Raw genomic sequence first — 103,481 nt, forward strand, 5'->3', positions numbered from 1 at the left:
GCCTCAGCAGCAGATCCCCACAGCCCCAGCAGGAGATCCCCACAGCCCCAGCAGGAGATCCCCACAGCCCCAGCAGCGGTCCCGACTCCGGGCTCACATCCTTCCGGTTTCGTCACCCGCACAGCCACGCCCCCAGAGCGCGCCGATTGGTGCTTCCGTAAGAGCCGAGCTCCGGCCGGCTGCCTGATTGGCCGGCGCGCCTGTCAGTCTCGGCCGGCTGTAACAAGTGGGTGAGGGCGGCCGGAGCCCGGAGCCCGGCGGCGATGAGCTCCTTCCAGGGCCGGATGGCCGAGTACCCCGGCGTCTCCATCGACAGGTTCGACAGGGACAACCTGCTGGCCAAGGCTTACTTCCTCTCTCACTGCCACAAAGGTGCGGACCTCCTCCCCCAGCGGCTGGTCGGGACCTGTCACTGGGACAAGTGTGTTCCCTGTGCCGGGTGTGTTCCCTCTCTCCACCTCCCACACTGGGACCGGGGGGGCTTGGGTTAGGGGAGACCGAGTGGGCTGGGACTTCAACCCCTGGGGGCTGAGGGACGGTACCTGAAGATTGGAAATCAGCCAATGTTACTCCCTTGTTCAAAAAAAAAGTAAGGCAGAAGGCAGTTTAACCCCTAGTATTGGCAAGATGCTAGAGTCAATAATCAATTGTTTGTGCTTATAATTAAACTGAGTCAACATGGTCTTATGAAAGGTAAGTCATGTTTGATAAATACGCTCGAATTCTTTGAGGATGCCACAGGGGGAATTGACAGAGGGGGCGGCTGGTGGTGAAGAAGGCGAATGCAATGTTGGCATTCATTTCTAGCGGAATGGAATATAAGAGCAGGGATGTGATATTGAGGCTCTATAAGGCATTGGTAAGGCCTCACTTGGAGTTTTGGGCTCCTTATTTAAGAAAGGATGTGCTGACGTTGGAGAGGGTTCAGAGAAGATTCACTGGAATGATTCCAGGAATGAGAGGGCTAACATATGAGGAATGTTTGACGGCTCTTGGGCTGTACTCCTTGGAGTTCAGAAGAATGAGAGGGGACCTCATTAGAAACAAAAGGCCTGGACAGAGTAGATGTGGCAAAGTTGTTTCCCATGGTAGGGGAGTCTAGTACAAGAGGGCACGACTTCAGGACTGAAGGGCGCCCATTCAGAACAGAGATGCGGAGAAATTTCTTTAGCCAGAGAGTGGTGAATCTGTGGAATTTGTTGCCACGGGCGGCTGTGGAGGCAAAGTCGCTGGGTGTATTTAAGGCAGGTATCTGAGTAGCCAGGGCATCAAAGGTTATGGTGAGAAGGCGGGGGAGTGGGACTAAATGAGAGAATGGATCAGCTCATGATAGAATGGCAGAGCAGACTCGATGGGCCAAATGGCTGACTTCTGCTCCTTTGTCTTATGGTCTTATGGGAACGTGTAGATGTGTATCTAGATGTGCAAAAGGCATTTGATAAGGTACCACGTAGGCTGGTGCATAAATTAATCCCATGGTATCAGAAGTGTGTTGGAATGAATTGAAGACTGGCTGTCTCACAGAAAACAGTTGGAATAAATGGGTCATTTTCAGACTGGAAGGAGAAAATCCAGTGGTAACATTGAAAATTCTGAACACTTAACGCAGTGAGGTTACGTGTGGAATCCTGCAGGAATTGGTTCTTGGCCCACAGTTGTTCACTGTTAATGTTGATGATCTGGAGGAAGGAACTCTATGTAGGGTTTCCATACCTGCTGGTGATCCAAAAGTAGGTGGAAGTGAATGTTGTGAGAAGGATTCTGCAGTGAGATATAGATAGATTGAGTGTGTGGGCAAAAGACTGGCCAATGGAGTTCAATGTGGGGAAGTGCGAAGTCACGCACTTCAGTAAGAGGAATCAAAAGGCAGATTATTATCGAAATGGAGGCAGACTGCAAATGAGTGAAATTCAGAGGGCGTTCTAGTGCATGAATCCCAAAAAGGGCCAACGAGTAGTTAAAGCAAATGACTTTTTGGCCTATGTTGCAAAGGGGTTGGAATTTAAAAATAGAACAATTACAACATTTAAAAGACATTTAGACAGGTGCATGGATAAGAAAGGTTTAGAGGGATATGGGGTAAATACAAGCAAATGGAACTAGCTCAAGTAGATACTTTGGTCAGCATGGATGAGTTGGGCTGAAGGGCCTGTGTCCGTGCTCCATGACTCTGAGTGTCGGTGATGTCTCACCTGGAATATGATGCAGTTTTGGTCCCCTTGCCTAAAAACAAAGGTATTGTAATATTGGAGGCAGTACAGAGGTGATTCACCAGACTGATTCCTGGGATGAGAGACTTGTCCTGCCAAGAGAGACTAAATTCCTTGAAGTTTAGAGGAGTGAGGGGTGAGCTTATTCAAACATATAAGATCCTGAGGGGGCAACAGAGTAGACGTTGGGATGTTTCCACCGGTGGGAGAGTCTTGATCAAGGGGACACAGCTACAAAATAGGGGCCAGTCATTTAAAACTGAGGTGTGTAGAAATTTCTTCTTCTTGTGCTTTTGCACAGAAGGTGTCGTGTATGGAGGACACTGTTGTGTAACATGCCCTGGTTATATTAGAAATGGAGCTATGGTATGCTCAGTCAGAATCAGGTTTATTATTCCTGAAACTTGTTGTTTTTCAGCAGTACAGTGCAAAGACATAAAATTACTATAAGTTATAAAATAAATATAGTGCAACCAAAAAAAGAATAATGAGGTAGTGTTCATGGGTTCATGGACCATTCAGAAGTCTGATGGCGGAGGGGAAGAAGCTATTTCTGAATTGTTGAGTGTGGGTCTTCAAGCTCCTGTACTTCCTCCCCGATGGTAGTAACAAGAAGAGGGCATGTCCTGGATGGTGAGGGTCCTCAGTGATGTATGCCACCTTCTTGAGGGACTACCTCTTGAAGATGTCCTCGATGGCGGGGAGGGTTGTGCCCACGATGGAGCTGACTGAGTCTACAACGCTCTGCAGCCTCTTGCAATCCTGTGCATTGGAGCTTCCATACCAGGCTGTGATGCAACCAGTCAGAATGCTCTCCACTGTACATCTGTAGAAATTTGTAAGAGTCTTTGGTGATATACCACATCTCCTCAAACTCTTAACAAAGTAGAGCCACTGGTGTGCTGCCTTCATGATTGCATCGATGTGTTGGTGAAATGGAATGATTGAGTAATGGGATTTCCAAACCATTTTTCTGCAGATCACATGAAAGGGTTAAGAGCGCCTGTCCTGCAGAGACGATTGGAATGCAGGTACTGATCCTGAGTCATTTTTCATCTTGAATGTTATCTGTATGATGCATCTGGTTGGTCTTTCTGGTGGTGATGTATCTGCATTGTGAAGCTCGTTACTCTGGTTGGGTTCATTGCCGCCTTACACTCTGAAGTTCAGGCTACAATGTACAGCACCAGAGGCACAATTCACGGAGCTTAAACTCAGTTGGAAGGCTTGCATTACCATTGTACCATTTAGAACTCCAAAGACTTTAGACCTGTACGCTATATATGAACTCCTGATCTCTCAATCTACCTCTATCACTTTATTTGTCCACCTGCACTGCACTTTCTCTGTAATTGTAGTGCTATATTGTTTCTTTTCCTTTTGTACTACCTCGATGTACTTGTATACAGAATGATCTGTCTGGATAGCATGCAATCAGAAGCTTTTCACTGTATCTCAGTACATGTGACAATAATAAACCAATTACACAAAGTGTAGTAACTATTGTAAGGTGGGACAATGGGGTTGGAAAAATCAGCCATGATTGAATGGCGGAGCAGATTCGATGGGCTGAATGGCCTAATTCTGCTCCTATATCTTATAGTCTATCCTGTGGTCCTTTAGAGAAGGAAATCTGCTTCCTTTCCAGTCTGTCCTATCTGTCACTCTGGACCTCTAGAAACGTCTTGGATCACCTCTCAGTCCAATGGGGAATGGAAACCAAATGCTTTGGTGGAGATAGCTACTTTCTGTGAGGTATTTGGGGGAGGGGGGGATATTGTTCAGCTGTTTAGGTGAAAATAAGTGAAAATAATTAAAGTGCCGACAGGTTAGGTCCTCCTCTATTCTCCTTGTGACACTTCTACAGATTTCAGCAGTAGAGTCACAGAGCCATACAGCATGGAAACTGGCCCTTTGGCCCAACTCATCCATGTTGCCCAGCGAGCTAGTCCCATCTGCCCACGTTTGGCCCATAGCCCTCTAAACCTCTCCTAATCCATTCATATATCTAGGTGGCTTTTAAACGTTGCTAATGTGCCCGCCTCAACCACTATTTCTGGCAGCTCATTCCAAATACGCACCACCCTTTGCGTGAAATTCACACGGCCCTGTCCCAGGTAGGTAGAATGAAATCTTTTTGCTTGTTCCGTAATGATGCTTTGAGAAATATTTCTGTGTATGGGAGCTAGACTTGTCCTGAAGCCAGACTTGGTTTGGTGGCAGACACCTCGCTCCCTGTTACAATAATCCCACAGCCATCCAACAAATTCCATTTATTGTTTCTGGACTCGTAACCTGAAGAACAAATTAAGCCTATAATAAGTCTCTTTTTAAAGGAAAATGTGAGCCTCATCTTCCTCTTTTCAGCACACAATGTTGTTTTTGCTGTGCTTAATTAATTAACAAATTAACTTTCCCTCTTTGGGGGAGACAAGCAGATTTAAAACATCTTATTTTGCTCTTCTAATCCATTCAGAGGTCTCAAGTGTTGAAGTAACAAGGGGGGAAAGAAAAAGTGCTGGACATACTCGGCAGGGCAGGCCGGATGTATGGGGAGAGGGAAGAGTTAACATCTCTGAGCTGATGTTCCAGGTGCATGTTCTGACACAAACAAGAGAGTTTGATAACCTGAAGTTGTTGTATTCAACAACTGTCCCGAGGGTCAAAGTCAAGTTTATTGTCAGATGCACAAGTCCATGTGTGCACAGGTGCAATGAAAAACTTACTTGCAGCAGCATCACAGGCACACAGCATCAGATATGCAGCATTCACAAGAAAAACATAAATTAAATATAAATTGTACAAAATTTTTATAAGAAATAACACAATTAGAACAAAAGAACAAAGTCCAATTTGGTGCAAAGTGTTGCTAAACTGTAGTGATTAGGGTTGTGCTGGTTGGTTCAAGAACTGAATGGTTGAAGAGAAGTAGCTGTTCCTGAACCTGGTGGTGTGGGACTTCAGGCTTCTGTACCTCCTGCCTGGTGGTAGCTGTGAGAAGATGGCATGACCCGGATGGTGGGGATCTTTGATGATGGATGTTGTCTTCTTGAGGCAGCGCCTCCTGTAGATACTCCCGATGGTGGGGAGGGATGTGCCCGTGATGTATTGGGCAGAGTCCACTACTCTCTGCAGCTTCTTACGTTCCTGCGCATTTGAATTGCCGTCCCAGACCGTGATGCAACCTGTCAGGATACTTTCAACAGTCAAAATGTGCCTAGTGAGTTGGACAATTAGTGATGTGTATCTGGAAGCTCAGGGTCACCCTTGTGGTTTAAACACGGTGTTTTGTAAAGCAGTCAAGCAACCCAGAGGAGCCCATATCACACAGAACACTAGACTGGAAGAACTGCAAGTGATTTGCTGCTTCACCTGGAAGGAGTGTTTGGATCCCTGGATGGAGGAGAGGGAAGGTAGAAGGGGATAGGCATGGCATCTTGCATGGGAAGATGGGGTGAGAAAGGGAGTGGTTGCCAGAGATAGAAGACGGGCCAGGGAGTTTTGGATGGAATGGTCCTTCGGGAGGAACGGATGTGTGGTGGCAGAGATTGCAAAGGATGGTCATGGAATGTGGAAGTTGGCGGGGTAAACCGTGAGGGCAAGGGGAACATGTTCTTGCTCCGGGTAGGGAGAGAAGAGTGAAAGGACAGGCATGGGAAGGTGCGACAGAAAGAGGAATGATCACTGAAAATGGAAGAGCAGAGCGGGGAGCCGTGCAAGTATTGGTCCCTTTGGAATGCTGAAAGGAGAGGGGAGTGGAAGATGTGTTTAGGAGTAGAATCCTGCTGAAGGTGATGGAAATTGCAGAGGATGATCCATTGAAACCAGAGGCTGGTGGGGTAGAAGGTGAGGACAAGGGGAACCCTATCCTGGCTCTGGATGGGAGATGGGGTGAGTGTGGGAAATGAGGCGATATGGTTGAGAGCTCCGTCAACAATGGTAAAGGGGAAGCTGTGGTAAAGGGGAAAGGAAGATACGGTTGTGGAGGGTAAATTGGTTTATTATTGTCACATGTACCGAACTACAGTAAAAATCTTTGTTTTGAATGCCATCCATACAGATCAATTCATTACACAGTGCATTGAGGTAGTACAAGGGAAAACAATAACAGAGTGCAGAATAAAGTGTTACAGTTACAGAGAAAGTGCAGTGCAGGCAGACAATAAGGTGCAAGGCCATAACGAGGTAGGTTGTTAGGTCAAGAGTCCATTTTATCCTACTAGGGGACCATTCAATAGTCTTATAACAGCAGGGTAGAAGCTGTCCTTGAGCCTGGTGGTACGTGCTTTCAGGCTTTTGTATCTTCTGCCTGATGGGAGGGGGGAGAAGAGAGACTGTCAGCAATAGGTGGGGTCTTTGATTTACTGAGGCAGCGGGAAGTGTAGAGTCCATGCTGGTGTCCGTGATGTGCTGGGCTGTGTCCACAACTCTGTCGTTTCTTGTGGTCTCAGGCAGAGCAGTTGCCATACAAGCCGTGATGTATCCGGATAGGATGCTTTCTATAGAACCATAGAACAATACAGCACAATACAGGCCCTTCAGTCCAGCATGTTGTGCCTACTTTTAAACCTCGCCTATCTAACCCCTTCCTCCCACATATCCCTCTATTTTAAATTCCTGCATATGTTTATCCAACAATGTCTTGAACTTGACCAACGTATCAGCCTCCCCCACCACCCCAGGCAGTGCATTCCATGCACCAACCACTCTCTGGGTGAAAAACCTCCCTCTGACATCTCCCTTGAACTCCACCCCACCCCCCCCCATTACTTTAAAGCCATGCCCTCTTGTATTGAGCATTGGTGCCCCAGGAAAGAGGCGCTGGCTGTCCACTCTACCTATTCCTCTTAATATTTTATATATCTCTATCATGTCTCCCCTCATCCTCCTCCTCTCCAAAGAGTAAAAGCCCATAGCTCCCTTAGTCTCTCCTCATAATCTATACTCTCCAATCCAGGCAGCATCCTGGTAAATCTCCTCTGCACCCTTTCCAATGCTTCCACATCCTTCCTATAATGAGGTGACTAGAACTGGACACAGTACTCTAAGTGTGGTCTAACCAGAGTTTTGTAAAGCTGCATCATTACCTTGCAGCTCTTAAACTCGATCCCACAACTTATGAAAGCTAACATCCCATAAGCTTTCTTGACTATCCTATCCACCTGTGAGGCAACTTTCAGCGATCTGTGGATATGAACCCCCAGATCCCTCTGCTCCTCCACACTACCCAGAATCCTGCCATTAACCTTGTACTCCGCCTTGGAGTTTGTCCTTCCAAAGTGTACCCCCTCACACTTCTCCGGATTGAACTCCATGGTGCATTGATTAAAAATTGGTGAGGATCAAAGTGAACGTGCCAAAGAACAGATGATCAAAGTCACAGGTACTAGGAGAATGGAATGGTCCTTGCCAGAAGGATGACAGGAGGAGGTGTAGTCAAGTTAGCTGTGGGAGTCTGTGGACAGATGGGTATTGAACACTAACCTATCCCCTGAGGTAGAGATACAGAAGTCGAGAAAGTGGAAAGAGTCAAATATGGGCTATAATTTGCATGAATTCTTTTGACTACCAATTACAAACACATCTGTGCAAGACAAAACATCATTCAATGTTTTCCTTTAACAATGAGCAGTGGAAGCTTTAATCAGATGATCTTTCTGGTCTGTGGAGCAGGTTGGTGACTGAACTGTTCTTGTTGAATTATTAACTGACATCTTGCAGGTGCAATGCCGTGTTATTGACAGGCCATGTGTTGCTCCCGTCACTCCACAGGGGGATTGAACTAATTAGTCCTTCCAAGGTCTACATCCGACACGGTCTATCACTAGTGATGGTCACTATCCACCCACCGGAGAAGTGTAAATAAAAGTTTAAAAGAATGAAATGATACTTTTATATTCATTTGTCTGATGTAGGTGTGATTGGCCATCTGTAACTCTCCTTGAGAGGGTGGTGGTGAAATTTTTTTTTGAACTGCTACAGTCCTTCTGGCTAAGTGTTGGTTTATTATTGTCACTTGTATGGAGGTACAGTGAAAAACCTGTCTTATACCATTCGTGCAGATCAATTCATTACACAGTGCATTGAGGTAGTACAGGGTTAAAAACAATAACAGTACAGAGTAAAGTGTCACAGCTACAGGGAAGTGCAGTGCAGGTAGACAATAAGGTGCAAGGTCAAACAAGGTAGATTGTGAGGTCAAGAGTCCATCTCATCGTACAAGGGAACCGGTCAATAGTCTTATCACAGTGGGGTAGAAGCTGTCCTTGAGCCTGGTGGTACGTGCCCTCAGGCTCCTGTATCTTCTACCTGATGGGAAAAGAGAGAATGTCCTGGATGGATGGGGTCTTTGATTATGCTGGCTGCTTCATCAAGGCAGCGAGATGTCACTGAGGAGGGAGTTCCTTTTCCCCCATTGCCCTTGTCTTCCTTGCGGTAGAGACCAGGGATGTGGCAGATACTGTTGAAGATGTTTTGCTGTGGTTGTCTGAATGAATGTAGCTCCAACAATATTCAAAGTTTGACACTATCCAGGAGAAACTTCCCCTGTGTGATTAGCGCCCCATCCACCATGTTAAACATTTGTTCCCTCCACCGTTGGCGGGTCATGGCTTCACCGTGTGTATTATCTGCAAGATGCAATGCAGCAACGAGGGCTGCTCCAGCCACACCCTACAAGCCCATGACCTCTACCCCCAAGAAGGTTAATAGGTCTCTTTACATTGGGGACCTGAGGAGACCATAAGACATGGGAGCAGAATTGGGTCATTCAGCCCATCAAGTCCGCTCTGTCACTTGATCATGGCTGATTTATTTTTCCCCCTCGACCCCATTCTCCTGCCTTCTCCCTATAACCTTTGATGCTGTCACTAACCAAGAACCTATCAACCTCTGCTTTAAATACACCCAATGACTTGGCCTCCACAGCCGTCTGTGACAAATTCCACAGATTTACCATCCTCTGGCTAAAGAAATTCCTCCTCATCTCTGTTTTATTCTGAGACTGTGCCCTCTGGTCCTAGACTCTCCCACTGATGGAAACATCCTCTCCACATCCACTCTATTCAGTCCTTTCAATATTCGGTAGGTTTCAACGAGATTCTTTCCTCATTCTTCTAAACTCTGGCGAGTACAAGCCCAGAACCATAAAGTGCTCCTCATGTTAACCCTTCCATTCCTGGGATCATTCTCGTAAACCTCCTCTGGACCCTCTCCAATGCCAGCACATCCTTCCTGAGCTATGGGGCCCAAAACTGCTCGAAATATTCCAAATGTGGTCTGGCCAATGCCTTATAAAGCCTCAGCGTTACATCCTTGCTTTCACATTCTAGTCCTCTCGAAATGAATGCTGACATTGCATTTGCCTTCCTTACTGCTGACTCAGCCTGCAAGTTAACCTTTAGGGAATCCTGCACTAGGACTTCGTCCTTTTGCACCTCTGATTTCTGAATTTTCCCCCCATTTAGAAAATAGTCTATGCCTTTATTCCTTCTACCAAAGTGCATGACTGTACACTTCCCTACGCTGTATTCAATCTGCCACTTCTTTGCCCATTCTCCCAACCTGTCCAAGTCCTTCTGCAGACTCCCTGCTTCCTCAACACTACCTACCCCTCCACCTGTCTTTGTATCATCCGCAAACTTGGCTACAAAGCCTTCAATTCTGTCATCCAGTTCATTAACATATAACATGACAAATAGCAGACCCAACACCAACCCCTGCAGAACACCACTGGTCACTGGCAGCCAACCAGAAAAGGCCCCCTTTATTCCCACTCTTTGCCCTCTGCCAGTCAGCCAATCTTCTATCCATGCTAGTACCTTTCCCGTAATACCATGGGCTCCAATCTTGTTTAGCAGCCTCATGTGCAGCACCTTGTTAAAGGCCTTCTGAAAATCCAAGTACACAACATCCACTGACTCTCCTTTGTCTATCCTGCCTGCTACTTCCTCAAAGAATCCCGACAGATTTGTCAGGCAAGATCTCCCCTTAAGGAAACCATGATGACTACGGCCTGTTTTATCATGTGCTTCCAAGTACCCTGAAACCTTAATAATGGACTCTAACTTCTTACCAACCATGGAAGTCAGGCTAACTGTCCTATAATTTCCTGGCTTTTGCCTCCCTCCCTTAAAGAGTGGAGTGACATTTGTGATTTTCCAGTCCTCCGGAACCATTCCTGACTCTAGTGATTCTTGAAAGATCACTACTAATCCCTGCATAATCTCTTCAGCTACCCCTTTCAGAACCCTGGGGTGTAGTCCATCTGGTCCAGGTGACTTATCCACCTTCAGACCTTTCAGCTTCGCACACACCCTTAGTAATAGCAACTACACTCGCTTCTGTCCTGACTCTCTCGAATTTCTGGCACATTGCTGGTGTCTTCCACAGTGAAGACTCACACAAAAATACTTATTCAGTTCGTCCGCCGTTTCTCTTGTTCCCCATTACTACCTCTCCAGCGTCATTTTCCAGCAGTCCGACTTCCACTCTTGCCTCTCTTTTACTCTTCATATATCTGAAAAATCTTTTATATTATAGGCTGGCTTACCTTCATATTTCATTTTTCTCCCATTATTGCTTTTTAAATTGCCTTCTGTTGGTTTTTAAAAGCTTCTCAATCCTCTGGCTTCCTGCTAATTTTTGCAATATTGTATGCCCACTCTTTTGCTCTTGTGCTGTCTTTGACTTCCCTTATCAGCCACAGTTGCCTCATCCTCCCTTTAGAATGCTTCTTCTTTGGGATGAACTGATCCTTCATCTTCTGAATCACTCCCAGAAACTCCTGCCATTGCTGCTCTACCGTCATCCCAGCTAGGGTACCCTTCCAATTAGCTTAGGCCAGCTCCTCTCTCATGCCTCTATAGTTACCTTTACTCAACTGTAACACCGATACATCTGATTTTGGCTTCTCCCTCTCAAACTGCAGGGTGAATTCTATCATATCATGATCACTGCCTCCTAAGGGTTCCTTTACCTTAAGCTCCCTAATCAAATCTTGTTCATTGGACAACACCAAATCCAGAATTGCCTTTTCCCCAGTGGGTTCAACCACAAGCTGCTCTAAAAAGCCATCTTGTAGGCATTCTACAAATTCCTTCTCCTGGGATCCAGTACCAACCTGATTTTCCCAGTCTACCTGTATATTGAAATCCCCCATGACCACCGTAACATTGCCCTTTTTACATGCCTTTTCTATCTCCTGTTAAGGATTTGATTTGATTTTTTACCAACAGAGCCACCCCACCTCCTCTGCCCACCTGCCTGTCGTTTCGATAGGATGTGTGTCCTTGAATTTTAGGTGCCAGCTATGATCTTCTTTCAGCCATGACTCTGCCCACAACGTTGTATCTGCCAATTTCTAACTGTGCTATAAGCTCATCTACCTTGTTTCGTATACTGGGGAAAAGTATTGCACAGAGCAGTACTGTGTAACTGATTCTTAAGTTGGTTTACGGACTCCCCAGCCGCCTGTCATTTCTGCGGCCGGGAGGAGATGGTGTATTGTGTGTATATAGAGTGTGAGAGGTTGCAGCCTCTATCTGAGTATCTGAAGGGGCTGCTCCTCAGGTTCTGGCTGCACTTCAGCCCCATGCTCCCGATCTTTGGTCACCCCGTGCGGAGGGGGATCTCCTGGTTGGTTTGCTCCTGGGCCTGGCCGAGGTGGCCATTCACGGGTCCGGGCAGTGGGCAGTCGAGGGTTCTGCCCGAGCTGATTGCCTGCCCCTCTTCCGGGGTTACATCTGTGCCCGCGTGTCCCTGGAGAAGGAGTGCGCAGTATCCATGAGTACAATGGGGGATTTCCGGGACCAGTGGGCGCCACAGCTTCAAATGCGTTCTGGATAGAGATGTCTGTGTTTTAATTTGAAACTGTGAATAGTGTGATGTGTGGACCACTGTAATATTGTAATAATGTGATGTAATCACTGCATAAACCTCCTTTGGAAAAGGATTTTTAAAAAAAAGGGTCAAAGGACCATGGGAACAACACCACCTCTGTGTTCCACCCCCAAATCTCACATCATCCGGACTTGGAAGTGTACCTCCATTCCCTTATCGGCACTGGGTCTAGATCCTAGAAGTTCCTCTACAACAGACGTGGGGAGAGCACCTTCAGCGCACGGACTGCTCATCGCCACCACCTCATGGGGCAGTAAGTACAGCCCGTGCAGGTGCTGCCTGACAACGTGTGCTCTCAGTCTGAAGGCTGTCAACATTTGCTTTGAATAAGTTGATTGCTTGAAGTAGTGTAGTGGTTAGCGTAACACTATTACAGCGCCAGCGACCCGGGTTCAATCCTGACCGCTGTCCGTAAGGAGTTTGTACGTTCTCCCCGTGTCTGCGTGGGTTTCCTCCCACATTCCAAAGACGGATGGGTTAGGAAGTTGTGGGCGTGCTATGTTGGCATAGGAAGCGTGGCGACACTTGCGGGCTGCCCCCAGAACACTCAAGGCAAAAGATGCATCTCACTGTGTGTTTCGATGTACATGTGACTAATAAAGATAGCTTATCTAGTACTATAGAATTATTTGTTATTTCCTCTCCATTTACAGTTTGAAGCTGAGGCTTTACTGTTCACCCGTCACTAAGGAAATTCTACTAACAAGCAGCAAATACAAATTCTGGGAGAATTACATCGTAAGTCCTTTCCTTTTTCATTTCCTTTCTATCTGCATTTCTCCTACCATGTTTTGTGACGCTGTTACTTGGTCATGGCCACAGCTAGTCCTTGCCAAGTGGTCATTCCCTGTGTGTGGGATTGGACTATGCGGCCAGCTGTCAGGGAAAGCATCATAGATAAGCCTGATTCAGTTCATGCCACGGATGCAGAGTCGTCGAGAGTCACCTTCTCACAGCTACCATCGGGCAGGAGGTACAGAAGCCTGAAGTCCCACACCACCAGGTTCAAGAACAGCTACTTCCCTTCAACCATTTGGTTCTTGAACCAACCTGCACAAGTCTAATCACTACCTCAGTACAGCAACACTGTAACCACTTAGATCATTTTGCACTAAAATAGACTTTTTTTTTGTTCTAATTGTGTTCTTTCTTGAAAAAAATTGTGTATACTTTGTTTTTCTTGTGAATGCTGCTTATCTGATGCTCTGTGCCTGTGATGCTGCTGCAAGTATGTTTTTCATTGCACCTATGCACACATGGACTTGTGCATCTGACAATAAGCTTGACTTTGAATTTTGACAGACATAGGCCATTTGGCCCATCTTGCCATGCATTATCCATCTATACTAATCCCATTTATCAGCAAGGAAGGCTGGGTAGCCATTGCAAGAGGGAATGTTTTTACTGCGCATCTCAGCTGATGGTTGAGTTGGTTCAGTTTTGCTGGGCAGTAGGTGTCGGTTCTACACGGAGTTACCAAGGAGACTACCTGGTCAATCCTGTCCAGCGAGTACAGGTGATTCAATAGCTGTGCCTGGTGAGTTTCACACATGTTAAAATGAGGAGATGTTTGAGGTGAGAAATGATCCATCAGAAGAATTTGGAGCAGGAGTCAGCTGTCTGGCTCTTTGTACCTCATCCTCTGTTCATGCCTGATCTTCTACCTCCATACCGTTCTCCTGTCCTGTTCCTACAACCCTTATCCCTTGATTCTCTTAATATGCAGAATTCTAGCCATCTCTGTTCTAACAATGGAGTGTCCATGGCCCCCTGAGGTAGAGAATTGCAGAGGTTCCCCACCCTCTGAGTGAAGGAAGTTCTCCTGGTTTCGATCTGCATGGGCGACCCCTTATTCTGAGTGTGACCCGCCCCCGACTCTTAGACCCCCTCAGCTGAGGGAAACATCCAACCTGTGGAACCCTGTAAGACTTCTGAGGGAGATCTCCTCTCGTTTTTCTAACTGCAAGAGAGACAGGCCAGGTCTACCCATATAGTATGCCTGCCATCCCTGGATCCTCTGTGGCAAGCACACTTGTTTAGGTAAAGAGACTAAAACTGCATGCACTACTTCAGTGCAGTTTAAAAAAAACTCTGCAGCTTGCAGCATTGCTGCTTTATAAAACTCTGGTTAGGCCGCATCTGGAGTATTGCATTCAGTTCTGGTCGCCCCGTTACAGGAAGGATGTGGAGGCTCCGGAGAGGGTGATTTCTCACCTCCAACATCTCCTCGCCTTAACGTGTGTGGAAACTCACCGGGCACAGCTATTGAATCACACGTAATGGTTGGACAGCATTGACCAGGTAGTCTCCTCAGTCACTCAGTGTAGAACTGCCATCTACTGACCAGCAAATCTTAACTGACACAACTGTCAGCTAAAACACCCAGGAACAACAGCACTGTCAAAGGTGCTTTCTTTTGCCTGTGAGAGTCCCTGCCTGTCTTGTCAGGTTGGTATCAACAACCCCGCAACCAGTGTTTTGATGTAGACTTGGGGAGTGCTCCCCAGTGTCCTGCAGCCAACATCCGACCCTTCATCCATAACCCAAAACAGGTAACAGTAAAGCTCCGATAATCTGGCACGTTCAGGATTTTGGTGCCGGACTGGCAGATTTCCTGGACTGTCGGATGTAATTCCTGTTAATATTCCAACACTTCTAATTCACTTTTTATACATTACACTGTAATACATTTTACAGTGAGCCCAGTAAGATTAAAGGGAGTGTGGGAGTCCCAGGCCCAGTGAGTGTTGGGGAACATCACCTGTGAGCCAGGTAGTGCACCATTGGCATATCCATATATTCAGATATTGGATTGTAGAAGTTTAACTGCGTCGAGTCACTGTCACGTTGGAGTTTGTGGGATCTTGCGGTGTGTCATTTGGAAACTACAACAGTAACTAGATTTTTAAAAGGTACTTCACTGATTGTGAAGGACTTTGTAACGTCTTGGAAGGGATGTGAAGAGCACTATGAAAATGAAAGTCTTGCGATAGCAAGCTAACTATAAGATATTGAGGATGTAAATTTTAGTTCATATTGACCAAAACTCCATGGAAACTATTTAGAGAGTAAAATACAATAATTGTTTGTCTTTTCCAGACTGCCATTGAAGTTGAAACTCCAACTCAAATCTCCTTGGTTGATGAAGCAACTGGAAAGGTAGAGATGTGCCTTTTCCTCTCTCTGACCTTCACACATGGCAGATATAAAAATAAATATTCTGATCTGAAAATAAGGTTTTTTCTAAATTAGTACTAAATATTATCTGGAAATTAAACCGCAAGAAAAAGTTGAAACAAGTAAGGCTGAAGTGTCTTCCTTCCACTGCAGACTCTATTTGTGAGTAAATCTGTAGTTTTATTCTCTTGGAAATCCCAGCTGGACCAGTTTAGTTGGTCTGAGCAAATTTCCTCACTAAGGACAGATGAAAGCCCGGATCATCTCCCTCCACCAGCAAAATAACAGGCTGCTAGAATATCTCCTGTGTTTGGAAGGAATCAATGACCCTGCACATCTGGAGATGCACCAGTCAGTTTGGCTGAAGCAGTTTAACATTTTATTTACCACCTTCCTTCTGAAGATGCCCCCTCCTGCCCACATTTGTGGCTTCCACCCATGGCATTGGAGTCATCCAGTACAGAATCTAGCCATTTGGCCCATTGAGTCTATGCTGACCATCGAACACCTATTTACACAAAACCCACTCTAATCTCAACTCGCCTATACAAGCTAGAAGCAATTTACGGTGGCCAATTAACCTACCAACTATCATGTCTTTGGGATGTGGAAGGAAGCTGGAACACTGGGGAGAGGCCCACGTGGTCACAGGGAGAAGATGCAAACTCCACCCAGACAGTGCCCGAGGTCAGGATCAAACCCGAGGGCTGGAGATGGAAGGCACTGGTTCTACTGGCTGAGCTACTGTGCAACTTCACTTGGAAGCCTAGATTGAAGGCATAGGCTGGGTATTCGTCCAAGTCAACATTTGAAGCTGATCTGGATCCATCCTCAGCTGAGATCCAAGATCCCAGGAATGTTCCCTTCATTATCGGGGTTCCAGAATAGTATTGAGCGACCAGAATTTGGGGTGTGTAGTTCATTGAAAGTGGTTAATAAAGCTCAAGGTCCTGAGCTTCCTGAATGGAGGCAGAGAATGTGGGAGTGGGAAATCGTGATGAACCTTTAGCATCTGGAGTATTGCACCAGTTCTGGGCACTACACCTTGGAGCAACAATGTGACAGGGTTCAGCAAGGATTTCCCAAAATGACGGAGGATTTTGTTTGGGTGGAGAGGCTGGAGTTGCTCTGCTCAGAATGGAGGAGATTTGTTGGAGAAATTTAATATCATGAAGGATACATACAGAGCAAAGCTAGAGAAACTGTTCCCATTGGCAGAGGGATTGGGAACCAGGGAACACAGAATGAAGATGACACAAGGAAATCTTTTTCATGCACAGCAACTGATTAGAGTCTAGGGGGAGAACTGGGGGCAGATGGTAAAGGTAAGGCAGATGACTCCCCAAAGCCTGTCCACCATCTACAAGGCTCAGGTCAGGAGTGTGAGGGAAGACTCTCCACCTGCCTGGGTGAGTGCAGCTTCAACAACACTCAAAGCTCCACACCATACAGGACATAGCAGCCTGCTTAATAGGCACCCCATCTACAACCATTCCCTCACTCCACCACCGACACACAGTAGCAGCAGTTTGTACCATCTACAGGACGCACTGCAGCACCGAGACTCCTCAGACAGCACCTTCCAAACCCACCGCCTCTACCAACTAGAAGGACACGGGCAGCAAAAGCACGGGGACCCCCCCCCCCCCCCCCCCCCCCCGGCGTTGCCCTCCAAGCCACACACCGTCCTGACTTGGAAATATCTCGCCGTTCCTTCACCATCGCTGGGTCAAAGTCCTGGAACTCCCTCCCTAACAGCACTGTGGGTGCACCCACACCTCAAGGACTGTGGCGGTTCAGGAAGGCAGCTCACCACCACCTTCTCGGGGGCAACTAGGGACGGACAAGTAAATGCTGGCTCAGCCTGTGAAGCCCACGTCCCTTGAATGAATTAAAAGAAAAAAGATTCTATTGTCGCTTTTAGAAGGGAGCTGGATAGATTTGAGAATTTGCTGGTGGGGACAGGGACCAGATGGATTGCCCTTGCATTGAGCCGGTAAAGGCTGACCTGCTGTGCTGTAAACTATCCATATCTCTCTGCTCCACAACTGTAACCTACTGTTCCCCATCATGCAAGCTAACTCTGTTGTTGACTTGTGGTTGTTTTAAAAGCCTTGCAGCTGTGCAGTGTGCCTCAACTGCTGCTGAGTACACATACACCCTTCGTAATGCTCAACTCACAATCTAATTCTTTGGGACACCTGTTAGATCGTATGCTGCTGATTTTTTTTTAAATTGGGTAGATTATGTAGTACAGATATCTTATTAACCTCTAAGAAACCTTTAATGAGCACACTTTTACAGAATTAAAATGTTAACAATACAATTTTTACTTTAAACAGAAGGAAGATATAGTTGTGACTCTCCTACCTGCAGGACACTGCCCTGGATCGGTTATGTGGGTATTAATGTTTTTTGTCATGCAGTTTTACTTAACCCCACCTTCAGTGCATGCATTAAGACATAAGATTTTATTTTAATATGAAGTTTTAGGTGAAGAGAGGGAGGAATTTAAAAACTTGAGATTAATGCCAGACAATTCTCTGGAAAGGGAAAATGGTTAACTGTTTAGAAGGAGCCTTCCTGGAATGCAGGAGTGGGGGATTGGAGCTAGAGGTTGCCTTCTGCCCTGAGATGCCCGTGGCTCACAGCAGAGGAATAGGTGCCGAGCACTTCCAGCAAGGAAAGTCGGGTCAGTCCAGTGGACATGGTCAAAGTACTTAAACCTGATGATGCACAGACTCTGTGTCCGTGGGTGTTGCTAAAGCAGTTCCGATTCCTTTTATCCATTAAATGTTGGTGTTGTTAGCAAGCCCAACACTTATTGTCCATTCTTAATTGCCCTTGAGAAGGTGGGGGTGAGCTGCCGCCCTGAACTGCTGCAGTTCTGGTGAAGGTGCTCTCACAAGGCTGTTGGGGAGAGAGAGTTCCAACAACCATGAAGGGCCAGAGATGCATTTCCAAGTCGGGATGGTGTGGGACTTGAGGGGGAACTTGCAGGTGGTGGTGTTTCCATGTGCCTGCTGTCCTTGTCCTCGTTGGTAAGAACCAGGAGTAGGTGAGGTGGTGTTAGTAGTCTAGGGGAGTAAGTGCAGGCCATTCTGTAGACAGTACACACTGTAGCCACTGTGTATTGGTCATGGATGGAATGATTTGTTTAAGGTGACTGATGGGGTGCCGATCAATTGGGCTACTTTGTCCTGGATAGTGTCGTGCTTCTTGAGAATTGTTGGACCTGCATTTGTCCAGGCAAGTGGAGAGTAGATAGTGGAAAAGCCTTGGCATTCAGGAGGAGAGCGAGGCTGATTGGGCTTTGTGAATTCACCGAGGGACTGGCGAGAATGTGTGTCACGCCAAGCCGAGCAGTTTCTGCCTGGTTATCGTTTTGTGTACAAAGTGCTTTATATTTGAATAAGCTCTGCGATGTCAGGCAAATGGGAATCTTTACTCCTCTTGTTGATCAGACCTTGGGAACAAAAGAATTCTATAGTGTCTTCAGTAATGAAAGGATTGCAATATGTACAGTATCCTCAAATGTGGCAGCAAAATGTCTCTGCATTTTATCGAGTATTTTATGGCTTTCTCCAAATGCAATTATTTGAACATTTGAGGTTTTTGGTGAGTTTCTGTACCTTCCCACCACACTTCCTACTGCCTTGGGGAAGCAGCCAACATAATCAAGGACCCCTCCCACCCCAGTCATTCTCTCTTCTCCCCCCTCCCACCGGGTAGAAGATACAAAAGCTTGAAAACACCCACCAGCAGGCTCAAGGACTGCTTCTATCCCACTGTTATCGGACTCTTGAACGGACCTCTTGTACAGTAAATATGAGCTCTTGATCTCTCGATCTACCTTGACGTGGCCCTTACACTTTATTTGTCTGCCTGCACTGCACTTTCTCTGTAACTGTAACATTATATTAGTAAGTTCAAAGGACATGTGTGAGGCAAGTTTTTTTTACACAGAGAGCGGTGGGTCCCTGGAATGTGCTGCCAGGGGTGGGGGTGGTGGCAGATACGATAGAGGTGTTTAAGAGGCTCTGAAATGGGCACATCAACGTGCAGAGAATGGAGGGATGTGGACATTGTGTAGGCAGAAGGGATTAGGTATTTAATTACCAGTTTAATTAGTTTCGCACAACATCGTGGGCCGAAAGGCCTGTTCCTGTGCTGTACTTTTCTGTGTTATATGCATTCTGTTATTGTTTCCTTTTGTACCACCTCGACGTACTTACGTATGGAATGATCTGTCTGGATGGCACGCAAGCAAAAGCTTTTCACTTTATCTCAGTACATGTGGTGATAATAAACCAATTACCTCCTGCTACAGGTTCCTGTTTGAAGGGATGGGCGGCACTGTTCTGTACACTGGAGACTTTCGACTGGCTAAAGGAGAAGCTGCTCGCTTCGAGTTGCTGCACTCAGGAGGCAGGTAAAACAACGCACTTCATTTGCTGTTTGACCAGTTGCACTGCGACCTCTCCAGACAGTGCCGTGTAGATGTTTAAACACAGAACAGCACAGCTCAGGAATAGGCCCTTCGGCCCACAACGTCTGTGCCGACCAAGATGCCAAATGAGCAGCTTCAGTGGAACTGAGCGTCTGACGTCAATAAGAGAGACCCCTACATTTCTGAAACGTTAACTCTGTGTGTCTCTCTGCAGATGCTGCCTGACCTGTTAAGTATTTGCTGCATTCTGTTTTTATTTCAGTACTGGGGAGATTGGATTGCCCAAGGATGCTGACAATATCCACCAGCAGAATAAGTTTCCTTATCCTGCCGATGGATTTTGCAGAGACCACGTTAATGGAATCTTTCCGATGCCCGAGTCCAGGAGGACAGGAATCGCTGCTGCCTGCAGACCCATAGTTCTCAAACTTTTTATGGAACACCACTTTAACTCGACGGTTGAACTTTTTCCCAGGGCAACAATGGCTTACATGAGGGGGCATAATTTTAAGATGATTGGAGGAAGGTATGGGGGGGGGATATAAGTTTTTTTTTCCACACAGAGTAGTGGGTGCGTGGAATGCACTGCCGGCAGAGGTTGTGGGGGCAGATACATTAGGGACATTTAAGAGACTCTTACATAGTCACATGAATGATAGAGAAGTGGAGGGCTATGTGGGAGGGAAGGGTTAGATGGATCTTAGAGCAGGATAAAATGTCGGCACAACATTGTGGGCCGAAGAGCCTGTACTGTGCTGTGTTCTATGTTCTATTTTGACCCACGTGACCCAATGATAACAAGTTCTCTGGGGTGTGGTGTTTATTTAAAGGAGCAGAGATAGCGACCCCCGCATTTAAAAAAAAAACACCACTGGATTTTGTGCTGGGTTTGAGTTCTTGACCTTCAAATACTTCACCTCAGCTGGCCAGTGTGAGGGTGAACTTCATCTCGAGGAAGGTGGCTCCCCAGAAATGGTGAGCACTCCATGTTTTCTTGTTCTCATTGTGGACGTTTATTATCAGAGGGCAGTGTTCTGGAGCAAGAGGTCCTGGGACTTGTTGCTTGTAGGGGTGTGGAAACGCGGTCAATCAAGGCATTTGAAGTGGAATTGGTTGGACACCTGGAGAAGGAACAATTTGCAGGGGAATGAAGTGATGGTATTTCTCTACTAGGAGCTAGCACAAATTTGATGGACTGAATGGCTGTGACAGTTCTATAATTCTTCTACCTCAGGGTCAAAGACATATCGACTGTGTATTTAGACACGACTTTTTGTGATCCACGATTCTACCAAATCCCGAGCAGGGTGAGTATTTCCGAATTTCGATGTTTTCACCAGACCTTGCCCAGAATTTCGCTTTTCCTGTTGAGACCAACAAAACCTTGTTACACAGGGATTATATATGAGCTTAATGTACTTGTACAGCAGGATGTTCACACTGCATTTCAGCTTTACAGCCAGCACCATTCTTAAGTCCTAATTAAAACCAATTTAAAGTCAAACTCGCAGGAGTCAGAGTGCATTAACCTGCCTTCCCCACCTGCTCCTGTGGTGTGAGTCTCCGCTGCTCGACAGCCACATCAGAATCCACTTGGGATTCTTCTCAGCATCAAGCACCAACCTGCTCTGATCGAGGTTCCACTGCTGCCGGTGAGCTTTGTGTGGGTGTGTGTACCTGTTGTCCCCATGTTGTTGCCAATGTTGCCAGGTCTGGAGAGCACGTCTTATGAGGAGAGGTTGAGTGAGCTCGGGCTTTTCTCTCTGGAGAGGAGGAGGATGAGAGGTGACTTGATAGAGGTGCACAAGATGATAAGAGGCATAGATCGAGTGGACAGTCAGAGACCTTTTCCCAACACGAGGGGTCATAATTTTAAGGTGATTGGAGGAAGGTATAAGGGGGATGTCAGAGGTAAGTTTTTATTTTACACAGAGAGTGGTGGGTGTGTGGAACGCACTGCCGGCAGAGGTTGTGGGGGCAGATACATTAGGGACATTTAAGAGACCCTTAGATAGCCACATGAATGATAAAGAAATGGAGGGCTATGTGGGAGGGAAGGGTTAGCTAGATCTTAGAAATGTCGGCACAACATTGTGAGCCGAAGGGCCTGTACTGTGCTGTAACATTCTATGTTCTATGTACACTAGTGCAGGCCGGCTATGCTTTAGAAAGGTTAAAGGGCATGTCATTGATAACTCCTTGTCCCCAAACCTGCAACAGAAATGCAGCTCTGTACAGGAGGAGGATTGACATCTACCGGGTTTAAGATCTCTTATCAGCCCGTGTAGAAAATCTGTTAATGTGATGTCCAACCTGAATTAATGACATTTTTGAGTGACGGTGTTGACTTGATGGGCTGAGTGGCCTCTTTCTGTGCTCTAATTCTGCTCATCAGCCAAGGGTGACATGCAGAAGGTCACAATCTTCGTTGGTGCAGAGATATTGAAGTTGAAACTCCTTTTATGTAAATCCTAACATAAATTATTGCAAGGACTGTAGATGTTGCAGTTGTACAAGATGGTGAGGCCGCACTTGGAGCATTGTGTTCATTTTTGGTCACCCTGCTGTAGGAAAGATTCCATTTAGCTGGAAAGAGTGCAGAAAAGATTTACGAGGATGTTGCTGGGACTGAATTATAGAGCGCGGTTGAGCAGGTTGGGACCTTTTTCATTGGAGCGTAGGAGAATGAGGGGTGATCTTACAGAGAAGTGTACAAAATCATGAGTGGCAGTAGAAAGGGTGAATGCCTACAGTCTTTTCCCCAGGTTGGGGATCATGAAACTAGAGGGCAGAGGTTCAAGGTGAGAGGGGAAAGATTTAATAGGAACTGAGGGCAACTTCTTCGCGCAGAGTGTGGTCAGTATATGGAACGAGCTGCCAGAGGAAGTGGTTGAGGCAGGTACATTAACGACATTGAAGAGGCACTTGGAGAGGTACGTGGATAGGAAAGGTTTAGAGGGATATGGGCCAAATGTGGGGAAATGGGACTAGCTTAAATGGGCCTACTTGGTCAACATGGACAGTTGGGCCGAAGGGCCTATTCCTATGCTCTACGACTCCACATTGTGTGCCCTTGACGGCAGATTCACAAGTCCCACGTGATGGCATCATTAGTAATGAGTTAGTGATGTCTGGACCCAGCTGTGTTGTAGACCAGGCAGTCTCCTCCCTGTGTCCTGACACCAAATGCCAGCTAGAAACTACAGTTCACCCTGTCGTGGTACATTTTAGTTGCTACCTGAAGCCCAGTGCACCAACCTTCAACAAAGAATTGTTGGTGGTTTGCTCTCGTGTTAACACTAATTGCTGGTAGCTGGGCAGGTAGATATTGGACAGGTTTCATTTGCCATCCTGACCCTCCCCACAGCATCCGTGGACCTGCTCAGGAAAGATCGCCATGGAGGTGAGGGGCAAACTTGGGGAAAGCGCTGATCTGTAGTGTTTGTGGGTGCCATAACCCCATCCCAGTGCTAACTCTGACGTTGCAGCATCTTGCATTGAGGGCACAACTTAAAGTTGTGATTAAGGCAATAGGCCACACGAGGTCTATGCATACACATTCAACATCGAACAACAGTCTGGCAAAAATTCTGACTTCATCATTGATGTCATCTCTGGATGTTGTACTCCTGCTCGACTTGTGAAAGAAGTACAATGGAACTGAATTGCAGAAGCAGAGCTATCAAACACTATTGCTACCACCTAGTGCCTGGGAAATCCTTCACCCAGCTCTCAAGCAAGGCACTGCTGTAATGCTGAAAATTGGCTTAACCCAGAGAGCACTTTTCACAAATAACATCTATTGTCCTGATTTAATTTGTCCATGTACCTTTTATTTTCAGTCTAAAACACCCTCAAATTATGTCAACGGTCGGGCGATGTATGAAATTTGTCTCCAACTTTATACTAACTTGGAGATTAACCAGGTTTTTCCAATCCTCTGTACCCTGAAGCCATGCTAGTTAAAGGGCCATTACTTGATGCATTCTTAGTGTGTTCTCTGATATCAGGAAAAATAGAAGATCAGATTATTATCTAAATGGTGAAAGATTGCAGCATGCTGTTGTGCAGAGGGAGTTGGCAGTGCTTGTGCGTGAATCGCAAAAAGGTTGGTTTGCAGGTGCAACAGGTTATCAAGCAGGCAAATGGAATGTTGGCCATTGCTGGAGGGATTGAATTTAAGAGCAGGGAGGTTATGCTGCAACTGTACAGGGGTACTGGTGAGACCTCACCTGGAGTACTGCGTGCAGTTCTGGGTCTCCTTACTTGAGGAAAGATATACTGGCTTTGAAGGCGGTGCAGAGAGGTTCACCAGGTTGATTCTGGAGATGAGGGGGTCAGCCTATGAGGAGAGATTGAAGTTGCCTTGGACTACTTGCTGGAATTCGGAAGAATGAGAGGGGATCTTAAAGAAACATATAAAATTATGAAAGGGGATAGATAAGATAGAGGCAGGAAGGTTGTTTCCACTGGTAGGTGAGACTAGAACTAGGGGACATCGCCTCAAGATTCGGGGAATAGATTTAGGACAGAGATGCAGAGAAACTGCTTTTCCCAGAGAGTAGTGAATCTGAGGAATTCTCTGCCCAGGGAAGCAGTAGAGGCTACCTCATTAATATATTTAAGACATGGTTAGATTAGATTTTTGCATAGTAGGGTAATTAAGGGTTATGGGGAAAAGGCAGGGAGGTGGATCTGAGTCCACGGCCAGATCAGCCATGATCTTATTGAATGGCGGAGCAGGTTCGACGGGCCAGATGGCTGACTCCTGCTCCTATTTCTTATATTCAACAGGGAAGAAAACTGTTGTGTGGACCTTGCATTTGAAGATCTTGCTCTTTGTGAATTTCAGGGTGACATCCCACACAGTTTTATACCTTTGAACAACAGTAGAAAAACATTTCTAGCACAATGCTTTCAGTGTGACTGACACTGGATGAATTTCTGGGTATGTGTCCTCCCCATCTCTTCAAGAGGTGACGTTGCTTTCTGGGAATGAGAATTATTTGGGCTGAAAGGTAAATTGGCCACTGTAAATTGTCCCTAGTGTATGGATGAGTGGTGGAATCTGGAGGCAATTAATGGGAATGCAGAGAGGAAAAAGAAGTGGTATTAGTGGAGGGTTGGTATGAATTGGTGTTAATGTTCAACAGAGACTTGGTTGGCTGAAGGGCTGGTTTCTGTGCTGTATCTCAGAGAACTGTCGCTAAAACTGAATTCTGATTTGGGATGCTGCTCCTCATGAACTTTACTCTTGCCTTTCTGCACTCATATTGCTGATTAACTGTGCAGAAATTTTATGAAAGTTAGAGATCTTTATTGGTCTAATTGATAGTCTGATTTTGAGCCTTGCTGCCCCCAGGAGGAATGTCTGAATGGAATACTGGAGTTGGTTAGAAGCTGGATCACACTCAGTCCCTACCACGTGGTATGGTTAAACTGCAAGGCAGCCTATGGATACGAGTATCTCTTCACTAACCTCAGTGAGGAGTTTGGTCTCCCGGTGAGTGGTTTTGTACTTTGTCGTTTGGTATCAGTTTTATAGAACTTGAATTGCTGTATTTTGGTGTCGAGTTTGTGCTCGGGACTGAATGTGTCCGATGTGGCACCTCCAAGTCGGAGGGTCCCACTCCAGAGATCGGAGTATAGAAATCCAGGCTGATTAGAATGAGGCTGGACCTCTGTCTTTTGTAATCATCTGAACCCAGATTAACATTAAATTAATATTAAAGAGTGTGGCGGTTAGCATAATGCTTTACAGCACCAGCGACCCGGGTTCAAATCTAGCCACTGCCTGTAAGGAGTTTGTACGTTCTCCCTGTGACTGCGTGGGTTTCCTCCGGGTGCTCTGGTTTCTTCCCACATTCCAAAGATATTCAGGTTAGGAAGCTGTGGGCATGCTATGTTGGCGCCGGAAGCGTGGCGACACTTGTGGGCTGCCCCCAGGACACTACACAAAAGATGCATCTCACTGTGTGTTTCGATGTACATGTGACTAATAAAGAAATCTTAATTGTAGACCTGAAAATGGTCAGTCTACAATTGGTTGCTAATTATCCTGCCGTCACACAAGCCAAGCATAAGCTTTTTTCTTTAATCAGTGGGTCACTGTCTCATCTCTTGATTGTCAGTTCAGTCCCACTGCAGAGGGTTTAGCCCGTAAATTCAGGCTGGCACTCTGGTGGTGGTACTGAGGGAGTGCTGCACTGCCTGAGGTACTATCCATTGAATGAAACGTTGAACATCTGTTTGCTCCTTTGGTGGCCAGGCACTATTTTAATCCCTCGATCAATATCACTACCCCAGCTGATCAAGTCTTCAATGGTTGTTTGTGGGAGCTTGCTGTGCATAACTTGGCCGCTGCATTTCTTATGTTACAACAGTGACTGCACAGTGTTCCTGTGTTGGGAATGTTCTAAGAGAGTCTTCAACACTGTGGAGTTAGCAGTCCCTTTTAATCCTAAAGGTCAGGAATTTTAACTTAAATGATCATGCCCTCAGCTCTACTTTCCTGCCTGCTCCCCGTACCCAGCGCAGGTTCACCAGGACATTGCCAGCGATGGAGCATTTCAGTTACAAGGAATGACCGCAGAGGTGGTGAGAGGGGAAAGATTAAAAGGGGATCTGAGGGGGCAAGTTTTTCCCACAGGGTGGTGAGTATATGGAACGAGCTGCCAGAGGAAGTGGTTGAGGCGGGTACAGTTACAACATTTAAAAGACATTTGGACAGGTACATGGGTAGGAAAGGTTTAGAGGGATATTGGCCAAATGCAGGCATATGGGACTAGGTAAGGTAGACCGACTTGGTCAGCAAGGACAAGTTGGGGCCGAAGGGCCTCTTTCCGTGATCTATGACTCTTGGGCTGGGTTGTTTTCCTTGGAGCAGAGGAGGCTGAGGGGGGGTCCTGACAGAGGTGGACAAAAGGTGTGTAGGCAGGGCAGATAGTTGAAAACGTTCCCCCCATAACACAAATGTCAAAAGCTAGAGGCCATAGGGTAAAGGTGGAAAATGTTTAGCAGGATCTGAGGAAGAACTTTCCCACCCGGGGGTGGTTGGAATCTGGGACACATGGCCTGACGGAGTGGGTGGAGGCAGAGACTCTCTCAACATTCAAGAAGTATCTGGACAAGCACTTGGATTACCTAAATATTCCCTACTACTTTTCAATGGTTCTCTCAAACTATATCATGTTAAAACTTGGAAAAAAATTAGGAGTGGTACTGTTGATCCTTCGCTTAAATTTGAAGATATTTGAGTCCATTTATTCAATACTTTCACATGATATAGATCCCTTTCAATAAATTTCCAACTTAGAGGAACGGAGTTGACGACATAATATTGCTCTGTTTCTACTGAGAAATTTTAGTCCAGTTTTGTTTTGTGTTTTTTAAAATTTTTTTGTTTAGCTTAGTTTAGTTTGATATTGTTCATAATTTTTCTTATTGATTTGGGTTTTATTCTTTCTTTTTTATTTATATAATAAATCTTTTTCTTTCCTTTCTTTTATATTATATTCATTTACTAAGAGGTCGTTGGATCTACAGATTTTTTTATATTTTGTTCTTTATGATTATCTATGCCATGATTGTTCTCCTGATCTCTTTGTATTACAAGTACAAACACTGATGTTATATATTAATCCGTATTAATTTGAAAACTAATAAAAAGATTGAAAAAGAAAAGGATTACCTAAATATAGAAGCCTTCAAGTGCTGATAAATGGTGTTAGTTTAGATGGGCACTTGATGGTTAGCATGGACATGATGGCCAAAGGTCTGCTTGTACTGAATGACACTGACTATCACATTAAGGAAGTCCTCCTCTGTGTCTTAAGTAGACAACCTCTTACTGAAACTGATCTCCTCTTTTCCACCAAGGGGAACGCAAACTCAGCATTTTCCTGTCAACCACTTGTTTCTGAGGTCACCTCTCGTATTGGTTTATTATTACTTGTACCAGGGTACAGTGGAAAAACTTGTCTTGCATTCCGATCGTACAGGTCAATTCATTACACAGTGCAGTTACATTGAGTTAGTACAGAGTGCACTGAGGTAGTACGAGTAAATACTCAACTTCAATGAACCTTGGCCCAATCTGCTCAACCTTTCTTTGTGAGTCAATCCTTGTATCTAAGGAGCCTAATGAAACAAAGATTCTACGCTTAATTTCTGGATTGAACTTTTTGGGTTTGTTTTGCATTTTTCAGGTTCATCTTAACAAGCTGGACATGTTCAAAAACATGCCAGAGATTCTGCATCATGTGACAACAGATCGATGACACAGATTCACGCATGCAGACATCCCAGGGTACGATAACTTCAATGGATTTTGTCTGTTTCATTCCTTGTTTCATCTCTCCCAATATCTCCTCATTGTCTCTCGGGCTTAAGTTTTCATTACACTTGCACCTGTTGGTACCTTTTTGGGATGTGAGACGTGCTATATAAATGCAGGCTGCTGTTAGTGTGTGTGGGGTGAGGGGGTACTGTTGGTTTTAATAATAGCATTAATGGCCAAGAGTCTCTTTTTCAAACTTTTGTGTATTTGATGTTTTTGCTAGGATGAGTATTTTATGCGTGGAAACAGACTTCCGTGTGGAGTCACAGCCAAAGATGGGACCCCTCTACGTATCATCTCCATCAAACCTTCCACAATGTGGTTTGGTGAAAGGATTAGAAGGACCAATGTAATTGTCAGGTGAGCTAACAGCAATAGCTTAACGTAGTGTTTGATGTCTCTGGGCCTGTACTCGATGGAGTTCATGAGGAATAAGGGGAACCTCATTGAAACCTACTGGATTCTGAGAGGCCTGGATAGAGCGGACATGGACAGGATTTTCCGTCAGTAGGAGAGTCTGGGATCCGAGGGCACAGCCTCAGAATAAAGGGACATCCCTTCAAAACTGAGATGAGAAGAAACTTCTTCAGCCAGTGGGGTGGTGAATCTGTGGAATTCGTTGCCACAGAGGGCTGTGGAGGCCAAAGTCATTGGGTGTATTTAAGGCAGAGATTGATTGGTTCTTGATTGGTGAGGGGGTTATGGGGAGAAGGCGGAAGAATGGGGGTTGAGAGAAAAAAAAATCAGCCATTATTGAATAGTAGAGCAGTCTCGATGGGCTGAATGGCCTAATTCTGCTTCCATATCTCGTGGCCTTATGATAATCCAGCAGGTCGCTTTGTGGTTTTTAGTTTTAACTTCTGGTTCTGTTTGGAGTCGCTTCCCTGGCATTTACTATTGCTCAGCAAATTGCATAATTTTAGTTATTAAATAAAACTTGAGTCAAGTTTTGGTCTCTGCAAACAAGACTGTTGATATCAGACATATGCTAACAGGAGCTGAGTGAAAGCCATGTTAAACATTAACCCTGGTTATTGGGTCACCAGCACTGCTCCAGACCATAAACAAACAGGGATTATTCAGTGTGTTTTGAAAGTCCGGTGGCGGTGTCCATAAAGCAAAAGGAATGGAATTGTAGCTGCTGAGCAGTGGGGCTGAGGTACATTCTGCCCCCCCGAGAGTCCAGCTCAGTTTAAAAATAGTGTTTCTTTTTTTAAAGAAAAGTTAAGATACACTATATTCAATAGGCAGGCACGATAGTGTAGAGGCAAGCACTGTAGCGCAGCGGTTAGCGTAACACTATTACAGCGCCAGCGACCTGGGTTCAATTCTGGCCGCTGTCTGTAAGGAGTTTGTACGTTCTCCCCGTGTCTGCGTGGGTTTCCTCCGGGTGCTCCGGTTTCCTCCCACATTCCAAAGACGTACGGGTTAGGAAGTTGTGGGCCTGCTATGTTGGCGCCAGAAGCGTGCGACACTTGCGGGCTGCCCCCAGAACACTCAACGCAAAAGATGCATTTCACTGTGTGTTTGATGTACATGTGACTAATGAAGATATCTTTTATAAAACTAAAATACATGCTGACTAAAAATTCAGTTGAATATATTGAAACTAATTAAATAAAAACACAAATCAAAAAATGACAATTTTCTTTTTCATCTCTCCATCTCCAGCAACCCTCCCTTTTGTCCTGGTTTGTTTGGAGATGTTGATGGGAATGTGGGTAGAATTTTTCTTAAAAAATAGTGTAAATAGTGGTTGATGATCCTACTGACCCAGGGATGGGCTGAAAGGCCTGTTTCTGTGCTGTTTGACACTTGAAGTGTGCTACATTTTCCTGCACTTGCCTATCTAACCTCCATATGAGTGGATTCTTGGGGCCCAAGTCCATAAGTAGCTGCACAAGTTGATAGGGTGGTTAAAAAAGGCGTATGGCATGCTTGCCTTTATTAGTCGAGGTATTGATTTCAAAAGTTGGGAAGTTATGTTGCAGCTTTAGAAAACTCTAGTTAGGCTGCAACTGGAGTATTGCATTCAATTCTGGTCGCCCCATTACAGGAAGGATGTGGAGGCTTTGGAGAGGGTGCAGAAGAGGGTTCACCAGGATGCTGCCTGGATTAGAGGGCATGAGCTATAAGGAGAGGTTGGACAAACTTGGGTTGTTTTCTCTGGAGTGGCAGAGGCTGAGGGGAGACCTGATAGGTTTATAAAATTGAGAGGCATAGAAAGATTAGACAGCCAGTATCTTTTTCCAGGATTGAAATGTCTATACTGGAGGGCATGCATTTAAGGTGAGGGGGGGCAAGTTCAAAGGAGAGTGCAGGACAAGTTTTTTTTTACAGAGAGTGGTGGGTGTCTGGAATGTGCTGCCAAGGGTGGTAGTGGAGGCAGATATGATAGAGACATTTAAGAGCTTCTTAAGACAGGCACATGAATGTGCAGGGAATAGAAGGATATGGACTGTGCAGGCAGAAGGGATTAGGTGTCAGTAGTTTAATTAGTTCCGCACAACATCGTCAGCCTCAGGGTCTGTTCCTATGCTGCACTGTTCTATGTTCTAACTCTTTTAATGACAGGCAAATTGTTTTGCTAACTTGAAGGTAAGTTATGTGGGGCGGTGTACTGCATCTGTTTCTGCAGGTTATGGGGCTAGATGGATTTAACAGACTGTTGAAAAGCAGCTGGTGTTTGATAAGCTGGAGGTAAACACTGATGGCAGAGAGTTAGTGGGCAGCTCTGAGGGAAAGTGTTGCTGGAACACATCGTAAAGCAACATGTACAGTTCAAAAATTAGCCTAGTTGGACATTTGGGTCTCACCACGTGAAAAGCAAACATTTCTAATATAAATCCCTCTCCCCATAATCCCAGTAAAACTGAAGATGACAAGATCATGCTGGGGCCTGGTGTAAATTACCCAGCAATTTCTAACCAGATGGAACATTCACTTGTATAATCTTACAAACCACAAAACCTCATGCACGCTCTGCTTTGAGGTTGAGGCTGTGCCCCTCCTGTACAGGGAGCGGCTGTAAACATCCAGCCATCTGGAGTAACGATTTTCGTGACCTCCACACCATTGGTGAGTTCTCGTGGGGATGCTTGGCTGCCTTAGCTGGGACACAGGATATGAGAGCAGGGAAGTTACGGTACAACTTTATAAAATGTTGGTTAGGCCACCACTGTAATGCTGTTTACAGTTCTGGTTGTCACACTACCAGAAGGATGTGATTGCAGTACAGAGGAGGTTCACCAGGATGTTGTCTAGGATGGTGTGCCTCACTTATGAGGAGAGGCTGGGGTCTGTTTTCCTGGAGCAGAGAAGGCTTGAGGGGACTTGACAGAAGTGTACAAAATTATGATGGGCATGGACAGGGTGGATACTTTCCCTATGGTTCAGGTGTTGAAGACCAGAAGGGCACAAGTCTGTGAGAAGTAAGAGGTTTAATGGAGATCCGAGGAATTTTCTTTTCCCTACTCAGAGGGTAGGTTGGAATCTGGAACTCACTGCCTGAGGGGGTGGTGGAGGCAGAGAACCTCACAACATTTAGTATCAACAGAGCAGAGAAGGCTATTGTTGGATTCAACTGTTCTAAGTAGTTTTTTAACAATGTATAGTGGTTTAATACACCTCAAAGTGGCTGCACAAGGAATGGCCGCTTCCTATCTCATTGGTTCATTCATCAGGTGAATATGTGTTTTCTCATTGGTTGGTTTGGCCACAGGTATCTAATAGGTTTCCTGATTGGACTATTGTTATCTGAGGAGTACCTCTTATCTCAAGTGTAAAAGGTGTCCATTTTTTTTTGTTAATCGGTCTCTTGCTCACTTCACCCCCCAGCCCTAGCTCATCTTTAGTTCTTTTTGTCTCAGCTCATCTTCTAGTAGTAAAGCTAGTGCCATGTGCTCTGTGACTGTTTTAAACTTTTCCAATAAAACTTTGTGAAGCACCAAGTTGTTTTCAACTCATTCTTGGACTCCTGAAAGAACCTGCAGATTCGAAAATAACTGGGCCAGCACTATGGACCGAGTGCTCGTTAATGGATACAGTGACTGGCATAGACTCGGTGGGCTAAAGAGCCTGTTTCCGTGCTGTATGACTATGACTCATTCAGGGACAGGACAGCAGTAGGAAGGAGTGGAGGGGTTGATCTGTAGTGACCCAATCATCTGCCATGTAATGAGTGGCCCCAGGGTCGTGGCTGGTCCAGGGGCCACTGTGGCTTCAGACAGCCCAGCACTGACCAGCACCAGAGGATGCAGTGACAGAAGCCCCAGGAACCAGCACTTCCGAACTTCTTGCTGTTGAAGTCGTACTCTTCCTTTCTGTTTGTCCTGCCAAAGTGGATAACTTCACCTCAATACACTTTATGCAGCAGGGAAACAGGCCCTTTGGCCCAACCTGTCCATTCCAACCAAGATAGCTGTCCAAGCCAGTCCCATTTGCCCATGTATGGCCCATATCCCTTTAAACCTTTCCTATCCATGTACCTGTCCAAGTGTCTTTTAAAAGTCGTCATTATACCTGCCTCAACCACTTCCATACACATACCACACTCGGTTCCTATTAATTTTCTCCCCCCTCACCTTAAACTCTAGTTCTTGATTTCCCCTACCCTGGGAAAAAGACTGTTTGCATTCACCCTGTCTATGTTCCTCATGATTTTATATACCTCTGAGGTCACCCCTCAGTCTCCTACACTCCAAGGAATAAAGTCGGAGCCTGCTCAACCTCTCTCCGTACTCAATCCCTCGAGTCCTGGCAATATCCTCGTAAATCTCCTCTGTACTCTTTCCAGCTTAATGGCATCTCCTCCATAGCAGGGTGACCAAAATGAAACAATACTCCAAATGTGGCCTTACCTATGACTTGTACAACTGCAACATAACATCCCAACTTCTTTACTCAATGCCCTGACTGATGAAGGCCAGTGAGTAGCTGCCATTTCGTTGCCCACTCAACCTGTCTTGGTCACCTTGAAGCCTCTTTGCATCCTTTTCACAACTGTCAATCCCTCCAGTGTTGCCTTGTCAGCCAACCTGGAATTATTACCTTTAGTTCTCCCGCCCAGTTCATTGACGGATTGTGAATAACTGGGGCACACCACTAGTCACCACCCTGCAGGAGTTATTTCATGGGGTGAGGAGAATTGCTTTCCATCAGACCCCTAAACCATGCCAGGACTCTGCATATTGAAGAAATATGTACAAAATAGACCTTAATACTGGTCATGATGGTGTTTGTACGTACTAGAAGGCATGCACATAGGGTGAGGGGGGTAAGTTCAATGGAGATGTTCGGGCAAATTTTCTTTACACAGAGAGCGGTGGGTGCCTGGAATGTGCTGCCAGGGGTGGTGGTGGAGGCAGATACGATAGAGGGGTTCAAGAGGCTCTTAGATAGGCACATGGATGTGCAGGGAATGGAGGGATGTGGACATTGTGTAGGTAGAAGGGATTCGTTTGGCTAGGTGGAACGACCTGTTCATGTGCTGTACTGTTCTATGTTCCATACATGAAGATGTTTGACCGTTTGCTTCACTTCCATGAAAGGTAACTTCTGAAAAACAGTTTGATGTTTTTGAACTGGTTTGTGGTGTTGAGCCAATGGAGAGAATCGACAAGTCTGCTCTGCTGAAGATGTAGATATCGCCATTCACTTACTGTGTTTGTTTCCAGGACTGGGGAGAGTTTCGTATCGCGCCTGTTTCTCATTCCACTCCTCCTTCAGTGAGGTAATGTAGAAAGATTTTTAAAATACCAAACTCCTCTTCATTCCTAAGAAACTTTGTGCATCAGAAATGGAAGTCGAAATGTGCCTTTCACCTCCTTGAGAATGCGCCACCAATCAAATCAGAGCATGACTGTTCTGATCTTGACATTAGTTCTATTTTCCTGCCTGTTCTCTGTAACCCTCGACTCGTCTATGGACTAAAAATCTTTCCCACTCATCCCTGAGTATATTCAATGACTCCACCCCCACAGTCCCGGGGTAGGATCCCATGGAGTCACCATACTCCAATAGAAGAAATTCATCCATCTCCACAATAAACAGCTGACCCCTTCTGAAAAGCATGCCCTAGTTCTAGAACATTGATTTTAATGTTAATCTAATTTGGAATTGTCCTTTGTGTTTCATTGAGCCTTTGTGTAGTCATGTGCTCGTGGTCATATCTAGCAAGAATTAGTTGGGGGGGGGGCAATGGGTTGGTGGAAATGTTCCCCCCTGCCCCGAGGATCCTCTCCAACCACCACTGAGTTACTCCAAACCCAATGGGGCAGCAGCTGAAGCTCAGTCCAAGTTTATCCAACTCTGAAGCTCCTCCAGGGTGAAGGATCTCAACCCAAAACGTCGACTATCCATTCCCTTGCCCGACCCGCTGTGTTCCTCCAGCATTTTGTGTGTTGCTGCAGATTCCAACACCTGCACCCTCTTGTGTCTCTGAAAGGAACCTGTTGACTTGTTTGCCTCAAATAACAATGCCAAGAATTTTGTCCCAAAAATTCAGTGTTAAATCCTATTTTCTCTTGCTTTCCAATGTACTTGTGTGTGCCATGATGTTTGGATGGCACACACGCAAAAGCTTTCTACTGTACCTCAGTACGCATGATAATAATAAATTCCCCCATGATCTTGTAACATTTTATCTTTCTTTTGTTCACCTTTTTTTTTCTATCTCGTTCCTCCCTCCCCTTGCTCCCAGATAAAGGATTTCCTCTCATATGTACAACCTGTGACCATCTATCCGAATGTGGTGCCCATTGGCAAGACATATGAAGATATTAAGGAGTTGTGAGTAGACATTTGATGTGAGCTTGGTGTTCTTAAATAATTTTCAATGTTTTCAAAAAAAATAAAGTTGTCAGTTTTCTTTGTTTAGAAATTTCTTGAGCAAAACCAAAAACTTGATTTATCTTGCATCTTTAATGAAGTACAACATCTCAGGAGCATTATCAAGTATGGCCACAGGAGGAGATACTGGAGCTAGGTTTTGAGGAACATCCGAGAAGTGGGAAGGTTTACAGATGAAATCCCTGAGCGAAGGGTTGTGGCAACAAATGGTGCAGTCACTAGAGTGATTCCAACTGGGATGGAGGAGGAATAGGGGAGCAAACTAGCAGTTACTGGACTCATTTGGAATGGAATATGAACTAGTACTACTAAAAACAAGACTTCCAATGATGACCAAGATTGAGGATGTTTCCAGGACTCTGACTGAGAGATTTGAGGACGTTGCCAGCACTTGAGGGACTGAGTTATGGAGAGTGAGGTTGAGCAGGTTGGGATTTTTTTCCATTGGAGTGTAGGAGACTGAGGGGTGATCATATAGAGGTGTGTAAAATCATGAGGGGCAGAGATAGGGTGAATGCACTCTTGTCTTTTTCCTGGGGTTGAGGAATTGAGAACCAGAGGGCACAGATTTTAGGTGCAAGTGTAGAGATTTAATAGGAATCTGAGGGGCAACTTTTTCACCCAGAGGGTGGTCAGTATATGGAACGAGCTGCCAGAGGAAGTGGTTGAGGCAGGTACATTAACAACATTTAAAAGGTACTTGGACAGGTCCATGGATATTAGAGGACTGTGGGCCAAATGTGGGTAAATGGGAATAGCTTGTTGGCATCTTAGGCAGCATGGACCAGTTGGTCTGACGGGCCTGTTTCTGTGCTGTATGACTCTATGCACGGTAGTGTAGCAGTTAGCGTAACACTATTACAGCGCCAGTGACCTGGCTTCAATACCGGTCGCTGTCTGTGAGGAGTTTGTACGTTCTCCCCGTGTCTGCATGGGTTTCCTCCGGATGCTCCGGTTTCCTCCCACATTCCAAAGACGTACAGGTTAGGAAGTTGTGGGCATGCTATGTTGGCGCCAGAAGTGTGGCGACACTTGCGGGCTGCCCCAGAACACTCTACGCAAAAAGATGCATTTCACTGTGTGTTTCAATGTACATGTGACTAATAAAGATCTTGCCATGAAGCTATCACTTTGTCAAAAAAAAACAGCTGTTTCATGTAGTCCTTCAAAGAAGGACTGTCCTTACCTGGATGTCTAAATGTGACTCCAGACCTGTCAATGTGGGCAGTTTTCCACTGTCCTCTGGAATACCCCAGGAAGCCTCTTAGTTCATCTTCACTAGGGGATGGACAAGAAATGTTGGCTCTGACATTTATTGACAAGTTGTGGAAATGGGTTACAAGGCTGAAGGAAATTCGAGTGATGGGGAGGGTCTGGGCCCTGGATGGAATTGGATATCAGGGCATTGCTGAGCCAGGGTCTGTGGCAGTGTCTGTTACACACACATTTTCTTCAGCTTCACAAGTCATCAATATAATTGGAAATTCCATTAAAGAAGCTAAATAGTGATTAATTAACTAACTTTAAATACAATATAACTTTCCAGATTTTAGTTGAACCGCTGCATTCTGCCAGCAGTTTGCTTTTTGCTCCACTGTACAGCATCTGTTGGAATTAGGAGCTGGTTTATTACTGTCAATTGTACTGAGGTACAGTGGAAAAACTTGCATGCCGTTCATACGGTTACACAGTGCATTGAGATAGTACAAGGGAAAACAATACAGAATGCAGAATAAAGTGTAACAGCTACAAAGAAAGTGCAGTGCAGGCAGACAATAAGGTGCAAAGTCATAATGAGATAGATTGTGAGGTCAAGAGTCCATCTTATCGTACTAGGGAACTGTTCAATAGTCTTATAACAGCGGGATAGAAGCTGTCCTTGAGCCTGGTGGTACGTGCTTTCAGGTATGTCTCCTGTGTCCCCATTTAGCCGGTCTATACTTGGAGGATAATTACAGTGATTCCATTTTGAGATCATTGGTCATTCTTTTGCTTTTAATTTAACCCTCAATTGTGATAAACTTTCCTTCTCTTTTGTTCTTCAGGTTGAAGACATTGTGTAGGAAGGGATCAGGAGAGGAATCCATATACAAACCACTGGGGAAGCTGAAAAGATCGAGGCAGAATTTCTTAGACAAAGAAGGTATGTTTATTGGAACATTTGGAGTAGAAATGAAGCCAATCACACTCATTCCAGGCCATCATTTGCCCTTCCCAGGGATACACCCCCCCCCCCCCCCCCCCCCCCCATCTCTCTACTCCTGTCGCAATCTCACTGCTCCGACTGGGCTCCAACTGTGTGAAGTAGGCCTCATTTGGCAGAAAGAAATGCCCTGTTTGTGGGCCACCAGTTGGCCTCCTGCCAGCCTGTATTGTCAGACCGTTGGTTCGTGATGTCTGAGACATTGAAGCATCCTATCTGGATGCATCACGGCTTGGTACGGCAACTGCTCTGACTGTGACTGCAAGAAACTGCAGAGAGTTGTGGACACAGCCCAGCGCATCAATGAAACCAGCCTCCCCTCCACGGACTTTTGTCTACACTTTTCACTGCCTCGGGAAAGCAGCCAACATAATCGAAGACCTCATCCACCCCAGACATTCTCTATTCTTCCCCCCCCCCCCCCCCCCCCCCCCACCTCCCAATTTACCAATTTACACTGGGTACAATGGCTGGATAATAATTTTACTGGAACAGCAGCTGGCAATTTGGACCACGCATCCAGAGACACCAGTTTGAATTTCGTCACAACAGCTAAGAATTTAAATTCAAGGGGAAAATAATAAGTCTGAACTTAAAGCCATTCTCAGTAACAGTGACCATAAAATCCATCCAGTTCACTGCTTATCAGGAAGGCAATCTGCTGCCTTACCTGGTCTGGCCTGTATGTGACTCCAGGCCCACCAATGAGGGTGACTCCTCACTGCCTCTTCAATTCAGGGGCAATTGGGGATGGACAATCAATGCTGGCGTTGTCCGTGATATCTCCATTTGGGGAATGAATTTTTTTTAAAAAGTTAGAATCTATAGAGAATACTGAGCTTGCCTATTTGGCTATAAACAGGAATGGTTTGGGCCATTTTTTTTAACCTAATTATTAAATTTTAATGTTGTTGTGCACAGGAAAATGGTGTCAATATGAGGCAAAATCTTTGACATTTGGTCAGGATAATGGAAGGTTTAAGGTTGGGCTTCCAATTCACTACTTGTTTCAAGTTCTCTCATGAAAAAGCTTGTGACCATCCAGTTGTTCCATAGCCCCCCACTGGCTCTCCCCCACCCATATAATTTAAGGGATAAAACACTGGACAACACTGAAGAAAAACTACACTGTTCTTTGAAGAAGGTCCAAGGGCACTGAATGCACACGGTCCTTTTCGCAGGGTTGATGAATCAGGAACTAGAGGGTAGAAGTTTAAGCTGAGAGGGGAAAGATTTAATAGGAACCTGAGAGGCAACTTTTTCATGCAGAAGGTGGTCTGTATGTGGAACGAGCTGCCAGAGGAAGTGGTTGAGGCAGGTACAATAACAACTTTTAAAAGCCAGTTGCACAGGTACATGGATTGGAAAGGTTTAGAAGGACATGGGTCAAATGCTTTCAGATGGGACTAGCTTGGATGGGGTATCTTGGTTGGCATAGACCTGTTGGGCCGAAGGGGCCTATTTCTGTGCTGTATGACTCCATGAATATAAAGCTGTTTCTCTTTAAACAGATGCATACTACCAGGACCTTTTTGATGACTGCCATCCAATTCCAGCGAAACGAATATTGTGTGCGCCATCACACTCACCGCCCACGGATGTCCCTGAGCACAATGTGAACGTGTTCACAGATGGTGCCAGCGAGCAGAATGTCTGCTTGAATCCAGAGTTCTTTGAGTGTGAAGAGTCAAATGACGAGGATGAAGATGAGGAGACCGATGAAGTTTACACAAAAGGGGATGCAAGTTCAACACACTGCAAAGAGTCCGCTAACCCCACAGAGCAGCACGACACGGGAACAGCAGACTGCGAGACAGAGACGCCTCCCTGGTGCTCGTTTTTCAAGCAGGAGCCAGTTTCGATATCCGAAACAGACGAGGATTCAGAAAACGTTAGGGAACAAGAGGTTGGTCCACACTCTCCCAAACTCTTCAGCGATTCCGAAGATGGAGATTCCACCCACTTGCCCTCTCAAAGTTCATCCCAATCAACCCACATCACAGAACAAGGCAGTCAAGGCAGCTGCTTCGAAACAGAACCTGCTCAGACCCCAGAAAACAGGGTGTGTTCAGTGAAGTTCACAAACAGCAAGGACAAAGCAACATCGAACTTGACAATGGGACTAGAGAAAAGCAGAACTGAGGAACCTCTGCAGAACAACGAACTTCATTCAGGTCACCCATCAGGCACTCAATGCAGTTCCCCCACAGTGCTAAGTATTAACATTAAGGATGCAGCAGCAGAGCTCTTGAATACAAATACTACCTCTCACCTCCCAGAAGAACAAAATTCAATTTCTGGTTTTCAATCTGACTCTCAAACCTCCTCTGAGTTTGAAATACCGTCCACCCCAGACTGTGAGTTGCCACTGGCTGAAGAACTGAATGCCATTTACTGTAAGTTAGCTGCTGGAGAGGCTGTGAAAACAGAGAAACACAAACACACGAGTGGCCACAGATCGTAGTACTGAACCGCAGGCAGATCTGCTGCTGCTGGAGAGGATTGGAGCTACGGTGGAGGGGCTAATCGTGTTGACCCAGAAATTCAACCAAATGACCCTTGTCTCTCAGTGTTATGCAGTTTTATTTTAAATACTGTGTTTACTTTGGATTTATATACAGTCTGGGTTATTCACTCAGGAAATCAGCCGTTCAACATCTGTGCTGTAGGAACATAACATAAATAGGAGTAGGCCATTCAGCCCCTCGTGTCTGCTTCACCATTCCATTAGACTATGGCAGACCTTCTACCTCAGCACCACTCTCCTGCACCAATTCCGTATTGCTTCATTCCCTAAAGATCCAGAAAGCTCTCTATGGCCTGAATATACTCCACCCTTTTGGGGAGAGTTCTAAACACTCACCATCCCTGAGTGAAGAAATGTCTCATCTGTCTGCTCCTGCATATATCTCTCTCTCTCTCTCTCTCGCTCTCTCTCTCTCTCTCTCTCTCTCTCTCGCTCTCTCTCTCTCTCTCTCGCTCTCTCGCTCTCTCTCTCCTCTGCTGATTTCTGTCACACCTACACTAGGGGCAATTTACAGTGGCCAGTTACCTTACCAACCTGCACATCTTTGGGACATGGGAGGGAAGCAGACTATCTGGGGGAAACTTGCAGGAACAATGTGCAAACTCCACATAATGTGGCCGAGGTCAGGATTGAACTAGGGTCCTAGATTGCATTTTATCTTTCTGAATGAACCCTCCTCTACACATATGCACACCCCACCTGATCCTCAGACACTGTCCCAGCTCACCCACCCCTATCACCAGCTCCAATCTCATCTCCACCCAATGCCCAACGAGCTCAAAGCCTCTGACTGCGGGCTGTCCCATCCCACCCTTAATCTTTGACTTGTTCCTGGGTCTACAAGCCACAATTGGTCAAGGTCCAGTACCAAAGGTTACAAGTAGTTCACTATGCCCCATCTCAAGGTTCTGCTTTCCAATGACCTGTGCCTTTCTCTCAGAGTGGGATAGGAGGGGCAATCAGTGGGTTAAGAATTTGTAAAGGGGTTGTCTAAACCGACTACAATGGTTTCCTTCATCACCATTTCCTATATTTATATAAATAAAATCTTGGACACATTGTCATTGCTCAGTCATTGGGTCCATTCTGAGTTCTCCCACTGTCTTGGGCCTGGAGGATGGGAAGAGGATCCACCCTGGGCCACATACCTACTTAAAGAAACATCTCATCTTTTGTTTTCTTACAGCATAAGATGCCATTCGGCCCATTCACGCACTATCTACTCTCCTCTCCCATATGCATCCAACAGCCACCTACACTAGGGGCAATTTAGTGTCCAATTAACCTACCATTAGGGTGTGGGAGAGGAAACTGACATCACCCAGAATTAGCCCCAATACATCACGGGCACATCCCGCCCCACCATCGGGAGTATCTACAGGAGGTGCTGCCTCAAGAAGGCAACATCCATCATCAAAGATCCCCACCATCCGGGCCATGCCATCTCGCAGCTCCCATCGGGCAGGAGGTACAGAAGCCTGAAGTCCCCACACCACCACGTTCAGGAACAGCTACTTCCCTTCAACCATTTGGTTCTTGAACCGACCGGCACAACCCTGATCACTGCCTCAGTACAGCAACACTATGACCACTTTGGACTGCAATGGACTTTCTTTAGTTCTAATTTTTTTTTGTGAACGCTGCTTATCTGATACTCTGTGCCTGTGATGCTGCTGCAAGTAAGTTTTTCATTGCACCTGTGCACACATGGACTTGTGCATCTGACAATAAACTCAACTTGACTTTGAGACACAGGCTGCAGATGCTGGAAATCTGGAGCAACAAGCAAACGGCTGCAGGAACTCAGCGGGTCAAGCAGCGTCTGTGGAGGGAGATGGACAGTCGACATTTCGGGTTGAGGACCTTCATTCCAGTCCTGATGAAGGGGGCTCAACCCAAAACTCAACCCGGGGGGGGGGGGGCTGGAGCCGCGAGGCAGCAGCTCCGCCAGTGGCGCCACCCCAGCTACGGTCTGCCGGAACCACAGACCTTCTGTCTCCAGGCTTCTAGTGTTCTTTCCAGGTTACGGAGTGGAACAATTATGTGAACCCAGACTGAACAACTGCTCCCAACTGCGGGTGAAAGGCGCAGGAAGCTGAGCAAAATGGACGTGGGGGAGGAACCCAGCTTGTGGACAGTGACAAAAAATGATGGCACCTTACCCCCCCCCTCCACTCTACCCCACCCCCTACCCTACCCCCACCTTACCCTCCACCCCTACCCTACCCCCACCTTACCCCACCCCCCCCTCTACCTAGCACCTGCCAGCTCTTTCTCCACCTCTTCATACTGGCTTCTCTCTATCTTTCCAGTCCAGGTGCAGGGTCTCGACCCGGAACGTCGACTGTCCACCTCCCTCCACAGACGCTGCCTGACCCGCTGAGTTCCTGCGGCATCTTGTGTGTTGCTCAAGATTTCAGCATCTGCGGTCTCCTGTGTCTCTGTAGGGACAGTAACTGGCTGGCTGTAGGAGCAGTGGGACTGTCAGTCAGGACTTTGCAAGGGGAAACTGGATGGTCACGTGCTATAAATAACTCTCAACCACTATGAAGAGGTATGGAACAGACTGGCTCGCTCTCCCAGGAACCAGCATGGACCTATGGGCCAAATGTCCTCCTTCCACACCACAGCAATCCCACACCACAGCAATCCCACACTCCCATTACTAAATCAGATGATAAAATTCACCTATCAGTCACCTACCTACAATTGCGTGCAATTCTGGTCACCTCACTATAGGAAGGATGTCGAGGCTTTAGAGAGGGTACAGAGGAAGTTTACTAGAATGCTGCCTGGATTAGAGGGCATGTGCTATCAGGAGAGGCCGGACAAACTTTGGCTCTTTTCTCTGGAGTGGCAGAGGCTGAGGGGTGATCTGTTGGAAGTGCATAAAATTATGTGGGGCATAGATAGGGTGGACAAGAAATATCTTTTTCCCATTATTGAGCGATCCAATACCAGAGGGCATGCATTTAAGGTGAGGAGGGGTAGGTTCAGAACAGACATGAGGGGTACGTTTTTAACTGAGAGAGTGGTGGATGCCTGGAATGAGTTGCCTGATAGGGTGGTGGAGGCAAAATCATTGGGGGCTTTTAAGAGAGGCTTGGATGGGCACATGAATGAGAGGAAAATGGAGGGACATGGGCATTCTGTAGATAGGAGGGATTAACTATGTTGGCACAACACTGTGGGCTGAAGGGCCTGTTCTGTGCTGTACTGTTCTATGTTCTATTAATCAGGGAGCCACAGATGATGCAGGGAACTATTCAATGATGCAGTACCAACCATGTACAAAGGTTCACTTGGCCCTGGCTTATCAGCAGAGAGTGATATCACATCGCACCTCAAGTTAAGCATGCTCCTAAATGGGACAGTGGTTATTTTGTACCTGTGTAGGTTTTTCATAGTTCTATCATAGACCCTTGACAGGAGTTTGTTGTCAGCAGCCAATGACTCCAGTGGCTGACATGCTTCAACTCTGTTACCTGCTTACGGCAATCTGCATCCTCAAGTTTGCATCCCATCGTGACCGGTGAGGTGAGGTCAGAAATGCTGAACCCAGCCAGTGCGGCTGTGGCCGGGGGCATACTCTGCAAGGTCACGACCACTACCACCCTGAGGCGGCAGCCTTGTCGTTGGGCCAGTTCCCACGGCAGCCGTTGGAGGACAGGGTCGAGGACAGGTCAGTGGCTGACCCACACCAAAGGGAAGATTAGCACAAAGAAAAGAGACCAATTTGAAACATTGACATTTATCGGTTTCTTTAAGCAAACATTCTACACCAATTTGCAATTCACAGCTCGGTACAAAGAGGTATACAAGACTTGAAACCATCCTACAAAAAAAAACTTTGCAAACTTATTTTCTCCATAGTGAGGTCTCATAACCCCTTCAAAGCAATCAGAGCTCCAAGTCATATTTGGACATCATCCTTTACCAGACACAGAATGGCCAATCTCCCTCTTGCTGACTGGCTCACTGGATTTATTCCCTACCAATCCTCCACCAGATTCCCACTCGAGCAACGACACTCAGTTCAAAAAGGAGAGAAGTTCAGGTGACTGTAGAGTTGGGGAGAGCAGCGGAGGGTAGAAATTTGCCTTCTGACTTGCTTGTTGAATGGGATTCTCAGCAAATCTTCAGGAGGGACTCTCCATGGGTTTCTCAGCCTCTCTGTCTGCCACAGGGGCATCCTAATTTGCTGCTTTACCAGCAAGTGCAATGAAACCTCCGATACTAAAGATGAGCATTCAAAGGGGGAAAAGTAATTGTTTGAACTGCATCATCAAAGAAGCCCTTAAACTCTGTCTTATCTCTCCCCACACTGATCACCGTTCAGCATCTCCTCAAAGGAAGATTGCTTCTGCCCAACAGGCTTTCTAGGCTAACAACACACATTAAAACAAAATAATTTACCCTGCAAACGTTGTTCTTCATCTTCAAGCATCAGGCTGGAAGTCTGTTCTTGGTTGCCAGTGTCTGGAAGGGGTCAAACATCGTTCACCTCAGAAACTCAGCTTTGTTGGAGACACTTTAGGAACATACATGCAACTCATTTAGCACCAAGTGGCTGGAGACAACATTTCTTTGCCAATGCCTCTTAGAAATTCCAAGTTTTATTCAAATTCAAGCTGCAAACTCAATATTACTGCTGTTTTAAAGAGGGCACTCCCCAAAGCACAACAGTTCCGAGATTTTTTTTTAAGAAAAAGCAAATACAAAAATAGAATCTTGCAATAAGGATAATTTGTCTTTCAATCAAAAATTGTAGGCAGAAACTTCAATGGGAGATTTATTGACCTGCCCTAGCTGTATGTTAAACCCTACATCCTGACAGCAATGGGCAAGACTTAAGAAAGAAAAGTCCCAGAGCTCTTGTTAACTGCTACACCCAATGGTTAAATGGCCCTCTCTTATTAAAATGTTGAAATTACTCTCCCACTCTCTCGAAAGAACTCATTCCATAATTGCATCTCCAGTCACCTGCTAGTAACCTTTCTGTTGCTGAGCCTTAATGTGCAGTAATGGATGCCATAAACATCGTAATTAATGCAGGATTCCATCTGCAATGGTGCCTGAATGTTCAGAATGCTCCATGAATATTTTCTGCACATTCTCTAAAAGGTATAAATAGGCCCAAAGGTATGATGGTCTCATAGCACTTACCTTTAAAGCAAGCTTGCAAAAGGTTAGCATGGAGTACTGTCTTAATAACTTAATAGCAATGTCTTAATAAAAGATTAATAACTTAACATTGGAGGCCTAATCTCAATTTGTTGCATTCAATTACTATGCACACACTGGGGGGGGGGGGGGGGGAGGAATTATCCTGAGTCCTTAAAGAGTCAAAAAGCAAGTATTTGCCTTGATGTGAAGAAATGTATTGCATCAAGGAAGGTTAAAGTGGTGCTAATTATTTGGCCATAACTGGAGGATAAACACACACCTTTTTTCACTGAACAATACATTTGAGATTTGGAGCACAGGTACTACCCAGGAATATTTGCACAACCTCTGCTGCATTGTAGAGGTCAGAGTACTCCTCTGCCAATAATTCAAACACATTCTACAAAGCAGCCCGATTAGCAACAACCAAATTTACTGACAAGTTAGCAAACTTGGATAGACATCTCCAAAAAAAAAATGAAAATGCTTTGAAGGCTTTAATGCAGAAGGATGCTGTTCCAAATCAAACCTGTGGGATTAAGAACAATACTCAAGTAGAGAATGCTCTTCTAAAACAGGTCACGCCTCAATGGGGACAAAGCAACCCAAGAAGCTGTTTTGGTGACCCACCTTGCAACAGATCACAAATAATATCAATTATCCAATGCAGTAAAATTTCTCCCAAAGAAATGATCTCACAGACCTGCTTTCAGCCTAGGATTAATGAGAATGCAACCTTCCTGCATGGTGCATACCAAACCTCTCTCTTCAAGTGTCATTATCCGAGAGCTCAGGTGACATGGAGAGATGGGATCCACATACTGTTAGTTTAAAACAGGCAAAAAAAAATACAAATTTCTTCCTCGTGGCCACAGGTCAGTTCATGAATCCTCGGCAGGACAAGGACCCACACTTGCATTCAATCCTGCGCTGTTTTTTGGTTGGCCCATTGACATCAGAGCTCTCAGTGATTGAAACATCACCCGAACCTGCCAGAAGAAAGAGAATGTTCGTTTTATTCCTGTTTCTCAGAACGAGCTTGCTGCTGGCTTTTACTGCCCAACACACTGGTAATTGGTTTACTATTGTCACATGTACCAAGATACAGTGAAAAGCTTTTGTCTGCGTGACACCCAGACAGATCATTCCGTACACAAGTACATCGAGGTAGTACAAAAAGAAAACAGAATGCAGAATGTAGTGTTACAGTTACAGAGAGAGTGTAGTGCAGGCAGACAAGGCAAAATTTCTTTATTAGTCACATGTATATCGAAACACACAGTGAAATGCATTTTTTGCATAGAGTGTTCTGGGGGCAGTCCACAAGTGTCGCCACGCTTCCGGCGCCAACATAGCATGCCCACAACTTCCTAACCCGTACGTCTTTGGAATGTGGGAGGAAACCGGAGCACCCGGAGGAAACCCACGCAGACACGGGGAGAACGTACAAACTCCTTACAGGCAGCGGCCGGAATTGAACCCGGGTCGCTGGCGCTGTAATAGCGTCACGCTAACCGCTGCACTACCGTGCCTGCCCTTAGGAATAGTAAAGGGAAAAAATAACTGGCGGGAATTGTCTGCAGGCCACCAAATAATAACATTACAGTGGCACAGGCAATAAACCAAGAAATAGATGTAGCAGAGGATGCGGAGAGTCTATAGGGAGATATAGATAGGTTGTGAGGGGGTAAAGGTCTGGGTGCAAGGGCCACAACGAGGTAGATTGAGATATCAAGAGTCATCATTCACATCTAGGAGGTGCATTCATGAGTCTTACAGTAGCGGGAAGTGGAGGTGCTGAGCTGCCTTCTTCAACCGCTGCAGTCCACGTGGTCTGGGTTGGCTTAGCCCTGTGCAATGCACACATGGAACTCTGTTGACACCAAGTTGGCACCTCGTCTCCGCTCCCTGCACGCCCGTTTCACTCCGCACTGAACGAGTCAATGGTAGAGTGAGGGAAATGCCAGGCCTCAGGGTGACACACTGCGCTGTTGACGGTGTACAGCATCTCACAGATGCCCAGTTCTGAGCTGCCAGATCGGTTCTATCCCACTGAGCATGACTGTGACGGCAACACATGATGACGGAGGACCTCAGGGTGAAGGGCACAGACAGAAGGAAAATCTTCTCCATAGCAGAGGTGTCCAAAACTGGAGGACAGAGGTTCAGAGTGTAAGTGGCTCACAGAGGATCCAAGGAAGAATTTTTTTTTTCACCCAGAGGGTTGTTGGAATCTGGGACACACTGCCTAAGGGGGTGGTGGAGGCAGAGACTCTCACAGCATTTAAGTAACATCTAGACAAGCTCTTGAATCACCAAGTCATATAAAGCTATGGACTGAGTGCTGGTAACTGGAACTAGTAGACTTAAGTACATGGTTGGCATGAACATGATGGGCTGAAGGGCCGTTTCTGTGCCGTATGACTTTATGAGGATTATCTCCTCAAGGACCAAGTCCTGCAGACAAAAGACAAACAGATGTTCCGTTGGGACAAGTGTGCATCACCCCAAGCTGTGTCCTCAACTTTAAGTGAGGCAACAATGGCTAACACGAGGGGGCATAATTTTAAGGTGATTGGAGGAAGGTATAAGGGGGGACGCCAGGGGTAAGTTTTTTTACACAGTGGTGGGTGCGTGGAACGCACTGCTGGCAGAGGTTGTGGGGGCAGATACATTAGGGACATTTAAGGGACTCTTAGATAGACACATGAATGATAGAGGAATGGGGGCTATGTGGGAAGGAAGGGTTAGATAGAGCAGGATAAAATGTTGGCACAACATCGTGGGCTGAAGGGCCTGTATTGTGCTGTAATGTTCTACGTTCTAGTACAAGACGTTGGTGAGGCCGCATTTGGAATATTGTGTTCAGTTTTGGTCACCCTGCTGTAGGAAAGATGCCATTAAGCTGGAAAGAATACAGGGGAGATTTACGAGGATGGTTCTGGGTCTTGAGGGACTGAGTTATAGAGAGAGGTTGGGACTTTATTTATTGGAGCATAGGAGACTGAGGGGTGATCTAATAGAGGTGTATAAAATCATGAGGGGCATAGACAGGGTGAATGCGTACAGTCTTTTTCCCAGGGTTGGGGAATAAAGAACTAGAGGGCAAAGGTTTAAGGTGAGAGGGGAGAGATTTAATAGGAACCTGAGGGGCAAATTTTTTTTAGAAACACAGAGGGTGGTCCGTATATGGAACAAGCTGCCAGAGGAAGGTACATTAACAACATTTAAAAGGTATTTGGACAGGACACGTGGATAGGAAAGGTTTAGAGGGATATGGGCGAAATGCAGGCAAATGGGACTGGCTTAGATGGGAATCTTGGTCAGCATTGACCAGTTGGGCCGAAGGGCCTGTTTCCGTGATATATGACTAAGTCTTAAGACATGGGGGATGCTTTCCTTAAGAGCAGGCCAATCATGTTACAACCAGACAGAACACTAACTAGGACATATCTAAGGATGGATGTGCTGGCGTTGGAAAGGGTCCAGAGGAGGCTGATGAAATGATACCGGGGGTGAAAGGGTTAATGTACAATGAGTGTTTGATGTCCCTGGGCCTGCACTCGCTGGAGTTCAGAAGGATGGGGGCATCTCATTGAAACCTATGAATATTGAAAGACCTGGACAGAGTGGACGTGGAGAGCATGTTTCCAGTAGTGGGAGAGTCTAGGACCAGAGGGCACAGCCTCAGAATAAAGGGACGTCCCTTTAGAACAAAGATGAGGAGGAATTTCTTCAGCCAGTGGGTGGTGAATCTGTGGAATTCATTGCCACAGACGGCTGTGGAGGCCAAGTCATTGGGTATATTTAAAGCAGAGGTTGATAGGTCCTTGATTAGTGAGGGCATCAAAGGTTACGGGGAGAAGGCAGGAGAATGGGGTTGAGAGGGAAAAATAAATCAGCCATGATGGAATGCTGGAGCAGACTCGATGGGCTGAATGGCCTAATTCTGCTCCTATGTCGTATGGTCACAACTAAAGGACATGCTTGTAATCACATGACAGAAGAGATGTGACAGTGCTGGTGCAGGGGAAAGTGCAAAGAACATGGCTAGCCTGGGGCAGAGTCTTCAGCACAGAGGAGGCAGAGGTTCCTCCCGGATCATCGTGTTTTTCATCTAGATTCCAGCATCTGCAGTCCTTTATTTCTCAAGCAGAGGTTAGAGTTAGCCACGACACGGCAGGCAGGAATGTCCCATTTCCCTTGGCAGAAGGGTCATTGGGTTCAAAGACATGAGAGAGGGGTTGGGAAATTCCCCCCCCCCCCCCCCACCGACTACAATTTTGAAGGGGGGGGGGTGGGTGGAGTTGTAGATCTCATTGCCCAGAATTGAAGAAGGTTGAGACTCTCAAAGCATTTAAGAAGCGGCTGGAAGAGCCCTTGGCGAACTGTGAGCCGCAGGGTGACGGGCAGAGAGCTGGGATATGGGACTGACCTGCAGAACTGAGAGGATGGGCCGAACGGTCTTGTTTGGTGCTGCAAGTTTTTAGTGATTCGATCAGGTTGATGTTGGATGGGGTCCTGCTGCAGAAACCTGGTGTTAAAATGTTCAACAAGTGCCTGAGGGATTCAAAGATTGCCCTGAATGAAAATGTCAAGGCTGGAATAATGTCCCAAGGACGGCACAGGGGAGCAGCAGGTAGAGCCGCTGCCTCTCAGCCCCAGAGACCAGGGTTCAATCCTGATCCCCGGCGCTGTCTGTGTGGAGTTTGCACGCTCTCCCTTTGACCGCTTGGGTTTCCCCCGGGTGCTCCAGTTTCCTCCCACATCCCAACAACGTGCAGGGTGATAGGTTAATTGACTGCTGTACGTTGCCCCTAGCGTGTAGGGTAGTGGTGGAATCTGGGGACAGTCGATGGCAGTTTGGGGAGAATAAAATGGGATTGGTGTAAATGGGTGGTTTTTATTCCAAAGATCCGCAGTTGCTGCTCTGGGAACAGCGGAAAGAATCAAATAGAAACGACAGATGAGGATTCGAGCAACGGATAAACTAAGGCAGACCCCCAGTTCTGTACATGTACAAGCTCACAAGACAAGGGAGCAGAGGCAGGCCATTCGGCCCACCGAGTCTGCTCCAGGCACTTTACTGAGAAGCTCCTCTCAAAAGATAAACAAGAGATTGAAGTCGTTACCAAATAAAGGTTTTTGTAGTTTAATAATTCTAAAGCAAGGAACACGTTCTAGCCAGCTCACAAAGATCCTTTAAAAACACAAACATCTTTGCATTTGAAGCTGACTACCCCACTTTCCTTCATACAGCGACACACAGCGTAGTAGACAAAGACTTACCCTTCATTTGATAGTCAAACGTAAGCTCTTCACCAGCCTTGATGGCACGTGTCGAGAATAGTGCAATTCTCGGGAGACGGGTGTCCAAACTATCGATAAAAACATTGTAAACTTGAAGATTGGGATCACACTGTGGGAGAGAGAACCGAATTTGAATCCAGCTTGTGAAATTAACTGCATCCCCTTTTGACTCAATTAAAAAAAAATTCAAAGCACTAAATAACAAACTTCTACAGATGTTCTGTTGAAAGTATCCTGACTGGTCTGGTATGGGAATGTGCAGGAACGCAAGAAGCTGCAGAGAGTAGTGGACTCTGCCCAATACATCACGGGCACATCCCTCCCCACCATCGGGAGTATCTACAGGAGGCGCTGCCTCAAGAAGGCAACATCCATCATCAAGGATCCCCACCATCCGGGCCGTACCATCTTCTCACAGCTCCTGTCGGGCAGGAGGTACAGAAGCCTGAAGTCCCCACACCCCCAGGTTCAGGAACAACCATTCGGTTCTTGAACCAACCGGCACAACCTTAATCACTACCTCAGTATAGCAACACTGGGACAACTTTGGATTTTGTTTTTTTTTGTTCTAATTGTGTTCTTGTATAATTTATGTTTTTCTTGTGAATGCTGCTTATCTGATGCTCTGTGCCTGTGATGCTGCTGCAAGTAAGTTTTTCATTGCACCTGTGCACACATGGACTTGTGCATCTGACAGTAAACTCGCCTTTGACTTTAACATTCAAGATCAGGGCACTTGGATTGTTACAACACAGGACTGTCGATGTGGGGAGGAAACTCTCCTTATCACTCGCGGGCATATTGTGCACTGGATCAACGAGTGGCTGAGTGGCAGTTTCCACCAATCAGTTAACAACAGAATAATTTTGGAATTGGTGCACCGTGCACAGCCCAGTATATTACAGAGTCTACAAAACCCCCCCCCACCCCCAAATTGGACCGCACTCTGTCCCCAACCCTACAACCAATCTTCTCTTTCAGTTACTGATTTCCACCCCTTTAAGATTGTTTTCCAGAGTCTCTGGCTGCAGTGAAGAATTTTTACCGTATTTAGACAGATGTTGGAAGGTGACAGGGAAGAAGAGAAAAAGGACCGAGCTTCAGAAATGTGGGATATAAGACTGGAATGTCAGAACATTTGCACAGTTCAACAACAGCTTCTTCCCCACTGCCATCAGGTCCTTGAATCCACCTGAACAACCCTAATTCTACCTCAGAATATATTTTCCCTCAACTTGCACTAATGTTGTTATGTTATTTTTATTTGGTATTGGTATTGGTTTATTATTGTCACTTGTACTGAGGTACGGTGAAAAGCCTGACTTACAAACCGATCGTGCAGGTCAATTCATTACACAGTGCAGTTACATTGAGTTAGTACAGAGTGCATTGATGTGGTACAGGTAAAAACAATAACAGTACAGAGTAAAGTGTCACAGCTACAGAGAAAGTGCAGTGCAATAAGCTGCAAGGTCACAACAAGGTAGATCATGAGGCCATAGTCCATCTCATTGTATATGGGAACCGTTCAATAGTCTTATCACAGTGGGGTAGAAGCTGTCCTTAAGTCTGGTGGTACGTGCCCTCAGGCACCTGTATCTTCTACCCGATGGAAGAGGAGAGAAGAGAGAATGTCCTGGGTGGGTGGGGTCTTTGATTATGCTGGCTGCTACACCAAGACAACGAGAGGTAAAGACAGAGTCCAAGGAGGGAAGGCTGGTGTCCGTGATGCACTGGGCTGTGTCCACAACTCTCCGCAGCTTCTTGAGGTCTTGGGCAGAGCAGTTGCCGTACCAAGCCATGATGCATCCAGATAGGATGCTTCCTATGGTGCATCGGTAAAAATTGGTGAGTGTCAAAGGGGACATGCCAAATTTGGGTGTGGAAGTTTATGATTAATTTATGTCAATTTAAATTTATGAAATTTAAGTTCGTCATATTTGTAACGTACTGTGCTGCGGCTGCAAAAAGCTCATTTTCAAGGCATTTATACCCTGGGTATCTATGTCTACGACAATAAACTTGAATTGAACTTGATCAGGTCCCTGAACTTGTGTTGGGATTCAGGGGAAGTGTGGAGGGAGAGTGCGATAGGACGGCAATTTCAACACCTCTTGCAAAAATACATCAGGCTGAGTTCCTCCAGCATTTTGCATGTTTTACATTAGGCTTTTGATGTGTAAGGGGTGCAGTTTTAACTGAGTCCCCATTTTACCAGTGTGGTACTTGCAGGAAGACACAATCTTTTTTTATTCCTTCAAGGGGTGTGGGCTTTGCAGGCTGAGGCAGCATTTAATTGCCCGCCCTAGTTGCCCTTGAGAAGGTGGTGGTGAGCTGCCTTCTTGAACTGCTGTAGTCCCTGAGGTGTGGGTGCACCCACAGTGTTATTAGGGAGGGAGTTCCAGGACTTTGACCCAGTGACGGTGAAGGAACGGCGAGATATTTCCAAGTCAAGACTGTGTGTGGCTCGGAGGGCAACTCCCAGGGGGTGGGGTCCCCGTGCTCCTGCTTCCCTTGTCCTTCTAGCTGGTAGAGCTGGTGGGTTTGGAAGGTGCTGTCTGAGGAGTCTCGGTGAGTCGCTGCAGTGCGTCCTGTAGATGGTACCGACTGCTGTTACTGTGTGTCGGTGGTGGGGTGAGTGAGTGGGTGTGGATGGGATGCCTATTTAGTGGTGTGGAGCTTCTCGAGTGTTGTTGAAGCTGCACTCACCCAGGCGAGTGGAGAGCGTTCCCTCACACTCCTGACTTGAGCCTTGTAGATGGTGGACAGGCTTTGGGGAGTTGAACACACCTCCTAACTCCCTCACCGCAGGATTCCCAGCCTCTGACCTGTTCTTGTAGCCACACTGTGTATATGGCCGCTCCAGTTCAGTTTCAGGTCAGTGGTAACCCCCAGGATACTGATGGTGGGGGATTCAGTGAAGGTGATGCCACTGAATGTCAGGGGGTGACGGCCAGTTTTCTCTGGTTGGATATCGTCATTGCCTGGGACACGTGTGGCGCGGATGTTACTTGCCCCCTATCAGCCCCGGCCTGGATACCGTACAGGTCTTGCTGCAATTGGATGTGGACACTTCATTATCTGAGGTGTCAGAAATTAATCTTGAGAATTAAGACCAGCAAAGGCAATTGCCTGGTGCCTGTGTCCACCATCTTCACAGCAGATCAAGACCCTGCACAGTCCCTCTACCGATCGAAACCCCAAACTGAGATCCTAGCACCTGCTCCGTCAGAAACCAGCTCCTGAGCTGATTCTTCCAATGGTCTCCTGGCCAGACACCCACTCTCCATCCACTGTATCCTTCATCTCACCACTGGTCACAACTTGCCTCTTACTGGTTCCCCAGTTCTCCAATAACGCAAAGCCCCAAACCCTGTCCCCATGTTTAGATCCAATCTGTCTCCTCCTCCACTAAACCATGGGTCTACCACCACACCATCTCACCAAGCAACCCACACTCCAGCCACCTACTACAGCTGACCTCGGCTTCAGTATTCCTTCCAGTAATCTTGGTCTGCTCCTCCAACGCTACTTCGTCTCAAAACCCAAACCATGGTTTATTCTCATACAGTCTGAGTCATACTGCACAGAAACAGGCCCTTCGGCCCATCACATCCATGCCGACATCTTTTACCCATCTACTGATCCCATTTGCCCCCATTAGGACTATATCCTTCTATACCTTGCCTATTTAAGCGTCTGTCTAAATGTCTCTTAAACACAGTGACTGTAAGACATCTTTATTAGTCACATGTACATCAAAACACACAGTGAAATGCATCTTTTTGCGTAGAGTGTTCTGGGGGCAGCCCGCAAGTGTCGCCACACTTCTGGCACCAACATAGCACGCCCACAACTTCCTAACCCGTACGTCTTTGGAATGTGGGAGGAAACCGGAGCACCCGGAGGAAACCCACGCAGACACGGGAGAACATACAAACTCCTTACAGACAGCGGCCGGAATTGAACCTGGGTCGCTGGCGCTGTAATAGCGTCACGCTAACCGCTGCACTACCGTGCCGGCCTGTATTTGATTCCACCACCTCCCCTGGCAGTGAGTTATAGATATCAACCCCTCTCTGTGTGAAATAAAACCTACCCCTCAGATCCCCTTTAAAACTCCTCCCTCTCACCTTAAACCTGTGTCCTCTTGTTTTTGATACCCCTTCCATGGGGGAAAAAAAAGTTTTTGACTGTCTTTTCTATCTATCCCTCTCATAATCTTATAAACTTCTGTCAGGTCTCTCTCAGCCTCTGCCGCTCCAGGGAAAACAAGCCCGGCCTGTCCAATCTCTCCCCATAACTAAAGCCTCCAATGCAGGCAACATCCTGGTGAACCTCCCCTCTCCAGTGCAGTCACATCCTTCCTATAGCGTGGTGACCAGAACTGCACACAGTTCTCCAAGTACGGCCTTGAGTCAGCTCTCGTCCCTACTCACACCCCTCTGTACAGCCCTCTTGGCCTTTTTTCTTGTTAAACAATGTAAACAGATACTGGGTTGACGACGGAGCCTTAAACTGAAGGGTTACATCTCCCTGATCAGAACCTGTTGGTAAATTTCCACACCGCTGTGTTGTACAACTATGAGTAGTCCGTACCCACCTCCCTGCAGCCCTCCACCACCCATTTTCATCCCCCTCCCCTTTCTGGTTCCATCCGCCCACCTACTCACTCACTTCACCCGCCGGATCCCTTCCCCCAACCGGTTCCAGCCACACCACCTCCCCCCAATGGTTCCCGTTACCACCTTCCTTACTTCAGCACCGGGAGCCCTTTGTGTTCCAACTTATCTCCCTCCGGCCTCCACCTTCACCCTCCCCTCCTCCACAGACCACCCCTCACCCACTGGCCCCCATCTCACCCCTCCCCTCTTTATACCGGCCACCTCCCCAACGCAGGGTCTCAACCCGAAATGTCAACCACTCCTTCCCCGCCGGATGCTGCTTGACCCACTGAGTTCCTCCAACAGTTTTTGGTTAATAAAATTTGTTTGAAACCAGTTACCTCCTCACCTTCAACAGAGGGGCCCAGATTTACAATATGCCAATCGATGGGGAGGGAGGAAAAACACGAGACTGCAGATGCTGGAATCTGGATCATCACACAATCTGCTGAAGGAACTCAGCGGGTCGAGCAGCATCTGTGGGGGGGGGAGGAATTGTCGATGTTTCGGGTCGAAACCCTGCATCAGGACTGGGCGAGGTAGGATAACACAGCACAGAAACAGGCCCTTCGGCCCAACTCACCCATGCTGACCATGGTGCCCACCAAGCTAGTCCCATCTGCCTGCGTTTGGCCCACATCCCTCTAAACCTTTCCTATCCATGTACCCGCCCAAGGGTCTTTTCCATGTTATTTTACCTGCCTCAACCACTTCCTCTGGCAGCTCATTCCATATATTGACCACTCTCTGCATGAAGAGATTGCGTCTTAGGTTCCTTTTAAATCTTTCACCTCTTACCTTAAACCTATACCCGCTAATTCTTAGTTCCCTTTCCCTGGGGAAAAGACTGTGCGCATTCACCCTATCTATGCCTCTCATGATTTTATACACCTCCATTAGGTCACCCCTCAATCTCCCACGTTCTAAGGAGTAAAGTGCCCAACCTCTCCCTACAATTCAGGCCCTCGAATCCTGGCAGCACCCTCATAAATCTTCTCCGCACTCTTTCCAGTTTAAGACGTCTTTCTTATAACAGGGCGACCAAAACCGTACACAGTTCTCCAGGTACGGCCTCACCAACAGGTGTCGGAAGGTATGTACCTGGCAGGCTCAACACCAACTAAAGACACTTGTCACCTTGGCAACACTGGCCTCGCCCCCATCAGATATTCCCTCTGTCCTGTCCATGTCTCTGCCAACTTCTCTGCAACTTCTCTCCAATGTTTTCTCACTTTCCCAGTTCTGAAACGTTAACCGTCTCCCTCTCCACAGATGCTGCCTGACCTGCTGAGTATTTCTGGCATTTCCTGTTTTTTAGCGATCAAATCCTATCCAGATCACAGGCTGGATCCACTTTTAAAGAGCGCTGCACTTCAAAGTAACGGCACATTCTTGAATGTAACAAGCAAAATTCCAGGGATCAGAAATTTTCAGGGAGTTACCTTGAAAGCCCCCTATGAATTTGCCTCCACCACCCTATCAGGCAACGCATTCCAGGCATCCACCCCTCTCTCAGTAAAAAACCTACCCCTCACGTCTATTCTGAACCTACCCCCCTCACCTTAAATGCATGCCCTCTGGTATTGGATCGCTCAATAATGGGAACAAGATATTGCTTGTCCACCCTGTCTATACCCCTCATCATTTTATACACTTCCAACAGACCACCCCTCAGCCTCTGCCGCTCCAGAGAAAAGAGCCCAAGTTTGTCCAACCTCGACTGATAGCACATGCCCTCTAATCCAGGCAGCATCCGCGTAAACCACCTCTGCACCCTCTCTAGAGCCTCGACATCCTTGTTTGTGAATGCTGCTTATCTGATGCTCTGTGCCTGTGATGTCTGCCGCAAGTAAGTTTTTCATTGCACCTGTGCACACATGGACTTGTGCATCTGAGAATGAACTCGCGTTTGACTCTGACTTTAGTACAAGATGAATTCCTGACCTCACAATCTACCTCGTTATGGCCTTGCACCTTATTGTCTGCCTGCACTGCACTTTCTCTGTAACTGTAACACTTTATGCTGCATTCTGTTATTGTTTTCCCTGGTACTACCTCAATACACTGTGTAATGAATTGATCTGTGTGAACAGTGCAAGACAAGTTTTTCACCGTACCTCGGTACATGTGACAATAATAAACCAATTTACCAATTTGGCCCCTCTGCCATTCAGTAAGATACTACCTGATCATTTCCCTGCACTAACCCCATATTCCCAAACTCCCTTAACATGCAAAAATCTATCACTTGACTATAATCAGTAACTGAGCCTCCACAATCTCTGGGGCACAGAGTTCCAAAGGTTTGCTATCGTCTATCCCCTCTGGTCCTGAATGGCAGTCCTTTATTCTGAGACTGTGACTTCTGGCTCTCAACATACCAGCCAGGGGACACATCCACCCTGCACCTACCCTGACAGGGCCCATAAGAATTTTGTATGTTTCAGTGATGTCACTTCTCACTGTTGTCGAGTGTGCAGGCACAGTCTGCTCTATCTCTTCCCCTCGGACAAACCTGCCATCCCAGGAAACAATCTGGTGAACCTCTGTCACAAGACGTCCTTAGGTAGGGAGACCAGACCTGCGTACTATAGTCCAGGCATGGTCCTCCCAGAATAATTGGAGTGTATAATTCTGTACATTTCCACTCCCATGCTCAGATCCTTTTGTAATCAAGGCCAAAGTACCGGTAATCTTTCTCACTGCCTTGTACCAAATAAAAGGAAGTTATACCATTCTTTAGGACACTTCTTTAGAAGATTTCATGTTCTTTTAGAGCACTTACGCTGTGATTCACAAAGTGCGAAATATTTCCAAATCTTGCAGCATCCACAGTGTACTCATCCTCCACATAGTCCAGGTCGAACAGATAGGTGATGCCCTTACTGTCGTAGAATCGCCCTCGCCTCTCTGCCTCCTCGCTGGTGATTACCTTCCAACAGAGAGAGTGTAAGTCGGCAGGCGCAGTGTGTTGGAACAGGCGTGAAGTCCAGTACAGCACCAATTCCCTCCCCCCACTGGATCAACCCCAAGTCATCATTAAGCAGAGCCAGCAGCAGCAGAGCCACACAGCAGGTAGTGCTGCTGCCTCACACAGCAGCAGAGACCCAGGTTCAATCCTGCCCTCCGGCGCTGTCTGTGTGGAGTTTGCACGTTCTCCCCGTGTCTGCCTGGGTTTCCCCCAGGTGCTCCGGTTTCCTCCCACATCCCAACAACATGCGTGTTGGTAGGTTAGTTGGCCACTATAACTTGTCCCTGGTGTGTAGGTGAGGGGTAAAATCTGGAGGGAATAGATGGGAATGTGGGGAGAATAAAACGGGATCAGTGTAGAATTAGTGCGAATGGAAGGTCGATGGTCAGGATGAACTTGATGGGCCGAAGAGCCTGTTTCCGTGCTGTAAGTCTCGAAGACTCTATTGCGGCTCACACTTGGTTTTAGGTGGACAATCATTTATCTCTCGTATCACAGAGAGGTGAGATAAACGTTGTATCTGCAGGGCACTTAGAACTAAACACCACGGCAAGACACTGGTCTAAAACAGACGGCAGTGAGCAGGACAATGACAGCTCAGGGTGAAACTTGCCATGTGTCCCTTGTGACAGGGCCTTTGATACCACCAGGTACAATAAAAACACACAGAACAGCCACATTAATATGCAAATGAATGCTGAATTAAAATTAACTAACAAGCAAGTTGCTTGTTATTACTGACAGACAATGCAAACCTGGGCATTGTTCATTTACCTCAGCCTCATCATTAATTTTAGATTTTATCAAACCTAGAAATAAAATGAAAATATAACTTTTATAGTCAAACCAGGGTAGGACTTTCACAGTGAACGGTAGGGCCCTGAGGAGTGTTGCAGAACAGAGAGACCTGGGAGCACAAGTTGTCTGAAAGTGGCATCGCAGGTAGACAGGGTGGTGAAGAAGGCTTTTTGGCACACTGGCCGTCATTAGTTACGTCGCAGTTGTACAAGACACCGGTGAGGCCACATTCGGAGTATGGTGCACAGTTTTGGGCATCCTGCTACAGGAAGGATGCCATTAAGCTGGAAAGAGTGCAGAAAAGGTGTATGAGGATGTTGCCAGGACTCGAGGGATTGGGTTATAGACAGAGGTTGGTCAGGCTTGGAGATTGAGAAGTGACCTTATAGGTGTATAACATCATTAGGGCCGCTGACAGGGGCAGACAGTCTTTTTCCCAAGGTTGGGGACTCAAGAACTAGGTTTAAGGTGAGAGGGGAGAGATTTAATAGGAACCTGAGGGGCAACTTTCTCCACAGAGGGTGGTCAGTATATGGAATGAGCTGCCAGAGGAAGTGGGTGAGGTGAACTTTTAAAAGATAATTGGACAGGTACATGGATAGGAATGGATAGAGGGATATAGGCCAAATGTGGTCAAATGGGACTGGGTTAGACAGACATCTTGGCCAGCATGGATGAGTTGGGCTGAAGGGCCTGTATGACTCTGTGACTAACTGCCTGATGGGAGATGTTTTCTCCTTTTGTGCCAAAAACCTCTACAATTTTGTGAATCCAAATTCTTAGAATTCTACATTCAGCTGCAGGAATGAAAAGCCATGCCTTCTGGTTCACCAAGGAGGAGAAACGTGCACCGAATGACAGCCCTCAGAGGTGGCTTGCCTCCCTTCCTGCCACTTGCAAGCTCAGGTTTGACTTGAGCACATTATCCACAGGACCAGACACCCATCATTAATTCAGGATTCACTGGGACAGCTCAAGTTCATGCTTGGCAGTCAACTGTTCCCTGAAATCAGACATGGGTGACAACTGCCAGCCTTGTCTGACATACCATTATTGTCCACCCGAAGCTTGGAGAACAGTCAAGAGTCAACCACCTTGGTGGAGGATTTTGGTGGGGGGGGGGGGTCACACCAGGCAAGGACACAGATTTCCTTCCCTGGATGACAGCAATAAATCTGGTGGGTTTTTAACAACCGCTTTTTAGCTCCGAGATCACCACTACTGAAGGCACCTTTGTGCTTCAGACAACTTAGTGACTTCACATCTACAGATCACTAGCCCGGGTATCTGGGTTATTGGTCCAGTAGCTCATCCATTGTGCGTTCATACCCCTGGATGCATGTGGGACTGTTTGAGAAAGGACATGGAATTCTCTTGGTGTCCTGCTCAAAGCCTTCCTTCAGCGAACTCCAAGGGAAGGCTGAGAAACAGCACAAGCCTGTTGCTCCAGCAAAACCATTCTGGCCTCCAACTATTCCACCCCCCCCACCACCGACCCCCTTCTCTCCTCCATTCACTTGATGTTGTGGTTGCACGAGGTGGCGGCGGAAGTCTTCAACTGGGATGGAAGGGGATGTGTGGGTTTACAGTTAGAAACACGGCCAACCCTGTCTTCATCCGCTGAACAAGATGCCGCAGGAACTCAACGGGTCAGGCAGCATCTGTGGAGGAAGATGGACTGTCGACGTTCCAGGCCGAGACCTTCTATCTCGAGGGGAGATAAGCGGTATAGAGAGCAAGGGGTGGAACCAGAGCTGGCAGGCAATAGGTGGATCCAGGTGAGGAGGGGCCATCTTCAAGAGGTGCTGCCTCAAGAAGGCGGCATCCATCACTGAGGACCCTCACCACCCGGGACAAGCCCTCTTCTCGTTACTACCATCAGGGAGGAGGTACAGGAGCCTGAAGACCCACACTCAATGATTCAGGAACAGCTTCTTCCCCTCCGCCATCAGATTTCTGAACGGTCCATGAACCCATGAACACCACCTCGTTATTTCTTTTTGTTTGCACTCTATTTATATTTGTAATTTTATGTCTTTGCACTGCACTGCAGCCACAAATCAACAAATTTAACATCATACGTCAGTGATGATAAACTTGATTCTGACAGGCAGATGGAGGAGGGGAGGGGAGGGTGGTGATAGCGACAGAGGCTGGGAGGTGAGAGGTGGGGGTGACACAGGGCTGCAGATGGTGGGATCTGACAGGAGGGGAAGGTGGGGCATGGAACCAAATGGGGGAGGTGGGGAGGGCAGATGGGAACAGTGGGGGGGGAGGGGACCCAGTGGGAGGGGTGTGTGGGGGGTGGGGAAAGGAACAGGGCGATGGGGGTGGGGGGGAGGGTGTGGGAGGAACTGGGGAGATCAGGAGGAGAGAGGAAAGGGACAGAGGGGGAGTGGGTTACCTGAAGCTGGGGAATTCAGAGTTCATGTCGCCGGGTTGTAGACTGCCCAGGGGGAATACGAGGGGCTGTTCCTGGAGTTTGCGTGCGGCCCCACCCCGGCAGTGGAGGAGGCCGAGGACAGACAGGTTGGTGTGGGAACGGGGAGGGGAATTAGTCCCAGGTCCCATTGCTCATTGGGTGAAAAATACTTTTCCGCAAGTCCTTCCTAATCCTCCCACACACATCGCGTCAAACGCACAACCCGTCACTGTCGTCTCCCACAGAAAATGCCGGAATACTCAGGCAAGTCAGGCCAGGGAAAAGGAACGGAGTCAATGTCTCAGACCAAGTTGTCCTGATGACGGGTCTTCAACATGAAACGTTGACTGTTCCTTTTCTCTGACCTGCTAAGTGTTCACAGGTGCAGTCTGACCTGCTGAGCGTTTCCAGCACTTTCTGGTTTCATTTTAGATTCCCAGTGTCCGCAGGTTTTTTTAATTTTCAGTTAGTTATTCACTCCTTTGCAGAGAGGAAGAGGTCCTTCCTGTTTACCTTATCTCACGCAATGAGAAAGCTATGTAACAGCTTGTGGCATTCAAACACAATATTTACTATTTGATAAGGAGCCGTTTGTTGTCCCACTATCATCTCACTCTCGGATGAACTGGGCTCGTTATAAATACATTTCCACTGTATTTTCATTTACTGCATTAAAAAGAGCCATCAATCATCTTCTAGCAACGTCCTACCCCGGTAAGATAATCCACGGACTTGGTTTAGCTCCAGCTTTTGGACCGAGGCCAAACACAATGTGTGCGAGACAGTTTGGATCCGCCAGCACAGAAGTTCAGTGCTTGCAAACAAGAGCAAAGACATCTTACTCCAATGATCTGTCCATGGCGAGATCCCACATTGTGTACATGTCTGACCCCCTCTACATAACAGAGGATATACCTGTGATAGATGGAGTGTGGTTGTTTGATCCCTGGGTTGGGAGCTTTGCTCTTTGAGGAGAGATTACGGAGACTAGGTCAAGAGTCTCAAAGATTTCAAAGAGCAAGAGGGAAGATGCTTGCCTTGGCTGGAGTATCTGGAACCAAGAGTCACAACCTCAAAAGTGAGGGTCGGCCATCCAGGACACGTGGAACAGACGTTTTCTTCTCCCAGTGGTGGTGAATCTTTGGAATTCTCCACCCAGGAGGGGTGTGGGTGCTCAGTCACTGAGTATATTCAAGATGGATATCCAGAGATTTTTGGATGTTAAGGGATAGGGGGGCGTAAATGCAGGAAAGTGGTGCTGAGGTAAAAGATCATCCATGATGTTACTGAACAGCAGAGCATCCTGAAGGGTCAAATAGCCTGCTCCTGTTTCTATTCTTTAAACCCCGTTGCTACTTCGAATCAGTACTCCCCATTAACCTGCATCACCTGGGAACTCTGCACCTCTCTGGGCTAAACACTGGCCCCAATTTAAGAATATAGCCACAGCCTCAAGCTTACGACAAACTGTACACACTTATCATCCATACCAGACTGTGCAAGTGATGTCTTCACACACTATCCATCAAGTCAAAGCAGCAATATTGGGACAGGTCACCAAAAGCTTGGTCACTAGGGCAGCACAATGGTGTAGCAGGTAGAGCGGCTGCATCACAGCTCCTGGGTCCCAGGTTTGATCCTGACCTCCGGTGCTGCCTGTGTGGAGTTTGCACGTTCTCCCCGTGGCTTTCCTCCGGGTGCTCCGGTTTCCTCCCACACCCCAGAGATGTCGGTTAATTGGACGCTGTAAATTACCCTTCTAGTCTGGGGGGCCAAGTAGAAGCTAGGGGGAGGTGATGGACATGTGGGAGGGAGCAAGTTGTCAGGGTTCAGGGAGATAAGGAGAATGGGACCATCGGGAGCGCCGGGCCCAAACGATGGGAATCTGGGAGAACAGGTTACAGGTAACCTGCGAATTACAGCCATTCAGGTAACTGAAATTCACCCTCACGGAATTCACATCACCACCCAAAAATCTGAGGCACAGAATAAAATTCACTCTCACGGAATCTGTGTGAAATAAAAGTAAATAAATCGACACAAATTTTGTTTTTGCAACTCAGGTTTCTTGACACATGCACAGGTATGACAGAAAATCGTGACACAGACCGTTTTCTGGGAACACAATCCCCCCCCCCCCCATAACGCAGGGGTTGCCTGTGCAGGGAAAATTAGTGAGTAGACTTGCCGTGAGCTGGCATAGGCACAATGGGCTGAATGGCCTACAGTATTGTTAATAGTGTAGGTTAAGGGTTCTATTTTAAATGGGGTGTTAATAGACGAAGGGGAGGAGAGTTGAGAGGTTCAGGGAGCATGGGTAAGGAACACGGATTTCCTTCTCTGAAACCACTTGGAGTCTTAAGTAGAATCGATGAGTTTACCATTGCTCATCATTACTGATAACAAACACAAATATATTTAATTAATTGATTTAAACTCCCCAGTTGCCACGGCTGGATTCGAACTTGGAATGCCCAGATCAACTGTGCAGAGCCCTGGACACAAGTCCAGTAATTTAACCATTCACCAGCCTTCCAAACGTCTAATGAAAGGTCATCGAGTTGAAACATTAATCTGCTTCTCCCTCCACAGACACTGCCTGACCTGCTGAGTGTCTCCAGCGCCTTGTTTTTATTTCAGATTTCCAGCATCTGCAGTTTTTTGCTTTTAAATTTAAATTTTATTTACAGCGTGGTAACAGGCCCTTCTGGCCCAAAGAGTCCGCGCCGCCCATTTTAAACCCAAATTAACTTACCCGTACATCTTTGCAATGTGGGAGGAAACCGGAGCACCCGGAGGAAACCCACACAGACACGGGAGAACGTACAAACTCCTTACAGACAGCGACGGGAATCGAATCCCGGTCGCTGGCGCTGTAATAGCGTCGCGCTAACCGCTACACTACCGTGCCGCCCCTTTTTTTTGGATCACTATTCTACGAATGACGCAGTAATTGTATTCATTTATTAACTTGTAATTAAGCCACACGTTTAAGGCAGCATTACAGACAAAGGGGTGGACACTAAGCCACATCTCATGATGCCCAAAACTTTGGTCAAGTTGCCATGACAACACCCATGGGCCACAGATCCCAGCCATCGTGTTTCCACATCACCATCCTGCCCCCGTCTCCACTTTTGCACTTCCCACACTCGGCTCCGTCTTCCCTCGCGTTTTGCTTGCCGGCTACCACCTCTCACCCGCAAAACTCTGTCTCCCAACTCCTCCCCTCCCTCCCCTGCCCGTCATCCTTCACCCCTCCACAGTCCACCAATCACCTCTGGCCCACCACTCCCCCTCCCCGCTTTACACCGGCCATCTCCCCTCTCCACCCTCAGTCCTGATGCAGGGACTTGATCCGAAATGTCGACGATTCCTGCTTCTCCTTCCCCACAATTGCTACTCGACCCGTTGAGTTTGTCCAGCAGAATGTTTGTTTCTTAACATCCGCGGGCATTTGTCCTCTCCTCCAATCCCCAGGATTGCACCCCACCCCCCCTCCCACACCGGTCCTGATACTGGCTGGAGATTAACTACATGTGCAGAGTGCTTCTAGCAGTGTGCTTAACACATTTCCCAACCACCCAGCCTCCTGCCCTGCTACACACCCAGCATCCTACACTGTCAGGAGTCGCTGAAAGGAATATCAGAGTACCCTCCCCACCACCACAAGTATTACAGGAGGCGCTGCCTCAAGAAGGCAACAGCCACCATCAAAGATCCCCACCATCCGGGCCATGCCATCTTCTCACAGCTCCCATCGGGCAGGAGGTACAGAAGCCCGAAGTCCCACACCACCAGGTTCAGGAACAGCTACTTCCCTTCGACCATTCGGTTCTTGGACCAACCGGCACAACCCTAATCACTACCTCAGTATAACAGCACATTGGATTATAATAGTTTTTTTTAAAGTTCTAATTGTGTTCTTTCTTGTAAAAATTGTGCATAATTTATATTTAATTTCTGTTCTTGTGAATGCTGCTTATCTGATGCTGTGCCTGTGATGCTGCTGCAGTAAGATTTTCATTGCACCTGTGCACACATGGACTTGTGCATCTGACAAACTCAACTTTGACTTTAGTACTCCAATTGCTGCATGTCATATTTCCATACAACACAGTAGGCCATTCGACCCATCAAGTCAATGCTGGCTCACAAAGCAACACACTCCCCACTAATTTTTCCTGTTACTCAGTCTCCCCACATCCCCATTAACTCCCCCCAGATTCTACCCCTCACCTACACACTAGGCACTACTTACAGCAGCCTATTAACCAACCAACCAGCATGTCCTTGGGATGGGGGAGGAAACCGGAGCATCCGGAAGAAACCCACACGGTCACAGGGGGAACGTGCAAACTCCACACGGACAGCGCCCGAGGTCAGGAAGAACCCGGGTCTCTGGAGCTGTGAGGCAGCAGCTCTACCTGCTGAGCCACTCAGCTCCAGCCACAATATTCCAAGATCAATGAGCCAAGAAAAAATGATGAAACCTAAAAGAATCTGACCAATCACCTCCCAAAAATAACGCCCTTCCAATCCTAGCAGAACAAACACCAACTGGCTTAACTGGAATAGCCAGTCCAGGTGGAGATTGACATCAGGACAGCCCAGAGACATCCCACATCGACGCCACGGCCAAGAAAGCTCATCAGCACCTCTGCTTCCTCAGGAGGCTAAAGAAATTTTTCGTGTTCCCTTTGCCACCAACTTTTATCGATGCACCATAGAAAGCATCCTATCTGGATGCCTCACTGCTTGGTACGGCAACTGCTCTGCCCGGGACCGCAAGAAACTGCAGAGAGTTGTGGACACAGCCCAGCACGTCACGGACACCAGCCTCCCCTCCATGGACTCGCTGCCTCGGTAAAGCAGCCAGCATAATCAAAGACCCCACCCATGCCAGACATTCTCTCTTCTCCCCCCTCCCATCGGGCAGAAGATACAAAAGCCTGGCAGCACGGACTACCAGGCTCAAAGACAGTTTCTATCCCATTGTTATAAGACTATTGAACGGTCCCTAGTACAATAAAATGGACTCTTGACCTCACAATCTATCTCGTTATGACCTTGCACCTTATTGTCTGCCTGCACTGCACTTTCTTTGTAGCTGTTACACTTTGTTCTGCATTCTGTTATTGTTTTACCCTGTACTACCTCAATGCACTGTGTAATGAATTGATCTGTATGAACGGTATACAGGACAAATTTTTCCACTGTTCCTCTGCACAAATGACAATAATAAACCAGTTCCAATTCCAGAGCCCTTCCCAGTCAATGAACTATTTCTCCAGTCAAGGCACTGTGGTAACATAGGGAAAAAAGGGGCAATGTGTGCACAGCAAGATCTCACAAACAGTTTTTAACATAACAGACCAGTTTCCTTGAGCAGAGACCCTGGAATTTAGCACTCGAACGGCATGTTCTTCAAGGTAACTTCTGCCACACAGTAAACACCACCTACCTCTCCGACGTATTCCATAACAAAACTATTCTTCTTGATCTTTTGGAGGGTTTTAATGCCCCAGCCTCTTCCATCTGAAGTTCGGAAGATGCAGAGGTCGTACAGTGTGCCTTTCTGGACCACCCTGTTCGGACACTGAAAGCTACAACTACAGCAAGAGTTACATTCAAAGATGGGTTTGCCCGGGGCGATCTTCAGCTGTCGCTCTGCATTGTAAGCAAACTGGGCACCAGCTTCCTCAGGACAACACTTATCCTCTAAGCAGTTCAAGCATTCACAACCCACCAGAGGGTCCCTGTTGAGGTTTATTCCATGTGAGGGCTTGTACTGATTGATGTAGTGGAAGTCCAGTGGCGGGGGCTCAAAATCCACCTCATTTTCCACTAGGATCTTCCCTTGATGATTCTTCTTCCTGTTGAGTTCTTCCTCCCATCGTTTGAGCGCCAGCCTTTGCTTTGACTTCTTGGTTACATATTCTGTAAATGCAGATTTGTAATCTTTGCAGTTGTTCAACTTTAGCTTTTTTGCCATTTTCACTTTTTCCAAGAACTTCCTCTGGTCTTCCTTGAGCTGCTTGATCAGCCCAATGCAGCGGAGGTGCCTCCTTGGCTCCCATGTATTTGTGCATTCTGGCCAGCCCTTCCACTTCACAAGGTAGTACTCCTTACCCTAAAGCAGAGGCAGAAAAATAAACACCTCTCAGTCATGCACGCTTTTGTTATTTCCTCCAATTTTACAAGACCTTGAGCCTGTTCTGTCATTCATTCAGACCATGTGCCTTGTCCACTTTCACACCCCAATTCCCACATCCTCCAGTTTCCTCAAGGGTCCAACTATCGACCAATTGACCAACCAGCCACCGGGCTCCGAAGTCGAGAATGCCAAAGACTTACATTCAGAAATTTGTACACCTCAGTTAGTAAATGGCCAAAACAACCCGTTAATCCCGAGACCGTGCCCCATGGATTTGGACCTTGCCTCTTAAGCATCTACTCTTTTGATCTCTACCTGAATTTTGTGTCTCATTGAGATCAGCACTCATAGCATGGAATAGCATACAGCACGGAAACAGGCCATTCAGCCCAACTGGTCCATACCAACCAAGGCCCACTTAAGCTCGTCCCATTTGCCCGGGTTTGGCCCATATCCATCTAAACCTTTCCTATCCATGTACTTATTCAAATGTCTTCTAAATGTTATTATTGTACCTGCCTCAACCACTTCCTCTGGCAGCTCGTTCCATATACTCACCACCCTCTGCGTGAAGAAGTTGCCCCTCAGCTCCCCTTTAAATCTTTCCCCTCTCACCTTAAACCTACACCCACTAGTTTTTGGTTCCTTTTCCCTGGGAAAAAGACATAACATAACAACATAATACCCCAACCAAAGAACCCTTCTCTGGCATCATTTTGTACGGTACTTCACCACTGCCTTTTGAAAGCCCACATACACTACATCTAATGCCCCCATCCTTCATCTCCCCTGCCAATTCATCCTCTAAGCTGTACAGTGCATTCACTCTGTCTTGTCCCTCATGATTTTATCCACCTCTATAAGGTCATCCTCCCAAACTCCAAAGGGATTTGGCCAGTCTTCCCCAAACTCCCCTCTTAAGACAAACTCCTCATGCAGAAAATTGGCAGAGTATATCTGCGGTCACCGACTCTGAGCATATCCAGCCTTAGGAATGGCAATCAAAACTGCACACTGTTCTCTAGGTGTGGTCTCACCAAGGCACTCACAGCAGACCTCCTTTCTCAAATACTCCAACTAACCCCACCCCCCAACCCATAAAGGCCAATGCACCACTGCACAAGAGCCTGATCTACCTGCATGTTAACCCACTGCACCTCGTGAACCAGCCCCGACCCTGCTCTGCACCATTTACCACTTCCTCACCATTAAAATTCTTTCTGCTTTTTTCTATTGTTCCAACCTCACGCTTTTCCACATTACTCTCCAACTCCCAGGGGTACAAGTGCACAGTTCCCTGAAAGGGGAACACAGAGCGGTGAAGAAGGCGTGTGGCACACTTGCCTTCATCGGTCAGGGCACTGAGTCCAGGAGTTGGGACGTCACGTACAAGTTGTTGGTGAGACCGCACTTGTAGTGTTGCGTGCAGTTCTGGTCGCCCAGCTATAGGAAGGATGTGACTAAGCCAGAGAGGGTGCAGAAAAGGTTCACGAGGATGTTGCCGGGACTGGAGGGTTTGAGTTATAAGGAGAGACTGGATGGGCCGGGACTGTTTTCCCTGGAGCGAAGGAGGCTGAGGGATGACCTTATTAGGTTTATAAATTCATGAAGGGCACAGATAAGGTGAATGGTCACACTTTTTCCCAGGGTTGGGGAGTCTAAAACTAGGCCACAAGTTTAAGATTTAAAGGGAACCTGAGGGGCAAGTTTTCCACACAGAGGGTGGTGGGTGTGTGGAACGAGCTGCCAGAGGAAGTGGGTGAGGCAGGTACAATTACAGTGTTTAAAAGACATTCAGACAGGTACATGGATAGGAAAGGTTTAGAGGGATACGGGCCAAATGCAGGCAAATGGGACTAGCTCAGGTAGGCAACTTGGTCGACATGGATGAGTAGGGCCGAAGGGCCTGTCTCCCTGTTGTGTGATACCCGGGGAAAGCTTCACTTCTGTATCAACTGCTAAGATCAACATGAGAACCAGTACTAGTTATACAGTGCTGGCTTCAGAAACTGAGAGCACAGGAGGGAAACCTTGTGGCAGTGAAGGTAAAGACTTCAGTGGTCTGAATACAGAATTGGCCTCCCACCGATTCAAGGTTACGAAACCAACAGCAATTACTGAAACACCAACGGTGTTATTTTTATTTCTGAAGCTGAGAGCCACCTTCTTCATGAAAGCTGTAACCTGTTTTCCACATGAAGTCAAAAACTACCACATAAAACATCCTATCCAGATGTATCACGGCTTGGTACGGCAACTGCTCTGCCCAGGACAGCAAGAAACTGCGGAGAGTTGTGGACACAGCCCAGCACATCACAGAAACCAGCCTCCCCTCCATGGACCCTGTCTGCACTTCTCACTGCCTCGGTAAAGCAAGCAGCATAATCAAAGACCCCACCCACCCTGGACATTGTCTCTTCTTCCTCCCTCCCATCAGGCAGATACAAAAGCCTGAAAGCACGTACCCCCAGGCTCAAGGACAGTTTCTATCCCATTGTTATAAGACTATTGAACGGTCCCCTTGTACAATAAGGTGGACTCTTGACCTCACAATCTACCTCGTTATGACCTTGCACCTTATTGTCTGACTGCACTGCACTTTCTCTGTAACTGTAACACTTTATTCTGCATTCTGTTATTGTTTTCCTTTGTACTACCTCAATGCACTGTGTAATGAAATGATCTGCATGGTTGGCATGCCAAATAAATTTTTCACTGTACCTTGGTACATGTGACAATAATAAAACCCATTTTAACCAAGCTGCAAATCTTTTAAAGTGAAAAGATTTAAAGAAACAATTTATTAACCTATCCCTCGTGAGTACTCTCTGTTAAGAGGTGGGACAACTTGAGGCAGCAGCTGGTGATATTCGACAGTATCCCATTTGGCCAATATAAGGACAGGAAGAGCAGTTTTAAGAATGAGACATGACGGCCTGAATTAGGGAGGACAACTTGGACAGACCGCACTTGTATCTGCTGGAGTTTAAAAGAGTGAGTGGGGACTTGATTGAGACTCACAATGAGGGGTCATGACGGGGGGACGTGCAGAGGAGGTTTCCTCGTGGGAGAATCTATAAGTCACGATCACTGTTTTAAGGCAGAAATGAAGCAAAACTATTTCTCTCAGAGGGTCGTGAGTCTTTGAATATTTTTAAGGCAGAGATAGATCAATTGGTAATGAACATGGGGGTGAAAGTTCACCAGGGTGTGGCAATGTGGGGCTGAGATTACATCAGATCAGCCATGGTTTTATTGAATGGTGGAGCAGGCTTGAGAGGACAAATCCTACTTTTGTTCTTAATCTGGATACTCCTGTTTCTTATATTTATATATTTGTATTTCTGGGCCCAACACATCGATGCAATCGTGAAGAAGGCACACCACTGGCTCTACTTCATTAGAAGATTCAGTATGTCACCAAGGACCCTTACAAATTTCTACAGATGAACAGTAGAGAGCATTCTGACCGGTTGCATCACCGCCTGGTGTGGAGGCTCCCAGTGCACAGGACTGCAAGTGGCTGCAGAGGATTGTAGACTCAGCCAGCTCCATCACGGGCACAACCCTCCCCACTGAGGACACCTTCAAGGCGGCATCCATCACTAAGGACCCTCACCACCCAGGACATGCCCTCTTCTCGTTACTACCATCAGGGAGGAGGTACAGGAGCCTGAAGACCCACACTCAACGATTCAGGAACAGCTTCTTCCCCTCCGCCATCAGACTTCTGAACGGTCCCTGAACCCATGAACACTCCCTCGTTATTCCTTTATTGTTCACTATTTATTTACTTTACTAATAAAAGTGAGCTTGGGTGACATCACTGAATTCCAGAGTAGACTGCAGAAACCAGTAGCCAAAGCTTGGCGGGCAAGAGGTTGTGAGCCATTACTGACCCACGACACTAATGGGACAAACTCTGGCACCACAAATCAACAGATGTGTCCAACGTTCTGACTTACCATCATCCAGCACAATTCCTTATCCCCCATTATAGCCAATGAACAGAGATTTCCCTTCATCCCAACCAATACATTGACCAACACAGTGTACAGGAAGCACCTACCTTTTCCTTCTTGTATCCACAGAGATATTCCACTTCATATTCCTTCAGGTCTTTTTTCCGGATTCCCAGGGCGGGGACAGGTGAGTTTTTCTGTTCGACACAGTTCCTGGAGAATCTCAAACGATGCTAAACATGGGACACACCACACTGAGATACAAAACAGACAGGGCAGGGTTAGAACAGTACAGCACAGGAACAGGCCCTTCGGCCCACAATGTCGTGCCAAACTCATTAAACTAATTAATGCCCAACTAAACTAATCCCTTCTGCCTACACAATGTCCATACCCCTCCATTCTCTGCACATTCATGTGCCTATCTAAGAGCCTCTAAATGCCTCTATCATATCTGCCTCCACCCCAGCCCTGGCAGCCCGTTCCAGGCACCCACCACCCTCTGTGTAAAAAAACTTACCCCACACATCTCCTTTGAACTTTCCCCCTCTCACCTTAAATGTATGCCCTCTAGTATTGGACATTTCAACCCTGGGAAAAAGACACTGGCTGTCTACTCTATCTGTGCCTCTCACTATCTTATAAACCTCTATCAGGTCTCCCCTCAGGTCTCCCACCGCTCCAGAGAAAACAACCCAAGTTTTGTCCAACATCTCCTTAGAGCTCATACCCTCTAATCCAGCAGCGATCCTGGTAAACCTCTTCTGCACCCTCTTAGGAGTTAGTTGGGTTGGTGTGTGTGTGAGAGTGTGAGCGAGAGAGAGAGAGAGAGAGGAGAGAGAGAGGAGAGAGAGGAGAGAGAGAGAGAGAGAGGAGAGAGAGAGAGAGAGAGAGAGAGAGAGAGAGAGAGGAGAGAGAAGAGAGAGAGGGAAGAAGAGAGAGAAAGAAACGGAGAGAGAGACACACACACGGAGGGGTGTGGGGTGGAGAGCTAGAGACAGACAGAGAGAGACAGAGGAAGAGAGAAAGTGACACACACACACAGACAAGCAGAGAGAGAGAGAGACACACACACAGAAAAAGAGAGAGTGAGAGAGAGAGAGATTAAAGAGTGGAACGTAGGATGATGGATGTGCTGTCGAGGGACAGTTGTCTTTTGGCTAAAGACATTAAACTGAGATCCTGTAGGCCATGCCCCCTCAGTCCTGCCCCACCATTCAATACCCCCATGGCTGATCTGCCCAGGTCTCATCTCCTCTTCTGTGCCAGTTCTCCATGACCTTCAGTTCCCTGACATTTTAAAGAATCATTTACTTCCTCTTTAAATAATCCCGCCTCCTCAACCTCCAGGGTAAACAATTCCCAAGATTCACCGCCTTCTGCGGGAAGTGTCCATGCACCTCCTCAATTAACATTACCAAAGCACATTGTCTCTGCATTATCACACTGCAGTGTGGGGAAGTCTCCTGTGAAGTTTCTTACATTATAACAGTGGCTATATTTCACAGGTGCAAAATACTCATGGAAATCCTGAAAGAGAGGGTGCCACAGAAATGCACACCCTTCTTACTTGCCATTAAAATAGCTCTCCAGTTGGCCTAGCCATAATCCATATTCCGAATGACAGAAGACACGTTGAGTCAGTATCCTGAGCCAACGGGTTGAGGCAGGAAAAGCGACTGTAGGCATGTCTGCTCAGGATCACTTCACTTCCAAGCTCCCACATACTGCATTCAGACACAAAACCTGTCTCTCATTGCCCAGGGCCAGAGAGTTCCCATCCCAGGATCACAAAAGGATTAGAAGACAGAAGAAATGCAGATGTTGGAATCTGGAACAAAATGAACAGGACATTGGAAGATCTCAGAGGGTTGAGCAGCATCCGTGGAGGCACAAGGTGGATGCCAACATTCCAGGGAAGAGGAAAGATTTCCAGTATATAGAAGTACAAGAAAGGGGCATTGGTTTATTCTTGTCACGTGCAAGATTAAGATCTTCATTAGTCACAGGTACATCGAAACACACAGTGAAATGCATCTTTTGCATAGAGTGTTCTGGGGCAGCCCACAAGTGTCGCACGCTTCCGGCGCCAACATAGCACGCCCACAACTTCCTAACCCGTACGTCTTTGGAATGTGGGAGGAAACCGGAGCACCCGGAGGAACCCACGCAGACACGGGGAGAACGTACAAACTCCTTACAGACAGCGGCCGGAATTTAACCTGGGTCGCTGGCGCTGTAATAGCGTTACTGAGGTACAGTGAAAAGCTTTTGTTTGCGTGCCATCCAGACAGACCTTTCCATACACAAGAACATCAAGGTCATACAAAAGGGAAAGAGAAAACAGAATGAAGTGTTACAATTGCAGAGAAAATGCTGTGCAGGCGGACAATAAGGTGCAAGGGCCATGGAAAGTTAAAATGACGTAACCAGGAGGTGATAGGTGGAACCAGATTTGGGTGGGGTGGGGATGATGGGCAAGTAGGAACAGGCAGAGGAGGGAGGAGGGGGAAGGGAAGAGGAAGTGGGTGTGGGAAAGATGAACAGAGAGAGAGAAGAAACGTAGGGGAACAGATGAGTGTGTTGGAGGACAGCACTGAGAGTGTGGGTTATCCAAAACTGGAAAATTCAACGTCCATACCATTGGGTATAGGCTACCCAAGCAGAAGACAAGATGTTGTTCTTCCAATTTGCATTTGGCCTCCCTGTAGCCATGGAGAAGGCCGGGGATGGGAGTGGGAAGGAGGGTTAATATGCCATGCAACAAGAGGCTTGAGATGGCCGTTGTGACAGAGCGCAGGTGACCTGCAAAACCGTCGCTAAACCCACGCTGGGTTTCTCCAATGTAGAGGAGGCCCGTCCCTGAGCACCAAATGCAGTAGGTCAGGTTGGAGGAGGTGCAGGTGAACCTGGTGTAGGGCTGTTTCCTTCCAAGTGGAATACCTAAACATCAACCCGAAACCAGACTACCTCAACCCATAACGTCGGCATACACCATGGGCTTCCACGGACGCTGCTTGACCGGCTGAGTTCTTCCAACGTTCTGCTTTGTATTTTTTTTTAAAAAGGATTAGGTGAGAACATCAGAGAGCGAAACAGGGAACTCTCCATCAATGTTAGTAGCCACCTTGATCACTTTGGCACTAAAATAGACTTTTTTGTTGTAATAGCGCTCTGTCATGGTAAAAATTATTTAAAATTCATGTTTATGATTTTCTTGTGAAGCTGCTTATCTGATGCTCTGTGCCTGCGATGCTGCTGCAAGTAAGTTTTTCATTGCACCTGTGCACACATGGACTTGTGCATCTGACAATAAACTCGACTTTGTTCATTATTACAGACTACACCTGTGTGAATCTAAGTCTGTAGGTAAAGATAAAGTTTTCCAATTTGTTCCTCGATATTTTTAAACTGATCAAATAACCCCTTTCACCTTTGGAATACCAGGGAACATAGAACAGTACAGAACAGGCCCTTCAACCCACAATGTTGTGCCGACATAGCTAATCCTCCGACCTACAGAATGTCCATACCCCTCTCATATCATGTGCCCATCCAAGCCCCTCTTAAAAGCCCCCAATGAATTTGCCTCCACCACCCCATCAGGCACACATTCCAGGCATCCACCACTCTCTCAGTAAAAAAATGTAGCCCTCACGTCTGCTCTGAACCTACCCCTCTCATCTTAAATGCACGCCCTCTGGTATTGGATCACTCAATAATGGTAAAAAGATATTGCTTGTCCACCCTATCTATGCCCCTCATCATTTTATACACTTCCAACAGATCACCCCTCAGCCTCTGCCGCTCCAGAGAAAAGAGCCCAAGTTTGTCCAGCCTCTCCTTAACTCTAGTTTCTGTAAAGATGCCTCTGTGGCGACTCACCGTCTAGTCGGGCGAACCGGCTCGGCAGTCGGGTCGCGCGGCGTCGGAGCGACGAGGCCCAAGATGGCGGCGGGCCTCGTCTTTCCAAGCGACGAGGAGAACCCGCGCGCGGTAAAGTCCTGATGACGTAGGACTTAAGTCATTGCCGGTTTTTTGGGCGGGAGTTTTTCTCCCTTAAAGGGCCCGCACAAGGCGGGAAAATAAACCAGTTCTGTTTGGCAATCCTCCGAGTAGAGTCTTGTTTTATTCCGCGGTAGCAACCGCTACATTGGTGACCCCGACGGTCCAAACGGCTTTTGGACCCGCGAATGGACGACAGCGCAGCAGCCAACGCAGTGGCCCTCAAGCTGCCCACCTTTTGGACACTTCGGCCCAGCGTCTGGTTCGACCAGGCCGAAGCGCAATTCCACCTTCGGCAGATCACCTCCGACTCCACGAAGTACTACCATGTGGTTAGCTCTCTGGACCAGGAGACAGCCGCCCAGGTTGAAGACTTCATCCAGTCGCCTCCGGAGGAAGATAAGTACCCGCTTTCAAAGATCTTTTGATCCGGACCTTCGGCCTCTCCCGTCGTGAGCGCGCCGCCCGCCTGCTTCATCTGGATGGCCTGGGGGACAGATCCCCATCCGCCCTAATGAATGAGATGCTGGCATTGGCCGAGGGACACAAGCCATGCCTGATGTTCGAACAGGCCTTCCTCGAACAGCTCCCGATGACATCCACTTGTTGTTAGCTGACGCCGACTTCAGCAACCCCCCGTGAGGTGGCCGCCCGGGCAGATGTCCTGTGGAGGGCCAAGCGCGAGAGCGGTTCGTCCGTCAGTCAAATCACCAGGCGCGAGCCCAACGCCTGCCTCGCCCGGCCCCAGCAACCGAGCAGCCACGCCCCAGGAACGCAGACGACGACACGGGTGACCAGCTGTGCTTCTACCATCAGAGGTGGGTGCGGAGGCCCGTCGATGCCGCCCACCCTGCAAGTTTCAGGGAAACGCCAGGGCCAGCCGCCGCTGATGGCTACGGCGGCTGGCCGCCGACAGAGCCTCCTCTTCGTTCAGGACAAGAAATCTGGACGGCATTTCCTCGTTGATACTGGAGCGGAGGTCAGTATTTTGCCCCCGACAGGCCGCGACACTCGTGACAGGCCACCAGGTCCTCTACTAAATGCCGCCAACGGTACAACGATACGGTCTTTCGGCACCCGTACGCATTCAATTACACTTTGGCGGCAGCCGTTTTACCGGACCTTTACCCTTGCCACCGTCGCCCGAACCACTCCTAGGCGCCGATTTCCTTCGGGCCCACAACCTGTTAGTCGACCTGCGAAGGAAGCGGTTAGTCCACTCTAGCACTCTCCGGACCTATCCCCTGGGAGAAATCAGCCCACCAGCCCCGCGCCTGGACTCCATTACCCTTTCTGGCGACATTTCGCCAAGCTCCTAGCCGAATTCCCATCGATTTTGGCACCTTCGTTTACAAATTCTCGGCCCGCACATGGGGTACGACACCACATCATTACCACAGGGCCACCCCTTCATGCCCGAGCACGACGATTACCTCCAGACAAGCTCCGCCTGGCAAAGGAAGAGTTCCATCACATGGAGGAGCTGGGGATTGTTCGCAGGTCAGACAGCCCCTGGGCCTCCCCCCTGCACATGGTCCCCAAAGCCACCGGAGGGTGGAGGCCCTGCGGCGACTACCGCAGGCTGAATGACGCCACCACCCCGGACCGCTATCCCATCCCTCACATCCAGGACTTCGCAGCGAACTTACACGGGGCCCGCATCTTTTCCAAAGTGGACCTCGTTAGGGGATACCACCAAATCCCGGTCCATCCGGATGACGTCCCCAAAACTGCGATTATCACCCCATTCGGCCTGTTCGAATTCCTTCGGATGCCGTTCGGCCTTAAGAACGCCGCGCAGACCTTCCAGCGGCTGATGGACGCGGTAGGCCGAGACCTGGACTTCGTGTTCATTTACTTGGACGACATACTGATCGCCAGCCGTAACCGCCAGGAACACCTTTCCCACCTCCGCCAGCTGTATTCCCGCCTCCGCGATTTCGGCCTCACGATTAACCCGTCCAAGTGCCAATTCGGACTTGACTCTATCGATTTCCTCGGCCACAAAATCACCAGCGACGGGGCAACACCCTACCCGCCAAGGTGGATGCTATCCGCCATTTTGCCCGCCCCGACACAGTCAAAGGCCTACAGAATTCCTTGGGATGGTCAACTTTTACCATCGTTTCATCCCTGCAGCAGCCCGTATCATGCGCCCTCTGTTCTCGCTGCTGGCTGGTAAGGGCAAGGACATCACCTGGACTGACGAGGCTGCGGCTGCTTTCGTTAAGGCCAAAGACGCCCTGGCAGACGCCACGATGCTGGTACACCCCAGGACTGACGTCCCGACTGCCCTCACGGTAGACGCGTCCAACACCACGGTGGGTGGGGTACTGGAACAGCTACTCGAAGGCCGCTGGCAACCCTTGGCATTTTTCAGCAAACACCTTAGACCGCCCGAACTGAAGTACAGCGCTTTTGATCGGGAACTTCTAGCGCTGTATCTGGCGGTCCGGCATTTCCGATACTTTCTAGAAGGCAGGCCTTTCACTGCTTTCCACTGATCATAAGCCTCTGTCCTTTGCCTTCCCCAAAGTCTCCGATCCCTGGTCAGCTCGTCAGCAGAGACATTTATCCTACATTTCCGAGTTCACAACTGACATCCAACATGTCTCCGGAAAGGATAATGTCGTTGCTGATGCACTTTCCAGACCAACCATCCACAACCTATCTTGGGTGTCGACTACACGGCCCTGGCTGACGCACAGCAAGCCGACGACGAACTGCCCAGCTACAGAACCGCAGTCTCGGGTCTGCAGCTCCGAGATTTCTTGGTTGGTCCAGGTCAGCGGACCCTACTTTGCGACGTTGCGACTGGTCAGCCCCGCCCTATTGTCCCTGCAGCCTGGCGGAGACACGTTTTTGACTCGGTACATGGGCTGGCGCACCCGTCCATCAGATCTACTGTCAGACTGGTCGCCAGCAAGTTTGTCTGGCATGGCCTGCGCAAACAGGTCAGTGAGTGGGCCAGGACTTGTCTGCACTGCCAGACGTCAAAAATCCAGCGACACACCAAGGTCCCACCACAGCAGTTCGAGCCTACCTGTAGGAGGTTCGACCACATACACGTCGACCTCGTGGGCCCTCTGCCGGTTTCAAGAGGAGCCCGGTACCTCCTTACCATCGTGGACCGGTTCACGAGGTGGCCTGAGGCAACCCCCCTGACTGACATCACAACTGATTCCTGCGCCCGAGCGCTGCTCACAACTTGGGTCTCACGTTTTGGCGTTCCGGCCCACATCACTTCAGACAGAGGCACCCAATTCACTTCCAGTCTCTGGGCTGCATTAGCGAACCTGCTAGGGACGCAGCTGCACACCACCACGGCCTACCATCCTCAATCAAACGGGTTGGTGGAACGTTTTCACCGCCATCTGAAATCAGCCTTGATGGCCCGCCTGAAGGGTCCTAACTGGGTTGACGAGCTGCCTTGGGTCCTGCTCGGCATACGCACTGCCCCCAAAGAAGACCTCCGCACTTCGTCAGCTGAGCTTGTATACGGGGCGCCACTAGTTGTCCCCGGGGATTTCATACCTGCCCTTCGGGACCAAGGGGAACAACCCCCAGCAGTTCTACAAAGACTGCGCGAGAAGCTCGGCGCCTTGGCCCCGATTCCCACCTCACGGCACGGGTCAAGCCCCATCCTGCCAGCCCAAGGAACTACGGGACTGTAAGTTTGTTTTCGTTCACAGGGGCACACCTCGGGCGCCCTTGCAACGACCATATGAGGGACCGTTCCGAGTCATACGGAATAACGGATCCACTTTTATTTTGGACATTGGAGGCAGGGAACAGGTTTTCATGGCGGACCGCCTCAAACCGTCCCATTTGGATCTGCAACAACCTGTCGAGGTTGCCACGCCATGACGCAGAGGGCCGCCCCCCTAAGCGGCAGCTGGCACAGCCCACGGACCTTGGGGACTGTCCTCCCCGGTTCTGGGGGGGGTTGTGTGGCGACTCACCGTCTAGTCGGGCGAACCGGCTCGGCAGTCGGGTCGCGCGGCGTCGGAGCGACGAGGCCCAAGATGGCGGCGGGCCTCGTCTTTCCGAGCGACGGGGAGAACCCGCGCGCGGGAAAGTCCTGATGACGTAGGGCTTACGTCATTGCCGGTTTTTTGGGCGGGAGTTTTTCTCCCTTCAAGGGCCCGCACAAGGCGGGAAAATAAACCAGTTCTGTTTGGCAATCCTCCGAGTAGAGTCTTGTTTTATTCCGCGGTAGCAACCGCTACACCTCATCATTTAAACCTTGGAGTTCAGGAATCATTCTGCTGAAGCCTTTTCTCTCTGCATATTTTACACAAAGGACGATGGATGGTTGTGGTTTTTGGAGGTCAGTCACCCCAGCCCCAGGACATTACTGCAGGAGCTCCCCAGAACAGTGTCCTGGGCCCAGCCTTCAGCTGCTTCACCAGTGACCTTCACTCCATCATTAAGAGCAGGAGAGGATGATAACTACACAATGTTTAAGTCCATTCACAGCTCCGGCGCAAATAAAACAACATCCCAGTGCAGCAAGACCTAGCCAAGGTTCAGACCTGCTCGTATACATGGCAAATAACACCTGCAGCCAAAAGTGCCCAGCAATCCCCAACAAGGGAGAGTCCATGTGCTGACCCGTGACATTCATCAGCAGTACCATCACCGACACCCTTACTGTCAACATCTGGGGGGGGTCAGCAATCATCAAAAACCGAAATGCACCTCTCGGCAGTGATGAGAGCAGGTCCAAGGCTGAGCATCCTGTGGTGAGTGGTTCATCTGCCGACACCCCCAAGCCCTTCTATGAGGCACAAGTCCGGAGTACGGTGGCACACTGTCCTTTTGCCTGGCTGAACCCAACTCTAACAACACTCAAGAAACTCAACACCATCCAGGAGAAAACAGGCTGCTCATTCAGTACACCATCCACCCCCTCCGTCCCTCCACCACCGGCACACAGTAACTGCGGGGTTCTGCATTTTATTCTGCATTCTGTTATTGTTTTACTCTGTACTACCTCAATGCACTGTGTAATGAATTGACCTGTACGAACGGTACGCAAGACAAGTTTTTCACTGTACCTCGGTACAAGTGACAATAATGAACCAATTTACCAGTGTGTGCCTTCGACAAAATGCACTGCAGTTAGTTGCCAAGGTTACTCCTGACAGCACCTTCTAAGCCAGCAACCTCCACCAGTACAGCTTCTATCCCATTCTATGGGGTCTTTGACTGTGTTGGCTGCTTCACCAAGGCAGCGAGAGGTATAGACAGCGTCCACGGAGGGGAGGCTGCTTTCCATGACGTGTCCACAACCCTCCACTTGTGCAGCAGGCTCAGGAAACACCACCGAAAGGTTCCCCTTCAAGGTGCACACCACCCCAACATGGAAATATGTCACTGGTATTGGTTTATTATTGTCACTTGTACCAAGGTACAGTGAAAAAAATTGTCTTGCATACCGTTCATGCAGGTCAATTCATTACACAGTGCAGATACATTGAGTTAGTACAGAGTGCATTGAGGTAGTACAGGGTAAAAACAATAACAGAATACAGAGTAAGGTGTCACAACTACAGGGAAGTGCAGTGTAGGCAGACAATAAGGTGCAAGGTCATAACCAGGTAGAATGCAAGGTCAAGAGTTTATCTCATCGTATAAGGGAACCATTCAATAGTCTTATCACAGTGGGGTAGAAGCTGTCCTTGAGCCTGGAGGTACGTGCCGTCAGGCTCCTGTATCTTTTGCCTGATGGGAGAGAAGAGAGAATGACCCGGGTGGGTGGGGTCTTTGATTACGTTGGCTGCTTCACCAAGGCAGCAAGAGGATAGAGAGAGTCCATGGAGGAGAGCTTGGTTTCCATGACGTGCTGACCTGTGTCCACAACTTTCTGCAGTTTCTTGCGGTCACAGGCAGAGCAGCTGCCGTACCAAGCCATGATGCATCCAGATAGGATGCTTCTATGTGCATCGATAGAAGTTGGTGAGTGTCAAAGGGGACATGCCAAATTTCTTTAGCCTCCTGAGGAAGTAGAGGCACTGGTGAGCTTTCTAGGCCGTGGCGTCTACGTGGTTGGACCAGGACAGGCTGTTGGTGATGTTCACTCCAAGGAACTTGAAGCTCTCAACCCTCTCGACCTCAGCGCCACTGACATAGACAGGAGCATGTACCCCTGGAACTCGCTCCCGAACAGCACCTTCACCAGAAGGACCACAGTGATTCAACAAGGTGGCTGATCCCCACCTTCTCAAATGGGCCATTAGCGTTGTGTAACAATGCTGGCTAAAAGCTCATCAACAGCATCTAAATGTGGCAAAATAACGCATTTCCTCTGGTTGGCAAAACTAAGACAGTGGGCATCAGCTGATAATCCACAAGCAACTGGTTCTGGAGACTAGTTAGAAAATACTTCTACGCACAGAGGGCAAGAGAAACCAGGAGGTCCTTGCTGCAAACTAATTACTGTGACATCAATTGTAAAATTCACATCCGAGATTGAAAAAGGTTTTTATTTTAAGCCAAAAGGTATTAAGTAGTAATATTGTAAAGATAGGTACATGGAGTTAGAGCATATATCAGCCATGACCTCAATGACTGGTAGAACTGTCTGAAGGGACTAAATGGCCTGTTTATTGTTGTATTGTGCAGTTCAAAACATTTGGAGATGGAATCTTAACCAATTTTGGAAGTCAAATCTATCATCTCAATCCCTCTGCCTGATGATTTCCTACATAAATAACGCCAGCCATTCACTCCCAGATCATTGGCAGTTAAAATGGATTTATTTTGTTTTAAAGTTCTCTGGTGAAGCATCAATGCTTTATCTTCAGTGCGTCTGAGAATTTTACAGCTTGTCACTGAACCTTTCTGCAAACGGAGCTGACCATTTAATTGCTGGCATTATTAACTTTGACAGTTGAACTGGTCTTACACAATACGAGACAAAAAAAACCACAAGCACAACAGACACCTCCGTGAAAAGCCCCTCCTTGTCCTTTGGCACATACAAAGAGCTGCAGCAAGCTCAAACTTAAATTCGATAGCCCAAATTAGAAAATTCATTCACTTGCCCGCTAACCTACACTCCCCTTCCTGAAAACCCTGTTTGACTGTTAAGCTGTATATTTCTCCCACTGCATTCAACTAGTCATGGTAGATTATGATACCGTTTCCATCTGTGTGGACAGATAGTGTGTGCCTTGTGACGATGATGCAAGCAGAATTTAGTTAGTCAACTGAATTTTAAACCTCCCCTCTACAACCGGGATAGATGAGACCTGTGTGAATATTTCAAACATTTTAAATGCCTATGCACATTCAGTTATTGGGAGAGGGAAAGATAGCGACTATTGTAATCAATTACAATAATTAATTAATTAATTACTACATAACTATAGTAATTAAGTAGCCTTAAACAGCTTTGAATTTAATGGTTAGGCAAAGTTTAGGGATTGTTCATGTTATTGGATACATGGGTGTAAGGACAGGTGATCAGAAACAATGAGAAAATTTAAGGGGGGGGGCCCAGAGAGGGAGAGAATTGGTTTATTATTGTCACATGTACTGAGATACAGTGAAAAACTTGTCTGGCATACTGTCCATGCAGATCAATTCATTACACAGATCATTGATGTAGTACAAGGGAAAACAATAACAGAATGCAGAATAAAGTCTCACAGTGCTAGAGGTACAAGTGGGAGAGGTTCAGTGAGGGAATCCCAAAACCTAGGGCCTCAGAACCGAAGACATTGCACTAGTTGTAGGATGATTAAATTACACGTTGTCCAAGTGGGGAGAGATGGAGACAGTTGTGGGCTTGTGGTTACAGAGATGGGAGGGCGAGAACACAGAAAGATATGAGAATGTGAATTTTAACATTGAGATAAGTGACTAACAAAGGGCCAGAGTAGGTGTGTGAGCAGACCAGCATTTAGTTGAGTGCCCAAACTCAGGAGGAGATATGGGGGGAGGTTACCCAAAGGGTGGGTCATGGGGGTGGGTGGGGTTTGAAGAGGGTCATACACAGGAGAGGGAGGGAACTCCAGAGCCCACCCCAGGGCTGTGACAGCACCACCCAACGGTAGGTGGGAGCGATAAAGTGTTAAGAAGCCAACGGAATCCAATGTTCCTGGAGCATGGTGGAGTGGGAACAGCCAGAGATGGGAAACAAAACCCTGAAGGGACACCAACTGCGGTAGGGACCAGACCACCACTGGTCTACAACCAAGGGGACTGCCAGGTCAGTCAGGGAGAGTTCATGGTACTGGGAATGGCGCTGGCGAACTAGTTTAAGGCGAGAGGCGAAAGATTTAATAGGAACTTGAGGGGCAATGTTTTTCTTTACACACAAGGGTGGTGCATTTATGGAACGAGCTGCCAGAGGAACTGTTTGGGGCAGGTAAGATAAGATCAGATTTCTTTATTAGTCACATGTACATCGAAACACACAGCAAAATGCATCTTTTGCATAGAGTGTTCTGGGGGCAGCCACAAGTGTCGCCACGCTTCCGGAGCCAACATAGCATGCCCACAACCTCCTAACCCGTATGTCTTTTGGAATGTGGGAGGAAACCGGAGCACCCGGAGGAAACCCACGCAGACACGGGGAGAACGTACAAAATCCTTACAGACAGTGGCCAGATTTGAACCTGGGTCGCTGGCACTGTAAAGCATTATGCTAACCACTATGCTACCATGCCTGCCCAATAACAAATTTTAGCAAACGCTCAATAACAAAAACAAGGTACAATAACAAATTTTAAAAGACAAATGGACGGGTACATGGATAGGGAAGGTTTAGAGGTATATGGGCCAAACGCAGGCAAATGGGACTAGCTTGGATGGGCATCTTGGTCAGTATGGACCAGTTGGGCCGAAAGGCCTGTTTCCGTGCTGTAGGGGACAGAGGTCAGAGGTTACCATTCCAGATTAGACATCAAGGATGTTAATCAAGGAATTGGTCCCTCTGTCCAGTAAGAGATTCCTCTTCTGCCCTTCTCCCCAAACACTTGGAAATGCATCAAACCCAGAGGCTTCTAATCAAAAGGAAGATGCTTTTCACTTGAACATTTGTGTTTAAATCAATATTATTGTCACGGGTTCAAGAGGAAAGTTGTGTCAGGCAACAGGTAGACAGCTGTCATCAGTGGAGTCGGTCATAAAATTAAGGCTGATTCAGCATGAATTCCGGCTGTAAATCAGTCTCTGTGGCAGCAGGCAGGAGGAACACAGGGGGTTCCCTATGATTCTGTGACTGATCTTTAAAGAACTCTACAGTAACCTGACAAAAACCTTTCCAATAAAGTTAGAAACTTCTTCTGATTCAATTTTCAACAAGTTTTTGTTTAAAATACAACTTTGGCAAATGTTTTTCCTAAAATCATCGATTTCCCACTCAGAGAAAGAGGCCACTCAGGCCATCATGTTAATGCTGGCCCAGAACTGAGGGTTACTCATACTCCCCTGCTCTCTGTCCAGAGCTCTACCTGTCACCAAACATCAGGGTCACTGTTCGCGTGCAAGGCGGGTTTCTGTCCCCCACCACCCTTCCAAGCACTGAGTTCCAGTCCCCACCACCCTCAATATAACTGCACTGTGTAATGAATTGACCTGTACAATCAGTTCGTAAGACAAGTTTTTCACTGTACCTTGGTACAAGTGACAATAATAAACCAATACCAAGTGTAGAAACCTCCCCTCAGTCCCTTCAATATTACCCCAAGCCTACACTTGCTTGTTACTGACATCATACCAGGAAATGGAGCCTCCCTGTACACCCTCAGTCTCCCTCTTTCCAAAAAAAAACCAACCCCACCTGAACAGTCTCTCCTCATCACTCAAATCATTTGTCAGCTCTTGGGCTGTACTCACTGGAGTACAGAAGAATGAGAGGGGACCTCATAGAAACATTTAGAATGTTGAAAGGACTGGACAGAATAGATGTGGCTAAGCTGTTTCCCTTGGTGGGTGAGTCCAGGACTAGAGGGCACAGTCTTAGAATTAGAGGGTACCGGTTTAAAACAGAAATGAGTGGAAATTTCTTTAGCCAGAGGGTAGTGAATTTATGGAATTCTTTGCCACGTACAGCAGTGGAGGCCTGATCATTGGGGGTGTTTAAGGAGGAGATTGATAGGTATCTAATTAGTCAGGGTATCAAGGGATAAGGGGATAAGGCCGGAAATTGGGGCTAGATAGGAATAGTTTTAGTTTAGCTCATGGAGCAGACTCGATGGGCTGAATGGCCTACTTCTGCTCCTTTGTCTTGCGATCTTGTGAAATCCTCTGGTTCTGGAAACATCTTTGTACTTCTCCTCTCTGGTGCTAACACGGTGACCAGAACCATACACAGGCACTCCAGCTGTGGCCTAACCAGTGTTTTACACCATCCTTACCCTCCTTCCAGTGCCTCCATTGACTCACCCCTTCCTATCCCCTCCACCGCTACCCCAGTTCCACACTCTGTGCACACGCCAACAATCTGCGGCCCTGATACCAGAAGGCGCCACCCTTCTACAAACAAGGTTGTGGTGATCTTTAATTTCCATTCAGACAGGTCGGTCAGATGCAACACACAGACTGCTGGAGGAACTCAGCGGGTCGGGCAGCATCCGTGGAGGGAAATGGACGGTCGACGTTTCGGGTCACAACAGGACTGGAAAGGGAGAGGGCAGAAACCAGAATAAAAAAAGGGTTGGGGGAGGGGAGGGGGAGGGGTACGAGCTGGCAGGATATAGGTGAATATAGGTGAGGGGAGGAAAGGTGGGTGGGGGAGGGAGGGGGTGGAGGTGGGAATGAGGTGAGAAGCTGGGAGATGATGGGTGGAAGTGACAAAGGGCTGAAGATGATGGAATCCGAGAGGAGAGGACAGTGGACCACGGAATAACGGGAGGGAGGTGGGGAACCAGAGGGAGGAAGGTGTGGGTGAGGGGCAGGTTGTGAGGGCGGGGATAGCGCCTCCATATCTCACTCAAAAAGTTCCCATTTCCTCCTTACAGATCACAGCAGAAACTTATTTTGGGTTTTGAAGCTTCTCTTACTCATTTAACACCAGCTCGAAAGGTCTATTGTCGCTGGTCTCATCACTGCACCGAATGCCCGCTCACCTAGTGTCAGGAGCTGAAGCAGATCACCAAGCTCACTGCCCTTTCTATTCCAAACTAATGAATGATATAGAAATAAGACATGAGTCAATTCCGGCCGCTGTCTGTGAGGAGTTTGTACGTTCTCCCCGTGTCTGCGTGGGTTTCCTCCGGGTGCTCCGGTTTCCTCCCACATTCCAAAGACGTACGGGTTAGGAAGTTGTGGGCGTGCTATGTTGGCGCCGGAAGCGTGGCGACACTTGTGGGCTGCCCCCAGAACACTCAAGGCAAAAGATGCATTTCACTGTGTGTTTCGATATACATGTGACTAATAAATATAGACGCTTAAATAGGCAAGGTATAGAAGGAGATAGTCCTAATGGGGGTAAGTGGGTAAAAGGTCGGCATGATGTGATGGGCCGAAGGGCCTGTTTCTGTGCTGTATGACTCAGACTGAATGACTAAGAAATGGAGGGCTATGTGGGAGGGAAGGGTTAGATTGATCTTAGAGCAGGATGTCAGCACAACATTGTGGGCTGAAGGGCCTGTATGGTGCTGTAGTGTTCTATGTTCTATCCTTCTATGCCTGTCTAACGACATTGTCCCAACCTGCTTCTCATGGCACATCACCACACACTAAACAAAACTGATGACAGAGGTGAGACTGTAGATGCTGGAGATCTGGATCAACACACACGAAGCACTGCAGGATGAAGGGTCCCAGCCCAAAACGTTGACTGTTTATTTCCCTCCACAGATGCTGCCTGACCCGCTGAGTTCCTCCAGCATTTTGTGTGTTGCTCCAAAATAAACTGATGTTAAGCCACACACCAGGAATGGCGACCAACAACACACACAAACCACTGGAGGAACTCAGCAGGTCAGGCAGCATCTGTAGAGGGAAATGGACAGTCGCTGTTTCAGGTTGAGACCCTTCATCTGGACTCAAAAGTCAGAGAGGCTTAGGGAGGGAATTCCAGAGCTCAGGACCTTGGTAGCCAAAGACACGGCCACCAGTGGCGGGGGTGATTAAACTCGGGGACGGTCAAGTGGTTGAAATCAGGAGGGTGTGGAGATCTCGGGGGGGGGGGGGGGGCTGCAGGGGTTGTAGGGCTGGATGCCACAGAAGCAGTGAGGGACACGACAAAGTGGGGAGCCAACTCAGGGGTGAGGGCTGATGTGAGACGGGACACGGGCAGCAGTTGTGGAGAGTGTGGAGTGACACAGGTAACACACGGACCAACTGAACCATCTCCACGTCACCGCCACACACCTCCCACTAAAACCCTTGGTGACATCTCAAAAAACGGACTGTGACCATTCCCCCTATCTATGATTTTATAATCCCCCATCAGCCTCCTATGCTCCAGGGAAAAAAGTCCCATCATATCCACCCTCTCCCTATAACCCAAGCCCTCTAGCCCCAGTAACATCCTCTGAAATCATTTCTTGCACACTCTCTGGTTTAACAACATAGCAGGGCGACCACAACTGTACCCAGTACTCCCAAGGACCCTCACCACCCGGGACGTGACCTCTTCTCGTTACTACCATCGGGGAGGAGGTACAGGAGCCTGAAGACCCACTCAACGATTCAGGAACAGCTTCTTCACCTCCGCCATCAGGATTTCTGAACGGTCCACGAACCATGAACCTACCTCGTTATTCCTCTTTTGCACTATTTATTTATTTTTGTAAATTATAGTAATTGTATGCATTGCACTGTACTGCTGCCCCAAAACAATAAAATTCACGACATATAATTCAAGTGGATAATAAACCTGATTCTGATGTGGCCTTACCAACATCTTGTACAGGTGTAACATGACATCCCAACTCCTGTACTCAGTGCCAGCATGCCGAACACCCTCTTCACCACCATCTACCTGTGACGCCGCTTTCAAGGAACTTGAATTTAATCGCTCCCTCATTGCAGCTGGGCTTAATTCTTCCTAAATCGCCTGACTTGGCCTCAAATCTCGCTCCACAGTACTTCGAAGAACTATCCCAAGCTGCTTCACAGTGTTATAGGCTCTGGCCTATTCACATTGCTGAGGAAGCTGAAGTTCCCTCCACACAGCTCCCTGCCTCTCTCCCATTTAACTCCCAACCTCTCCCACTTTCTCAACTATTTCAAACAAAACTTATTTTATGTAGTTTTTAAGGCAGAACGTTTCACCACATCTTTGAAACAGTGAACCAAAACTTTTCAGAAAAAGATACATGTACAAACTTAAACCACTCCACGTTGTCACTTAAACTTTAAGTGAAACCAGCTCTACTTCTTACACACTTTGGCGCGATTCCACTTGTCAAGGAAAAGCCCAGCCCGACCCCACAGGGTAAAACTCATCAGAACTACGTGATTAACTTCTGGCAATGAAGCAAGTAGCAGTGTACGTGTGCAGAATAGGGGCAGGCACTGTCTACACTTGCCGCATTGCCATCTGTACAGAGCAGCAATTCTCTCCCAAACTGAAACTAAAGTCAAGTTGCATCAGTGCCATTTCCCCGCCAACCAAGCGGTGCAGGTTAAGGCAGGGTGTATCGGAGGAAAGGGGAGCTACTCCTCCCGGGACTGGGGACCGAGATACTAAATGCACTTCAGGAGAAAGAGAATACACAAGGAAAAGTTGGGGCAGGAACTGCAAAACGATGCATTCGCAGTCTGTGTCTGGCCAGGGTTAAAATAGCGCCAAGACCCTGGATTCGTACAACTTGCGGGAACCAGGGTCCCGGGAGCCAGTGCAAGGTCCCGGCCGCCAGTGCAAGGGTCCCAGGAACCAGTGCAAGGGTCCCGGGCGCCAGTGCAAGGTCCCCGGGCGCCAGTGCAATGGTTCCGGGAACCAGTGCAAGGTCCCCAGGCGCCAGTGCAAGGTCCCCAGGCGCCAGTGCACAGCCACATCAGCGGCTGCAAATCCCGTGCAAGCCATGCATCAACCCGTCAGGGTTTCTGTGGCCATCTGCGCGTCCCCCCAGCCCAGTAAATACTCACTTCCTCGGGTTTCAGCCATCTTGGACTTTCATTCAAACATGGGGGCGCGTAAAAGACGCTGCATTAAAATGTAAAACTCCTCCCCCAGCCTTCCAAAGGGGGGTGGCATTCGGACAAAGAATGCAACGCAGAGAGAGAGAGAGAGCAGACGGAGAAGGAGCAGGGCAGGGGTTGAAACCAGTGCAATGCCCGGCTGGTTTGCAAATCGACTTCTATTGTGTGTGCCTTATTGCAAACACTGCTGTCGTCTTGCACCGGGAGTTCAGCCGCTGTCGGGCACAGTTTCCTTGCAAACTGGAGGTTGCAAAGAACAAATCGTGCGAAATGCAAAACAAAAACTCCGGCCGAAAACACGGGGAAAAGGTTAATGTTCGAGGCTTCCTGGTTCCCACCCTGAGCAGACTCTCCATCTGAAACGTAAACCTGCCCCTAGTTTTTGTTTTGCATACGTCAGATGTTGGAGACAGGCTCCCCTTCGCACATACCTCAATATTAAGGTCACTCTGAACCCCGGCATGTCCTAACTCACACCAAGTTCTCGCCCACTCTGCATTCACTTAAGGAAAAGCCTCCGTTTTAAAATCATCGCCCCTTTTTTCTTGCAAATTCCCCACGGCCTGTTCTCCGTGACTCCCCCCCCCCCCATCCGACAGCTGTCAATCATTCCCAAAAATGGAATCACACCACCATTGGCGGCCGTGCCCTCACTCCCTGAGTCCCAGTCCCCTCCCCAAACCTCTCCCCCTCTCCCTCCTCCCAAGGTCTCCCTCAAAACCCTCCAACTGATGAAGCATTTGATTCCCTGCTGATGTCTCAGTGTGGAAATAGTCACAGAGTTATACAGCATGGAAACAGGCCCTTCGGCCCAACTGGTCCATGCTGACCAAGTTGCCTACTTCCATTTGCCTGTGTTTGGCCCATATCCCTTTAACCCCTTCCTATCCATGTACCTGTCCAACTATCTTATAAAAGTTGTTAACATACCTGCCTCAACCACTTCCTCTGGCAGCTCGTTCCATATACTCACCACCCTCTGGGTGAAGGAGTTGCCCCTCGGGTCCCTTTAAAATTTTTCTCCTCTCATCTTAAACCTGTGCCCTCTAGTTCTTGGTTCCCCTTCTCTGGGAAAAAGACTGTGCATTCACCCTATCGATGCCCCTCATGGTTTTATTCACCTCTATAAGGTCACCCCTCAGTCTCCTACACTCCAGGGAAGACAGTCCCGGCCTGTCCAGTCCCTCCTTATAACTCAAACCCTCCAGTCCGAGTAATGTCCTTGATCCATTTTGTTGGATAATGCTCCTAGGACGTTTCACTGTGCTAAAGGCACTAACTGAATGCAAATTGTTTTAGGCTTTTATCCCCTGGAGTCTCGAAGAGTGAAGACGGAACTTGCCTGAAATGTGTAAAAGTCTGAGCAGTCTCGACGGGATGGATGTGCAGAGGGTGTTTCATCCTGTCATAGGAGGTTGGTGGTGTTGTGGATGGGCAGGAAGATCTGTCTAAGACTACAGCAGGCCACAGATCAGAGGGAAAGTTGGGCGGAGTGTTGGCAGATGGAATTTAATGCTGACAAGTGTGTGAGATGACACATTTTGGGAAGTCAGTAGGGGTAAGACACACAGTAAATGGTAGGGCAGTAAGGAATGTTGATGAACAGAGGGACCTTGGGGTTCAAGTCTATTGTTTCCTGAAAGTAGCAACACAGGTGTAGGGAGTAGCAAAGAAAGCATATGGCATAGGTCGGGGAATATGATATAAAAGTTGGAAAGTTATGTTGCAACTTTACAAAGCAATAATAAGGCCACACTTTCAGTATTGTGTGCAGTTCTGGTCACCACACCACAGGAAGGATGTGGTTCTGCTGGAGAGGGTGCAGAGGAGGTTTACCAGGATGTTGCCTGGATCAGAGGACTTTAGTTATGGGGAGAAATCGGACAGGCTGGGCTTGTTCTCCCTGGAGCGAGGGAGGCTGAGGGGTGACCTGGCAGAGGTGTATAACAATTTGGAGAAAGGATAGATAGTCAGAATCTTTCTCCCACGGAAGGAATATCAAAAACAAGAGGACATAGGGTCAAGGTGAGGGGAAGGAGTTTTAAAGGGGATCTGAGGGGTAAGGTTTTTACACAGAGAGCGGTTGATCTCTGGAACGCGCTGCCAGGGGAGGCGGTGGAGTCAGATACAGTCACTACGTTTTGGAGGCATTTAGACAGACACTTAGATAGACAAGGCACAGAAGGATATGGTCCTAATACAGGGAAATGGGAGCAGTGTAGGTGGGCAAAAGGGTCAGCATGGAGCTGGTGGGCCGAAGGGCCTGTTTCTGTGCTGTACCACTCTGTGACTCTTCAGCCCATTGGGTTATGCCAACCATCAAGCACCATTTACACAAATCCAATTTATTCCCTGAACATATTGTGCCCCTCACCCACACACTGGGGGCAACTTACAGTGACCATTTACCCAACGAACCTGCATTCTTTGGGACGTGGGAGGAAACCGGAGCACCTGGAGAAACCCACGCAGTCATGGGGAGAACGTGTGAACTCCACGCAGAGAGTGCCTGAGGTCAGAATCGAACCTGGCTCACTCGAGCAGTGAGGCAGCAGCTCGACTTACTGCTCACTGTGCATCTAGAGATAGAACAGGCCCTTCGGCCCACAATGTTGTGCCGACATAGCTAATCCCTCCTACCTACAGAATGCCCATATCTCTCCATTTTCCTCTCATTCATGTGCTCATCCAAGCCCCTCTTAAAAGGGCCCAATGAATTTGCCTCCACCACCCTATCAGGCAACGCATTCCAGGCATCCACCCCTCTCTCAGTAAAAAACGTACCCCTCACATCTCTTTGAAACTTACCCCCCTCACCTTAAATGCATGCCCTCTGGTATTGGATCGCTCAATAATAGGAAAAAGATATTGCTTGTCCACCCTGTCTATGCTCCTCATAATTTTATACACTTCCAACAGATCACCCCTCAGCCTCCGCCGCCCAGAGAAAAGAGCCCAAGTTTGTCCAGCCTCTCCTGATAACACATTGATGTCATAGTTTAAAAATAAAGTCATAGAGTCATGGATAGAGCCCTACGGCCCAACTGGTCCATGCTGACCAAGGTGCACACCTGAACTAGTCCCATTTGCTTGTGTTTGGCCCATATCCCTCTAAACCCCCCCTATCCATGTACCTGTCCAAATCTTTAAGCATTGCAGTTGTACCTGCCTCTACCACTTCCTCTGGCAGCTTGTTCCATATCCCCACCACCCTCTGTGTGAAAAACCTGCCCCTCATGTTCCTCTTAAATCTTTCCCCTCTCACCTTAAACCTATGCCCTCTAGTTTTGGACTCCCCTCCCCTGGGAAAAGACTGTTACCATCCATTAATACATTCTACGGGGAGAGAGCAGGAACATGATATTAAGATAAAGTCGGGGTGTCAACTATTTATGTCTGAGATGCAGGGAAATGTTTTCTCCCAGAGGGTGGTGAGTCTTTGGAACTCTCTTCCATGAATGGTGGTGGGCACAGAGTCTTTGCATGTTTCTAAGAGGGAGATAAGATTCTAGGGCAATGGGTTAAGGGCAATGCTGAGTTGACGTTATATTCAGATCAGCCACACTTACTGAATGTCAGAACCGGCTAGAGAAAGCAAGTTGCTCACTCCTGAGATTAATTTGTGTATTTTCACACTAAAAATTACTAGCAACACACAAAGCGCTGGAGGAACTCAGCAGGTCAGGCAACATCTGTGGGGGGGGGGGGGGGAATGGACAGTCAATGTTTTGGGTCGAGACCCTTCATCTGGACAAAGATAGAGGGGAGAGACCTGGTATAAAGAGATGGAGCAAGAGCTGGCAGGTGATAGGTGGATCCAGGTGAGGAGGGGGGGGGGGATAGGCAGATGGAGGAGGGGAGGGTGGTGATAGAGGCTGGGAGGTGAGAGGTGGGGGTGACACAGGGCTGCAGATGGTGGGATCTGACAGGAGGGGAAGGTGGGGCCTGGAATAAAGGGGAGGGAGGTGGGGAGGGGAACCGCTGGAAGGAGTGTGGTGGCTGATGGACAGATGGAGAGGGAGAGGTTGGGGGATGGGAAAGATAGGATGATGACGGCCAGTTAGATCAGGAAGAGAGAGGCAGGACACAAGAGGAAAAGGGACAGAGGGGAGCGGTTACCGGGAGTTTGAGAATTCGATGTTCGTGCCATCAGGTTGGAGACTGCCCAAGTGGAATAACCACCTTCCTCTCCTATCACATTCCATCTTCTTCAGCCCTTTGTCACTTCCAGCTATCACCTCCCAGCTTCTGACATCGTTCCCACTCTCCCCCATCTGCCTATCACCCCCCCTCACCTGGATCCACCTATCGCCTGCCAGCTCCTGCCTCGCCCCTTCCCCTCACCCTTTCTTTCCAGTTTTAGTGAGGGGTCTCGACCCGAAACGTCGACTGTCCACCTCCCTCCACAGATACTGCCTGACCCACTGAGTTCCTCCAGCACTGTGTGTGTGTTGCTCCAGATTTCCGGCATCTGCAATCTCTTGTGTCTCTTAAAATTACTGTCAGTTTTTATTTATATGATTGGAAAATTACAAAAGAAATAGATTTAGTATTGATAAAAATTGCAGAGAGTATCTGGCCTTTTGCTTCTCAGCTCCAGGTATTATGAGGATAGGTTGAGTGAGCTCGGGCTTTTCTCTTTGGAGAGAAGGGGGATGAGAGGTGATTTGATAGAGGTGTACAAGGTGATAAGAGGCACAGATCGAGTGGACAGTCAGAGACTTTTTCCCAGGGCGACAATGGCTAACACGAGGGGGCATAATTTTAAGGTGATTGGAGGAATATATAAGGGGGAGGTCAGGGGGTGTCAGACAGAGAGTGGGGGGTGCATGGAACGCACTGCCGGCGGAGGTTGTGGGGGCAGATACATTAGGGACATTTAAGAGACTCTTAGATAGACACATGAATGATAGAGAAATGGGGGGCTATGTGGGAGGGAAGGGTTAGATAGATCTTAGAGCAGGATAAAATGTCGGCACAACATTGTGGGCCAAAGGGCCTGTACTGTGCTGTAATGTTCCTATGTTCTATGTAACAGACCGCAATCAGTGAGGGTAGGGAGCAACATCTCTGCCACAATTATTCTCAACACTGGTGCCCCACAAGGCTGCGTCCTAGCCCTCTACTCTACGCCCTATACACACATGACTGTGTGACCAGATTCTGCTCTAACTCCATCTACCAGTTTGCAGATGATACCACCATAGTGGACCGTATCTCAAATAACAATGAGTCAAAGTACCGGAAGGAGATAGAGAGCTTAGCGACATGGTGTCATGACAACAACCTGTCCCTCAATGTGAGCTAAACAAAAGAGCTTGTCATTGGCTTCAGGAAAGGGTGTGGTGTACATGCACCTGTCTACATCAATGGTGCTGAGGTCAAGAGGGTTGAGAGCTTCAAGTTCCTTGGAGTGAACATCACCAATAGCCTGTCCTGGTCGCCATGGCCAAGAAAGCTCACCAGCGCCGCTGTTATGCACCATGGAAAGCATCCTATCCCGATTTATCATGGCTTGGTGACCGCAAGAAACTGCAGAGAGTTGTGGATGCAGCTCAGCACATCACGGAAACCAGCCTCCCCTCCATGGACACTTCTCACTGCCTCGATAAAGTAGCCAACATAATCAAAGACCCCACCCACCCCGGATATTTTCTCTTCTCCCCCCTCCCATCAGGCAGAAGGTACAAAAGCTTGAAAGCACATACCACCAGGCTCAAGGACAGCTTCTATCCCGCTGTTATAAGACTATTGAACGGTCCCCTAGTACGATAAGATGGACTCTTGACCTCACAATCTATCTCGTCATGGCCCTTGCATCTTATTGTCTGCCTGCACTGCACTTTCTCTGTAACTGTAACACTTTATTCTGCATTCTGTTATTGTTTTACCCTGTACTACCTCAATGCACTGTGCAATGAAGTGATCTGTATGAACGGTATGCAAGACCTCGGCACAGGTGACAATAATAAACCAATACCAAATATCCCCACTGCCCTCTCCCTTGGGTGCTTTCCAGCTTCTCCTGAAATGTTGGCACAAGAGACTTCAGACGCTGGAATATGGAGCAACAAACTGCTGGAGGAACTCAGCGGGTCGGGCAGCGTCCGCAGAGGCAGGGGGATAGCCGATGTTTTGGGTCAAGACCAAAAATTTCGACCATCTCTTTGCCTCCATAGATGCTGTTTGACCTGCTGAGATCCTCCAGCAGTTTGTTTTTTGCTCTCATTAACAGTCTTATGACTCTTCACTTGACCACTGCCTGTAGAAGTGATTTTCAACGCTCTCTCCTGAATTCCTTCTCTGATATTAACAGCTAAGGAATTTATGATGGGCACATCCCTCCCCACCATCAGGAGTATCTACAGGAGGTGCTGCCTCAAGAAGGCAATATCCATCATCAAAGATCCCCACCATCTGGGCCATGCCACCTTCTGGCAGCTCCCATCGGGCAGGAGGTACAGAAGCCTGAAGTCCCACACCACCAGGTTCAGGAACAGCTACTTCCCTTCAAACATTTGGTTCTTGAACCAACCGGCACAACCCTGATCACTACCTCAGTGTAGCAACACTGGGACCACTTTGAACACTTTGCACTACAATGGACTTTGTTTTTTTTGTACTAATTGTGTTCTTTCTTATGTTACGTACCAGCGACAATAGAAACACACCGAGACATGTATAAGTGTCAAAAACTACTTTATTAATAACTACTTGTAATAATAAGTAAAGTAAAAACGTTAGATATCAAACATTAACCCCAAAACTAAACTCAAAGTGTGTGTGTGGCAAATTCCCAAACTCCAAGTCTAGGAATAGTTCTCAAAGTTCAGTTCAGCAAGTCATTAGGTGAAATGTGAGCAAAGGCTTTTGCAAAACCACCGTTGACAGAAGAGAAAATGTAGAGAGAATGTAGAGAGAATTTACGAAATCCACACGTTCCACGATGGAACCCATACAACACCTCAATCTCCGATGATCTCCTTTGCTTTGTTCCGAAGTATCTGCCGCCCCAAAGGCATTCGATACGTGGCCATCCACAGAAATACCTGTTTCCCTCTACAGGTTAACGACAAAGTGGACTCCACTTGTTTGCTCCAAAAATCCATACGTGGATTGTAGTGACAGACACAGCTATTGTTCTTCATCCATCGATACAGAGACCAGCAGTCAAGTGTCTCTCTCTCTCTCCTCCGACTCACTGACTCACTTAGCAAAACTATCAGCACGTTGTAATCTTCTTGCTGTCTTGATAACACCGCGCGCGCACGCGCACACACACACACACACACACACACACACACACACACACACACACACACACACACACACACACACACACACACACACACACACACACTACTCTACTGTCCAGTTGCCTTAAAGGGACATTCACCAAATAGCAACCTGGCTCATAACACTTATAAAAATTGTGTTTAAATTGTTTTTCTTGTGAATGCTGCTTATCTATGCTAAGTGCCTGTGACGCTGCTGCAAGTAAGATTTTCATTGCACCTGTGCACACATGGACTTGTGCATCTGACAATAAACTCGACTTTGACAGTCTTGGAGGAAGTGCAACTTTACTGTAGTGGTCCCAGGGATGAGAGACGGGTTACATGGAGAGAGTGGCGAAGTCCCCGGGTTGGTGGAGATTAGAAGGAAGATCTTATTGAGATGTACAAGATCCCAACGGGGCATCAGGGGGTAAACGTTGAGATGTTTCCATCAATGGGAGAATCTTGAACAAGGGGACATAGATACAAGATTAGGGGGCAGTCATTGAAACCGAGAAGTGTGGAAACGTGTGACAGAGGGTGGTGAATCTCTGGAACCCTCTACCACAGAGGGTTGTGGAGGCTGGGAAATTGGGGATATTTAAGGAGAAGGTCAATAAATATTTGAAGGAGCAGGGCATTGAGGGCGATGGGGAACTGGCACGGAAGAGCAGATGAGGCCTGAGGAAGATCAGCGACAATCATGTTGAATGGTGGGACAGGTTTGAGGGGCTGAGTGGTCTACTCCTGCTCCTGTCTTCTAAAGGGGAGATTTATGGAGGCCGTCCGACTTGCGAGGGATTTGCTAGAGCAAGGGAGGAGAGAAGGCCTCCAGCGGCAGGAGGGACGGTGACCACAGGGCATGGATCAAAGGCGATCAGTGTGGGAGGAGGAGAGGGGGGACGATGAGGAGGCAAGTTGTTGTCATCTGTGACGGACTGCAGTAGATTCAACAGGAGCTTTCTACAGGTACCTGGATAAGTTTGAGGTTCTGATCTCTCCAAATGCTTTCCTTCAAGCAGTGTTAGAACCTTGTGTTTACAAGCTTTGAAGTAAAGTTGAAGTCAAGTCGAGTTTTTTGTCAGATGCACAAGTCCATGTGTGCACAGGTGCAATGAAAAACTTACTTGCAGCAGCATCACAGGCACAGAGCATCAGATAAGCAGCATTCACAAGAAAAACATAAATTAAACATAAATTATACACAATTATGGAAGAAAGAACACAATTAGAACAAAAAAAACAGGTCCATTATTGTAAAGTGATCAAAGTGGTCCCAGTGTTGCTATGCTGAGGTAGTGATTAGGGTTGTGCCGGTTGGTTCAAGAACCAAATGGTTGAAGGGAAGTAACTGTTCCTGAACCTGGTGGTGTGGGACTTCAGGCTTCTGTATCTCCTGCCTGATGGGAGCTGCGAGAAGATGGCATGGCCCGGATGGTGGGGATCTTTGATGATGGATGTTGCCTTCTTGAGGCAGCACCTCCTGTAGATACTCCCAATGGTGGGGAGGGATGTGCTGTGATGTATTGGGCTGAGTCCACTACTCTCTGCAGCTTCTTACGTTCCAGCGCATTCAAATTTGTGTACCAGACCATGATGCAACCAGTCAGGACACTTTCAACAGTACTTCTGTAGAAGTTTGTCAGAGTGTTCGGTGACAAACTGAACCTCTTTAACCTCCTAATAAAGTACAGACACTGGCGTGCCTTCTTTGTGGTTGCATCTGTGTGCTGGGCCTAAGACAGGTCATCTGATATGTTAATGCCCAGGAACTTAAAGCTGCTGACCCTCTCCTAGTCTCATCCTGAATCCTTTGAGGATCCCCTCACAGAAATGAGTTATTGTCCGAGAAAGGGTCCAGAGGAAATGCTACAGATTGATAACTGGTTTAATTATCCCTGGTGACGATGGAAAGCTGGGTCTTTTCACACATTATATTGATCTTTAATATACTGAAGGGATAATACTCTGCGTAGGGAGTTTGTGTGAGACAGGTCACATCAGGGAACATCCACACAACCACAACAACATGGAACTAGGTTCGATGTCAGGAAGCTTTTCTTATTATAGAGAGCCATTGATCTCTGGAACTGTTTAATCTTGCAAAATGCTTTTACAGAAGTCAACAGCCCCAATTGCGAATGGGTTGATTTAATAGTTTGTCCAGTAATAACAACAGTTCAGCATGATGGATGGAATGTTTCAGTTGAAGTGACATAAAATATAATTGAATTCCTAGATCCTGCCTGCTCACAACAGCAGGACTCTCTTACTGTGAGGCAGTGTTCCAGATTTGCAAATTAGTCATTGTTTCTTAAAGAGTTCCGCCCTACATTATAGGCAAAAACTAAAAGACAAGCACACAAGGTGGAACTTTCTGGGAGATGCCCAGGAGGTGTGAGGCCAGACTTAGGTCTGTTTTCAAGCCTTGTTATTTCGGGGAGCTGCTCAGGATTCTCTGCAGTCAGCAATGAGGCAGATTGGGGATCAGTGGTGCTGCTAAGAAGCCAGGAGGAGCCAGGGTAGACCGAGCACAAAACTTCCCATTTTGGTGTTGGTCGCTCACCTGGTCCCACCTGCACCTGGAAAACGGGAGAGTGAGCAGGAGAAGAAGCCACCCCACACTTCTCACCAGCAACAGGCTTGGGCATAAAATGATGGCTTTGTCAGCAATCGGAAAAAGGAATAAACTGTTACTTTCTCCAGCTACAAACAATCTGCTGGAGGAACAGTGAATCGAGCAGCATCTGTGGGTTCCGACGTTTCGGGTCAAAACCCTGAATCAGGACCCTGTTATTTCCTCCACCCCTACTCCCTCTCTCTGAATCTTTAAGTCATGTTAAATTTCTAAATTTTTCTGTCATTGACCTGAAGTATTAACTCTGTTTCACTTCCCGTTCTGGGTATTTTCAGTATTGTTTTATCTCTGCTTTCCAGCATCTGCAGAACCAAGTTTTGTGTCAATTCTGCTTGTTTATCTAAGAGCTACAAGTGTCCAAAACCAGGCTTGACCATGTTCTATTTTGATACAAAATCCCACAACCATTAGGCCTAGATTTTAGCTTACAGCTTTAATTCATTATCCCCAATTAATTTCATTTGGTATATTTGCAGTTAAGAGAATCGTAGGACAAGTTCTGTGTCACTTTGACCTGATTTGTTGCTGAACGACTTCCTATGACATAATGAGCAGAGATCACAAAGCTCTTTAAAGGGTTAAGAATTGTTCTACTTTACCAGGATGCTGCCTGGACTGGAGAGCATGTCTTATGAGGATAGGTTGAGCGAGCTAGAGCTTTTCTCTTTGGAGAGGAGGATGAGAGGTGACTTGATAGAGGTGTACGAGATGATAAGAGGCATAGATCGAGTGGACAGTCAGAGAATTTTTCCCAGGGTGAAAATGGCTCACATGAGGGGACATAATTTTAAGGTGATTGGAGGAAGGTATAAGGGGGATGTCAGAGGTAAGTTTTTTTACACAGGGAGTGGTGGGTGTGTGGAACGCACTGCTGGCAGAGGTTGTGGGGGCAGATACATTAGCGACATTTAAGAGACTCTTAGATAGACACGTGAATGGTAGAGAAATGGAGGGCTGTGTGGGAGGGAAGGGTTAGATAGATCTTAGAGCAGGATAGAGTGGGCAGCACGGTAGCGTAGCGGTTAGCGCGACACTATTACAGTGTCAGTGATCGGGGTTCGATTCCCGTCGCTGTCTGTAAGGAGTTTGTACGTTCTCCCCGTGTCTGCGTGGGTTTCCTCCAGGTGCTCTGGTTTCCTCCCACATTTCAAAGACGTACGGGTAGGTTAATTTGGGTTTAAAATGGGCGGCGTGGACTCGTTGGGCCAGAAGGACCTGTTACCACGCTGTAAATAAAATAAATAAATAGATAACTTTAAAATGTCGCACAACATCGTGGGCTGAAGGGCCTGTACTGTGCTATAGTGTTCTATGTTCTATGTTTATATTGAGTTCATTTCAAACTTTCCTCAAGTGAAATAATTCTTTAAGAAGACAGAAGCTGCATTTCTTCAGCATCTTCATCAGTCAGGGCATTGAGTGTAGGTGTTGGGACATTATGTTGCAGTTGTATAAGTCGTTGGTGAGGCTGCACTTGGAGCACTGTGTACACTTTTGGTCACCCTGATGTTATAGAAAAGATGTGGTTACACTGGAAAGAGTACAGAGAAGATTTACGAGGATGTTGCCAGGACTCGAGGGCCTGAGTTATAGGGAGAGGTTGGCCAGGTTAGTTCTTTATTCCTTGGAACATAGGACAATGAGGGGCGACCTTATAGAAATGTTTAAAATTATGAGAGGCAGAGATAAGGTGGACAGTAACAGTCCTTTCCCCAGGGTAGGGGGCATAAATTTAGGGTGAGAGGAAAAAGATTTAGAAGGGGCAAATTTATCACACAGAGGGTGGTGAGTATATGGAACGAGCTGCCAGAGGAAGTGGGTGAGGCAGGTACAACAGGATCATTTAAGAAGCACTTGGATAGGTACATGGAGGGGCAGGGCTTGGAGGGATATGGGCCGAACACAGGAAATTGGGATTAGCTGGGTGGGCACCATGGTCGGCATGGACTGGTTGGGCCGAAGGGCCTGTATCCATGCTGTATTGCTCTGTGACTCCTATCTTTCAAAGCTGTAAGACCTGAGGAACCAGCAGTAGTTCCTCTGCCAGCTGGTCATCCCATGTTTTGTGCGATATTTGATTGACCTTGTTGGACGCAGCTCTGCTGTTCCTCATTGACAAGTTACTTAGTGAGACCCAGGAGGCTCTGGCCCATCATGTCCACCTGGCTCCTTGCGGAGGAATTCTATTAGTCCTTTCCCCCTCTCATTTCCCTCTACTGCAACTTACTCTCTCCCACTTGCACATCAACTCCTCATAAATTACACTAAGGGATAATATTGAAACCTACCGGATACTGAGAAGCCTGGATGAGAGTGGACGTGGAGAGGATGTTTCCATCAGTGGGAGAGTCCGGGATCTGAAGGCCCAGCCTCAGAATAAAGGTACGTCCCTTTAGAACTGAGATGAGGAGGAATTTCTTCAGCCAGTGGGTGGTGAATCTGTGGAATTCATTGCCACAGAGGGTGGTGGAGGCCAAGTCATTGGGTGTATTTAAGGCAGAGATTGATAGGTTTTTGATTGGTAAGGGGGTTAAGGTTTACGAGAGAGAATGGGGTTTAAAAAAAATCAGCCATGATTGGTGGAGCAGACTTGATGGGCCAAATGGCCTAATTCTGCTCCAAAATCTTATGGTCTTATAACTTACAGCAGTCAGTTAAACTACTGGTGTATCTTTGGGGTGTGGAGGAAACCAGAGCACCAAGGGGAAAAAGGGAGAATGTGCAAACTCCACACAGACAGCACCCATGGCCTGGAATGAACAGGTCCCTGGAATTGTGAGACAACGGCAGTAACTGCTGTGCCACTCTCAGCTGAGCACTCCACTTTCAGTCAGATGTCCAGGACCACCGCGAAGATCCAGTTGTACCAGCCAATAATTTTACAAGAATCTATTAAAGTATGTAACTGGGACAAAAAAAAACCTCACAAATGAAAATTGAGGAGTGAGGCTGGAAAGAGGTCAAGCCAAGAGAAGCTGAGGTTGTTCTTGAAGAAGAGGCTGGAAACAGGTATCGGTGTGGCAGAGGTGTGGCTAACCAGGTGATAGGTTTAAGGTGGTTATTATCAGAACCACCAGAGGTGGCACAAAGGAAACATGTCTTGTGTGGAACAAGAGCTAGAACACTGGAGCAGAAAGTGATGTATCCAAAATAAAAGCAGCTTTCTGAAGGGGATCGGATAAATAATGAGGAAAAAAAAGTTATAAGGGATAACAAGGTTACTTTTCAAAAGAACTCACATAAACCCGATGGGCCAAATGACTTGTCCCATTAATGACTTACAATGTTCACCTGTTTGGGCCACTGCTCATGCTATTAGCAGCAACTTGCAGTTTCGTTGCATGGGTACCCAATCAACCCATGATGTTGAGGTAATTTAAAGACTTTCACTCCTGTTTTGATTGATGGGTTAAGTAATACAATCTGCTTGTGAAAACACCACAGTTTTGAGTTTGCTCTGATACGGGAATCCCAAACTTTAAAATCTTTTGATTACTTTGTTGTAATGTGATACACGGAATAGTTTCATAAAGAGAGCAAATTTCACTAAATGTGCCTATTGTTTCAAAGCTTAGACCGCATACAATAAAATTCCTTAAGGACTTATTCTGCATGTTCACTTGGTGTTTAATCACCATCCAGAGATGTCACACTGTTCAAACAGACTAGGGACAAGAATTTATTCACCACACTCAAGGGTTATCACACTGTACATTACAGAGTTGTCTCAGTTGAAAGTATGTTTTATTGGATGTATTCATTTTGCAAGTGTGAATTTGTACGTCACAGCTACTTGACATCTCAGTTCACAAACACATTCTTCTGGCCCTTTCCAGTCCAGCTTCTCACCCCTCCTCTGAGCTCTTGTGCCCCATATAATGATTCAAATGACAGCACTACAATGTTCTGTCCCATTCACTGTTGCTTGTGGCATCCTATGGTAGATCCAAATGTTCTTGGGCCTGCATTACAAATCCACACCAGATGTACAGGAAGCTTACACAGTACAATGTATTTATGTCGTTATCACGGCAACGAACAAAAAATAGCATAGAGACATCCACTGGTATAAAACAGCATGTTCAGAAACTAGCTCAGGTGTTCCTCAGCTTCTTTCTGTCCTTTTCACATTACCTTGGCACATTTCCAAATAATTAATCCAAAGGAACAGAAACCCTTCATTGATCGTAACACTTCATTTTGCATGGGATTTATTTCTGGCTTATGCTTTTTGTTGACAATCAAAGTAGATCAGTTTCCCCAGAACTGAACAAAACTGGTTAAAAACTTAGTGATATTTTGTTTAGGGCAATATTCAGTTAACATAAGCTTGTTACAATAGCATGACAAA

At 47.4% G+C, this 103,481-nt stretch overlaps 2 protein-coding genes across 2 annotated transcripts; one reads left to right on the forward strand and one right to left on the reverse strand.

Annotated features, from left to right (window-relative positions):
* Window positions 1–241: 241 nt before the first annotated feature.
* On the forward strand, window positions 242–40,025 carry dclre1c (DNA cross-link repair 1C, PSO2 homolog (S. cerevisiae)). Its single transcript, XM_052033632.1, is given in 16 exon segments — window positions 242–372; window positions 3,190–3,241; window positions 12,764–12,848; window positions 15,210–15,269; window positions 17,630–17,685; window positions 19,618–19,719; window positions 20,972–21,044; window positions 25,100–25,240; window positions 27,945–28,011; window positions 28,014–28,045; window positions 28,299–28,430; window positions 30,674–30,677; window positions 33,751–33,806; window positions 34,776–34,864; window positions 36,970–37,067; window positions 38,639–40,025. Coding segments are annotated over 16 exon segments (2,109 nt in total). The 5' UTR covers window positions 242–263; the 3' UTR covers window positions 39,592–40,025.
* A 2,270-nt stretch (window positions 40,026–42,295) lies between these two features.
* On the reverse strand, window positions 42,296–79,748 carry LOC127580536 (histone-lysine N-methyltransferase SUV39H2-like). The gene is given in 7 exon segments (XM_052034124.1): window positions 42,296–45,809; window positions 50,110–50,239; window positions 57,580–57,726; window positions 66,450–67,118; window positions 71,212–71,280; window positions 71,282–71,358; window positions 79,724–79,748. Coding segments are annotated over 7 exon segments (1,230 nt in total). The 3' UTR covers window positions 42,296–45,696.
* Window positions 79,749–103,481: the final 23,733 nt, after the last annotated feature.

This window comes from Pristis pectinata, chromosome 19 (genome assembly GCF_009764475.1).
Source record: "Pristis pectinata isolate sPriPec2 chromosome 19, sPriPec2.1.pri, whole genome shotgun sequence".
NCBI lineage: Eukaryota > Metazoa > Chordata > Chondrichthyes > Rhinopristiformes > Pristidae > Pristis > Pristis pectinata.